The 144,179-nt window shown below is 41.8% G+C and overlaps 1 long non-coding RNA gene and 1 pseudogene across 1 annotated transcript; one reads left to right on the top strand and one right to left on the bottom strand.

Annotated features, from left to right (window-relative positions):
• Window positions 1–9,467: 9,467 nt before the first annotated feature.
• On the bottom strand, window positions 9,468–120,539 carry LOC128705972 (CDP-diacylglycerol--glycerol-3-phosphate 3-phosphatidyltransferase, mitochondrial-like; annotated as a pseudogene).
• Window positions 51,972–80,718, top strand: LOC138851236 (uncharacterized). Its single transcript, XR_011391080.1, has 3 exons — window positions 51,972–52,135; window positions 52,287–52,394; window positions 78,222–80,718. It is a non-coding gene; the product is annotated as an uncharacterized lncRNA (long non-coding RNA).
• Window positions 120,540–144,179: the final 23,640 nt, after the last annotated feature.

Below are 144,179 nucleotides of genomic sequence, written 5' to 3' on the forward strand. Positions count from 1 at the left end.
CCTCCAGTTTTGGTGCACAAGACAAAGTGTTTTCACTCTTTCTTGAAAATATTTATCAAAAATATACCTCAAACAACAAATGAGAAGACTGAAAAAGGACTGATTTACTGAAAATGCCCTTTGGCAGGTTGCTTGTCCTATATGGGACGACGTAAGGTTGTTTGGTGCCAAGAGAACAATGCTTACACGAATTATATAAGCTACCTGTCCTCTAAAATAACTTATCTTTATTTCACAAAAAATAAAGTTTGTTAGTTCTTGGAATGTTGCAAAAAATCTGCCCTTTACTCCCACATATTTGGAATGTTTCCAAAAATTGAGCAATTTTAATTAGAGAAATCATTATTCTACAATTTCTGTGAATATTATTCCATTTAATTAAGTAATAAAGGCAGAACGATGTACCATAAGTGAATAAGTTACTTCCGAGATATTGGCCTGGAACGCCGGCCGGCCCGCCGTCGATTATTATTATAATCAAGGGGGAAGCACGAACCCGTTCAAGGAATTGATTATTATATTGGATCTGAAGGGGAATGCCTTCCACAAGGCGCTGCACTGAACCCGTAGGATTATACAGCGCCTATGGGGGGATGGAAGGCATTCAGGCTTAATTCAGGGAACTGGAGCACAGATCCAATTCCCTAGATAGATCAAGAGCGCCCCGGAGGATTATACAGCGCCTGGGGGGGGGGATGTGGAAGCGTCAACTGGAGCACAGCCTTCCCTTCAAGAGCCCCTCACCAACATCAAGGAACCTTCCTTGAGGGGCCTAGATCAAGAGCCCCTCACCAGCGTCAAGGAGCCTTCCTTGAGGGGCCGCCGTCTCGAAATTTTTTTTTTCGCGAAAATCGCGTTTGTTCGGGTGTATTTCCTAATAAACTGTATTTCCTAATAAACTGATGTTCTAGTGCAGTTAGCCTCTTAAAAACACCGTTTTCTCTTATTCTTACCAAAGAATACGGCATGAAAGGAATAACTCATTTATATCGAAATATTTCCGATGGTCTCTCGCCATATTATGGCTTATTTTATTCAGTCTAGAGTATATAACATGTCTGTTATTTATAGTGATTATTATCTAATATTAGATAAATTCTGATAGATAAATAAGCCGTGAAGTTGATATAAGCTGATATAAGCGTAATAATGAAGTGATTTCTACTGGCACTCTCTGGAGCCGAATGTTCCCATATGGTGCCTGGTTGGCTCTAAGTCTACGGGTAAGCTCCGCCTTCTGTTTTATGATGCCAAATAGTCAGTTATTATATTAGAAAGAATAATGCAAGAAAAAGAGATAAAAAACAAGGAAAAAATTCCAAAAAATATATGAGCTGTGAGCAGACTCGCTACCCACATCGCCGTCACCATACCTGATATAAATGACTATAATTTCTTGTAGAAACGTCGTAGAACATTCATTCTGGTACCATTGTGTTGCCAAAGAGTTAAGCCATTTTTCGGTATAAGTAACTCAATTTCCATAATTTTTCGATTTTTTTTTTTTTTTGAGAGCGCGCGGAAACATGGATCAAGGCCCCCTTTACAGCTTGACAAAGTTTCTGGAGAGCAAAACATTGCCACAATAAAATGTCTCATCAGTTACACTTGTCCTTTTACCTAATATATCGGTAATTCTACCATTATTCCAAAGACTAATATAGGAATTCTATTCAATCATGAGTAAGAAATAGCAAATACAAGAGCAGCCATGACATATTCATTAATATAGTTTTCAATGTAATCAACTGTAAAATGAGCCGAGTGATATATTTTTTCATAAAAATCATGCTATACATTTTTTTTAAGCACCAATGTCAAAGACCTGGGAGTGATTATGTCGGAGGATCTCACCTTCAAGGACCATAACATTGTATCAATCGCATCTGCTAGAAAAATGACAGGATGGATAATGAGAACCTTCAAAACTAGGGAGGCCAAGCCCATGATGACACTCTTCAGGTCACTTGTTCTATCTAGGCTGGAATATTGCTGCACTCTAACAGCACCTTTCAAGGCAGGTGAAATTGCCGACCTAGAAAATGTACAGAGAACTTTCACGGCGCGCATAACGGAGATAAAACACCTCAATTACTGGGAGCACTTGAGGTTTCTAAACCTGTATTCCCTGGAACGCAGGAGGGAGAGATACATGATTATATACACCTGGAAAATCCTAGAGGGACTAGTACCGAACTTGCACACGAAAATCACTCACTACGAAAGCAAAAGACTTGGCAGACGATGCAACATCCCCCCAATGAAAAGCAGGGGTGTCACTAGCACGTTAAGAGACCATACAATAAGTGTCAGGGGCCCGAGACTGTTCAACTGCCTCTCAGCACACATAAGGGGGATTACCAACAGACCCCTGGCAGTCTTCAAGCTGGCACTGGACAAGCACCTAAAGTCAGTTCCTGATCAGCCGGGCTGTGGCTCGTACGTTGGTTTGCGTGCAGCCAGCAGCAACAGCCTGGTTGATCAGGGGCTGATCCACCAGGAGGCCTGGTCACAGACCAGGCCGCGGGGGCGTTGACCCCCGAAACTCTCTCCAGGTAAACTCCAGGTCATCTCCCACCAAGGCACTTTCACCATCATTTACACTGTCACTGTCTTGAAAGAGGCACAGATACATAATGGCACTAAACCCATTGTGGGCATTTAGCACCTAAGGAATGGGAAGCATTCAAGTTTGATCCATGGAGGAAGATGATAATAAAATCAAATTAAGCACTAAACCCAAGGAAGTACAGTTCCTTGGATGAAAATCCCTTCACTGGTATCAAGGCAATTATACTTTAATCACAGAAAGTGCTAAACCCAAATGAGTTACTTAGCATTGTCCTGTTTCCTGATAGATCTTGCCTAACTCCACAAGAGATATGATAAGAAATGGGTAAAGAGGTGTTGGTACTGAGGGAAGGATATCAGGTGAGGGGAGGCCAGGGATGACAGTTGATGCAACAGACTAGTGTCAGTCAGGAAATCATTAATGCACTGCTATTATTTCCATAATTGGTTCTATTAGTGTTCAATGTGATCAGTTTGGCTTTATTGGTGTTATGGTTTCCATTTTTTTTATTCTGTTGGTAATACCATCACTAGTCATGTTGATGGCGCCAGGTAGCTACGTCAGAAGATCCATTTCTAAAGTACACTTTCTGGAGCTTCTTTAGCTCCCTCCTGAAGCTCTGTTTCTAGAGCTTCTGAAGCTCTGGTTTTGGAGCTTCTGATATAGCTACATCAGAAGCTTCAAAATGCACAATGCACAAGGGTATGGAATTAGCAGCTGAATGCAGCTGCATAATCTAATTTTAACTGCATATGTAAATCATGAAAAAGGCACCCAACACTTAAACAATAAATCATAATAGCACGATTACAAACAAACCAGTGAACGGGTGGAGCTTGAACCCATGGTGAGTGAGACATAAGACTCCAGGCCAGTGCATTATGTATTGTTCCAGTCATGGTATTGTGCCTTTTGTCTTGAAAGAACTTTACTTGACAAGACTGTAAAAAAAAAGGTAAATAAAACTCTAAGAAAACATTTTATCTGCAAATTACTGATAGTGTCCCACAGGGAAGTGTCCTTGGCTCTCTTCTTTCTCGTATACATAAATGACCTACCAAATGCATCGCAACTACTCAAACTCACGCTATTTGCAGATGACACTACATACGTCTTCTCTCACCCGAACCCAGTCATGCTAGCCAATACTGTAAATACCGAATTACAGAAAGTATCTACCTGGATGAGGACTAACAAACTTGCTCTAAACATTGACAAAACCTACTTCATTCTATTTGGTAACAGAGCTACAGATGTCCCTCTTAACATAATGATAAACGGATCACCTATCACAAAGCTCACAGAGGGAAAATTCTTAGGAATCCACCTTGATAATAGACTCAAATTTCAAACACATTGTTGTGATAGAAACACAGGCCTTATCTCTAGGCTTTATTGAACATAGAATCTTCATAGTACTTCTGCAACAACAAAATATAATGACTAGTACATCTAATAACAGCTTCTACAGGGATGGTGATGTCTTGCATATGTCAAGAGAAAAGTTATAACTACAGGCCACATATTTAAACTCGCCATGTAATCTGCATCACTAATACATGTATATGGATAGAAGAGAAGAGAATCACACACCATGTGTTGGCACCCATGACACACACCAAACTGTTGTTGTTGTTAGGGGCCCCGAGAGGTGGTACAGTATTATCCTGCTGCTGCTCCCCACAGGAGGAGTATCACTACAATCTCCCCCTTCTAAAATATCAGAGACAGTAATCTCCCAAACTGTTTGGTGGGCGACGTACACGTCCCGACCTTCGTAGCCCTTGAGCCTCTTCACCAGGTTCAATATTTTCCAGCGGGGTTTGTCTAACTGCTGGAGCAGAATCCTCTATTTCTGTAGGAGTAGTCTCAAGGGGCTTTCCAGGAGAAAACGAAGCATCTTTCACATCTATTGGTGTATCTTGAGATTCCACACTAATGGGGATTTCAACTGGGGCTAAATGTCTTGTAGATACTGTAGCCTCTTCACCATTTTGGTAGCGAATGTGGGCGTAATGTGGATTAGCTTGCAGGAGCTCTACCTCTTCCACTACAGGATCCGTCTTGTTCATCCTACGGTGACTCTTCAGGAGAACGGGTCCAGGATGACATAACCAAGTGGGCACGGAGGCTCCCGTAGAGGAACAACGTGAATAGTTGAGGCGTCTTTCATGAGAGGTTGCATTAGTAGCTGTGCACAGCAATGATCTAATAGTGAAGAGCATCAGGTAGGACAGTTTGCCAGTGTTCAACAGGTAGATTGTGCGACTTCAATGTCATTGTAACTGCCTTCCATATAGTACCATTGAACCGCTCCACTTGACCATTGCCTTGAGGGTTGTAGCTTGTTCTGCTGCAGGCAATACCTTTGCTAGCCAAAAACTCCTGAAGTTCGTTACTCATGAACGAGGATCCCCTGTCTGAATGGATATAAGCTGGCATACCAAAAATAGAGAACTGTGAAAGACAACTAATAACAGTTGAAGCAGTCATATTTGCACAGGGGAATACAAAGGGAAACCTTGAATATTCATCTACTATGTTAAGGAAATACCTATTCTGATTTGTGCTTGGTAGAGGTCCTTTGAAATCTATATTTAGTCTCTCGAAAGGCTGGGTGGATTTTATGAGATGAGTCTTCTCTGGCTGATGAAAGTTTGGCTTGCACTCTGCACATACTCTGCATGCTCTGATCACTTGTCGCACATCTTCCACTGAGTAGGGCATGTTCTTTGATTTGACAAAATGGTACAGGCGTGTAACTCCTGGGTGACACAAAGCCTTGTGGAGCGCTGAGAGTGATTGCAAATCATGACATGCTGCTCCACAGTGGGACCTAGAGAATGCATCAGGTGAGATGTTCTCTTGACCCGGTCGGTACAGAATATCAAAGTCATAACACGATAGTTCCATCCTCCAGCGTAATATCTTGTCATTCTTTATCCTACTTTTGTGCTTCTTGTCAAACATATACATCACGGACAGTTGGTCAGTCCTTATGGTGAAATGTCTACCAGTTAAATAATGCCTCCAGTGGCGAACTGCTTCTATGATGGCCTGGGCTTCCTTTTCTACAGCAGCATAACATTTCTCTGATCCTTGAAAAGTTCTCAAAAAGAAGGCTACTGGTCGTCCTGCCTGAGATAAGACTGCAGCAATGGCAATGTCAGATGCATCCGTTTCCACTTCGAATGGTAGGGACTCATCAATGGCTTGAACTACTGAGTTTTCAATGTCCTGTTTGAGAGTATGGAAAGCGGCTTCTGCTTCCTTTGTCACAGGAAATGTGGTAGCACTCAATGGGCGGACTTTACTTAAATAGTTGTAGATCCATTGTGAGTAATAAGCAAAGAGACCAAGAGTTCTTCGGAGTGACTTTTTGTCTTGAGGCATTGGAAGTTCCCGTAGAGGTTGTAGTCGTTCAGGGTCTGGGAATATTGAACCTCCTTCCACTACATAACCAAGGATGCTAAGCCTTTTAGTTGAAAAAGTGCACTTTTCCTCATTGTAACTGATATTTTTCTTCTTGGCGGCTTCCAAAAACTTATCAAGGTTTACATCATGTTCCTCCTGGGTCTTGCCACAAATGGTAACATTATCTAAATACACGTAAGTTCCGATGAGTTGCTCTTCCTGAATGAGTGAATCCATAATTCGTTGGAAGCAGGCTACCCCATTGGTGACTCCAAAAGGGACTCTGGTAAACTGATACAGGCCATCACTAGCCTGAAACGCTGTGTATGGTTTATCTTCATTCCTTATAGGGACTTGATGATAGGCACTCTGTAGATCAAATGTGCTAAACACATAGTACTGAGCAATTTTGTTCACTGTATCATCAATTCGAGGTAGAGGGTACCCATCAAGAAGTGTAAATTTGTTGATTGTCTCAGAGTAATCGATAGCCAGTCTCCGTTTCCTATAATCATCTTTAACAACAACAACCTGTGCACGCCAGGGGGAATTACTCGGTTCTATAATACCCTCCTTCAGCAGCCTCTGAGTTTCTTTCTCAATGAACATCCGATCCTGATAAGAATAGCTGATATAGGATGGCAATCCGCGGTAAGATTTGCAAACAGCTTTGGTGGGTCTACCCTTAAAGTGCTAAGTCCACAGACAACAAGAGGAGGCAGTTCACCTCCATATGTTAAGGTGACACTACCATGCAGCTTCTGAAAGTCCTGACCAAGGATAACATCAGAGCACAGTTGTGGCAGAATAGCTAAATGTACATCTTGGTAATCCTTTCCATTAACTCTGAGATTTACCTTACAAAAGCCTAAGGTCTGAATAGAGAGAGATGTTGATGCCATGGAAACGGTACCTGATGAGTGATGTACAGTCAAGGAGTGGCGTTTAACTAAGTCAAGGTTGATGAAACTCTCTGAGCTGCCACTATCAGTAAGACCATCTACTTCTGTTCCTTTGATGAATACTTTCACAACTGCCTTTGACAGTGAATTTGGAGCAGCCACAGAAGTCACTGTTGCTAGAGTCGCATGATCACTGGAATGTGTGGAGGCACTAGCTCTTGTTGATGCATTAGCACGACATACTTTAGCAAAGTGACCTTTCTTGTGGCATTTACGGCACATTGCTTCACGAGCAGGACACTTTGGACGTGGATGTCTTGAAAAACCACAAAAGAAACACACCGTACCTGCTGCTGCTGTCACTGAGGCAGGTTCCCCAGTAACTTCATTGCAAGAGTCTTGGTCAGGAATTGCAGCACTTACCACTCGAGAAGGCTGAGTGGTGCTGTATACTTCAGAATTCTTCTGGGCTGAATCTAGAGCTCTTGCCTGGTCAAAGGCAGCGGCTAAGTCGAGAGTTTTATTCTCCAATAAACGCTGCCTTATTATTGGTGATTGCAGGCCACTGATAAAAGCATCCCTGATGGACTCTTCACAATACTGAGCAGCTGTCACTGCTTGGTAGTGACAGTCCTTACCTAAAATTTTCAGTGCTTGAAGGTATTTCTCTAAGCCTCTAAGGATTCATCAATCTGCTGGCGGCGAGTTGCAAGGCTATAGCGTGCAAAGATTTCATTTGTAGGTTTAATATACTGAGACTTGAGGGTTTTGATAGCATCTTCGTAGGTATTACACTCAGAAATAGCCTCATATATCTTAGGTGACACAAAATTGATGAGCAGACTTAGTTTATCTAGATCTTCTTTAGGAAGGGCTCCCAAGAAGTTTTCGAAAGACTTAAACCAGTGCTTCCATTCCTGAGCAGCCGTTGATAAGCTGGGGTCACAGTCTAGCCTCTCAGGTTTCAGTCAACGCTCCATGTTGTGATGTAGTCTAGCGCAGGATCACCACCAGGTAGCCCAGGATTCTATGTTCAATAAATTGTTGTGATAGAAACACAGGCCTTATCTCTAGGCTTTATTGAACATAGAATCTTCATAGTACTTCTGCAACAACAAAATGTAATGACTAGTACATCTAATAACGGCTTCCACAGGGATGGTGATGTCTTGCATATGTCAAGAGAAAAGTTATAACTACAGGCCACATATTTAAACTCACCATGTAATCTGCATCACTAATATATGGATAGAAGAGAAGAGAATCACACACCATGTGTTGGCGCCCATGACACACACCAAACTGTTGTTGTTAAGGGCCCCGAGAGGTGGTGCAGTATTATCCTGCTGCTGCTCCCCACAGGAGCAGTATCACTACACACATGTACAACAAATTTCCAAGAAAATTTCCAAGACCGTAGATATACTATCGAAGACGCAGTACTATGTTCCACAGTCAGCCCTCCTGGCCCTATATCACTCTCTTATTTACCCCTATCTCACCTATGGAATTTATGCATGGGGCTCAACAACAATAAACCATCTCAGACCATTAATTACCCAACAAAAGGTTGCAGTCAGAATGATAACAAATTCCCACTACAGACAGCACACTCCACCAGTATTCAAAACTCTAAACCTACTCACCATACAAAACATCCATACTTATTACTGCACCTACTACATACATAGAACACTTAACACTGATATAAACCCTCCCCTCAAACATCTCCTTACCAACCTCAACAGAACACATGACCATAACACAAGGCACAGATCACTCTTTGATGTTCCTCGTGTCCATCTCACACTATGCAAAAACTCAATGCACATAAAAGGCCCTAAAATCTGGAATTCATTACCTGTAAATATAAAAGAAACACTGTCTGTTTATAAATTCAAGTTTCTTCTCAAAAATCACTTACTCACCCACAACCAAATAAATACTGAATAATTGTATCTTATAAATTGTACATCTTAAATGTTTCTCATAATTGTATCACATATACATGTATGTTTAACCTGAGACCCAATCAAACTGTGTTTTTTTTAACTACATTACCTAACAGAATACTCCATTCTACTGAATGCACAGTAACACAGAAAATGACCATATGACCTGTCTTAGTAATACTCATTTGTGCTTAATTGTTATCTGTTTACAATAATGTTTTACCACTGAATACATCATTGCTTAATTAATCTTAAGTTAATTTTAAGCCTGCCCATAATGCTCTGCATACAAGGGGCTTTGGCAAGTTGCACTTAACTGTATTCCTTTGTACTTCTCTGTATCATGTTCAGATAAATACAAATTTAAGAGAATTCTTAATGTAAAAATTCTATTTTAAGTGCAAACAATATATGTACATTAAAAACTTTATAACACAGCTGATGAATCGTTAGAAAAAGACTTTAATTACAGGCATTACAAAGCGCACCCAGTAAGGAACCAGCCGGTCTTGAGTAGTGAAGGTTTGTTGAGTTACCCGACTTGAACTGCCATATAAATGCTCTTGCTCTTGATGCAGTGCTCTCTGGAGGGTAAAGCTTTGGGTCGCCACAATGAGGGTTGTCTTCAGATCCACCTCTGTTCTGTATTTCTGTCTTGACATGCAGTCCTACCTCTCAAGTGTCAAAATATTGACACTTACCAAAGTTTGGGGAGCCAATCATAGTGAGCAAAGGCAAGGACTGATAAGGTTGGTAATACCACAGTCCTTTGGCATGGAATGTCCAACTTGGTCGCTGATACTCGAACTTGGTGATGCGTTTACTCTGCCTTCCTTTCTGTAACGTCTCGAAGAACAACTTTGCAAGTTGTGTGTAAGCAGCCGGGATGGCTCCAGCAAATCCACTGGCCCCAAGGAATCCATTAGCCTGGTGAGATAGTAAAATATCATGAAATATATTATTATTACTAAATGTATAAAGAAGAAAAACTCTATGAATGTCTCTCTTCTTTTTCAGGTCACCCTGCCATGGTGCCACATAAGCTATTTTTCTGCTTAGCCATTTTTCTATGCAGAAAACTTGGAATATTCAATAAAGGATTCTTGAATATTTGACACATTATTTATATTTGTCAAGACTTGCAGGATACTTCACTATAGAATTCCATATTAAATGTATATACAGGAGGGTCCCACTTATACGGCGGGTTAGGTTCCAGGCTACTGCCGTAAAGCGGAAACCGCCGTAAAGTGGAACACCCTTTTTTTCCACTTACAAATGCATACAAACACTAGATAACAAGTTTACACTAACATATATTATGTTAGCAATAGAACCAGGCATCAAAAAACAATAAAAAAGTACAATACACACATAGTGCACTCATTACTTACCTTAAAATATTTATAGTCTTAATCTAGGGTGAGACAAGTAGTATTTATTGTAAGAAATCAAGTGTGGTATGTATGGTAGTCAGCCAGGCTACCATACCAGGCCACCCCACCCACACATACTATTCTATGATATTTAAGCATCCCAGAGCGATAAAATGTATATACAGTTCACTCATTACTTACCTGAAAATATAGGGTGAGATGAGTAGTATTTATTGTAAAAAATCAAGTGTGGTATGTATGGTAGTCAGCCGGGCTACCATACCAGAGAGAAAGAATGAGTGCATGAGAGAGGACTGGCGCAGAGTTATGTAAACAAACCAGGCGAAGGTAAGTTTTGTAAACAGTGTACACGTCTGGTTTGTGTACAAGTTACATTGTGTACAGGTTGTCTCTACATTGATACGATAGAATAAATAAAGAAGAACACTCCCATTCTCATGTAACATCATTTTGAGAAGAAATGATGCTCTGAGTGAAGGCAATGGAAGTAAGTCACTCTGACTTTTTTGGGTTATCCTAGGTTCTCTACACATATGTTATGTATTTATGTTATGTATCGTGTTTATTATATAATTTTGAAAAAAATATCACGGATGGATTAATGAAAATGTGTATATTAACGTAATATACAACATTTAATGATACACCGAGCTCAGACAGCGTAAACAAACAAACTGAACAGGTTGTGGATGATCACTCGGTCAGGCGAAATAGACGGTATTAATACGTGTCCAGTTTTAGTTCATTCATGTACATTTGTAAGAGTTTGTGAAACTTTTACCTTATAATATTTTTATTATTATAATAATTAAATCACGAAACAAATACTCTTACACTGTGTACAAGTTAGTACAGAATTATAGCTATAAAGTGAAGGCATACGAAAGGAATATTTTTCTACAGTTATCCCTAATAACAGGTGACGGGCTAGAGAAAACGTAATTCTTCCGACACTTCTACAAACCGTTTGGTAAACATCTCATATATATTTGTATAAATTTTTATACTGTGGGTGCATGTATCATGTTTGTGTGTTACATAATGTGTTTCTTATATAATTTTGAAAAAATATCATAGATAGATTAAGGGAAATGTCTATATTAACGTAATATGCGACATTAATGCACCCAAGAGATTATTATTATTACTATTATTATTATTATTATTATTATTATTATTGCATCAAGAGTAGAGAGACTCTTAGTGATTTTAATGTGTACCTACATGCCAGCACAGTGTGTAAGTTTATTTAGGCACAGGTGTACACAAATTTAATTATCAAGTACAATACATATAAAATATACAATAACTTTAAAACACTTGAAATTTTGGAAAGTTTCCAGACATAATAAGGAGATGTGGTCAGGGAGAATGTAAACAAACTCAGTGGGCCGCTGTGACCGTATTAGAAAGACAGGTGGGGGGAGCCGTATAGCGAGTTTTGGTCATAATTTGAAATGTCCGTATTAGCGGAACGCCGTAAAGCGAAACGCCGTAAAGCGGGGCCCTGCTGTATACTGACTATACTAAAATTATATTTAATCCATTTTACTGAAGAGATATGGAATAAAAGGTACATTACTTAATATAAGCAATTTTTATAAGCACATGCAGTAATTTTTCACAATAAACAAGGAACCAGCAGTTTTATTTTTTTCAATGTAAACATGAAAAATTAACTTTAATATACGAATACACAAATAATGGTTGATCTTTTAAAAGAATCCAAAAGGCATACTGCCAAGAGTTGTTAAAAAAAGCATCACTATCTTAATGGTTCACAATCACTATCTTAATGGTTCACAATCACTATCTTAATGGTTCACAATACCATCATGATAAATAAGACACATGCAAAACCTGTCTATCTTCATTTACTGTGTGAAGACAAGACATATTTGCTGAACCAGGTTTTATTGGGACATCACTTAGAGCTGTTAAAATTTTTATGAAGTCATACAGAAGTTACAAAGTTATTTTCTGCAAATATATCTTTTCTTCACAACTATCAAATAGTGTTTCATCAAGATACAAAAAATGCAATGTAAAAAAGAATTATTAAAACACATCTTACTTTGGGATGAGCCATGAGAATACTATAAAAAGCTTCAGTCCCCTGAAGAATACTTTTCATGTATTCTTCTATTAAGTTGAAGAGAAGCCATAAAGTGCTTCCCATCAGTGAAAAAGTGATAATTCTCTGCTTATTGTGCATAATTTATCAATTAGACTTTATAATAAGTACAGGTTTGCTACCATCCACGGTTTCGGTATCCACATCAGGTGCTTGGGCACTGACCCCCGGAACACCCTCCAGGTAGATATGGAGACACAAACTTTATATGTATACATATTAAGAGAGTGGTGAAGCAATGTAAAAAGAGAGCAAATGAGAGAGTGGGTGAGATGTTATCAACAAATTTTGTTGAAAATAAGAAAAAGTTTTGGAGTGAGATTAACAAGTTAAGAAAGCCTAGAGAACAAATGGATTTGTCAGTTAAAAATAGGAGAGGAGAGTTATTAAATGGAGAGTTAGAGGTATTGGGAAGATGGAGGGAATATTTTGAGGAATTGTTAAATGTTGATGAAGATAGGGAAGCTGTGATTTCATGTATAGGGCAAGGAGGAATAACATCTTGTAGGAGTGAGGAAGAGCCAGTTGTGAGTGTGGGGGAAGTTCGTGAGGCAGTAGGTAAAATGAAAGGGGGTAAGGCAGCCGGGATTGATGGGATAAAGATAGAAATGTTAAAAGCAGGTGGGGATATAGTTTTGGAGTGGTTGGTGCAATTATTTAATAAATGTATGGAAGAGGGATAGTGAGGCTCAAGTTAGAGTATGTAGGAAAGAGGGAAATTTTTTCCCAGTAAAAGTAGGCCTTAGACAAGGATGTGTGATGTCACCATGGTTGTTTAATATATTTATAGATGGGGTTGTAAGAGAAGTAAATGCGAGGGTCTTGGCAAGAGGCGTGGAGTTAAAAGATAAAGAATCACACACAAAGTGGGAGTTGTCACAGCTGCTCTTTGCTGATGACACTGTGCTCTTGGGAGATTCGGAAGAGAAGTTGCAGAGATTGGTGGATGAATTTGGTAGGGTGTGCAAAAGAAGAAAATTAAAGGTGAATACAGGAAAGAGTAAGGTTATGAGGATAACAAAAAGATTAGGTGATGAAAGATTGGATATCAGATTGGAGGGAGAGAGTATGGAGGAGGTGAACGTATTCAGATATTTGGGAGTGGACGTGTCAGCGGATGGGTCTATGAAAGATGAGGTGAATCATAGAATTGATGAGGGAAAAAGAGTGAGTGGTGCACTTAGGAGTCTGTGGAGACAAAGAACTTTCTCCTTGGAGGCAAAGAGGGGAATGTATGAGAGTATAGTTTTACCAACGCTCTTATATGGGTGTGAAGCGTGGGTGATGAATGTTGCAGCGAGGAGAAGGCTGGAGGCAGTGGAGATGTCATGTCTGAGGGCAATGTGTGGTGTGAATATAATGCAGAGAATTCGTAGTTTGGAAGTTAGGAGGAGGTGCGGGATTACCAAAACTGTTGTCCAGAGGGCTGAGGAAGGGTTGTTGAGGTGGTTCGGACATGAAGAGTTTTTACGAGGATAGTGAGGCTCAAGTTAGAGTATGTAGGAAAGAGGTGAAATTATTTCCCAGTAAAAGTAGGCCTTAGACAAGGATGTGTGATGTCACCGTGGTTGTTTAATATATTTATAGATGGGGTTGTAAGAGAAGTAAATGCGAGGGTCTTGGCAAGAGGCATGGAGTTAAAAGATAAAGAATCACACACAAAGTGGGAGTTGTCACAGTTGCTCTTTGCTGATGACACTGTGCTCTTGGGAGATTCTGAAGAGAAGTTGCAGAGACTGGTGGATGAATTTGGTAGGGTGTGCAAAAGAAGAAAATTAAAGGTGAATACAGGAAAGAGTAAGGTTATGAGGATAACAAAAAGATTAGGTGATGAAAGATTGGATATCAGATTGGAGGGAGAGAGTATGGAGGAGGTGAATGTATTCAGATATTTGGGAGTGGACGTGTCAGCGGATGGGTCTATGAAAGATGAGGTGAATCATAGAATTGATGAGGGGAAAAGGGTGAGTGGTGCACTTAGGAGTCTGTGGAGACAAAGAACTTTGTCCTTGGAGGCAAAGAGGGGAATGTATGAGAGTATAGTTTTACCAACGCTCTTATATGGGTGTGAAGCATGGGTGATGAATGTTGCAGCGAGGAGAAGGCTGGAGGCAGTGGAGATGTCATGTCTGAGGGCAATGTGTGGTGTGAATATAATGCAGAGAATTCGTAGTTTGGAAGTTAGGAGGAGGTGCGGGATTACCAAAACTGTTGTCCAGATGGCTGAGGAAGGGTTGTTGAGGTGGTTTGGACATGTAGAGAGAATGGAGCGAAACAGAATGACTTCAAGAGTGTATCAGTCCGTAGTGGAAGGAAGGCGGGGTAGGGGTCGGCCTAGGAAAGGCTGGAGGGAGGGGGTAAAGGAGGTTTTGTGTGCGAGGGGCTTGGACTTCCAGCAGGCATGCGTGAGCGTGTTTGATAGGAGTGAATGGAGACAAATGGTTTTTAATACTTGACGTGCTGTTGGAGTGTGAGCAAAGTAACATTTATGAAGGGGTTCAGGGAAACCGGCAGGCCGGACTTGAGTCCTGGAGATGGGAAGTACAGTGCCTGCACTCTGAAGGAGGGGTGTTAATGTTGCAGTTTAAAAACTGTAGTGTAAAGCACCCTTCTGGCAAGACAGTGATGGAGTGAATGATGGTGAAAGTTTTTCTTTTTCGGGCCACCCTGCCTTGGTGGGAATCGGCCAGTGTGATAATAGAATAAAATAAAAAATACAGTACTGAAGAGGACCCCAACGAGAAGTCGAATTACACAGATCAAGAAATTTTCTGAGTTTCTATCTTCGTGTGAAATATTATTAAGCAAACACATACATAGTATTAAACAATAATTTACATATATTATACATATTACCAGTATACATGTTGTGTCTGGAAGAACAGTAGTAGTATTATCTGTCTGAAGCTGTAGGGAGAACTTGCTGACTGTATCCATGATCTTGAGATAGAAGTCTGCAAGTTCAGGAGAGACATCTAAGACAAAGTAATGATCCTGTCTATTAGTGAAGTAGTCATTACTCACATTGGCCCTGAAATTATGTAACATGTTCTAATCAAACTGAAAACCTCATTTGTAATAGTAGTACAGTATATTATATTTTGTGTGTCACAAGATGACCCATAAAAGGACATAGTCGGTATTTATTTAATAACTGTCTTGCTAGACACTGCAGACATCACATTGGTAGTGACCCTCTAAACAGCAATATCCCCCCCTTTCAGAATGAAGGCACCATTTCTCATCTCTAAGGGAAAATTCCAGCTGCCTGGTTTCTCTGAATCCCTTTATAAATGAATCTGTGCTTATGCTCCAACAGTATGCCCATCCTTCCTTCCGAATTGTATTTATACACCCTTTTGGTTATCCTACTTTACACCATACTCTCTTAATGCCCCAACCTACCTCAACAGTCCATCCTCCACCTACTGAATAATATCCTTAATAATGCCATACCCTCTTCTAATTTTTACGCTCTGCAAAGTTTGCATAATATTCTCACTGCACGCTGTTCTTAAACATCTCTACTGCCTCCAGCATCCTCCTCAATGCAATTACCTGGAGTTTACCTGGAGAGAGTTCCGGGGGTCAAAGCCCCCGCGGCCCGGTCTGTGACCAGGCCTCCTGGTGGATCAGAGCCTGATCAACCAGGCTGTTACTGCTGGCTGCACGCAAACCAACGTACGAGCCACAGCCCGGCTGGTCAGGAACCGACTTCAGGTGCTTGTCCAGCGCCAACTTGAAGACTGCCAGGGGTCTGTTGGTAATCCCTCTTATGTATGCTGGGAGGCAGTTGAACAGTCTCGGGCCCCTGACACTTATTGTATGGTCTCTTAACGTGCTAGTGACACCCCTGCTTTTCATTGGGGGGATGTTGCATCGTCTGCCAAGTCTTTTGCTTTCGTAGTGAGTGATTTTCGTGTGCAAGTTCGGTACTAGTCCCTCTAGGATTTTCCAGGTGTATATAATCATGTATCTCTCCCACCTGCATTCCAGGGAATACAGGTTCAAGAACCTCAAGCGCTCCCAGTAATTGAGGTGTTTTATCTCCGTTATGCGCGCCGTGAAGGTTCTCTGTACATTTTCTAGGTCAGCAATTTCACCTGCCTTGAAAGGTGCTGTTAGTGTGCAGCAATATTCCAGCCTAGATAGAACAAGTGACCTGAAGAGTGTCATCATGGGCTTGGCATCCCTAGTTTTGAAGGTTCTCATTATCCATCATGTCATTTTTCTAGCAGATGCGATTGATACAATGTTATGGTCCTTGAAGGTGAGATCCTCCGACATGATCACTCCCAGGTCTTTGACGTTGGTGTTTCGCTCTATTTTGTGGCAAGAATTTGTTTTGTACTCTGATGAAGATTTAATTTCCTCGTGTTTACCATATCTGAGTAACTGAAATTTCTCATCGTTGAACTTCATATTGTTTTCTGCAGCCCACTGAAAGATTTGGTTGATGTCCGCCTGGAGCCTTGCAGTGTCTGCAATGGAAGACACTGTCATGCAGATTCGGGTGTCATCTACAAAGGAAGACACGGTGCTGTGGCTGACATCCTTGTCTATGTCAGATATGAGGATGAGGAACAAGATGGGAGCGAGTACTGTGCCTTGTGGAACAGAGCTTTTCACCGTAGCTGCCTCGGACTTTACTCTGTTGACCACTACTCTCTGTGTTCTGTTAGTGAGGAAATTATAGATCCATCGACCGACTTTTCCTGTTATTCCTTTAGCACGCATTTTGTGCGCTATTACGCCATGGTCACACTTGTCGAAGGCTTTTGCAAAGTCTGTATATATTACATCTGCATTCTTTTTGTCTTCTAGTGCATCTAGGACCTTGTCGTAGTGATCCAATAGTTGAGACAGACAGGAGCGACCTGTTCTAAACCCATGTTGCCCTGGGTTGTGTAACTGATGGGTTTCTAGATGGGTGGTGATCTTGCTTCTTAGGACCCTTTCAAAGATTTTTATGATATGGGATGTTAGTGCTATCGGTCTGTAGTTCTTTGCTGTTGCTTTACTGCCCCCTTTGTGGAGTGGGGCTATGTCTGTTGTTTTTAGTAACTGTGGGACGACCCCCGTGTCCATGCTCCCTCTCCATAGGATGGTAAAGGCTTGTGATAGGGGCTTCTTGCAGTTCTTGATGAACACGGAGTTCCATGAGTCTGGCCCTGGGGCAGAGTGCATGGGCATGTCATTTATCGCCTGTTCGAAGTCATTTGGCGTCAGGATAACATCAGATAGGCTTGTGTTAACCAAATTCTGTGGCTCTCTTATAAAAAATTCATTTTGATCTTCGACTCTCAGTCTGGTTAGCAGCTTGCTAAAAACTGAGTCATATTGGGACTTGAGTATTATTATTATTAATATTATAATCAAAAAGAAGCGCTAAGCCACAAGGGCTATACAGCGCTGCAGGGTAGGGAAGGAAGCGAGGGTATTGGGTGGCAGAAGGGAGGAGGGATGATCAGTAGGTTACAGAAAACAGCGGGGCACGGGATAGTACGGGGGTAGAGGGTAGCAAGAGATTGAAGTAGAAAGAGCTGAAGGTATCAGAATTTGTGAAGCAAATCAGTTGTTGTCAAAAAGTCAATGAGAGAGTCCGGATGAAAGGTGGGTCCATCAGCGAGAAGGGAAGGTAAAGAGAGAGCAGCGGAGCGAAGACGACGACGGAGGTAAATTCTGCGTGCTCGTTGATAAAGTGGGCAGTCCAACAGAATGTGGCTGACTGATAATGGAGCTTGGCAATTCTCACAGAGAGGAGCAGGGCGCCTCTCCATGAGATATCCATGAGTAAGACGAGTATGGCCAATGCGAAGACGGGAGAGAGTAGTCTCCCAACCTCGACACTGGTGATAAGAAGACGGCCAGTAACCTATACTCGGTTTAATAGATTGAAGTTTGTTGCCGAGCATAGTAGACCAACGTTGTTGCCAACGGGTGTGAAGGTGGGAAGATATTGCAGCAAAATAGTCCATACATGGAATACCTCTATATGAAACTGGTAGGTCATGTACTGCTGACCGCACAGCAGTGTCTGCTTGTTCATTGCCCTGTACGTCTACATGACCAGGGACCCAACAAAAAACAATATCTTTATGCTTGGTAAAGATGCGGCGTAGCCAAAGTTGGATATGGAGGACTAAGGGGTGAGGTGTATCAAATTTCTGTATAGCCTGTAAAGCACTAAGGGAGTCTGAGACAACCACAAATGATGACACGGGCATAGATGCAATACGGATAAGTGCTGCAAGGATGGCATACAATTCAGCAGTAAAAATACTAGCCGAAGGTAGTAAATGCCCTCGTACGATGCTGTCCGGAAACACTGCTGCGAATCCTACGCCGTCAGAAGACTTAGAGCCATCTGTGTACACAGCAATGGCATGAGAATGAGAGTGGAAGTGGTCAAGAAAAAGAGAGCGGGAAGCGACTGTAGACAGTTGGGCTTTCGAGCAAGGGAGAGAGAAAGAACAGACTCGAACAGCTGGAACTTCCCAGGGGGGTAGGGAAAAGTGAGATGCTACATGAACATAGAAAGGTGGTAATTGAAGAGAAGACAAGAGCGAATGAAGGCGAAGAGAGAAGGGACGGAGTAAACAGGGGCGGCGAACAAATAAAGAATGTCTACTAATATCAGTGACCATTCTATAAATGGAAGGATTGCGGAGATCATGAGAGCGTACATAGTAGCGAAGGCAATGGGCATCACGGCGATCGGATAAGGATGGAATGTTCGCTTCTGCATAGAGGCTCTCGACAGGGGAAGAGCGAAAAGCACCAAGGCATAAACGTAATCCTTGGTGATGAATGGGGTTAAGGCTAGAGAGAGTAGCAGGAGATGCCGCTGAATAGATCTGGTCACTGTAATCAAGTTTCGATAAAATGAGGGTGGAATGTAGGTGAAGGAGGGTTCGACGATCAGCTCCCCATGAAAGATGAGCAAGGGTTTTAAGAAGGTTCAGCCGGCTGTGACAAGTTGCCTTCAGAGAGGTAATGTGAGGTTTCCAGGATAACCTACGGTCAAAGAGGAGGCCCAGAAACTTGACTGTATCACGTTCAGGGATACGAGAGCCATAGAGGTACAAAGGATGATCGGAGATGACAGAGCGTCTAGTGAAAGTAATTTGGTGGGTTTTAGTGCTGGAAAATTTAAACCCATGTGTGGTGGCCCAATTGGATACACGGTCGACCGCATGCTGGAGAGAAACTGTAATGAGGTGCCAGTCAGCGCCTGCACAGGCAATAGCAAAGTCATCAACATAGAGTGATGACCAAATATTTGATGGAAGACTAGAGGCCAAATCACTAATAGCAAGGAGAAAAAGTGTTGTGCTCAGAACACATCCCTGGGGGACACCTTCAGCTTGGATAAAGTCCGGGGAGAGCACATTATTAACCCGAACACGGAAATGCCTGTCAGTTAAAAAGTTCTTAAGGAAGGATGGTAGATTGCCTCGAAGGCCTAAGGAGTGGGCTTGGGCTAAAATATTATACCTCCAAGTTGTGTCATATGCCTTCTCAAGGTCAAAAAATATGGCAATAACTGAGTGGTTATTCGCAAAGGCATTACGAACATACGTATCCAAGCGTAGTAAGGGGTCTATGGTAGAACGTCCCTTACGAAAGCCATATTGACGAGTGGAGAGACTGTTGTGTGTCTCTAAATACCACACTAAACGTCTATTTACCAGGCGTTCCATCACTTTGCAAACTGCACTGGTAAGAGCAATGGGACGATAGTGGGAGGCTTCATGTCCCGTAGTGTCTGGTTTGCGGAAAGGGAGAACAATGGCAGATTTCCACAGCTGTGGAAGAACTCCTTGTGACCAAATAAGATTGTAAAGGCGTAATAGGACTGCAAGGGCTGACTGATGTAAATGTTGTAGCATACGAATATGAATGTCGTCGGGCCCAGCTGCCGATGATCGGCAAGCTGTGAGTGTTGCCTCCAGTTCTTGAAGTGTAAAAGGCACATTATACTGTAATTCTCTGAGAGAAGAAAAGTCCAAGGGTGCTAACTCTCTGGCAGACTTTGAGGAAAGAAACGAGGGGCATAGATGGAGTCCCTGAGAAATACGGACCAGATGATTGCCAATTTCATTGGCAACCTCTAGTGGGTTTGCTATATCAACACCGGCAACCCGCAGAACAGGAGCCGGGTCAGGAGAATATTTACCACTCAGTTTTCGTACTTTTCTCCAGACTGCACTCATAGAGGAAGCAGAGGTGATGGTGGAGATATAATCTCGCCAGCAAGTGCGTTTAGCGTCACGGATGACACGGCGAGCGATCGCACGCTTCTGCTTAAAATCAAGAAGTCTCTCCGTGGTTCTATTGTACCGGTACCTGCCCCATGCAGCACGTTTCAAACGTACTGCACGAGCACAAGCAGGAGACCACCAAGGCACGCATTTCTGAGAATGCCTGCCCGAAGTTTGGGGTATACAATTAGAAGCTGCGGTTAAAACGGAGGACGAGAAGAGGTGTAAAAGCTCATTGATGGAGGACGAAGAAGGAACCTCTCTAAAAACAGTTAGGTGTGAGTAAAGGTTCCAATCTGCCTGATGTTAAATTAGACACATGTGCAACTCTTGGGTATCTTTATTGAGGAAACGTTTCGCCACACAGTGGCTTCATCAGTCCATACGTAGGAGAAACTTGAAGAACAGGAGGAGAATGAGGTAATCAGTCCCTCAACCTTGAGTCGATGTGGTCAGTCCATCAATCTGGAATAGTCCATCAAGATTGATGGACTGACCACATTGACTCAAGGTTGAGGGACTGATTACCTCATTCTCCTCCTGTTCTTCAAGTTTCTCCTACGTATGGACTGATGAAGCCACTGTGTGGCAAAACGTTTCCTCAAAAAAGATACCCAAGAGTTGCACATGTGTCTAATTTAACAACATGTTGGTTCTTTGAACCATTCATCTACAATCCTGTCAGACACTGCAACTTCTTGGGATCTTAATACTTGGGAATTCTTCTCTTGCCTAACCCTTGGGCACGACCTACTTCCACACTGAACAAATGTGACACCACCTACGACTGCTGCACCTCTCCTGCCATACGGTTTATAAGCTGCTTCTCCACTCATATGCCATATTCTATTCAAGATTGATGGACTGACCACATCGACTCAAGGTTGAGGGACTGATTACCTCATTCTCCTCCTGTTCTTCAAGTTTCTCCTATGTATGGACTGATGAAGCCACTGTGTGGCGAAACGTTTCCTCAATAAAGATACCCAAGAGTTGCACATGTGTCTAATTTAACAACATGTCGGTTCTTTGAACCATTCATCTACAATTTGCCTGATCAAATTGCCAGCGTGGGATGTGAAGAGGTGGTGAATATGAAGGGGAAGTAAGAATGATTGGAAAATGATCGCTGTCATGTAAGTCCGGGAGAACAGACCAAGTGAAGTCTAATGCGGCGGAGGAAGAGCAGACTGAGAGATCGATGCAAGAGAGTGTGAGAGTCCGAGGATCAAAATGGGTGTGAGTACCCGTATTTAAAACATGGAGGGGGTGCGTGGCAAGAAAAGCCTCTAACTGAATGCCACGGGAATCACAGTGAGACCCCCCAGAGGAAGTGGTGGGCATTAAAATCGCCAAGTAACAGAATCGGTGGTGGTAATGACGAAACAAGAAAGGCAATATCCGGAATAGATAATGCCCGAGAAGGAGAGAGATATAAAGAACAGAGTGTATACCACCTATGCAAGTGGATACGGGCTGCTGTGTAATGCAGCGAGGTACGAACAAATAGCTGATGGTACGGAATATCAGTGCGTAGAAGAAGGGCACTTTCATTAAAGGTCCCATCAGGAAAAGGATCTGAAGAATACAATAAATTATAGCCTGAGATGGGAGAGATAACAGCAGAGTGTAATTTTGGTTCCTGTAAGCAAACACCAACAGGGGAAAACTGGGAGAGTAACATCTGAAGCTCACCCCGATTACCCCTGAGGCCGCGTATATTCCACAGTAAATAGGCCATGATTGGCAATGATAAAGATACCTGAAATCCGCAGGTAAGGGTTCCTACGGACTAGAGGGGTTAGAAAAGTCCACATGCGGAGGCAGTGGAAAACGTTCAAGCAGCGAAGGAACGGTGCGCTGTGAAGAAAGGAGTTGCGCAGATGGAGCAGAGGAGAGAGAAGGAACAGAGGGTGGATCAGTGTCCATTGATGGACACTGAAAATTGCCGCACTGTAGAGGGAGAGGCCGGAAGCATAGTCAGAGGAGAGTGAAGGTCAGTTAAATTGAAGGAGTCAGTCGAGGCCTCAGTACCTGAAGCGGGGGAGGAAACAGCACCGGCAAGAGGTACAGAGGCATGAGGAGTGTCCGAAGAGTGGTCCAAAGACGAGGCGGGGTCAGAACGGGGTGCAGTATCAAGAAGGGGCCCGGGGGTAGCAGGTTCATGGACTAGGGCTGCCATGGTTAGGTTACTTCTTTCTTTTTGTTTTTAAGAAAAAAAAAGAAAGAAGAAAAGAAAATAAAAATAAAAAAAAAGAATAAAAAAAGGGGGGACCGGGGAGGGATAGTTCCTAGGAGGAATGAAAGGGCCAGAAATCTCCCTCCGCGCCCAAGAGGACCTCAGCACCGCAAGTAGCGCAGATGCAGCATGGAACCCGTGCCATACCCTACCCATCATGCCAGTAAACTGGCAATCCGGGATAGCAACCTCACATCTGCCGAGCTACCTCGGTGGACAAAAGAGAGGGCGGCCAGAAATCCGCCACAAAGCATACCTCCTTCGGCCACCACCCCTGGAATCCAAAAGGTGGCTTCCAGAGATACACCCGTCGCCCGAGAGACACCCAAAGCCACCCACCGGGATACCGGAGAGGGATCGGGACATCCCCAGGCAATCCAGATTCCATGGCAAACTACGCCACCGCCAAGAACCTCAACGGAATGGGATGGACCCCGGTACCCTTTCCCCTACCTAGGAACTAGCGTGCCTGTGGGAAAAAAAAAAAAAATGCCAAAAAGGAAGGGCAAAAGGGAGGGGTGGGGAGGAGGAGGAGGAAAGGAAAAAGGGGAGGATGGGATAGGGAACGGGGGATTGGGGGGTAATTAGGTTCGGTCTGAGGAAGGAGACCGACAGGTCTAATTCCTCAGACCAAGAGCCTCTTCACCACGCCAAGGAGCCCCCCTTGAAGAGGGGGACTTGAGTAGCTCACTCATTTCCTTGCTGTCATCTGTGTAGGACCCATCTTGTTTAAGTAGGGGCCCAATACTGGACGTTGTTCTCGACTTTGATTTGGCATAGGAGAAGAAATACTTTGGGTTTCTTTCGATTTCATTTATGGCTTTTAGTTCTTCCCGCGATTCCTGACTCCTATAAGATTCCTTTAGCTTAAGTTCGATGTTTGCTATTTCTCTGACCAGTGTCTCCCTACGCATTTCAGATATATTGACCTCTTTTAGCCGCTCTGCTATTCTTTTCCGTCGCCTGTAAAGGGAGCGCCTGTCTCTTTCTATTTTACATCTACTCCTCCTTTTTCTTAGAGGAATAAGCCTTGTGCATACATCGAGTGCCACCAAGTTAATCTGTTCTAGGCATAAGTTGGGGTCTGTGTTGCTTAGTATATCTTCCCAGCTTATATCGGTTAGGACTTGGTTTACTTGGTCCCACTTTATGTTTTTGTTATTCAAGTTGAATTTGGTGAATGCTCCCTCGTGACTAATCTCATTATGTCGGTCTGGGGCTCCGCGCATACATGTCTGAACCTCAATTATGTTGTGATCTGAGTATATTGTTTTTGATATGGTGACATTTCTTATCAGATCATCATTGTTAGTGAAGATGAGGTCTAGTGTATTCTCCAGTCTAGTAGGCTCTATTATTTGCTGGTTTAAATTGAATTTTGTGCAGAGATTTAAAAGCTCGTGTGAGTGTGAGTTTTCATCAGAGCTGCCTCCTGGTGTTATTACTGCAACAATATTATTTGCTATATTCCTCCATTTTAGGTGCCTTAAGTTGAAATCCCCCAGGAGCAAGATGTTGGGTGCAGGAGCTGGAAGATTTTCCAGACAGTGGTCAATTTTTAACAGCTGTTCCTGGAATTGCTGGGATGTTGCATCCGGAGGCTTGTAGACTACCACAATGACTAGGTTTTGGTTCTCGATCTTTACTGCTAAAACTTCCACCACATCATTTGAGGCATTAAGCAGTTCTGTGCAAACAAGTGACTCTGCAATGTACAGGCCACCCCCCCCCCTTTCTCCTGTTCACTCTGTCACATCTGTATAGGTTGTAACCTGGGATCCATATTTCGTTGTCCAAGTGATCCTTTATGTGGGGTCTCAGTGAAAGCCGCGAACATTGCCTTTGCCTCTGCAAGCAGTCCACGGATGAAAGGTATTTTGTTGTTTGTTGCTGGCTTTAGACCCTGTATATTTGCAAAGAAGAATGTCATCGGACTGGTGGTATTGTTGGTACTGGGGGGAGGGATTTTTTTTCCGGCATTAGTATCTGTATCTGTTGGTTTGGAGTGGAGGCCATCGACTGTGGTTCCATGCTGTACACTCATATAAAAAAGATAGTACCACTACAGTCTGGTACATTCTCTTTTTTATTTACGTAGAAAAATTTCTTTCTTATAGTTGACGAGCTTAGACTGAAATGACATGAAGTCAGGACTATGGGTAGGAGGAGGGTGGAAAGAGAAGAGAGATCTACATTTACAGACTCATAACCTGCAGGTTTCACTCTAGGCAGGATGCTTGGCTAGTGCTAGAAGAGAGTGAGTAAAGAGATGCAGCATGAATGAATTTTAGATTTTTCCTCATTTATTTTATACCAAGTTCATTTTTTTTTTTGGATGTGATCATTTGGCCTTGGCAGACAGCAGCTGCCCAGGGAGGAACTACCATCCTGCTAAGTGAGTGTAAAAAGGAAGCCTGTAATTGTTTTACATGATGGTAGGATCTCTGGTGTCTTTTCTCTGCCTCATAAACGTGCAAGATTTCAGGTATGTCTAGCTACTTCTACTGACACTTAGGTCATACTACACATACATGTACAAGCATATATATACACACCCCTCTGGGTTTTCTCCTATTTTCTTACTAGTTCTTGTTTATTTCCTCTTATCTCCATGGGGATGTGGAATAGAATTCTTCCTCCATAAGCCATGCATGTCATAAGAAGCAACTAAAGTGCCAGGAGCAAGGGGCTAGTAACCCCTTCTTCTGTATAAATTACTAAATTTAAAAAGAGAAACTTTTTTTATTTTTGGGCCACGGTGGGATATGGCTTTTGTTGAAAGAAGAAGAAAAAGAGAAATTTTTGGGCCACCCTGCCTCGGTGGGATACGGCCAGTTTGTTGAAAGAAGAATGATCATTTGGTGAATGTGTGGTAAGCTCAGATTTTTCTGGTAAATAGTAAAGGGATGTGGAATGAGCAGTCTCGGAATGTGTCCGTGTGCTGTATACACTGTTAGGTTCAATTTACATAAAATTTCACATTAAGTGCCATGGGTTGGGATTGCATCTACTGCATAAATTAAGGGATATCTGTACATGTATTATTTTGTATAAGTAGCTTCACTCATCTATATAATGCTTTTTACAATTATGATTCTGATACATACATTATAGAATAAAAAACATCCCATAATTCAAACAAGACAATAAAATACAATGCAAAAGTAATTATATGTTAAATGTTTATCTTCTTTAAATTAGAGTCCTTACCCAGATATAACAAGTGAGTCATCAAACACGTAAAGCTCATGTGTTGAAGGCCGATTGTTTCATTCCAGCACTGTGGCATTATCCATTTTAGAATGCCACGGAGGTCTGGTGTGTGACACAGTGACACCTGTTGAAACAAGTTTATGATATATACCTTAACCTAAGGATATGGAAAAACCACTTGGAGATGTCCACAATATGCAATGTAAAAAAACAAAACAACATAACAAGATGGGCTTAGACATTTCAGCCCTTAACTGGGCCCCCTCACTTAAGAGACCTGCAACATCTATGTTTCCACATGGGTTTTCTCCTTTTCCAGTGACTCATCTTCATTATGCTACCAACATTACATGTTAAAATTGGAATATTATTACCGAATTACAGATAATATTCTTATTGCTCAACATTACAAATCAGAAAATAAAATTCTACTACTGAAAGGAAATTAGTAAATTCAACAGAGCCCATTATTAGAGGATGACACCATATAATACAGTAATATATACAATATGGTACAAGAGACCCTATAATACAATATGGTTCAATACACCCTATAATACAGTAATATACACATACAATATGGTACAATCTATTGCCAAGAGAAGTATTTAAGATATCAGTGGCAAGTCTTTTAAAAATATTTGTCAACTATTTCTTGGCGAAAGTAATTTTAATTACTGTAAATGTATCTGGGTGTCTGGAGATGAGAGGCTGCAGCATCTTTCGCGAATTAAAGTCACCGTGTGAACCTCTGGTGTAGCCTAAGAGCCAGTGGACACGAAGGTCCTTACAAATGGCAGCACGGTTGCTCATGGCCATTACCTGCAAAAAATAATTGAACAAAGAAGCAAATAAGAAATATGCAAAACTCCTACTGAAGTTCAGTGAAGGAAGGTACAGTATTTGGGTTACAAAATAGAATGACAGTCTCTATGTGTAGCTCAGCACGTATTTCAAAGTGAATTTTTAAAACAAGTACAGTATTATGTAGCTTTCTTTCTTTCTTTCAACACACCGGCCATAATGTAGCTTTTTATAAATATGAGTAATTCTTGGATAAATATTTAAAGGCCCTCCAATAACACACTGAGAAACACTGATATTTATTTAGCAGGGGTTTCATATATTTAATTTCTCAAAAACTTATTTAATATGGCAGCAGAGCATCAGAACTAACATTTTAGTTTAATATGTTTATTATGACCCTCATACCCATGGTGTGGGTGGTAGTCAAAAGATTACAGAGGTACATAATGGGTCCGGAAACTGGGCCACAAAGTTTTGATAGATAAACAAGTTATAGAGGTAATGAACATATTTACATCTAGTTGCAGTCATAACAGGTTATTTATGCAATCATAAATTAAGTCACAAAAATTATACTTCATTATTTAGTAAGGTATGTTTGCAAAAAAGTTAAGTGGTTATGCATTATTTACAATAGGCAAAGCAATTAATCCAGAGTGACATATTACCAACCAGAGCCAAAGAATTACCTAAATGACACTTTTCAACACTGGACATCATAGAACCATAATATACTGTAATGTGTTACAGTTGTGTATTATTGGCTCTTGAAACTAAATGACCACAACTGTCTCACAAACACATAACTGCTCAACCAGTACAGTACCAGTATGTAACAAATGAGTCACTGGCAAAGCTGTTCATACTCACCAAATCTTTCTCAAGTTTTCTGGTACCAAGATATAGTGAAGATAAACATATGCAATGTGGTGCATTCTTGACCTTATTGAGAAGTTCTCTATAAAATTCATTGGGGTTGGTAATCACTCGTACCTGCCAAGAAATAACTGATTATTTTCGGGGGGAATAAATCTATGCAGGGTAGAACAAAAAGTCTTTCCATCCAGTATTTTTTCTGTAAAAAATTCAATAACAACCCTGATTTTGCCCCTAATGGTTTCCATGTGTTCAGGACCCTGAGAAAGTTCCTAAGAGGACAGTGTTTTCACACATGATGTGATGACAGATATTCAGTGATGGCTACATAATTGGCCAACAGAATTCTACACAGACAGCATAGACACACTGGTGACACATTGGGATAAGTGCCTCAATAGGCCTGATGATCATGTCCAGAGGTATCCATTGAATAATATTCAATATGGTTATGTTTATTTTTGTCAAGAAAAATAATGGATGAAAATTTTTTTATCTAAAACTTTTTGATCTACCATGATAAAAACAGAGAATGCACCTATAAAGAATAAAATGCACAATACCATAACTGAATCAATACACAAATAACCTGCTCATAGGAGAAAGACACTTATGACAATGTTTGGGTACAACTTGGACCATTAAGTAGCTAATGGTCCAAGTCAGACTGAAACGTCATCTTAAGTTTCTTTCTCCTATGTACGGGTTATCTGAATACTGTACATAATTATTAATTGTGCGACTCACAAAGCAAGATACAACATGATTATAATAAAAGTTAATTGACAAAACTCCTGGAGAGTGAAACGTTGCTGCAATAAAATGTCTAGTTACACACGTCTATTTTATCTCATGATATAATATTACAGACAAACCCCGCTTTACAGCGCTTCACTTTATGGTGTTTCACTAACACAGCAGTTTTCAGCTATACCCATTCTTCATTTATTGAGACTTCCTACAATAAATGTATTCACCACTCACTATAAGCTAAGGGTGAAAATATTTTAAGGTGAGTAATGTGTGTACTGTATATGCATTTTTTTTAGGTCTAGCTCTATTGTTCACTTAATATATGATAGTGTATCACACTTTTATATGCATTTGAAAGTGAAAAAAGGCTGTTTCATTTTACAACAATTTTTGCTATACAGCAGTAACCTGGAACCTAACCTGCGATATAAGTGAGGCTGACTGTATATTTCCTGAGCCCAAGTTGTCAAGAAAACTTACTCCACAGAGAACAGGGAAAGGCAAATAGCTATTTCTCATTACCTTTGAACCACTGATGGGTAAAACTGGCCAGTGTTGCAGCAGCCACTGAAGATTTTGGGGCAGTGTTGGGCATTGTGGTATTGACTTCATGGCTTCCCTTGCTAGTGAAGTGGAGCTGACAGGGAAGAACGGTGCAGGGGCCTGGCGTTGTGCCCTTCCCTTACCAAGTTAAGTAGTGGGGGCGGTGTCCAAAACTTGAGTCGCAGAACAGTTAATCAAGGTTCTCAGTACTTGACAACTTGGCCACACCAATTTTCTGAAATGCAAGTAAGTTTATTTAGGGGCAGCTACACATAAGCACAATTATCATACACAGTGTAAATTATCTAGGATAACTCAAAAAAAAAAAAAAAAATCGAAGTGACATATTTCCATTCGGGTCCTTGACAGTAAGAGATTCCACTTTAAGAAAAGATTTGTTCTGATTTTTAACCCAGGTTAGGGAGGGTTAGCCATCTAGGATAACCCAAGAAAGTCAGTGCGGCATCAATGACTGTCTGTCTTATTTCCATTGTGGTCCTTCAATCTTGTCCCTCAGGATGCCACCCACACCAGTCTACTGACACCCATATACCTACTTGCTTGCTAGGTGAACAGGGACAACAGGTGTAAAGGAACATATGTAATGTTTCCACCCATGCTGGGGATTGAACCCCAGACACTCAATGTGTGAGGTGAGTGCGCTGCTAACCAAGCCACGTGCAGTACAAAAATAAAGTAGTTTACTCATATTATTATTATTACAATCAGAACTAAGTGCTAAACCCACAAGGGTCATACTGTGCTGACTAGTAGTTTACATGTCCTGTGGCTGGGTTGGTAGCGCACTCAGCTCACACACTGAGGTCCGTGGTTCGATCCCCAGAACGGGTGGAAACATTAGGATGTGTTTCCTTAAGACACCTGCTGTCCAATTTCACCTTGCAGTAAGTAGGTACCTGGGTGTTAGTCACCTTACACCTGCTGTCCCTGTTCACCTAGCAGTAAGTAGGTGCCTGGGTGTTAGTCACCTTACACCTGCTGTCACTGTTTACCTAGCAGTAAGTAGGTACCTGCACATTAGTCACCTTACACCTGCTATCACTGTTCACCTAGCAGTAAGTAGGTACCTGCGTGTTAGTCATCTTACACCTGTTGTCACTGTTCACCTAGCAGTAAGTAGGTACCTGAGTGTTAGTCACCTTACACCTACTGTCCCTGTTCACCTAGCAGTAAGTAGGCACCTGCATGCTAGTCACCTTACACCTGCTGTCACTGTTCACCTAGCAGTAAGTAGGTACCTGCATGTTAGTCACCTTACACCTGCTGTCACTGTTCACCTAGCAGTAAGTAGGTACCTGAGTGTTAGTCACCTTACACCTGCTGTCACTGTTCACCTAGCAGTAAGCAGGTACCTGCATGTTAGTCACCTTACACCTGCTGTCACTGTTCACCTAGCAGTAAGTAGGTAGTTAGGTAAGACACATATGCAACAGTAAGGTATCTTTATTATGAAACGTTTTGCCTACACAGTAGGCTTCTTCAGTCAAGTACAGAAAAGTTGATAGAAGCAGAAGATACTTGAAGACGATGTAATCAGTCCATCACCCTTAAAGTTTTGAGGTGGTCAGTCCCTCAGTCTGGAGAAGAGCATTGTTCCATAGTATGAAACAATATGGAGATGAAGTGACAGGATGGAGCCATATATATTGCCAAGAGGTGAGACGTAGGTCACTAGAAGAGGTAAGAACTCAGATGTTGAGAGGTCAGGTCCCTCTCAAATCCAGCCGCTCTCACTAGTGGAAGTTGTCGAAGTTGATTGCAGGTCTGTACCAAGATACCCTTGTGTTGCAGTGTCTGACAGATTGAACATCAGTTACACAACCCAGGGCAACATGGGTTTAGAACAGGTCGCTCCTGTCTGTCTCAACTATTGGATCACTACGACAAGGTCCTAAATGCACTAGAAGACAAAAAGAATGCAGATGTAATATATACAGACTTTGCAAAAGCCTTCGACAAGTGTGACCATGGCGTAATAGCGCACAAAATGTGTGCTAAAGGAATAACAGGAAAAGTCGGTCGATGGATCTATAATTTCCTCACTAACAGAACACAGAGAGTAGTAGTCAACAGAGTAAAGTCCGAGGCAGCTACGGTGAAAAGCTCTGTTCCACAAGGCACAGTACTCGCTCCCATCTTGTTCCTCATCCTCATATCCGACATAGACAAGGATGTCAGCCACAGCACTGTGTCTTCCTTTGCAGATGACACCTGAATCTGCATGACAGTGTCTTCCATTGCAGACACTGCAAGGCTCCAGGCGGACATCAACCAAATCTTTCAGTGGGCTGCAGAAAACAATATGAAGTTCAACGATGAGAAATTTCAATTACTCAGATATGGTAAACATGAGGAAATTAAATCTTCATCAGAGTACAAAACAAATTCTGGCCACAAAATAGAGTGAAACACCAACGTCAAAGACCTGGGAGTGATCATGTCGGAGGATCTCACCTTCAAGGACAAAACATTGTATCAATCGCATCTGCTAGCAAAATGACAGGATGGATAATGAGAACCTTCAAAACTAGGGAGGCCAAGCCCATGATGACACTCTTCAGGTCACTTGTTCTATCTAGGTTGGAATATTGCTGCACACTAACAGCACCTTTCAAGGCAGGTGAAATTGCTGACCTAGAAAATGTACAGAGAACTTTCACGGTGCGCATAACGGAGATAAAACACCTCAATTACTGGGAGCGCTTGAGGTTCCTAAACCTGTATTCCCTGGAACGCAGGAGGGAGAGATACATGATTATATACACCTGGAAAATCCTAGAGGGACTAGTACCGAACTTGCACACGAAAATCACTCACTACGAAAGCAAAAGACTTGGCAGACGATGCACCATCCCCCAAATGAAAAGCAGGGGTGTCACTAGCACGCTAAGAGACCATACAATAAGTGTCAGGGGCCTGAGACTGTTCAACTGCCTCCCAGCACACATAAGGGGGATTACCAACAGACCCCTGGCAGTCTTCAAGCTGGCACTGGACAAGCACCTAAAGTCAGTTCCTGATCAGCCGGGCTGTGGCTCGTACGTTGGTTTGCGTGCAGCCAGCAGCAACAGCCTGGTTGATCAGGCTCTGATCCACCAGGAGGCCTTGTCACAGACCGGGCCGCGGGGGCGTTGACCCCTGGAACTCTCTCCAGGTAAACTCCAGGTAAGCTTCTCTCTTTTATGTGCGGGTTATTTGTGTATCGTTCCTGTCACGGTATTGTGCCTTTTTTAGTTATTTGTTACACCTGCTGTCACTGTTCACCTAGCAGTAAGTAGGTACCTGAGTGTTAGCTGACTGGTGTGGGTTGCATCCTGGGGGGACAAAATTAACCTAATTTCCCCGAAATGCTCAGCCTAACCAGAGACCCACAGCCCAAATCCCTTGGATCAAGAGCCCCTCTGCGAGATCAAGGTACCCACCCCCAAAAAGGCAATAATAAGGTGAAAATCGCCAATAAAACAGCAAAATAAGAGAGTAACAGGAGTAGAGATGACACCCAGGAGGAACTTTCCTTGAAGGGACCCTAGAGCTAGAGCCTGACCAGCATCAAAGAACCTTCCTTGAGGGGTCCCCTAGATCTAGAGCCTGACCAGCATCAAGGAACCTTCTTTAAGGGGTCCCTAGATCTAAAGCCTAACCAGCATCAAGGAACCTTCCTTGAGGGGACCCTAGAGGTAGAACCTAACCAGCATCAAGGAACCTTCCTTGAGGGGTCCCTAGATCTAGAGCCTGACCAGCATCAAGGAACCTTCCTTGAGAGGACTATAGAGCTAGAGCCTAACCAGCATCAAGGAACCTTCTTTGAGAGGACCCTAGAGCTAGAGCCTGACCAGCATCAAGGAACCTTCATTGAGGGGACCCTTGAGCTAGAGCCTGACCAGCATCAAGGAACCTTCCTTGGGATGACCCTAGAGCTAGAACCTAACCAGCATCAAGGAACCTTCCTTGAGAGGACCCTAGAGCTAGGGCCTAACCCTATCAAGGTGCCTTCCTTGAGAAGACCCTAGAGCTAGAACCTAACCATCATCAAGGAACCTTCCTTGAGAGAACCCTAGAGCTAGAGCCTAACCAGCATCAAGGTACCTTCCTTGAGAGGACCCTAGAGCTAGGGCCTAACCCTATCAAGGTACCTTCCTTGAGAAGACCCTAGAGCTAGAACCTAACCATCATCAAGGAACCTTCCTTGAGAGGACCCTAGAGCTAGAGCCTAACCAGCATCAAGGTACCTTCCTTGAGAGGACCCTAGAGCTAGAGCTTGACTATCAAGGAACCTTCCTTGAGGGGACCCTAGAGCTAGAACCTAACCAGCATCAAGGAACATTCCTTGAGAGGACCCTAGAACTAGAGCCCAACCAGCATCAAGGAACCTTCCTTGAGAGGACCCTAGAGCTAGAGCCTAACCAGCATCTAGGAACCTTCCTTGAGGGGGTCCCTAGAGCTACAGCCTAACCAGCATCAAGGAACCTTCCTTGAGGGGACCCTTGAGCTAGAGCCTAACCAGCATCAAGGAACCTTCCTTGAGATGACCCTAGAGCTAGAACCTAACCAGCATCATGGAACATTCCTTGAGAGGACCCTAGAGCTAGAGCCTAACCAGCATCAAGGTACCTTCATTGAGAGGACCCTAGAGCTAGAGCCTGAAAAGCATCAAGGAACCTTCCTTGAGAGGGCAATAGAGCTAGAACCAAACCATCATCAAGGAACCTTCCTTGAGAGGACCCTAGAGCTAGAGCCTAACCAGCATCAACATACCTTCCTTGAGAGGAACCTAGAGCTAGAGCTTGACCATCAAGAAACCTTCCTTGAGGGGACCCTAGAGCTAGAACCTAACCAGCATCAAGGAACCTTCCTTGAGAGGACCCTAGAGCTAGAGCCCAACCAGCATCAAGGAACCTTCCTTGAGAGGACCCTAGAGCTAGAGCCTAACCAGCATCTAGGAACCTTCCTTGAGAGGACCCTAGAGCTAGAGCCTAACCAGCATCAAGGAACCTTCCTTGAGAGGACCCTAGAGCCAGAACCTAACCAGCATCAAGGAACCTTCCTTGAGAGGACCCTAGAGCCAGAACCTAACCAGCATCAAGGAACCTTCCTTGAGAGGACCCTAGAGCTAGAACCTAACCAGTATCAAGGAACCTTCCTTGAGAGTACCCTAGAGCTAGAACCTAACCAGCATCAAGGAACCTTCCTACAGAGGACCCTAGAGCTAGAACCTAACCAGCATCAAGGAACCTTCCTTGGGAGGTCCCTAGAGCTAGAACCTAACTAGCATCAAGGAACCTTTCTTGAGGGGACCCTAGATCTAGAACCTAACCAGCATCAAGGAACCTTCCTTGAGAGGACCCTAGAGCTAGAACCTAACCAGTATCAAGGAACCTTCCTTGAGAGTACCCTAGAGCTAGAACCTAACCAGCATCAAGGAACCTTCCTACAGAGGACCCTAGAGCTAGAACCTAACCAGCATCAAGGAACCTTCCTTGGGAGGTCCCTAGAGCTAGAACCTAACCAGCATCAAGGAACCTTCCTTGAGAGGACCCTAGAGCTAGAACCTAACTAGCATCAAGGAACCTTTCTTGAGGGGACCCTAGATCTAGAACCTAACCAGCATCAAGGAACCTTCCTTGAGAGGACCCTAGAGCTAGAACCTAACCAGCATCAAGGAACCTTCCTTGAGAACCCTAGAGCTAGAACCTAACCAGCATCAAGGAACCTTTCTTGAGGACCCAAGAGCTAGAACCTAACCATCATCAAGGAACCTTCCTTGAGAGGACCCTAGAGGTAGAGCCTGACCATCATCAAGGAACCTTCCTCAAGAAGACCCTAGAGCTAGAGTCTGACCATCATCAAGGAACCTTCCTTGAGAGGACCCTAGAGCTAGAACCTAACCACCATCAAGGAACCTTCCTTGAGAGAACCCTAGAGCTAGAGCCTATCATCAAGGAACCTTCCTTGAGAGGACTCTAGAGCTAGAGCCTAACCATCATCAAGGAACCTTGAGAGGACCCTAGATTTAGAGCCTAACCATCATCAAGGCACCTTGAGAGGACCCTAGAGCTAGAGCCTAACCATCATCAAGGCTTCCTTGAGAGGACCCTAGAGCTAGAGCCTAACCATCATCAAGGAACCTTCCTTGAGAGGACCCTAGAGCTAGAGCCTAACCATCATCAAGGCACCTTGAGAGGACCCTAGAGCTAGAGCCTAACCATCATCAAGGAACCTTTTAGAGGACCCTAGAGCTAGAGCCTAACCATCATCAAGGAACCTTGAGAGGACCCTAGAGCTAGAGCCTAACCATCATCAAGGAACCTTGAGAGGACCCTAGAGCTAGAGCCTAACCATCATGAAGGGACCTTGAGAGGACCCTAGATCTAGAGCCTAACCATCATCAAGGAACCTTGAGAGGACCCTAGAGCTAGAGCCTAACCAGCATCAAGGAACCTCTCAAGGATGGACCAACAATAACTTATAATTATGAAGAAAATTATTATAAATAATGTCAGACTACGAGTGTACAAGTAGTCTTCTCAACGTAAACAAACTTTTACTTACAATATCCTTATAGTCGTCTACCCACAAACACATAAATATTAAAATTATCCAACTAATATACAAAAATAACTAAAGAATTTGCGTAATGTTATAAACCAACATTATATATTTATATTATGACCATAAAATACCCGTGTAATTAGTGTTTGTTTGATACTTATAATAACTTCAAGATGTCTAAGACAAACTCAGAAGCTGTAATAGCTGTTACGCCCTTTGTGCTTTTTATATATATTATCTACATTAATTATCCTAATTTATATATTATATACAATAAATACTTTTGTATTAAATTTTATTAAAAATACAAGTATAATTTTTCAGTAGAAAAGCGACGTAATGAGAAGCAGATGTAAAATTAAAATATAAATTCGCTGGTATAAATGTCCTGGTGTAAATATTATTATTGTTTAATTTGATAAAATATTTTGTATAAAGTAGGAAGAGGGAATAAAATATAATTATAAGTATGTAGAAGAGTGGAGAGTAGAGTTGAGGAAGGTAGAGTAGATGATGTGTGATGGCCATAGTGAGTCTGTACTCACCTATTGTGGTTGCACGAGTCGAGTCACAGCTCCTGGCCCCACTGGTCGCTACTAGGTCACTCTTCCTGCTCCATTAGCTTTATCACATCTCTTGTTTAGGTGCCCCGTGGCCTGGTGGATAAGATAAGATAAGATTTCGTTCGGATTTTTAACCCCGGAGGGTTAGCCACCCAGGATAACCCAAGAAAGTCAGTGCGTCATCGAGGACTGTCTAACTTATTTCCATTGGGGTCCTTAATCTTGTCCCCCAGGATGCGACCCACACCAGTCGACTAACACCCAGGTACCTATTTGCTGCTAGGTGAACAGGACAACAGGTGTAAGGAAACGTGTCGAAATGTTTCCACCCGCCGGGAATCGAACCCGGGCCCTCCGTGTGTGAAGCGGGAGCTTTAGCCACCAGGCCACTCTGGCCTGGTGGATAAAGCTCTCTGGCCTGGTGGATAAAGCTCTCTGGCATGGTGGATAAAGCTCTCTGGCCTGGTGGATAAAGCTCTCTGGCCTGGTGGATAAAGCTCTCTGGCCTGGTGGACAAAGCTCTCTGGCCTGGTGGATAAAGCTCTCTGGCCTGGTAGATAAAGCTCTCTGGCCTGGTGGATAAAGCTCTCTGGCCTGGTGGATAAAGCTCTCTGGCCTGGTGGATAAAGCTCTCTGGCCTGGTAGATAAAGCTCTCTGGCCTGGTGGATAAAGCTCTCGCTTCACTGAGAGGGTCCAGGTTCGAGTTCTGACAAAGGTAGAAACATGTTTCTTTACATCGGTTGTTTCTTCCCAATTAGAAAAATGGGTACCTGGGCGTTATTCAACTGGTGTGGGTCGCATCCCGGGACAAAACTGACTTAATCTGAAGAAATGCCCTCCATAACAACCATGGATGTTTGTGACCAATACACTACACTACACTACACTACAAAACACCGCACTACACAACACTAAACACTGCACTACAAAACACTACATTATCACTATATAACACAGTACATTGTCACTATCTATATAACACATTACACTGTCACTATATAATACACAACATTATAACTGTCACTATGAGGTACCTATGCAAACATTCTTGTGGGGTATAAATATGTTTAGTTGCATATATTTGATTGTACCCCCGCTGGCCCAGTGGTTAGCGTATCCCTCTAAGAGTTATAAGACTCAAGCGTCGCGGGTTCGAGCCCCGCTAGTTCCCAGCTTTCTTTGCAGACTGGTAAGTTAAAGGAAGAGGATGGACGTCCAATATGTTGACATCTATCACCCTCTCCTGGAGGCCACCAGACCATTGGATGCAGTTGATATCACAACCAATGTTAGTAACACTCCTCGACTATTCGGTAATGTGTGTAAAGTCTGCTTCAGCGATGAGCTGCTTCTCCAGCCTCTTGTACAGAGAGGCCATGGTCGTATTGTAGCAATAAGATAGGAACCACACTGTGTTGCAGTGTATGCCTGTCTGGATGGCACTTTACTGTTCTATGATGGTGACAGTTCTCAGATCGCCCTCGAAGTGATGAAAGAATACTGCAAAATGAACCGTTGCTTCACAAGGCTTCGGGTTATCCGCTGTGTACAACAGCACAGTGGAACCTGCACATACCAGGCTCTGGCCTTCATGGATATAGTTGTCAGCTCCGGGCTCACCGACTCCATGGATATCATCAGCTGGTTCCGCATTAGAATGGAGTATTTCTCAGATGTTAAGGCAGTCAACATGGTCAGGTCAATGCTGACTGAATTCAAGAATGATATAGATACTTCCTGCCACAATTTCCAAGATAGTGTGTTGAGGGAAGTGATTAAAAGTCATCTGGTTGAAATAAGGAAGACTGATTCATCTGTGAAACGTCAACTGGACAGTGAGATGCCCTCAGCCCCACCCCAGAAAATGATGAAGGTCTGAATTATCAGATAAAGAGAGCGTCATGACGTTGGTTAAGTAAGTAAGTTAAGTAAGTTTATTCAGGTATACACAAATACAGTTGCATAGAATTATCATACATAGCAGCATATATGTACAGAATCTAGGATAACCCAAAAAAGTCAGACAGAGTGACTTATTTCCATTGGGGTCCTTTATCAAGAATGATGTGCTGATTCCAATATAGCAGATAACACTGAAGGTAACACAACGGATAACACAGCTGTATTGTGCACCGTTGTGGTGTACTGTAATACAATTACAATTACTTCTGAATTCTTCTAATTAATTTTCTTGGTTAGCTCAGTCGGTAGAGTGTCAGACTGTAAATGTGAGGACAGCGGTTCGATCCCCGCCTGAACCTTTCTGTTTATTAATGGATAGTTGTTAATTAAACCTAATTTTAGATAATATACATAACTAAGTATGAAAGTGAGAGTCAGGATGACTTGGTCATCATTGTTTGTGTGTAAGATCATCCCTGGATCCCTGGAGATCAGAGTAAAGTGAACTAATGAAATCCTCCATAACATTCAGTAGCAAGATCATCATCTTGCAACACGAGTTGCTTAAAAATTGAACAAAATATTTAAGGCACAATCCCCAGCAGCCACCATGGCATTAAAAACCTTGGTGAATGAATGGAGCGTGAATGTTGACACGATTCACTCTTTAATTGTATTTAAGGTACCTTTTACATTTCACTTCCTCTGACATCTCATACACCAATTAGTTATTTTAGTGTGTAAGCCAGGTATCTGGCATAATATTTATCTTACATAGAATATATGATACCCCTCTATCTTCGTGTTAGAAAATAAATTCAGAGTCCTTTGAGGTGCTCTAAATAGTTTAGATATTATAGTTTAGATATTAAATATTATTTCTACCAGTACATGTACAAGGTATACAGACCATAGCTGACATCAATGACATACTATTGTATAGAAAGCCACTTATGCTGAGCATTTCCCACAAATAAGGTTAATTTTGTCCCAGGATGTGACCCACACCAGTCCACTAACACCCAGGATGTGACCCACACTGGTCCACTAACACCCAGGATGTGACCCACACCAGTCCACTAACACCCAGGATGTGACCCACACCAGCCCAATAACACCCAGGATGTGACCCACACCAGTCCAATAACACCCAGAATGTGACCCACACCAGTCCAAGAACACCCAGGATGTGACCCACAGAAGTCCAAGAACACCCAGGATGTGACCCACACCAGTCCACTAACACCCAGGATGTGACCCCACACCAGTCCACTAACACCCAGAATGTGACCCACACCAGTCCACTAACACCCAGGATGTGACCCACACCAGTCCACTAACACCCAGGTACCCATTTTAAACTGATGGGTGAACAGGGACAGGGACAACAGGTGTCTTATGGAAACACGTCCCTAATTTGACCAATATGCTCAGCATATCAAGCGGTTTTCTATATACTAGTGTGTCACTGATGTCAACTAGGTCTGTATGCTATGTACATGTACTTGAAGTAAATAAAGATATTATTATAATTGGAAATTTATTCGGCCCTAAAGTTCCACAGGACAGATACATCATACAAAGATGCCATCAGGCAGCGATGATCGGCTGGGTTGGGTGGCGGTCAAAAAATTGTAGCTCTTTTGTTTACGGTCTGATTTCCTCCAGTTTTGGTGCACAAGACAAAGTGTTTTCACTCTTTCTTGAAAATATTTATCAAAAATATATCTCAAACAACAACTGAGAAAAGACTGAAAAAGGACTGATTTACTGAAAATGCCCTTTGGCAGGTTGCTTGTCCTATATGGGACGACGTAAGGTTGTTTGGACACTTGGTGCCAAGAGAACAATGCTTATACGAATTATATAAGCTACCTGTCCTCTAAAATAACTTATATTTATTTCACAAAAAATAAAGTTTGTTAGTTCTTGGAATGTTGCAAAAAATCTGCCCTTTATCCCCCCATAAATTACAAAGTATTTGGAATATTTCCAAAAATTGAGCAATCTTAATTAGAGATATCATTATTCTACAATTTCTGTGAATATTATTCCATTTAATTAAGTAATAAAGGCAGAACGATGTACCAGAGGTGAATAAGTTACTTCCGAGATATTGGCCTGGAACACCGGCCGGACCGCCGTCTCGAAATTTTTTTTTTCCGCGAAAATCGCGTTTGTTTGGGTGTATTTCTTAGTAAACTGATGTTCTAGTGCAGTTATCCTCTTCAAAACACCGTTTTCTCTTACTTAGAGACCAAAGAATACGGCATGAGAGGAATAACTCATTTATATCGAAATATTCCCGATGGTCTCTCGCCATATTAAGGCTTATTTTATTCACTCTAGAGTATATAACATGTTTGTATGTTATTTATAGTGTTTATTATATCATATTAGATCAATTCTGATAGATAAATAAGCCGTAGAGTTGATATATAAGCTGATATATGCGTAATAATGAAGTGATTTCTCCTGGCACTTTCTGGAGCTGAGCGTTCCCATATGGTGCCTGGTTGGCTCTAAGTCTACGGATAAGCTCCGCCTTCTGTTTTATGATGCCAAATAGTCAGTTATTATATTAGAAAGAATAATGCAAGAAAAAGAGATAAAAAACAAGGAAAAAATTCCAAAAAATATATGAGCTGTGAGCAGACTCGCTACCCACATCGCCGTCACCATACCTGATATAAATGACTATAATTTCTTGTAGAAACGTCGTAGAACATTCATTCTGGTACCATTGTGTTGCCAAAGAGTTAAGCTATTTTTTGGTATAAATAACTCAATTTCCATAATTCTTCAATTTTTTTTGAGAGCGTGTGGAAAATTGCCTGACTGCACCCAAAACACACACACACCTGGGTTGGCGAAGGTGGTTGGGAGGTACTTCTTAATTGATAGATTTACCCTGTGGAGAAATTTTCTCCAGGAGGGGGGTATCAGCCCCCTTCAGCCCTTTCAGCCCTGAGGGGCCAAGCCCTCTCAGAAGGGGCGAGCGTCTTGTTTACTGCTAGAGTGAGTAATTGATCACAGATGCTATGCCACGTAATCAAGTGACCTCTGCTCCTTGCAGCGGTGTTGCAAAGTGTATTTTTATAAGAGATAGTACATCTCTTATTTAGCAGGACAATTAAGGAAAATCCTGCTCCCACTTTATTACCATAGTAAAGATAGTGTACATTGTTGTCTATGCTTGAGACAACAAGAAACAAACATTCTGCTTTGCTTCATCGAGGAGGTGACAAGGATGCAAGGTACTAGGTCAGCGTTTTTTTTTTTTTGTGCTAGGGCAGTGACGACTTGGGGCGGTGTGGCATCGCCAGACTATCTTTGACTCTAGGGAGAGTGACACTGATGCCAGGATACTGATCTGTGCGTTAGTGTGAACAAGTGTCTCAAACACAATAAACACTTAAGAGAAGTGTGATCAGCTTCTCTTGTGATACATTGTGAACAATAAAGACAAATCTTGTGGAACATAGTGTACCAGTGTGCGTTTCCTAGACAATGGAAGACGTGGACATCCAAGGACACTTCAGCTTCTATCAAGTCACCGATACCTGTTGAAGGTGTTGAGAACACCATAGCTCACGTTACAAACAGCAAGGTATGTTACGAATTTCTTGTAGATCGGGGGATTGCGCAATTCTTGAGTCACAAGGAGTTTCTAATCAACCTATAATCGGCAGTAAGGTGTGGACCTTTGAGTCCAAACAAGTAGGTATTTCGTCAGCCATCATCGAATGAAATATGCTGACATAACACCCCCTAGGGGTAATTTATACTTACAAATTGTATCTCTTAACAGCCCATGTTGAGATGGTTTCGACAGCTTCTAGACCTCGTCTGCAGGGGCGTCAACAGAATTTGATCGTGCTCGAACAGAATAAAGACCACACTGTGGTCCAAATATGTTGTACCACAGTGTACAAATAACCTATGAGCCAAGGTCCTTCGAAAAAAGCTGTAAAACTAGTGTTTTACAATATAAATCATTATAAATGAGTCCCTCCAGACTCAATCACAGAGAATGGGCAGCCAAAAGAAAACGGGCGCTCACCCAGCGTTCACCCAAAAGAAAACGGGCGCTCACCCAGCGGACACCCAAAGAAAACGGGAGCTGGGTGACTCACCTACACCCTGCACCCACTGCTCCAATCTGGAGAAATTGCTGATTAAGACAACAACCCAAGTGATGTTGTTTGTCTGAGTGTATATATACACATAGTGTTTATAATGTTTATAGACAGAAATTAAGAGACAAGATTGTGTTAAAGTTTGTTTCTTATAGATCTACCTGTTATATTAAAGGAACTTATATATAAAGTGTAAGCTTTCAAATATATATTAACAGTGGAATTTATATGTGTAAGTAATATTCACGTGTGATTTACAGTTATACAGTGACATTTATAGTGTATAGTGAATGAAGTGTATAACGTTATTTACGATTAATCATCGTGGTCAGGCTGACACAGCAAACTCTAAGCCATAAACACCAGCCACATGTACGGTGTACCCTTCATGGTCATTGACCCTGAGGTTAAGCTTAGTGGGTCAGTAGTGTCTGACTCGATTATTGCTGACTTAAGCATAACAAAAACTCAGCTGTTTATAGCAGTACAGTGTTTTTTAAACACTCTAAGTGTGGTGCTAGAATTTTCAGTATACCATTAAAATGGCTTGTTTGAAAACTCAGTTTCAGTCTTTACAGACTAAGATTACACAATTAGAAAATCTAATTTCAGTCTGTATAGGATTAACTCAAGATACAAACATAGATTTTGATGATCTTGAGGTCAAGTTTGAATTATTTACACAACGTCTGGAAATAATTAATTCAGACTATACACATTATGAAAATAAATTTCTTGAATCAGATCCATCTGAGGATGAAATTAAAAATGTTTTGGATACTTTTAGTGATCAACAATTAAGGTGGACAGGAGTACAAGCTATCTGCCGCAAAACTCTGTCACAGAGACCTACTATAACTAGTGGGCAACCACCTGTTACACCTGTAACAACAACAAGTGTCCCATTACCAAGCTTACCTACATTGTCATTACCTATTTTCCAAGGTCATAATTATGAAGAATTCATTAGTGGTTTTCAATCCATAGTAAATTCACGAACTGACATAGATGAGATTGCCAAGTTCAATTACCTTAAATGTCTTGTGAAGGGAGAACCCTATGAACTAATTAAGTCATTTCCGGTGGTTAAAGGTAATTATCAAATAGCCTTACGTGTCTTAGCAGACAATTACTTCGATGCTGACAAGGCTAGAGTTAGACATGCAGTCTTAATATCAAGCTTGAAGCCACCCAAACATTGTTTTTCAGACTTACAGGCATTTAGAATTACATTAGACAATAGTCTCAGATCTCTAGATGCTAAATATGACCTAAGACAATGTGATTGGTTTATCAGTGGTATTGTACAAGATAAGTTGTCACCAAAAACTAATGAATGATTAAATATTATGTTCAATAAACGCTATTTCACTTGTGAAGAAATTAGCAATGGTTTACAAACAATAGTTTCATGCACGCAAGCAACGAGACAAGATGAAAAATACACAAATCTGGTGGATAATAAACCTTCAACTCAGTATAAAAAGAGTATAACTACTCCCACTAAACCACATAATGGGAAATCCCATATAGGCACTTATCAAACTGTGAATACAACAGACAGTAAACAGACTGTCATACATAAACGTACTCCAAAATGTGTACTTTGTGATGGAACACATTGGGCACAGTATTGTATTCAATACACATCAATGGAGGCACGTAAACAACGTGTTCATCAGCTGAAAAGGTGCATCAAGTGTTTAGGTGAACACAAGGGAGGTAAATGCTCACTGAAGAAGTGTTTTAAATGTAAGGGTATGCATCATACAGCATTATGCCCAAATACTTTTGCTGAACAGCAGCAGACTTCCACAGAATCAGGAAGTCAACAAGCAACAGCATTAAATGTGAGAGATAAGTTTAAAGCAACTGCTCTCCCGATAGCTCGAGTTGAGTTATCTAATAAATTACACAAAACCAATGTGCTAACATTATTTGATCAAGGCTCACAAAGGTCCTTCATAAGAAGAACAGTGTTGCAGAAACTGAATAAACAACCCTATGCCAAAATACAGTTAGATATAGCTGGGTTTTTCCACAATTCTGGTAAACAGACATATGGCCTAGCCAGAATCACTGTTGGTCTAGGAAACAGGAAAAAGACAGTAGAAACTGTGGTAGTAGATGATTTGCCTAAGTCTGTGCAGATCCAGGGATTAAAAGAAACAGTTGCAGCACTGAAAGCAGCTAAGGTCAAGTTAGCCTGTCCTGACATACAGACGGACACAATTAGTCCAATTGATTTAATCATTGGAAGTGATTATTATCACTGTTATGTGCAAAATATAGTAAGTAAACATGATGTTCACTTGCTGAAAACAGCAGGAGGCCACATGATATGTGGTCCCATTCCCTCTCAAAGTGGGAAAGAAGCTGATATTGATTCAGTGGAAAATGTACTAGTTACGAGAATAACCGCTGATCATGTACCACAGCAAAAATTATCATTACTGGAAGAAATGAATGAACCAGTTGATAAGTTGTGGAATTTAGATGCGATAGGTATTGATGTAAATAAACCAAGCCCACAAGAGTCTCAGACTTATAACCAATATTTGGACACTGTCAAATATAAAGATGGACAGTATTGGGTTAGGTTACCATGGAAATTAAATCCACCACATCTGCCTAGCAATTATCGCATGGCTTTCGGACAGATGAAAGCACAAATACATGAGCTCAGGAAGAATCCAGAGCTACTGACTGTCTATGATAATATCATACAAGAACAGTTGGACAATAAATTCATTGAGGAAATAGTCGAAGATAAGTTGAAGACAAACGCTCATTATCTCCCGCACCATGGAGTCAGAAAAGATTCTGAAACCACTCCACTACGTGTTGTATATAATTGCAGCGCACGTGCAAATAAAGATGTAGCAAGTCTTAATGACTGTCTGATGACCGGACCCTCACTAACTGAGAAGCTTGGAGACGTGCTTATGAAATTTCGCACAAACCCATATGCCTACACGGCTGATATTTCCAAGGCTTTCTTAAGAGTAGGACTACAAGAAATAGATAGAGATTATACTCGATTCTTGTGGCCTGAAAATCCACATGATCCTCAAAGTCCTGTGAAAACTTATCGCTTCAAATCAGTATTATTTGGTGCAACATCCTCTCCATTCTTACTAGAAGCTACTCTAAATACACATTTGAAGAAATCTGAAAGTCCCTTCAAAGAAATCTTAAAGAAAAGTTTCTATATGGACAATCTTCAAGGTACTGTGAATAAAGAGGATGATTTGAAATCCTTATACAGAGAAGCTAACAAGGAGATGAAAGAAGCAAATATGCCTCTAAGGATGTGGAATACAAATTCAAAGCAATTAAGGGAACTTATCAAAGAAGATTTCCCTGAAACTGAAATTCCTGATTGCAGCAATATGCTGGGACTTAATTGGAACACACAGGAAGATACTTTGAGTCTCAAAAGGATAAACAATAAATCATGCAGTACACTCACTAAACGTAGTTTACTGTCAGAGGTATCACAATGTTTTGATCCTCTAGGACTCGTCTCACCAATTACCATAAAGGGTAAAATGCTTATGCAAGATGCATGGAAACTCAAAATTGGATGGGATGAAAACTTACCTCTAGAAATGAGTCAAGCATGGGATGAAATATCCAAGGAGTTTAAGCAACTTCATCAAATTAAATTTCCCAGACAAATAGGTCAAGAGGGAAACAAGTACACATTACATGTGTTCTGTGATGCGTCAACCAGAGGTTATGGCGCTGTAGCTTACATGAGTAATGCTGAAGGAAGTACACTAATTACTTCAAAGGCCAGGGTAGCACCCTTGAAGGTCAGAACAGTACCACATTTGGAACTGACAGCACTCTATGTAGGTACAAAATTAGCTGTCTATCTCAACAAAGTACTTGATCATCTCACTATTGAAAAAAACGTGATCTGGAGTGATAATGAGGCAGTTCTCCAGTGGTTAAGAAATAATAAGAGTAAGTTGGTCTATGTACAGAACAGAGTAGCAGAAATAAAAGAGATGCAGAGAGATTATCTCTTTCTCCACGTCTCTACCCAAGAGAATCCAGCTGACATGTTGTCACGTGGTGTCCCACTCAAGAAATTTGTGGATAATAAATTATGGCTCCACGGACCAAACTGGCTCTCTGATGAAAATAACTGGCCTCAGCAAAAAGCTCACATTATGCCAGAAGAAACAGTCTGCTTGAACACAACAGAAATAAGTTGTGTAAATACTGCAGACACAACAGAAATAGTCATTGATTGATCTAAATACTCATCTTTGGGTAAACTCTTAAGAGTTACAGCTCTTGTCTTTAAATTCATTAAAGGAATAAAACCTGATTATGAATGTCTTGAACCCATTAAATACTGGGTGAAACTAATACAGAAAGACGTTTTCTCTACAGAATATAAATTTCTAGAAACACAAGATAAATCCCCAAAGAAACCTGTTATGATTAATTCTTTAGGACTTTATCTCGACTCAGAAAAGATTATAAGATGTCGAGGAAGAATTCATAATTCTTCACTACCTAAAGAAGCCATACATCCAATATTGATCCCCAAGAATCATTGGCTAACAAAACTGATTGTGCAAAACGCCCACAGTAACGTGTTACATGGTGGGGTAGCTGACACACTTTGTCATATACGACAGTCCTACTGGATACCTCAAGGTCAACAAAGTGTGAAAAAACAAATAAAGGACTGTATTACTTGTCATCACTATGATATGCGAGTATGTCAGTATCCAGGTCCACCTCCATATCCCTCTGAAAGAGTTTGTCATATCACTCCATTTGAGGTGACAGGTGTAGATTACACTGGACCAATAATTTTAACCAAAACAGTTGACAAAGTTCCCATCAAGGTGTACATCTGTTTGTTCACTTGTGCTACAACTAGAGCAGTACATCTAGAAGTAGCCACTGACATGTCTGCTGAAACCTTTATCAAATTATTCAGAAGGTTTGCAGCCAGAAGGGCATGTCCCAGACTGATGATTTCAGATAATGCAACGAACTTTGTTGCTGGTGCTGCTTATATAAGCAAGATCTTTGATCAACCAGAAGTACAACAGATGCTGAATCAACGCAGTTGTCGTTGGAGATACATTCCTCCTAAATCTCCATGGCACGGCGGATTTATGAAAGAATGATTGGCATTGTAAAACGTTGTTTAAGGAAGACTCTTTATCGTCAAAGAATCGACTTAGAAGAATTCCGTACAGCTGTGACTGAAATAGAAAATAGAGTCAACAACAGACCTCTAACTTATGTTACCGATGATCTGGACAATTTAGAAGTGTTAAGTCCATCTCATTTACTCCATGGCAGAAGGCTCGAACCTGTTCCTCCCATGAATGATAAAGAAATCATAGAGGATCCTACTTATTTCGAACCTGAGCAACTCAGATGTAAATTCAAACACCTTAATAAAGTGATTGAACTTTGGGAGCAAATTTGGCGAGAAGACTATCTCACCTCATTGAGAGAACACTTCTATGGAGCTGGTGTTCCTGAAAATCATAAGTCCTTAAGACCTGGTGACATAGTGATTATTGACAATGATGGTCTGAGGTCCCAATGGCCACTTGGAAAAATTGTGACCATATATCCTGATGCAAATGGAATCATCAGGACAGTTGATGTTTTGAGCAAAGGTGTAGTGAATAAGCAGACAATAAATAAACTAGTGCCGTTAGAATTACACAGTGTTGAAAACAAAATTAGTGATTCTCCAGAAACCACACAGACTAAAGCTGTTCAGAAAAGACAAGCAGCAGTGGTGGCGAGTGAGAAAATTGAATTAATGTTAAGTGATGAATAGTTCACCTGCAGCGAACCTCTGCCGTTCCCCAGTGTGGAGAAATTTTCTCCAGGAGGGGGGTATCAGCCCCCTTCAGCCCTTTCAGCCCTGAGGGGCCAAGCCCTCTCAGAAGGGGCGAGCGTCTTGTTTACTGCTAGAGTGAGTAATTGATCACAGATGCTATGCCACGTAGTCAAGTGACCTCTGCTCCTTGCAGCGGTGTTGCAAAGTGTATTTTTATAAGAGATAGTACATCTCTTATTTAGCAGGACAATTAAGGAAAATCCTGCTCCCACTTTATTACCATAGTAAAGATAGTGTACATTGTTGTCTATGCTTGAGACAACAAGAAACAAACATTCTGCTTTGCTTCATCGAGGAGGTGACAAGGATGCAAGGTACTAGGTCAGCGTTTTTTTTTTGTGCTAGGGCAGTGACGACTTGGGGTGGTGTGGCGTCGCCAGACTATCTTTGACTCTAGGGAGAGTGACACTGATGCCAGGATACTGATCTGTGCGTTAGTGTGAACAAGTGTCTCAAACACAATAAACACTTAAGAGAAGTGTGATCAGCTTCTCTTGTGATACATTGTGAACAATAAAGACAAATCTTGTGGAACATAGTGTACCAGTGTGCGTTTCCTAGACAATGGAAGACGTGGACATCCAAGGACACTTCAGCTTCTATCAAGTCACCGATACCTGTCGAAGGTGTTGAGAACACCATAGCTCACGTTACAAAGAGCAAGGTATGTTACGAATTTCTTGTAGATCGGGGGATTGCGCAATTCTTGAGTCACAAGGAGTTTGTAATCAACCTATAATCGGCAGTAAGGTGTGGACCTTTGAGTCCAAACAAGTAGGTATTTCGTCAGCCATCATCGAATGAAATATGCTGACATAACACCCCCTAGGGGTAATTTATACTTACAAATTGTATCTCTTAACAGCCCATGTTGAGATGGTTTCGACAGCTTCTAGACCTCATCTGCAGGGGCGGCTGTGTAGACGATTTGCTGTCATTTATCAGCTAAGTGTTTCCTATATTTATATAAACATAGCTGGTAAGGCCAATATCTTCAACATACCCTTCAAGGAAGAGGTAGGTAGTTTATACTGTTAGTACACTAATATTAGGACTATTGAGGCAAATGTAGATAATAATAATGTAGACCTAAGACCTTAACGTAGGTAGTAATAGGCAGATAATGTAGGCAAACACTAGGTTATGTTAGCCAGGGAGAACTGACAGCCCAAGTTTGAATACTGGGGCACCGGTCTGAGACCACAGTACCCTTTCTTCTAAGACCAGACACCATCTGAGCAACAAGTGCCATGATCAGCAGGCGGTGCCACCACGTGTCTTCATATACTAGACCTGGGGAAATCTGGTGGAGGCACCTCGACGTACCGTAGATGACCTCCTCTGTCAGGACCATACAGTAAGACAAGACCTCCCTTTGTCACTCAGTTCAGGCCAGTCTCTGGGGGGAATTTGAGAGTGAGTTGAGCTGTGGGCCTTGTACAGGCGGCAGTTCATGACCAGTACGTACCAGCATCTCTTGTCAGCCTATTGATGTTGGTGAGGGGCTCTTGATTTAGGGGATTGGATCTGTGCTCCAGTTCCCCGAATTAAGCCTGAATGCCTTCCACATCCCCCCAGGTGCTGTATAATCCTCCGGGTTTAGCGCTTCCCCCTTGATTATAATAATAATAATCTTGTCAGCCTAGAAGCCAGTGTCACTCTCTGCATAGTAGTCTAGGGGATTCACACCCACCGTGGAAACAGGAATTTCTGAGGTGCAGGTCACTAATACCAACTGAATATTGCAGGAATTAAGGCTCTCGGTTGCAATTGGTTCTGAGGGCAAGTCCAGAGGGGCTAAGCTTAGGCAGGTTGAAGACCAGAATAGATTCTCCAACACCAAGTAAGTTAGTCCTTTATACATGCATGCAGGCGAGATTTTCTTGCAACATCAGTCATTTATGGAAATCTGTCTTATAAGCCACTTGGGAGGCTGAGGTACCGACCTCAGAGCTCGGTGTTAACACAGCTTGCCAGGGTAGACAACTTGTGAGGCTGAGGTACCCACCTCAGAGCTCAGTGTCAACACAGCTTTCCAGGGTAGACAACTTGTGAGGCTGAGGTACCCACCTCAGAGCTAGGTGTCAACACAGCTTGCCAGGGTAGACAACATGTGAGGCTGAGGTACCTACCTCAGAGCTAGGTGTCAACACAGCTTGCCAGGGTAGACAACTTGTGAGGCTGAGGTACCCACCTCAGAGCTAGGTGTCAACACAGCTTGCCAGGGTAGACAACTTGTGAGGCTGAGGTACCCACCTCAGAGCTAGGTGTCAACACAGCTTGCCAGGGTAGACAACTTGTGAGGCTGAGGTACCCACCTCAGAGCTAGGTGTCAACACAGCTTGCCAGGGTAGACAACATGTGAGGCTGAGGTACCTACCTCAGAGCTAGGTGTCAACACAGCTTGCCAGGGTAGACAACTTGTGAGGCTCAGAGCTAGGTGTCAACACAGCTTGCCAGGGTAGACATCATGTGAGGCTGAGGTACCTACCTCAGAGCTAGGTGTCAACACAGCTTGCCAGGGTAGACAACTTGTGAGGCTGAGGTACCCACCTCAGAGCTAGGTGTCAACACAGCTTGCCAGGGTAGACAACACAGCTTGCCAGGGTAGACAACTCACATGGAGGCAGTCCAGACAAATTTTCTCACAAGTGATTCAAGGTAAGTTTGATTAGCAGTGCTTTGATCCAATGACCTGGAGCTACATTGCCATCCCTCGGATCAAACCTGGTATTATATTTCCCAGGTGCTATATGACCCCTAAGGGTTTAGCACTTCATCGTAAATATAAAATAATTGCGTTGTCAGTTTTTTTCAATTATTAAGGTACTCTTAACAACGTCATTTTAATAAAACTTGATATGGTTACAATTAACCGTCATTTAAACCCAAAAATGTTCAATATTAGGTTCATTTTGCCATGAACACTGGTTTATATTATGCAGATTTAATGGAAATAAGTCACTTTGATTTTTTGGGTTATCCTGGGTAATATACACATGTTACTATATATAATAATTGCCCTTGCATGTACCTGTATCTTAATAAATGTATCTAACCTAGTGTAACCTTACTTTGCCAGGGGTAGCTGTAGGACTAACTCGACTTTCTTTACATACAATTAATCTCTTTACGTTCGCTGTGATGGGCCAGGAGCTGCAATATTAACCGTTGATTGGCCCTGGTATGATGCACCTCTTAAGACTAAATGTATTTTTAATATTTTCCAAAATAACAATTTAGCTAAGAAAAAAATTGTGCCGGGGTGTAGACGGCAGGTGGTGTCAGTGGTAGAGTTGGTGTCAGTGGTACACATCAGTGGTACAGGTGGTGTCAGTGGTACAGTTGGTGTTAATGGTACAGGTGGTAAGAAGACATTAAACTACAAGAAGCCTTTATTGGTACATCATTCCTTCCACTAGGGTCTTCAAGTACAATAGAGTATAATACAGTACCTGGAAAGCATGAGAACAATGATCAGTGTTTGAGGTCAGGAAATTCAGCCATAGGGGGCAGATGTATTTCTTTCTGCAAATATGTATACTGTATATATATTCACCTAGGAGTTTACTTCAATCCATGTTTTAGGGATTAAAGTATTTTTGCTAGGTGGTGATAAAGTTATGTCCAACTTTGATGATCCTAGTGTAGTCAAATGGCTTTCAACCCCATTAACCATTATGTTTTAAGTTGAGTGTGGCCAAGGTGAATGTCACTGTTCTGAGTAATGGTGTTGGATAGTTTGATGATCGAGGACTCCAGGCATATTCATTTAATTTTGTCATTTTTAACCCTCTTGGAAGATTGCTGTTTACCAATGTTACTTTTACTTTCAGATGAGTGTGGTGTTGGCGTTGGGTTCCGGTGGTAGGGAGGATGCTCTAGCTGCTGCCCTGGCTGCCTCTCCTGCAGTGTCATCTGTCCTCATTGCCCTGGGTAATGCTGGCACTTAAACCACTCCCAATGCCACCAACATTTCCCTCAACATCAAGGATCACCAAGTAAGGCATATAAAACTTGAACATTGCTAATGTACAGATGCATTGTTAAAAGTGTTTATACTGTGGAATGTGGTAATTTTGGTGACCACTATTATGGGACTGTGATAGATATGTTACTGTATTGTGCCTAAATTTTTATTGGGTTTTCCAGGCAGTTGTTGGTGTATGCAATGATTGTAAAGTCAGTGTGGTGGTCATAGGGCCAGAGGACCCTCTGGCAGATGGTCTGGCCAACTCACTTACTGCTGCAGGAATTAAGGTTAGGCTTAAGTTTATGAAGCTAAATACTAAGTAAATTCTTTATAATCCATTGTATGCTATTTAAACTGATTAAAATATTCATTAACTTCATTTAGTTACTGCCAGAATACATGTATACCTGTAATTTTTTTAACACTGGCTGTCTCCCATTGAGGTAGTGTAGCCTGACAAAGAAAATAATTTCACTATCACTTAGTCACTGTCTTGCCAGAAAGGCACCAACATCACAGTTCAGATGACCCTTCATACTGCAACATCCCCATCCCTTCTTCAGAATGCAGGCACTGTACTTCCTACCTTCAGGATTCCAACTAACCGGTTTTTCTTGAATCCCTTCATAAAAACCACTTTCATCCACTCCTATCTACACACAAGCACCTAGCACTCAAAACCTCCTTTCCCCTCCCCTCCCTCAGACATTTCCTAGGACAACCTCCTTCCCTGTACTCCATATTTATTCACCCTCCTTGTCATCCTATTTTTTCATCCTCAGGCTTCTAAATAATACTTTTGGTAACTTTACACCTCTTCCTAATCTCCCAACTCCGTATAGTCTGCATAATATTAGCACCACGCATTGCTCTTAAATACGACATCTCTACTGTCATGTAAGCATTGTACTTCTGCATATAAAAAATGGTGAAATACAGTGGACCCCCACCATACAATGGCATCACCTTAGGTTAAATCCACCACACAATACATTTTAACGCAAAAATTTTGCCTCACCTCACGCGATTCGTCCGAGACGCGTCCCACATGTGGCCTGAGCACGCCTCAGCTGCCCCATGGGTGCCAGTGTTTACAAGCCAGCCAGTGCGGTCGCATCCACACATACAATCAGAATATTTCATATTATCACAGCGTTTTTAGTGATTGTACCTGCAAAATAAGTCATCATGGGCCCAAAGAAAGCTTCTAGTGCTAACCGTGCAGTAAAAAAGATGAAAATTACTATGGAAATGAAGAAAGAGATAATTGCTAAGTATGAAAGTGGAGTGCGTGTCCCGGAGCTGGCCAGGTTGTATACCAAACCCCAATCAACCATCGCTACTATTGTGGCCAAGAAAACAGCAATCAAGGAAGGGGTTCTTGCAAAAGGTGCAAGTTTGTTTTCGAAACAGAGATCACAAGTACTCAAAGATGTTGAGAGACTGTTATTGGTGTGGATAAACGAAAAACAGATAGCAGGAGATACCATCTTTCAAGCGATCATATGTAAAAAGGGTGGGAAATACGTACTATCATACCACGGTCAGTTGCTGCTGCAACATGGTCAGCTGTTGCTGCACCATGGTCAGCTGTTGCTGCATCACAGTCAGCTGCTGCTGCACAATGGTCAGCTGCTGCTGCATTACAGTCAGCTGTTGCTGAACCACAGTCAGCTGCTGCTGCACCACAGTGAGCTCCTGCTGCACCACGATCTGCTGCTGCACCTCCGTCAGCTGCTGCTGCACCACAGTCAGCTGCTGCTGCACCACCGTCAGCTGTTGCTGCACCACGGTCAGCTGCTGCTGCACCACAGTCAGCTGTTGCTGAACCATGGTCAGCTGCTGTTGCACCACGGTCAGCTGCTGCTGCACCACCGTCAGCTGCTGCTGCACCACGGTCAGCTGTTGCTGCACCAGTCAGCTGTTGCTGAACCACAGTGAGCTGCTGCTGCACCATGGTCAGCTGCTGCTGCACCACGGTCAGCTGCTGCTGCACCACAGTCAGCTGCTGCTGTACCACCCTCAGCTGTTTCTGACCAACATGACTCATCCCGAACCTGTCCGTCTAGCCTGAGCGCCTCAGCTGGACTGCCGTTATTGTTTACAAGCCAGGGTGGCTGGTTGCATGCATACATTCGATACATTTTGTATTATTCCATTGTTTATAGTGATTGTAACTGCTAAATAAGCCACCATGGGCCCAAAGAAAGCAGCTTCTAGTGCCAACCCTGTGGTAAAAAGGGTGAGAAATATGTACTATCATACCACAGTCAGCTGCTGCTGCACCACAGTCGGCTGTTGCTGCACCACGGTTAGCTGTTGCTGCACCACGGTCAGCTGTTGCTGCACCATGGTCAGCTGTTGCTGCACCAGTCAGCTGTTGCTGAACCACGGTGAGCTGCTGTTGCACCATGGTGAGCTGCTGCTGCATCACAGTCAGCTGCTGCTGCACCAAAGTCAGCTGTTGCTGCACCATGGTCATCTGTTGCTGCACCACAGTCAGCTGTTGCTGCACCAAAGTCAGCTGTTGCTGCACCATGGTCAGCTGTTGCTGCACCACAGTCAGCTGGTCCTAGTGACATTAAAAGAAGAAGGGAAGTAACCCCAGGAAAGGACGTGCTACCTAAAGTCCTAATGGAAGGGGATTACCCTTCTAAACATTAACAACTTCTATACTCTCCTCTCCTCCCATCCCATCAATCATCACCAGATCTTCAATAAAGGTAAGTGTCAGTTTATGTGTATTAAAATTAATATTTCATGTGGTAAAATTTTTTTTTCATACTTTGTGGTGTCTTGCACGGATTAATTTGATTTCCATTATTTCTTATGGGGAAAATTAATTCACCTTACGATAATTTCTGCATACGATGAGCTCTCAGGAACGGATTAATATCATAAGGTGGGGGTCCACTTTATATGTAATGGAATGTGACAAAGTTTCAATAAGATTGGCCAAACAAAAAACTGAGAAATAAAAAAATAATAATAATTGCTGACTATGACATATGGCAGCATCCTGTTCTGGTCTAATGTTACGAGTGGTGCTGCGGACACTCTCCACTCATAGAATATGTCTAACATGAATTTATTAAGTAAGGAATGAATGTACAATAACTTATCTTCATGCCTAAAAAAAATACATTAGGTGCGCTTTTGACATGCCAAAAATCGGCCTTCACCTTCCCTTCACAAAATAAAAAAAATATTTGAGATATTCCAAATGACTCTTAGCAATAAATTCAAATATGCTTTGTTCTATATTTTCCATGAAAATCATTTCAATCTAATCATTAACCCTTTGAGGGTCGACAGGCCCTCTCCGAAACTCGTTCTCAGGGTCGGCCAAATTTCAAAAAAAAAAAATTATTTTTTCTTATGAAAAAATAGTTTTTTTTTCTAAACATTATAGGTTAAACAAAAATTTTTTACCGAGATATGGAGGCGTGAATTTGCCAAAATTGAACAACATATGGTAACATCGCCGACTGCCGTCACCCGGTATTTTTCTATTTACTTTTTTATGTACTATTTTCAATTATTTTTCAATTTTTCTTTTTCTGAGTAACTTTCATGGCCTCTGAAGCCAACATGATCAGTATTTTGTAAGTTATTTCTTTTTCAATACTACACAATAAGGGCGTAAACACTGTTGTCATTATTTTGCTTATAGAAAATGTTTACACAAACGATATGAAATGTTGTTTATTACTATTTTTCTATATTTTATATACACATATACAGTCACAGGGAATGTTTCTAGAAGTTCTGCAGCCTGTGGAACTCTTTGAAACATGGTGTCATGCACAGTGGTGTTTTACATTCCTCACACATAAAACAAGTGTCTCTGCATTGTTGTCGGCGTTTTTTGTATGTGAACAGACGTAACATCTCTTCTGAGCCTTCTTCTTGAAAGCAGTAGCAGGCACTTTTACCAGGAAGTGATCACCATACTTCAGACAAGCAGGTAGTTGTTGATAATTTGGTGGGCGGTCAATTGCAGGTGCTGTTCCTTGGTACTTGAATACTATTTGTCTGATGACAGACAAACAGAATTCGCCGTACTGTGGTTTGTTTCTGGTCCTCATCTTATACATATTATAAGCATTGAGCATGGAAATGTCCAGAAGATGGAAAAAGAGTTTGATGTACCACTTAAAACTCTTGCGAACACAATCAGCAAACCCAATCTGCATGACACATTTGTCCACTGAACGCATGTTGAAGGTGTAATCAATCACAGCTGCAGGTTTTAGAATGGGTTCATTGCTCTCTCTATGCTGCCTGCCACTGTCTGCCATTTCATTAGGGTGAACTGATGACAACAGTGTGACATCTTGTTTGTTATGCCACCGAATTGCCATGATGTCATTGGCAGCAAACGCCTGCACCTCACCTCTACGAGTGCCAGCGTCAAACCTGGGCATATGTTTCTGATTTGCACGCACTGTGCCACACACATCTGTCATGTTCACTCGCAAAAAATCACTGAGGGGCTTGTGTACCAGCTATCTGTATATAATATATGCCCCTTACCAAGGTATGGTTCTATCATTGTTCTAACCACATCACCTGAGATGCCCAATAACTTCCTGGTATTTTGCAATGTATAACTTCCAGTGTACACAATAATATCCAATACCAGACCACTGCAACAATCACAAAGCACAAACAACTTTATACCAAAGCGTTTCCTCTTGCTTGGTATGTACTGCTTGAAAGAAAGTCTTCCTTTGAACAGAATCAAAGACTTGTCAATTACAAGCTTCCTGAAGGAATAAAAATGCGTACTGAATTTCTCTTTCAGATACACAAACACATTCCTAATCTTATATAACCTGTCGTTTCTGTCAGGCCTGGTTTTGTCTGAGAAGTGAAGCATACGTAACATTAGCACAAATCGATTCACTGGCATTATATCACTGAAACCTGGGGTTGCAATCAGGCGGTCTGCTGACCAGTATGATTTCACTTAGTGCTTATACACATGTGGCATAAGCATTACTGTGGCAAAGAAAAGTTACATCTCAGCCACAGTTGCCTCCTTCCACTGGTGTAGATGTGATTTTGGTGAAAGTAATGTGTTTGCCATGGTGTACTCGTAGTATGTGTTGCTTTCCATGACAATACTTTCCATCAGTGGTTCGTCAAAGAATAACTCGAAACATTCAAGTTCAGAGGCATTGTTCCCAAGTGTACAAGATGGTCGTATTCCACTTTGGCTGTCATCAAACTGGTGGGCATTTGGAACAAAACTGACAGCTTCCTGCCAATCCCAGGTGCGGTCTGCTGGTGGATACTGGACAATGACAGGTGGTTGTGGTTGTGGTTGTGGAGGTTGTGGTTGTTGTGGTTGTGGAGGTTGTGGTTGTGGAGGTTGTGGTTGTGGAGGCTGGTGTGGTGGGTGGGTGGGGGATGGTGGCCTTTGTTGTAGATCAGCTGAGGGAGCAGCATGGGTGGCAGCATGGCCCACTGCTGGTGCCTCACCGCCAGCACCACTACCACCACGCACATTTTCCATCCCAATTACAACAGTATCATCGTCATTTTCATTGTCTGTTCCTGTTGTACAGCCATGGGATGTACTCCGAGATGCACTCCTTCCCCTTGGAATAGCACATGGCACACTACCAGAGCACATATATCGTCGTATATACTGATGCTTCACTGGGGAATATTGCACTTCACTATCACTACTGGAACTAGTTTGAAGAGCTTGTAGTTCATATTCACTATCACTATCATCACACATGCTCTCATCTGAGTCTGGGATTTGGGAAAATAGAAGTTTCCTCTTGGATTCTGGTACAACTGAACGTGAACAAGACGGCCCAGCGCCAGAGGTGGAAGGCTGAGGGTCGTCTGGGTTTTCCTCACTATTACCGATATTATGGTCATTAGTTTCGGTCAAAACCTCACCAAAACCTTGAAACTCATCTTCACTGGCACTTCCATCTGTATTAGAACTATCACTGGGGAACAAAAGTGTCCCAATTCGCCAAGGAGTGAGGAGCTTCTTACCGCGAGGCATGGTGGATATTGTTTACTAAGATGGCGTTCCCACAATGCACCACTGGGTCCCAGATTTTTTTTCTACCACGCACACCGACCACACAGACCCATTCTCTCACATGTAGGCCTACCAGCCTTTTCCTGCGAGATTTGATGGCGCTAGAATTTGTGCGTACTAGTACGTCAAAAACCCCTGCGCGTAAGAAGTACTAGTACGTCCAAAACCCTCAAAGGGTTAATAATATTAGGCACAGGACAAAGCAATAGGCCAAATTCTTACCTTCGAAGTATTCAAGTAAACACACACACCACCTCATTGGGGATCCCCCTCTACTGTGGCTTGGCAAGGGGGGCCACCAGATGAGGGTGTGGGGAACCCAAGTCTGGCAGGCTGGATTTGGGTCCTGGAGATGGGAAGTACTGTGTCTGCACTCTGAAGGAGGGGTGTTAATGCTGCAATTTTTTAACTGTAGTGTAAGCATGCCTCTTGCAAGACAGTGATGGAGTGAATGAGGGTGAAAGTTATTTTTTTTTTTCAGGCCACCCTGCTTTGGTGGTAAATGGCTGATGTGTTAATAAAAATTAAATAACAAATATTATGTAGAATGTATAATGTATTGTGTAGTATATATTGTGTAGGATATATAATATACTGTGTAGTATATATTGTGTAAGATATATAATGTATTGTGTAGGATATACAGTGGACCCCCAAGTTTCGCGATTAATCCATTCCAGAGAGCCCGCCGAAGGTCGAAATTCACAAAACTCGAAACCATTTTCCCCATAAGAAATAATGGATATAAAATTAATCCGTTCCAGACACCCAAAAATATTAAAATAAAATATTTTTTTTCAAATTAAATAAAGATTTACATAATGAAAACAATCAGAAATCAAGTACATAAATTTAAAATGAATAATGATAACATTACACTTACCTTTACTGAAGACTTCTACGTGGATGGAAGACGGGAGGAGGGGATAGGAGGAAGGTGTACACTATTTTTTGGAAGGAGAATCTCCTTCCATTAGGACTTCAGGTATGAAGTCCATATCTGGGGTTACTTCCCTTCTTCTTTTAATGCCACTGGGACCAGCTTGAGAGTCACTTGACTCCTGTCCCACAAAATGTCTGTCCAGAGAGATCTGTTTCTGGCATTTCTTTAAGATTTCCCTGAAGTGGGACACAACACTGTCATTGTACATGTTGCCAATATGGCCTGCAACAGCTTCGTTAGGGTGAGGTTCATCCATAAATGTTTGAACTTCAGTCTACTTTGAACAAATGTCCTTAATCTTTGAAGAAGGCACCTTCCTCCATCTCTCTTCCTCCTCCTCTGCAGCAGTTTCCTGAGCTGTGATCTGTTGCTGTTGCAGACGAAGCTCTTGCAGCTCTTCAGTGGTTAGCTCTTCCCTGTGGTCCTCCACCAACTCTTCCACATCATCCTCACCACTCACCTCCAACCCCAGGGACATCCCCAATGCCACAATACTTTCCACAACTGGCATAGGTTCCTTAGGGTCAGCCACAAACCCTTCAAAATCCCTCTCTTGTACACAATCTGGCCACAAATTTCTCCAAGCAGAGTTCAAAGTCCTGGAAGTCACTCCCTCCCAAGACTTACCTATAAGGTTTATGCAATGGAGGATATTAAAGTGATCTTTCCAGAACTCTCTTAGGGTCAATTCAGTGTCTGAGGTCACTTCAAAGCACTTCTGAAACACTGCCTTGGTGTAGAGTTTTTTGAAGTTTGAAATGACCTGCTGGTCCATTGACTGGAGGAGAGGAGTGGTATTAGGAGGCAAGAACTTCACTGTGATGAAACTAAACTCCTCCACTATTTGCTCTTCCAAGTCTGGAGGATGAGCAGGAGCATTGTCCAATACCAGGAGGCAATTGAGTGGCAATTTATTTTCCAGGAGGTATTTCTTCACACTGGGGCCAAACACTTCATTAAACCAGTCTAGAAAAATTCCCCTTGTGACCCATGCCTTACTGTTAACCTTCCACATCACACACAAGTTACTCTTGGTGACACTGTATTTCTTGAACACTCTGGGATTTTCAGAGTGATACACCAGTAAAGGCTTCACTTTAAAATCCCCACTAGCATTACTACAAAACATGAGAGTAAGCCTGTCTTTCATAGGCTTGTGTCCTGGAAGTGCCACTTCCTACTGCGTGATGTAGGTCCTCTTTGGCATTTTTCTTTCAGAAGAGGCCTGTTTCGTCACAATTAAACACTTGCTGGGGTTTGAATTCTCCAGTGTCTACGCACTCCTTAAACTCCTGTACAAACTTCTCAGCTGCTTTTTTGTCAGAACTGGCAGCCTCACCATGCCTTATCACACTGTGAATGCCACTACGCTTCTTAAATCTCTCAAACCAACCTTTGCTGGCCTTAAAATCACAAGCTTCACCACTTGTTGCAGGCATGTTCTTTATGAGATCGTCAGGCAACTGCCTTGCCTTTTCACATATTGACTGCGTAACACTATCTCCTGCTAACTGTTTTTCGGTAATCCACACCAACAATAACCTCTCCACTTCTTCAAGGATTTGTGATCTCCTTTTTGTCAGCATATCCACCCCTTTTGCAACAACAGCACACTTTATTTCCTTTCCTTTTGCCACAATCGAAGTTATGGTTGAATGGGGCTTGCCATACATCCTGGCAAGCTCTGTAACACGCACTACACTCTCGTATTTTTCAATGATTTCCTTCTTGGATTCGATGGTGTTCCTCACTTTCTTTACCAAAGGGCTTGCACTAGCTTTCCTTGGGCTCATAGTGACTTATTTAGCAGTTGTAATCACAAAAAACAATGGATTATTACGTATGAACCCGTGGGATGATGGTCACGTGTTGGTAAACATTGGCACACTGAGCGAGAATGGCGTGGGAGACTGGCTTTGTGTGCGCGGTGACGGGCGGACGGGTACCAGACGGTCGCCGAAACACAAGTTTTTTCATGAAACTCGAGGCCAAATTTTTCCAAAAAAACTTGCCCAAGGTCGAATTTCATGAAAGTCGAGGCTGCCGAAACTCGAGGGGTCCACTGTATAATGTATTGTGTGGGATATATAATGTATTGTGTAGTACAGGGAACCCCTGACTTACAAAGGCCTCATCTTATGATAAAATTAACTTATGAAGCATTTCAGTGTAAAATATTTCCCCCGACGTACAAACAAAAACTCGACTTACATCATTTGTCCCGAACGCGTCCACGCATCCCTCTGGCCTGAGCATGCCTTAGGTGCCCTACCTTCAGTTAGTGTGGCAATGTTTATAAGCCAGTGCGGTCATTCCCACGTATACAATCAGTACATTTTGTATTATTCCAGTGTTTTTAGAGCTTGTAACGGCTAAATAAGCCACCATGGGCCAAAAGAAAGCTTCTAGTGCCAACACTGTGGTAAAAAGGGTGAAAATTACTATAGAAATGAAGAAAGAGATAATCACAAAATATGAGAGTGGAGTGTGTGTCTCCGAGCTGGCCAGGTTGTACAACAAACCCCAATCAACCATCGCTACTATCTTCGCCAACAAAAAGGCAATCAAGGAAGCTGTTGTTGCAAAAGGTGCAAATATCTTTTTGAAACACAGATTGCAAGCAGTCTAAGATGCTGAGAGACTGCTACTGGTGTGGATAAACAAAAAACAGATAACAGGAGATAGCATCTCTCAAGCGATCATATGTGAAAAGGCAAGGCAGTTGCATGACAATTTAATTAAAAAAAGTCTGCAACTAGTGGTGATGTGAGTGAATTTAAGGCCAGCAGAGGTTGGTTTGAGAGACTCAAGAATCGTAGTGGCATACACAGTGTGATAAAGCATGGTGAGGCTGCCAGTTCGGACAAAAAATCGGCAGAAAAATACATGCAGGAATTCCAGGGGTACATAGAGACTGAAGGATTGCAACCCAAATAAGTGTTAAATTGTGACGAAACAGGCCTGTTTTGGAAGAAAATGCCAAACAGGACTTACATTACACAGGAGGAAAAAGCACTCCCAGGACACAAGCCTATGAAAGACAGGGTTACTTTAATGTTGTGTAGTAATGCTAGTGGGGATTGCAAAGTGAAACCTCTACCTGTGTATCACTCTGAAACTCCAAGTGTTCAGGAAAAACAATGTCCTCAAGGCTAATTTGTATGTGCTGTGGAGGGCAAACAGTAAGGCATGGGTCATAGGGACTTTTTCTAGGTTTTACCATGGTTTACCATGGTAAAACCACGTGTTTACCCCCACTCTGAAAAATTACTTCCTGGAAAATAAATTGAACCTTAAGTGCCTCCTGGTATTAAACAATGCTCCTGCTCATCCTTCAGACTTGCCAGAGCAAATTTCGGGGGAGTTGAGTTTTATTAAAGTTTTTGTCTCCTAATACCACTCCTCTCCTCCAGCCTATGGACCAGCAGGTCATTTCAAATTTCAAAAAACTGTATACCAAAGCAATGTTTCAAAAGTGCTTTGAAGTGACCTCAGACACTCGATTGACCCTAAGAGAGTTTTGGAAAGATCACTTTAGTATCCTCAATTGCATAAACCTTATAGGTAAGGCTTGGGAGGGAGTGACTAAGAGAACCTTGAACTCTGCTTGGAGGAAACTGTGGCCAAAATGTGTAAAGGAGAGGGATTTTGAAGGGTTTGGGGCTAACCCTCAGGAGCCTATGCTAGTTGTGGAATCTATTGTGGCATTGGGGAAGTCCTTGGGGTTGGAGGTTAGTGGGGAGGATGTGGAAGAGTTGGTGGAGGATGACAATGAAGAATTAACCACTGATGAGCTGCAAGAGCATCTGCAACAGCAAGAGGCCACAAGGAGGAAACTGCTTCAGTGGAGGGGAGAGAGAAACTGAGGAAGTTGCCTCCTTCAACGATTAAGGAAATGTGTACAATGTGGTCAAAGGTGCAAACCTTTATGGAGGAAAATCACCCTGACACAGCTATTGCAAGCCGTGCTGGTGGCTTGTTGTGACAATGTTGTGAACCACTTTGGGAAAATCTTAAAGGAACGCGAGATACAGAGCTTTATGGACAGATTTTTGGTGCAACAGAGGTCCAGTGACTCTCAAGTTGTTCCCAGTGGCATTAAAAGAAGAAGGAAAGTAACCCCAGAAAAGGACTTGCTACCTAAAGTCTTTATGGAAGGGGATTCCCCTTCCAAAAATTAATACACTTCCATCTCCCATCCTCCCATCTCATCACACATCACTACATCTTCAACGAAGGTAAGTGTCATTTATTCTTCATTTTGTACAGTACATATATTGTGCATGTATCCTTCTTTTTGTGTGTAGGAAAATGTATATTTCGTGTGCTAAATTTTTTTTTCATACTTTTGGGTATCTGGAATGGATTAATTGGATTTCCATTATTTCTTATGGGGAAAACTAATTCAACTTACAATAATTTCGTCTAATGATGAGCTCTGTGGAACGGATTAATATCATAAGTCAGGGGTTCACTGTATGTACTGCGTAGGATATATAATGTATTGTGATGTACATATTGTGTTGGATGTATAATGTGTAGTACAGTGGACCCCCGGTTAACGATTTTAATCCGTGCAAGAGGGCTCATCGTTATGCGAAATAATCGTTATGCGAATTAATTTTCCCCATAAGAAATAATGGAAATAAAATTAATCCGTGCAAGACGCCCAAAAGTATGAAAAAAAATTTTTTTTACCACATGAAATGTTAATTTTAATACACACAAACTGAAAAAGGCATGCACAATTACATGACACTTACTTTTATTGAAGATCTGGTGATGATTGATGGGATGGGAGGAGGGGAGAGCATTATCTTCTTACTGTTTAGAAGGGGAATCCCCTTCCATTAGGACTTGAGGTAGCAAGTCCTTTTCTGGGGTTACTTCCCTTCTTCTTTTAATGCCACTAGGACCAAGAGTCACTGACCTCTGTCGCAAAAAAATAGAGCTCTGTACCTCCCGTTTCTTCAAGACTTTCCTAAAATGGGCCATAACATTGTCATTGAAATAGTCACAAGCACGGCTTGCAACAGCTGTGTCAGGGTGATTTTCATCTATAAAGGTTTGCAGTTCAAACCACTCTGCACACATTTCCTTAATCTTTGAAGTAGGCACAATGGATTCCACAACTGGCATAGGCTTCTCAGGGTTAGCCCCAAACCCTTCAAAATCTTTCTTAATTTCCATACTAATTCTCACCCTTTTTACCACAGGGTTGGCACTAGAAGCTTTCTTGGGGCCCATGGTCACTTATTTTCCAGAAACACCACCGAAAACACTGTAATAATACGAAATATTCCGAGTGTATGCTTGGATGTTACCGCGGAGGCTGGCTGGTAAACAATGGGACGGCCGGCACATGTGAGGGCACATTGGACGCGTCTCGGACGAAAATATATAATGTATTGTGTAGTACAGCGGACCCCAGACATTTGATGGCATCGACATTCGATAAATCCGACATTTGATGCATTTTAGTGCAAAAATTTCACCTCAACATTTGATGGAAAACCTGACATTCGATACGATTCATACGAGACGTGTCCACATGTGGCCTGAACTGCCCCGTGTGTGCCAGTGTTTACAAGCCAGCAAGTGTGAGCGCATCTAAGGATACATTCGGTACATTAAATATTATCACTGTTTTTGGTGCTTGTTTCTGCAAAATAAGTAACCATGGGCCCCAAGAAAGCTTCTAGTGCCAACCCTTCAAGAAAAAAGGTGCTAATGACTATTGAAATGAAGAAAGAGATAATTGCAAAGTACGAAAGTGGAGTGCGTGTGTCGGAGCTGGCCAGGTTGTATAGTAAACCCCAATCAACCATCTCTACTATAGTGAGCAGGAAAACGGCAATCAAGGAAGCTGTTCTTGCAAAAGGTGCAACTTTGTTTTCAAAACAGAGATCGCTAGTGTTAGAAGATGTTGAGAGACTGTTATTGGTGTGGATAAATGAAAAACAGATAGCAAGAGATAGCATCTCTCAAGCGATCATATGTGAAAAGGCTAGGAAGTTGCATGAGGATTTAACTAGAAAAATGCCTGCAACTAGTGGTGATGTGAGTGAATTTAAGGCCAGCTAAGGTTGGTTTCAAAGATTTAAGAAACGTAGTGGCATACACAGTGTGGTAAGGCATGGTGAGGCTGCCAGTTCGGACCAAAAAGCAGCTGAAAAATATGTGCATGAATTCAAGGAGTACATAGACAGTGAAGGACTGAAACCTGAACAAGTGTTTAATTGTGACGAAACAGGCCTGTTTTGGAAGAAAATGCCAAACAGGACCTACATTACTCAGGAGGAAAAGGCACTCCAAGGACATAAGCCTATGAAAGACAGGCTTACTCTCTTGATGTGTGCTAATGCTAGTGATGATTGCAAAGTGAAGCCTTTATTGGTGTATCACTCTGAAACTCCCAGAGTGTTCAGGAAAAACAATGTCCTCAAGGCTAATTTGTGTGTGCTGTGGAGGGCAAACAGTAAGGCATGGGTCACTAGGGACTTTTTCTATGACTAGTTACACCATGCATTTGCCCCCACTGTGAAAAATTACCTCCTGGAAAATAAATTGGACCTTAAGTGCCTCCTGGTATTAGACAATGCTCCTGGTCATCCTTCAGACGTGGCAGAGCGACTGTCTGCAGACATGAGCTTCATTAAGGTCAAGTTTTTGCCTCCTAATACCACTCCTCTCCTGCAGCCCATGGACCAGCAGGTCATTGCAAACTTCAAGAAACTGTACACAAAAGCTGTTTCAAAAGTGCTTTGTAGTGACCACAGAAACTCAACTGACTCTAAAAGAGTTTTGGAAGGATCACTTTAATATCCTCAATTGCATAAACCTTATAGGTAAGGCTTGGGAGGAAGTGACTAAGAGGATCTTGAACTCTGCTTGGAAAAAACTGTGGCCAGAATGTGTAGACAAAAGGGATTTTGAAGGGTTTGAGGCTAACCCTGAGAATCCTATGCCAGTTGAGGAATCTATTGTCACATTGGGGAAGTCCTTGGGGTTGGAGGTTAGTGGAGAGGATATGGAAGAGTTGGTGGAGGAGGACAATGACAAACTAACCACTGATGAGCTGCAAGATCATCTTCAACAGCAAGAGGCCAGACCTGAGGAAACTGCTTCAGAGGAGGGGATAGAGAAATTGAAGAAGCTGCCTACTTCAAAGATTAAGGAAATGTGTGCAAAGTGGCTTGAAGTGCAAACCTTTTTTGATGAAAATCACCCTGACACAGCTACTGCAAGCTGTGCTGGTGACTATTACACTGACAATGTTGTGAACCACTTTAGGAAAGTCATAAAGGAACTAGAGGTACAGGCCTCTATCGACAGATATGATGTGCGACAGAAGTCCAGTGACTCTCAAACTGGTCCTAGTGGCATTAAAAGAAGAAGGGAAGTAATCCCGGAAAAAAACTTGATACCTCAAGTCCTAATGGAAGGGGATTCCCCTTCTAAACACTAACACCATCCATACTCTCCCCTCCTCCCATCCCATCAATCATCACCAGATTTTCATTAAAGGTAAGTGTCAATTATTCTATTATTATTAATCTATTGTTATTGTTGTTATTGTAATTATTCTATTGCAATAAACTTAATATTTCATGTGGTAAATTTTTTTTTTCATACTTTTGGGTGTCTTGCACAGATTAATTTGATTTCCATTATTTCTTATGGGGAAAATTAATTCGACTTTCGATATTATTGACATTCAATGAGCTCTCAGGAATGGATTAATATCGAATGTCGAGGGTCCACTGTATATATCATGTAGGATATATAATGAATTGTGTAGGATATATAATGTATAGTATCCTAGGTAGTACAGGGAGGTACTACCGTTCTGCCAAGTGAGTGTAAAACGAAAGCCTGTAATTGTTTTACATGATGGTAGGATTGCTGGTGTCCATTTTTCTGTCTCATGAACATGCAAGATTTCAGGTATGTCTTGCTACTTCTACTTACACTTAGGTAACACTACACATACATGTACAAGCATATATATACACACCCCTCTGGGTTTTCTTCTATTTTGTTTCTAGTTCTTGTTCTTGTTTATTTCTTCTTATCTCCATGGGGAAGTGGAACAGAATTCTTCCTCCGTAAGCCATGCGTGTTGTAAGAGGCGACTAAAATGCCGGGAGCAAGGGGCTAGTAACCCCTTCTGCTGTATATATTACTAAATGTAAAAGGAGAAACTTTTGTTTTTCCTTTTGGGCCACCCCACCTCGGTGGGATACGGCCGGTGTGTTGAAAGAAAGATTGTGCAGTACAGGTCCGCCATCACAAATCTGGCAATCAGTTATTCGGTTCCTTCAGTTATTCGGCACTAATTTTGGCTAGCATAATTTCAAATTTCCAGGGTCGCCACACCAACCTGCTGGTACTGTTTGGTGGCACTACTTGCTGCATAAGTCATTCCAATTTCTTTTTCTCCATTTATTGTTTTAACCTGCTTACTTTCAGCCCTAGGCAGGGGTTCCAATGAATAAAAGAAATGCTTCTCATTATGTAAAGCACCTACACAGTACATTATCCATTAAAGATAAGGTAATTTTGAAACCGCTGTCGGTTGCCATCAGCTCAGTCTCATGAAGCAGGAGAATATGCTTTATTATTACGCTAATATCAACACTACAGCTTATTTGCCTATCACAATTGATCTAATATGACATAATAAACAATATAAATAACATACAACATGTTAAATACTCCAGAATGAAGTATTATATTAGAATGAAGTATTATATTATATTAGAGAAAACAGAGTGTAGCACTGTGATATACACTCGTACTGCACCATAAACCTGAAACAAAAAAGTTATTTTCTCTCTATAGATTGTCACACACAGCAGCATATGTGTAGAGAACCTAGGATAACCCAAAAAAACATCAACGTGGCTTATTTTTAGTACCTGGCTTGGGTTAGCCATATATGATTTTTGGTAAATATTCGATTCCCAGCCAGGGTAGAAACATTAGGCGTGTTTCTTTACACCTGTTGTCTATGTTTACCCATCAGTAAATGGGTACCTGGGTGTTAGTCGACTAGTGTGGGTGTTATCCTGGGACACTGACCTAATTTTCTTGAAATATTCTGCATAACAAGCGGCTTTCTATAGAGTAGTAGAGTAGAGTAGTAGAGTAGAGCAAAGGCAAAGCACTACTGCTCAAAAATTGAAGAGTATAAGCATAACCCCAGAAAGCTCTGGCAACAACTAAAACATTTGGGGTATAGCCATAAGCCAGTAGATAGGTCTAACATAGTACTCACTATCGATAATGAGGTATGCCATGAAACATCTAAGGTGGCAAATTGCTTTAATTCATACTACACATCTGTTGCATCAACACTAGTAAGTAAACTACCAGCTGCATCAAATACCTTTAACACAAACTCTGATAAGTTTCAAACATACTATACCAATAAAGGGGTAACCCCAAACTAAGCAGGTTAAACCCAACTAAGAGCACAGGCCCTGATAACATCCCGTCTAAGTTCCTAAAAGATGGTGCTTCTGAACTGTCAATCCCTATTGCTCACATAATAAATCTATCAATCACCACTAATACCGTACCGGAGGGGTTCAAGGAGGCCAGAGTTACTCCTATCTTCAAGAAAAATAGTAGGTCTGATGTAAGCAACTATAGGCCTGTTAGTATACTCAGTATAATATCTAAAATTCTAGAGAGGGCGGTGTATTCTCAAGTAGTTAAATACCTTAATGACAACAACATTCTCCATAGCTATCAATCGGGCTTTAGAAGATCCTACTCAACCGACACCTCCCTTATTAATCTGATGGATTACCTGAGAACTGAAATGTCAAAGGGGAACCTCATAGGTATGGTAACCTTAGACCTGCAAAAGGCCTTCGATACTGTCAACCACAATATATTATGTAATAAACTTCAAGCTATCGGTATAGGTTCTGTAGACTGGTTTAAGTCCTACCTTAGCAACAGGAGACAAATAGTCAAAATCAACAAAACAGAATCAGAACCCCTGCCGATAACACGTGGAGTTCCCCAAGGTAGTACAGTGGACCCCCGCTTAACGATCACCTCCAAATGCGACCAATTATGTAAGTGTATTTATGTAAGTGCGTTTGTACGTGTATGTTTGGGGGTCTGAAATGGACTAATCTACTTCACAATATTCCTTATGGGAAAAAATTCGGTCAGTACTGGCACCTGAACATACTACTGGAATGAAAAAAGTTCGTTAACCGGGGGTCCACTGTATTCTGGGTCCCTTATTATTCTTATGTTATGTCAATGATATGCCTATCAGTGTCAAGTGCAAACTCCTACTGTATGCAGATGACAGTGCTCTGTTAGCATCAGGTAAAGACCCACAAGATATTGCTAATGTTTTAACACTGGAACTGGAGTCCTGCAGCAAATGGTTAGTAGACAACAAACTATCATTACACCTAGGGAAAACTGAAGCCGTTCTCTTTGGCACGAAACATAAACTGAGAAGGGTAAATAACTTTAATGTTCAATGTAATGGGGAGCCCATCACTTTGGTTTCATCAGTAAAATATTTGGGAATCCCCTTTGACCCATGCATGTCAGGAGAATTGATAGGGAACAGTGTAGTAAAGAAAGCGAATGCCAGACTGAAGTTCCTGTATAGACAAGCACAGTGTCTACCTACTGAGGCTCGCAGGACCCTATGTCTAGCCCTTATACAATGCCATATGGATTACGCTTGCTCTTCTTGGTACTCTGCCTTGACAAAAAAACTGAAAGATAGACTGCAAATCACCCAGAACAAAATCGTAAGATTCATTCTGGGGCTGGGACCAAGAGAACATGTAGGCCAGGATGAATTACAGCAGTTGGATATGCTGAATGTTGAAGACAGAGTAAAACAACTGAAGCTAAATCATGTTTATAAAATTGCTCACAAACAGTGTCCAGAATATCTTGCTGTCAATTTTGTCAAGGTTGGGAACCAAAGCAATCATAGTACTAGGGGGAGAGAGCACAACTTTGTAGTACCCACAGTCAGTGGCCAGGCCTCAAACACCTTTTATTGTACAGCAATAAAGGAATGGAACAGACTACCTGCACATGTCAAAGCCAGTCATAGCATGAACCAGTTCAAGAAGAGTGCCAAAAGGTGTCTGATGAATGTAGCTACAGAAAGGGAGGGGAATAATTTTCTATTTTTTATCTAACATACGTGTAAATTTTACCTCATTCCTAGTAATGACCCTCATATTGTAGATAGTCTTAATGACCCTCGTGTAGTAGATAGTCTTTTTAGTATGATAATAAGATGTTATCTTCATTATAGAATAATAAGAAAATATTATAACCTTTATATTATAATAATAAGGTAAAAGGACCCCAATGGAAATAAGTCACTGTCTGACTTTTTTGGGTTATCCTAGGTTCTCTACACATATGCTGCTATGTATGATAATTCTATGTAACTGTATTTGTGTATACCTGAATAAACTTACTTACTTACTTACTTACTTAATTACTTATTGATGTCAGCTAGGCCTGTATACCTTGTACATGTATGTGTATTATTACTATTATTATAATAAAAAAGAAGCGCTACGCCACAAGGGCTATACAGCGCTGCAGGGTAGGGAAGGAAGCGAGGGTATTGGACGGCAGAAGGGGGGAGGGATGATCAGTAGGTTACAGAAAACAGCGGGGCAGGGAATAGTGCGGGGGCAGAGGGTAGCAAGAGATTGAGGTAGAAAGGGCTGAAGGTATCAGAGTTTGTGAAGTAAGTCAGTTGTTGTCAAAAAGTCAGTGAGAGAGTTCGGAAGAAAGGTGGGTCCATCAGCGAGAAGGAAAGGTAAAGAGAGAGAAGCGGAGCGAAGACGACGACGGAGGTAAATTCTGCATGCTCGTTGATAAAGTGGGCAGTCTAACAGAATGTGGCTGACTGATAATGGAACCTGACAACTCTCACAGAGAGGAGCAGGGCGCCTCTCCAAGAGATATCCATGAGTAAGACGAATATGGCCAATGCGAAGACGGGAGAGAGTAGTCTCCCAACCTCGACACTGGTGACAAGAAGACGGCCAGTAACCTATACTCGGTTTAATAGACTGAAGTTTGTTACCAAGCATAGTAGACCAATGTTGTTGCCAACGGGTGTGAAGGTGGGTAGCTATTGCAGCAAAATAGTCCGTAAATGGAACACCTCTATATGAAACTGGTAGGTCATGTACTGCTGACCATGCAGCAGTGTCTGCCTGTTCATTGCCCTGTACGTCAACATGACCAGGGACCCAACAAAAAACAATATCTTTATGCTTGGTAGAGATGCGGTGTAGCCAAAGTTGGATACGGAGGACTAAGGGGTGAGGTGTATCAAATTTCTATATAGCCTGTAAAGCACTAAGGGAGTCTGAGACAACCACATAGATGCAATACGGATAAGTGCTGCAAGAATGGCATACAATTCAGCAGTAAAAATACTAGCCGAAGATAGTAAATGCCCTCGTACAACGCTGTCCGGAGACACTGCTGCGAATCCTACGCCGTCAGAAGACTTAGAGCCATCTGTGTACACTGCAATGGCATGAGAATGAGAGTGGAAGTGGTCAAGAAAAAGAGAACGGGAAGCGACCGTAGACAGTTGGGCTTTCGAGCAAGGGAGAGAGAAAGAACAGACTCGAACAGCTGGAACTTCCCAGGGGGGTAGGGAAAAGTGAGATGCTACATGAACATAGAAAGGTGGTAATTGAAGAAAAGACAAGAGCGAATGTAGGCGAAGAGAGAACGGACGGAGTAAACAGGGGCGGCGAACAAATAAAGAATGTCTACTAATATCAGTGACCATTCTATAAATGGAAGGATTGTGGAGATCATGAGAACGTATATAGTAGCGAAGGCAATGGGCATCACGGCGATCGGATAAGGATGGAACGTTCGCTTCCGCATAGAGGCTCTCTACAGGGGAAGAGCGAAAAGCACCAAGGCATAAATGTAATCCTTGGTGATGAATGGGGTTAAGGCTAGAGAGAGTAGCAGGAGAGGCCACTGAATAGATCTGGTCACCATAATCAAGTTTTGATAAAATGAGGATGGAATGTAGGCGAAGGAGAGTTCGACGATCAGCTCCCCATGAAAGATGAGCAAGGGTTTTAAGAAGGTTCAGCCGGCTGTGACAAGTTGCCTTCAGAGAGGTAATGTGAGGTTTCCCGGATAACCTACAAAGAGGAGGCCCAGAAACCTGACTGTATCACGTTCAGGGATACGGGAGCCATAGAGCTCTGTACAAAGGATGATCGGAGATGACAGAGTGTCTAGTGAAAGTAATTTTGTGAGTTTTGGTACTGGAAAATTTAAACCCATGTGTGGTGGCCCAATTGGAAACACGGTCGACCGCATGCCGGAAACTGTAATGAGGTGATAGTCAGCGCCTGCACAGGCAATAGCGAAGTCATCAACATAGAGTGATGACCAAATATTGGATGGAAGACTAGAGGCCAAACCATTTACAGCAAGAATAAAAAGTGTTGTGCTCAGAACACATCCCTGGGGAACACCTTCAGCTTGGATAAAGTCCGGGGAGAGCACATTATTAACCCGAACACGGAAATGTCTGTCAGTTAAAAAGTTCTTAAGGAAGGATGGTAGATTGCCTCGGAGGCCTAAGGAGTGGGCTTGGGCCAAAATATTATACCTCCAAGTTGTGTCATATGCCTTCTCAAGGTCAAAAAAATATGGCAATAACTGAGTGGTTATTTGTAAAGGCATTACGAACATACGTATCCAAGCATAGTAAGGGGTCTATGGTAGAGCGTCCCTTACGAAAGCCATATTGACGAGTGGAGAGACTGTTGTGTGTCTCTAAATACCACACTAAATGTCTATTTACAAGGCGTTCCATCACTTTGCAAACTGCACTGGTAAGAGCAATGGGACGATAGTGGGAGGCTTCATGTCCCGTAGTGCCTGGTTTGCGGAAAGGGAGAACAATGGCAGATTTCCACAGCTGTGGAAGAACTCCTTGTGACCAAATAAGATTGAAAAGGCATAATAGGACTGCAAGGGCTGACTGATGTAAATGTTGTAGCATACGAATATGAATGTCGTTGGGCCCAGCTGCCGATGATCGGCAAGCTGTGAGTGTTGCCTCCAGTTCTTGAAGTGTAAAAGGCACATTATACTGTTCTTCTCTGAGAGAAGAAAAGTCCAAGGGTGCTAACTCTCTGGCAGACTTTGAGGAAAGAAACGAGGGGCATAGATGAAGCCCCTGAGAAATACGGACCAGATGATTGCCAATTTCATTGGCAACATCTAGTGGGTTTGCTATATCAACACCGGCAACCCGCAGAACAGGAGCCGGGTTAGGAGAATATTAACCACTCAGTTTTCGTACTTTTTTTCAGACTGCACTCATAGAGGAAGCAGAGGTGATGGTGGAGACATAATCTCGCCAGCAAGTGCGTTTAGCATCACAGATGACACGGCAAGCAATCGCACGCTTCTGCTTAAAATTAAAAAGTCTCTCCGTGGTTCTATTGTACCGGTACCTGCCCCACGCAGCACGTTTCAAACATACTGCACGAGCACAAGCAGGAGACCACCAAGGCACGCATTTCTGAGAATGCCTGCACAAAGTTTGGGGTACAGAATGAGAAGCTGCGGTTAAAACGGAGGACGAGAAGAGGTGTAAAAGCTCATCAATGGAGGACAATGAAGGAACCTCACTAAAAACAGTTGTGAGTAAAGGTTCCAATTTGCCTGATCAAATTGCCAGCGTGGGATACGAAGAGGTGGTGAATATGAAGGGGAAGTAAGAATGATTGGGAAATGATCGCTGTCATGTAAATCCGGGAGAATAGACCAGGTGAAGTCTAATGCGGTGGAGGAAGAGCAGACTGAGAGATCGATGCAAGAGAGAGTGTGAGTCCAAGGATCAAAATGGGTGTGAGTACCTGTATTTAAAACATGGAGGGGGTGGGTAGCAAGAAAAGCCTCTAACTGAATGCCACGGGAATCACAGTGAGACCCCCCAGAGGAAATGATGGGCATTAAAATCACCAAGTAACAGAAGCAGTGGTGGTAATGACAAAACAAGAAAGGCAATATCTGGAATAGATAATGCCTGAGGAGAGAGATATAAAGAACAGAGCGTATACCACCTATGCAAGTGGATACGGGCTGCTCTGTAATGCAGCGAAGTACGAACAAATAGCTGATGGTACGGAATATCAGTGAGTAGAAGAAGGGCACTTTCATTAAAGGTCCCATCGGGAAAAGGATCTGAAGAATACAATAAATTATAGCCTGAGATGGGATAGATAACAGCAGAGTGTAATTTTGGTTCCTGTAAGCAAACACCAACAGGGGAAAACTGGGAGAGTAACATCTGAAGCTCACCCCGATTACCCGAGGCCATGTATATTCCACTGTAAATAGGTCATGATTGGCAACGATAAAGATACCTGAAATCCACAGTAAAGGGTTCCTATGGACTAGAGGGGCTAGAAAAGTCCACATGCGGAGGCAGCGGAAAACGTTCAAGCAGCGAAGGAACGGTGCGCTGCAAAGAAAGGAGTTGCGCAGATGGAGGAGAGGAGAGAGAAGGAACAGAGGGTGGTTCAGTGTCCATTGATGGTTTGGTCTCTGCAATATATTCAGAGATTGCTTCAAGTGTTTCGGAATTCAGAGACGTCATATGGGAGACAATATTGGAGATGGTAGGGGGAGGATGAGTAAAGATTGGAACTGTAATGGACTGTACCAAGTTAGGGGGGGAACGAAAGGGTGGAGGGAACTGGAGAAGAAGCGTGGAAGGGGACAAAAGAGGCAGAAACCTGGGAGGTGGCAGAAGAGGAAGAAACTTGGGAGGGAACAGGGGAGGAAGGTACAGTACAAGGAGGAGGGTGAACCTCTACACTTGTAACAGAACCAGTGAGAGGGGAAGAACCAGGTACAGAGACAGAAGGTAAAATGAGGAGGTGGAAGTAGGGAAGGAAGTATTAAAGGACCTTTTTTTGACTTCTGAGAAGTAGAAGGATGATTGGGAGGAAGTGTCGTACGAGATCTCGTCGATACCGAGGCTTGTGAGGGAGAACACAAAGAAGCGAGAACAGACTGAGGCATTGAAGTAGGGACGTCTGAGCCCAGGACAGCAAAAGAATTAGATACAGGAGTGACTATGGGAGAGGTAACCACAGAGGAGGCTGCAGAAGATGGGACCCCAGAAGTGGGGGGACGTTTTGAAACACGGGAATAAGAAACACGAGGTAGTCTCCCTTGGAGGCGGAGATGAGAAACTGCCATGGCATAAGGGAGACCTTCTGCCTCTTTGAGGTAACGGATTTCCTGCCCATTTAAGTAGACTTGGCAATGGCGAGAGTACGAAGGGTGAGCCTCATGACAATTAAGGCAAGAGGGAGGTCGATTGCAAGACGTATTAGAATGGTCATTGGCACCACAGACTGGGCATTCAGCTATAGATCTGCAATATTTCGCTGGATGGCCAAATCGTCAGCAATTTCTACACTGTTGCGGTGTAGGGATCACCTTTCGAACTTGTAACCGATGTCCTGCTACATAAACTGAGGATGGGAGTTCACGGCTGTCAAAAGTTAAACGAACCACATTGCTAGGGTATCGTCTCCGCCCACGGGCAGGAAGAACATAAGTGTCTACCTTGAGGATTGGGAGATCTTGTAGTTCCAGCTGTTCAAAAATGTCATTGCCACATGTCTGGAAATTTTGTTGAACTATGGTATGGGGCAGAATGACAGTACCACTACAAGAATTGAGAGAATGATGTTTTTCAATAGTGACAGGAACAGTATCGATATGGGAAAGAAGAGAAAGATCATGAGCTTGGGTAGCAATCTGTACAGTGATGATGTGCGTACCGCTCTTAAGAGCATGAAAAGAAATATCTTTACCAACATGGCGTAGGAGTGCCTTGCCAATACTATGGTCTGAAAGATAGGCAATAGAGGAAGTCGGTCGTAAAGTGAAGAATTTAGTCCATTGTGCATTCTGAAACTGAGCGTGGAAAGGGAGTGCAGGACATGTCGATCTTTTCTGAGAAGAACGAGAAGGTGGAGAAGAACGAGAAGGTGGAGAAGAACGAGAAGGTGGAGAAGTATCATCAGCAGGTAACTGTCATTGGCGTTTAGGCGTGGGACCAGAGTTGGTCCGACATGGAACGGGCCGGCGATTCGAAAATTGCCGCACAATAGAGGGAGAGGCCGGAAGCATAGTCAAAGGAGAACGGAGGTCAGATAAATCGAAGGAGTCAGTCGAGACCTCAGTACCTAAAGTGGGTGAGGAAACAGCACCGGCAAGAGGTACAGAGGCATTAGGAGTGTCCGAAGAGTGGTTCAAAGACGAGGCGGGGTCAGAATGGGGTATGGTATCAAGAAGGGACCCGGGGGTAGCAGGTTCATGGACTAGGGCTTCCATGGTTAGGTTGCTCCTTTCTTTTTGTTTTTAAGAAAAAAAAAGAAAGAAAAGAAAATAAAAATAAAAAAAGAATAAAAAAAGGGGGGACCAGGGACGGATAGTTCCTAGGAGGAATGAAAGGGCCAGAAATCTCCCTCCGCGCCCAAGAGGACCTCAGCACCGCAAGTAGCGCAGATGCAGCATGGAATCCGTGCTATACCCTACCCATCATGCCAGTAAACCAGCAATCCGGGATAGCAACCTCACATCTGCCGAGCTACCTCAGTGGACAAAAGAGAGGGTGGCCGGATATCTGCCACAAAGCATACCTCCTTCGGCCACCACCCCCGGAATCCGAAAGGTGGCTTCCAGAGATACACCCGTCGCCCAAGACACCCAAAGCCACCCTCCGGGATACCGGAGAGGGATCGGGACATCCCCAGGGAATCCAGATTCCATGGCAAACTACGCCACCGCCAAGAACTTCAACGGAATGGGATGGACCCCGGTACCCTTTCCCCTACCTAGGAACTAGCGTGCCTGTGGGAAAAAATCCCAAAGGCCAAAAAGGAAGGGCAAAAGGGAGGGGTGGGGAGGAGGAGGAGGAAAGGAAAAAGGGGAGAATGGGAGAGGGGAGGGGAGATTGGGGGGTAATTAGGTTCGGTCTGAGGAAGGAGACCGACAGGTCTAATTCCTCAGACCAAGAGCCTCTTCACCACGCCAAGGAGCCCCCCTTGAAGAGGCATGTACGTGTAGTAAATAAAGATATTATTATTATTATTATTATTATTATTATTATTATTATTATTATTATTATCATTATTATATTATTTTCTCAGTTGTTTGTTGGGTTATCTTATTCAAACTTGGACAATGTATGATGGAAAGATACTTCTTCACGTACACCAAAAATGAAAGAAATCAGACCATAAATAGCGGAGTTCACTTCTCAGCCATTAGCGGCAGCTTAGAGGTATATTTTTGTATGGTTGTTATGGTTATATTCTCATTTTCTCGGTCTCATTTGATAGAATGATAGATATATTACAGAAATAGATATGATTTTGATTGCTTTCATGATGTAAAGTACCTTGAAATTGTGCTCACAGTAGCGAAAATGTTCAATTCTTTAGCGAACCTCAAGAGTAAACAAAGAGTAAACCGTCCAATACCTGTCCGCCTGCCAGGCCAATATGTAGTCAAGAATGGCTTGACATTATTTATACAATTATTACAATATTGCAGCAGTCTGCATAACAATAAATCTTCTATTTTTTTTGTGAATAAAAATTCCAAATGAAAAGCAAGAGTAATATAAGAGGGGCCTGTAGCTGTGACTAATGAACAGAGAAAATGTTATTTTAGTGCCAGGAATGTCTGCATTGTTTTTTCTGGATCCCATTTTGAAATTGACATCTGTTGAAATTTGTGTGAAATAGGCCAAATTGCCAATTTCTGACCACTTTATTGGGTAGTTGAATGGGCGGTTTCTTGTACTCGGTTGACAGACTAGAAGTAAATAAGTTTATTCAGGTATACACAAATACAGTTACATAGATTATCATACATAGCAGTGTATTTACAGAGAACCTGGGATAGCCCAGAAAAGTCAGACAAAGTGACTTATTTCCAGTACCTGGCTTGGGCTTGCCATATATGATTTTTGGTAAATATTTTTTTTCTTCTCTTTTTTAGTAAATGTCTACAGGAAAAGGGGTTACTAGCCCATTGCTCCCGGCATTTTAGTCGCCTCATACTGTGATGTAGTTCAGCTGGGCTTGTGAGGTCTCCGGGGAGACCTAATTTAACCAATTATATGGTCACACCTTGCCTTGGCAAACGTCTGTAGCCACGCCCATGTCTGAGGCCTTTTGTTCTTGACGGCGTCAAATCCAGGCGTCAGGTCGTACACGTGGTTGTGGAGGGTGCTTGGACCACCATAAAAGCCCAAGGAAGAGCATGATCAGGAGATTCGAGCAGAGCTGCTGCTGGGGTGCAGAGCTCCTGAGCAGAGACTTCGAGCGGAGCTGCTGCTGGGGTGCAGGGCTCGGGAGAAGGCTGCTGAAGTCTCTGGAGGAGACTGTTGGAGGCATTGGGCAGAGTACTGGCTTGGCGCAGTACTCGTGCTGTGTAGGTCTTGGGACCTGTGGCTTAGTTCCTGTGATGAACTGCCCTCTGAACTATATTAGGAATGAGAAGTCACCCAGCCCACCTTGGAAGACTCACCCACAACTGTCACCCACTGAAGAGATGCCTATGATTATTACCCACCTGATGTGCCAAGTCACCCAAATGATGTGCCCCAGTAGATGTATTGCTGCCCTGGTCTGTCATCCAGTGTAGTGGGTGTCTGTCTGCGTCACCCAGCCTCTGTGACCATCACCCACGGACCGCCAGTTACCCGCAGTTGCCAGGGATGGGTGACCGCACCTGCTGTTGATGACCTGAAGTGACCTCACCTCACCTCAAGCAACTGACCATAGCCTGCTACTGCTGATGTCGGCTGCTGTGATGCTGCTGAGATGTTGTAGCCGTGCTGCTATGCTGTGGCCGTGCTGAGATGCTGTAGCCATGCTGCGATGCTGTGGCCGTGCTGTGTGCTGCTGTGATGTTGAGATGCTGCGTCCGTGCTGTGATGTTGAGACGCTGCGGCTGTGCTGTGATGCTGGGACCGTGCTGCGATGCTGTAGCCGTGCTGCGATGCTGTGGCCGTGCTGTGTGCTGCTGTGATACGGCCGTGCTGTGTGCTGCTGTGATACGGCCGTGCTGTGTGCTGCTGTGATACGGCCGTGCTGTGATGATGGATATGCTGTGGCCGTGCTGTGATGCTGCGATGCTGCCTAGCTCAAGAGGAGATGGCGGTGATGCTGCAGTGGTGTGTGAGGGATTCTGGCTGGTGTGCCAGGACAGGAGAATCTACTATGAAGGAGTTGCCATCCTCGGAGATGTGGAAGGACGTGAGCCGTGGAGATGGACTCCAGCTGCTGGGACCAGCCTGCTTTCAAGGGCGGCATAGAGGTGTGTCCTGCCTTGCTGGTCGACCTGTGCGACAGGTATGCGGGGATGCCCTGCCAGCCATGAGAGACAATTAAGAGTGTGAGATGTCCCCAGCCTACTTTGACTTGCCAGAAGTGTTAGTGTTACCTGTATGAAATAAGGTGACCTTGAATACGGTCCAGTGATTATGGCCGCCTTGTTTTATGAGGCCAGTGAATCCTAGTAGTGGCATAGGATAATGGAGGGTCTTAGCTGCGATGCCTGCCCTGTCTCGATTTTCAGATGTTGTAGTGTGCATGTGAAGTGTGCCGAAAATGCGACCTTGGTGGTCGTGAAGTGGTCCAGTTGCAGTTACTTGAAAGAATGCAACCTGTTGGAGCAGTTTTCCACGCCATAGAAGCCTAGAGAGGTTTGGCCCAATGGTTAACGTGCGAGGGTGACTAGCATTGGCTAGTGCATTTCTAGTAGAAGTAGGGAAGGCACTGGAGCCCGATATTTAGGTTTAAGGAGAAATGACGGGTAAGGAGGCTTTGCACCAGAGAGCGACTATTATGCTGGTCAACTGCCAGGTGTACTGATTATGCTGCCTTGTGGTAGTTGAGGAGGTTGAGGGAAATATATGTAGTTGAATAATTTTGTATTATGTATAATTTTGTTTTTGTATTGTAATAGATTTAAGGGGTTAGGATTAAAATAGTCTAATAACTAGGACAAATTGTCCTAGTTCTCAGATATTTTAAATTGGGGGAGAAAGGGGGATGTGATGTAGCTCAGCTGGGCTTGTGAGGTCTCTGGGGAGACCTAATTTAACCAATTATATGGTCACACCTTGCCTTGGCAAACGTCTGTAGCCACGCCCACGTCTGAGGCCTTTTGTTCTTGACGGCGTCAAATCCAGGCGTCAGGTCATACACGTGGTTGTGGAGGGTGCTTGGACCACCATAAAAGCCCAAGGAAGAGCATGATCAGGAGATTCGAGCGGAGCTGCTGCTGGGGTGCAGAGTTCGGGAGAAGGCTGCTGAAGTCTCTGGAGGAGACTGTTGGAGGCATTGGGCAGAGTACTGGCTTGGCGCAGTACTCGTGCTGTGTAGGTCTTGGGACCTGTGGCTTAGTTCCTGTGATGAACTGCCCTCTGAACTATATTGTAAGTTACATTCATTTTGGTCAAGTTGATTGTGTTCCCTGTCTAACTGCTTATGTGTACCACCCCATTTATCTAAACTCCAATGATGTACTCCTGTTCCCAAATATATTATTGTACAAGGACTTAATAATAAACTGTGTTTGAGTAGAATAGTAATATTCACTGCCCACCATTATTTATTCTTTTTTCTTATATTTTATTATGTTTATATGAGTGAAGAATGGGCGAGGCATATGTTAGTGAGTAGTGTAGAGTTAATGAGAGTGTCGTGGTGGTCACCACTGACCTGTCATTACCTACCTACCTCCGCTAATCATCTCACTCCTACCACCTTGCCTGCCTCTCCCCTGCCTACATAAGCCCTTACTCCCATATTCCCCACTTATATCTTATTCAATCATTACCCCCCTACATGACAATACGACACGCATGGCTTACGGAGGAAAGATGCTTGAATGTGCGTGGATGTAGTGCGGATGACAAGAAACAGATGATTGCTGATGTTATGAATGAAAAGAAGTTGGATGTCCTGGCCCTAAGCGAAACAAAGCTGAAGGGGGTAGGGGAGTTTCGGTGGGGGGAAATAAATGGGATTAAATCTGGAGTATCTGAGAGAGTTAGCGCAAAGGAAGGGGTAGCAGTAATGTTGAAGGATCAGTTATGGAAGGAGAAAAGAGAATATGAATGTGTAAATTCAAGAATTATGTGGATTAAAGTAAAGGTTGGATGCGAAAAGTGGGTCATAATAAGCGTGTATGCACCTGGAGAAGAGAGGAATGCAGAGGAGAGAGAGAGATTTTGGGAGATGTTAAGTGAATGTATAGGAGCCTTTGAACCAAGTGAGAGAGTAATTGTGGTAGGGGACCTGAATGCTAAAGTAGGAGAAACTTTTAGAGAGGGTGTGGTAGGTAAGTTTGGAGTGCCAGGTGTAAATGATAATGGGAGCCCTTTGATTGAACTTCATATAGAAAGGGGTTTAGTTATAGGTAATACATAATTTAAGAAAAAGAGGATAAATAAGTATACAAGATATGATGTAGGGCGAAATGACAGTAGTTTGTTGGATTATGTATTGGTAGATAAAAGACTGTTGAGTAGACCTCAGGATGTACATGTTTATAGAGGGGCCACAGATATATCAGATCACTTTCTAGTTGTAGCTACACTGAGAGTAAAAGGTAGATGGGATACAAGGAGAATAGAAGCATCAGGGGAGAGGTGAAGGTTTATAAACTAAAAGAGGAGGCAGTTAGGGTAAGATATAAACAGCTATTGGAGGATAGATGGGCTAATGAGAGCATAGGCAATGGGGTCGAAGAGGTATGGGGTAGGTTTAAAAATGTAGTGTTAGAGTGTTCAGCAGAAGTTTGTGGTTACAGAAAAGTGGGTGCAGGAGGGAAGAGGAGTGATTGGTGGAATGATGATGTAAAGAGAGTAGTAAGGGAGAAAAAGTTAGCATATGAGAAGTTTTTACAAAGTAGAAGTGATGCAAGAAGGGAAGAGTATATGGAGAAAAAGAGAGAGGTTAAGAGAGTGGTGAAGCAATGTAAAAAGAGAGTAAATGAGAGAGTGGGTGAGATGTTATCAACAAAATTTGTTGAAAATAAGAAAAAGTTTTGGAGTGAGATTAACAAGTTAAGGAAGCCTAGAGAACAAATGGATTTGTCAGTTAAAAATAGAAGAGGAGAGTTATTAAATGGAGAGTTAGAGGTATTGGGAAGATGGAGGGAATATTTTGAGGAATTGTTAAATGTTGATGAAGATAGGGAAGCTGTGATTTCGTGTATAGGGCAAGGAGGAATAACATCTTGTAGGAGTGAGGAAGAGCCAGTTGTGAGTGTGGGGGAAGTTCGTGAGGCAGTAGGTAAAATGAAAGGGGGTAAGGCAGCTGGGATTGATGGGATAAAGATAGAAATGTTAAAAGCAGGTGGGGATATAGTTTTGGAGTGGTTGGTGCAATTATTTAATAAATGCATGGAAGAGGGTAATAAAGGAAAAGGGGACAAAAGAGAGTGCAAAAATTATAGGGGGATAAGTATGTTGAGTATACCTGGTAAAGTGTATGGTAGAGTTATTATTGAAAGAATTAAGAGTAAGACAGAGAATAGGATAGCAGATGAACAAGGAGGCTTTAGGAAAGGTAGGGGGTGTGTGGACCACGTGTTTACAGTGAAACATATAAGTGAACAGTATTTAGATAAGGCTAAAGAGGTCTTTGTGGCATTTATGGATTTGGAAAAGGCATATGACAGGGTGGATAGGGGGGCAATGTGGCAGATGTTGCAGGTGTATGGTGTAGGAGGTAGGTTACTGAAAGCAGTGAAGAGTTTTTACGAGGATAGTGAGGCTCAAGTTAGAGTATGTAGGAAAGAGGGAAATTATTTCCCAGTAAAAGTAGGCCTTAGACAAGGATGTGTGATGTCACCGTGGTTGTTTAATATATTTATAGATGGGGTTGTAAGAGAAGTAAATCCGAGGGTCTTGGCAAGAGGCGTGGAGTTAAAAGATAAAGAATCACACATAAAGTGGGAGTTGTCACAGTTGCTCTTTGCTGATGACACTGTGCTCTTGGGAGATTCTGAAGAGAAGTTGCAGAGATTGGGGGATGAATTTGGTAGGGTGCGCAAAAGAAGAAAATTAAAAGTGAATACAGGAAAGAGTAAGGTTATGAGGATAACAAAAAGATTAGGTGATGAAAGATTGGATATCAGATTGGAGGCAGAGAGTATGGAGGAGGTGAATGTATTCAGATATTTGGGAGTGGACGTGTCAGCAGATGGGTCTATGAAAGATGAGGTGAATCATAGAATTGATGAGGGGAAAAGGGTGAGTGGTGCACTTAGGAGTCTGTGGAGACAAAGAACTTTGTCCTTGGAGGCAAAGAGGGGAATGTATGAGAGTATAGTTTTACCAACGCTCTTATATGGGTGTGAAGCATGGGTGATGAATGTTGCAGCGAGGAGAAGGCTGGAGGCAGTGGAGATGTCATGTCTGAGGGCAATGTGTGGTGTGAATATAATGCAGAGAATTCGTAGTTTGGAAGTTAGGAGGAGGTGCGGGATTACCAAAACCGTTGTCCAGAGGGCTGAGGAAGGGTTGTTGAGGTGGTTCGGACATGTAGAGAGAATGGAGCGAAACAGAATGACTTCAAGAGTGTATCAGTCTGAAGTGGAAGGAAGGCGGGGTAGGGGTCGGCCTAGGAAAGGTTGGAGGGAGGGGGTAAAGGAAGTTTTGTGTGCGAGGGGCTTGGACTTCCAGCAGGCATGCGTGAGCGTGTTTGATAGGAGTGAATGGAGACAAATGGTTTTTAATACTTGACGTGCTGTTGGAGTGTGAGCAAAGTAACATTTATGAAGGGGTTCAGGGAAACCGGCAGGCCGGACTTGAGTCCTAGAGATGGGAAGTACAGTGCCTGCGCTCTTAAGGAGGGGTGCTAATGTTGCAGTTTAAAAATTGTAGTGTAAAGCACCCTTCTGGCAAGACAGTGATGGAGTGAATGATGGTGAAAGTTTTTCTTTTTCGGGCCACCCTGCCTTGGTGGGAATCGGCCAGTGTGATAATAAAAATAATTTTTTTTTTTTCTCAGTTGTTTGTTGAAACTTGGCAATGTATGATGGAAAGATGCTTCTTAACGAACAACAAAAATAAAAAAGATGGACGATAAATAAGGGAATTAACTTCTCAGCCATCAGCCGCCTCTTTGCATTATATTTTCATATGGTTTTTATGGTTGTATTCTCATTTTTTTGAACTCATTTGATAGAATGGAAGAAATATTACAGAAATAGACATGATTTTGATTGCTTTCATGATGAAAAGTATCTTGAAATTGAGCTCAAAGTAGTGGAAATGTTCGATTTTTGCCGATGTTCAATGAACTGTGCAAGTCAAGTTGGTTAATTTTATTAAGTGTATTCTAACCTAACCACTCTGTAATTTGGCAAACACAGTAATCTGGCACAGTACAGGTCCCACTGATGCCGGACTTGTGATGGAGGACTATAGTGATGGACCGGCCGACAAGGCTGTACATCATATTGTTTGCCAGAAGGGGATACAGTTTTTAAAGCTTCAGAGTGGAGTACTTCCCATCTCCAGGTGCTATTATTTCACACTCCAAAATGTTATTTAATAAATGATAGCACCAACCACTCCAAAGCTATATACTACACAATATATACAACACAATATATTATATATACCATATATACTATATATACACCTACCATCCGACTTACAACCTGCTCGACATACGTCCACTCGACTTACGACCGTGCATCTGGCAGCTGGGCTGGGCCGGCTGATGCACACCACTGTACAATATTTGACAATATTCGCGGCGGCAATGCGTAATGCAGGCAGCATCAGTTTGAGTAACCCTGTCCTGTCAGGAGCATCATACTGTATTAACTGTACTAACTGGACAGTAAATTTCACCATGGCCCCTAAGATGAAGTCTGTGGCAAGAAAGGCTCTTACACTCAAACTCTCTATTTGTTTTCACTGTTGCACATAAACCTGTCTGTATCTGTCTACCTATATATCAGTGTATCTCTGTGTGTCTGTTTATCTGTCTGTCTACCTGTGTGTCTGTCTTTCTGTCTACCTGTGTCTATGTCTACCTGTGTGTCTGTCTTTCTGTCTACCTGTGTGTATCTTTCTGTCTACCTGTGTGTCTGTCTACTTGTGTGTGTCTTTCTGTCTACCTGTGTGTCTGTCTGTCTACCTGTGTGTCTGTCTGTCTACCTGTGTGTCTGTCTACCTGTGTGTCTGTCTATCTGTGTCTGTCTGTCTGTCTTTCTGTCTGCTTGTCTGTCTCAGAGCCACTCATTAAGAATGTAATTGGTCTTGAAGATGCCATATTAATAATGATAATAACAATAATAATCACTGAGGCACATTAAATGTGTATAAAACGTTGATATAGACATTTTGCTTAAACCATCTATGATTTCTTTTTCAAAATTATATAATCAACATGCTACATAACATATAAACATGTAAATTAACAAATATGAGATTTTTTCTGGTCGGCTTGACAGAGTGAACAGGAATCATTCGTGTCCGGGCTGGTAACAACAATAACAACGTTTGTTTACATAACTCGCCAACATTCTACACACTCATTCGTTTATTCATTTAATCTTGTTTACTCACCTTTCACTCTACATTAAGACTACAGATATTTTAAGGTAAGTAATGAGTGGACATGATTATTATATTATAGTTTAATAATAATAATATTATTAATATTAGTACATATGTATTATTGTAATAATAATAATAATTATTATTAATATTATTAATTTAGGGCACTGAAGCACAGATCCACTGTATAGCACTTTGTCTGGATTATTTGGGTTATCCAAGGTAATTTATACTATGTATGATAACTTTACTTACGTGTACCTGTGAGAGAGAGAGAGAGAGAGAGAGAGAGAGAGATAGAGAGAGAGATACAGAGAGAGAGAGAGATACAGAGAGAGAGAGAGAGAGAGAGAGAGAGAGAGAGAGAGAGAGAGAGAGAGACAGCCACATTCAGTCAGCCAATCACCCACCTGGCCTCCCACCCACCCACCCACAGACCTGGCCACCCACCCACCCAGCCAACTACATATTACACATGTTCCAGAGTTGTTTCTCTTTACTTAGGGTATAGGTTATACTACATACTGGCAGGATGACACTACCAGTGGTATTCTCCCATTCCACTGTGTCGACAATACATAAAGATAACAGTAACATATGATACTGTATGTGATGTAAAATTTACAATACAATTCACTACCATGTATACATTATATGCAGCAAATAAATAATTAAAATATAACAAGAGAAGTAAATTATGGTAAAAAAAATGAAATAATGATTGTACATTACATTACAGTACTATGTAGGTAGTTTATATAGGAAAAGTTTGACATTATGCCCTACCCAGTATATCGGCAATTTTCAAAGGTTTGACTTACGTCCATTTTGACTTATGACCGGTTGGTCGGAACCAAGCTTGGTCGTAAGTCGGATGGCATGAATAAAACTTCTTATGTGAATAAAAAATCAAAATGGAATTAATCTGTAAAGCCTGGAATCATTAATAAATAAAGGACATCTTATTTTAGTGCCAGGAATGCCTGCTTGTTTATTCTGGACACTATTTTGATATTGGAATATTTTGAACTTTGTGTGAAATTGGCCAAATTACCAATTTCTGATCACTTTATTAAGTACAGTGGTACCCCGAGTTTTGTACAGCTCCTAACTTGATCGATTATGTAAGTGTATTATTAAAAGTGCTTTTGTAAGTGTATTTTTGAGGGTCTGAAATGGACTAATCTAATTTATACTATTCCTTATGGGAACAAATTCGTTCAGTAACGGCACTCGAAAAGCCTCATGGAATGAATTATGTGCGAAACTCGGGGTACCACTGTAGTTGAAATAGTTAATTCTGCAGTTTCTCATGCTCAGTCGATAAAATTGATACTAGCAAATTAACCCCTTGACTGTCGCAACCCCCAATCCTGAAGTGTCTCCAGGTGTCGCAAAATTAAAAAAAAAAAAATTGTAATGACACCAAAAACACAAAATTTGATGGAAAACTGACGGAATTACGCTCTCACAAAGTTAGCGACCTCGGCGATACAGTGGACCCCCGGTTAACGATATTTTTTCACTCCAGAAGTATGTTCAGGTGCCAGTACTGACCGAATTTGTTCCCATAAGAAATATTGTGAAGTAGATTAGTCCATTTCAGACCCCCAAACATACACGTACAAACGCACTTATATAAATACACTTACATAATTGGTCGCATTTGGAGGTAATCGTTATGCGGGGGTCCACTGTATTTACAAATCAGCGATTTTGTCCACTTTGAGCCCTATTTTCGGCTAATTCCATTGTTCCAGTCGACCAAACTCATATATATTTCTTTAGAACTCCATTTTTTCTATCGATTGAGTACAAGAAACTACCCATTTACCGATTTCAACTACCCAATAACATGGTCAGAAATTTGCAATTTGGCCAATTTCACGAAAATTAACAAATATGACAATTTCAAAATAAGGTCCAGAATGAACAATGCAGACATTCCTGGCTCTAAAATAACATTTTCTTTGTTCATCAGTCACGTCTCCAGGCCCCTCTGATATTACTCTTGCTTACTGTTTTGAATTTTTTGTCAAACAAAAAACAGAAGAATTACTTTTATGCAGACTACTGCAATACTGTAATAATTGTATAAATAACATCAACCCATTCATGACTGCATATTAGAATGGCTACTTGGACATTTATTGGACAATGACATCATTTGTTTACTTTGAACATTAGCAAAAATCAAACATTTCCCCTAATTTGAGCTCCATTTCCAGGTTCTTTTTATAGTAAAATCAGCCAAAATTACCTCTATTTCTATAATATGTTTTCCATTCTATCAAATGAGACCGAGAAAACGAGAATATAATTATAAATACTATACAAAAAAGACCACAAAGTCGGCATTTTAATTAAAAAAAAACGGTCGGAGTTTTTTTTTCTCATTATGCACTGCATGCTCCAGGATTTTTTTTTATATGGTGCACACTGACCACACAGACCCATTCTCTCACATGTGGGCCTGCCAGCTTTCTCCTGCTTGATTTGAAGTCGCTAGAATTTATGAGTATTTTTTTTTTTTTTCTCAACAAGTCGGTCGTCTCCCACCGAGGCAGGGTGACCCAAAAAAGAAAGAAAATCCCCAAAAAGAAAATAATTTCATCATCATTCAACACGTTCACCACACTCACACATTATCACTGCTTTTGCAGAGGTGCTCAGAATACAACAGCCTAGAAGCATATACGTATAAAGATACACAACATATCCCTCCAAGCTGCCAATATCCCAAACCCCTCCTATAAAGTGCAGGCATTGTACTTCCCATTTCCAGGACTCAAGTCCGACTATATGAAAATAACTGGTTTCCCTGAATCCCTTCACTAAATATTACCCTGCTCACACTCCAACAGATCGTCAAGTCCCAAGTATCATTCGTCTCCATTCACTCCTATCTAACACGCTCATGCACGCTTGCTGGAAGTCCAAGCCCCTCGCCCACAAAACCTCCTTTACCCCCTCTTTCCAACCCTTTCGAGGACGACCCCTACCCCTCTTTCCTTCCCCTATAGATTTATATGCTTTCCATGTCATTCTACTTTGATCCATTCTCTCTAAATGACCAAACCACCTCAACAACCCCTCTTCTGCCCTCTGACTAATGCTTTTATTAACTCCACACCTTCTTCTAATTTCCAAACTCCGAATTTTCTGCATAATATTTACACCACACATTGCCCTTAGACAGGACATCTCCACTGCCTCCAACCGTCTCCTCGCTGCTGCATTTACCACCCAAGCTTCACATCCATATAAGAGTGTTGGTACTATTATACTTTCATACATTCCCTTCTTTGCCTCCATAGAAAACGTTTTTTGACTCCACATATACCTCAACGCACCACTCACCTCTTTTCCCTCATCAATTCTATGATTAACCTCATCCTTCATAAATCCATCCGCCGACACTTCAACTCCCAAGTATCTGAAAACACTCACTTCTTCCATACTCCTCCTCCCCAATTTGATATCCAATTTTTCTTTATCTAAATCATTTGATACCCTCATCACCTTACTCTTTTCTATGTTCACTTTCAACTTTCTACCTTTACACACATTCTTAAACTCATCCACTAACCTTTGCAATTTTTCTTTAGAATCTCCCATAAGCACAGTATCATCAGCAAAAAGTAACTGTGTCAATTCCCATTTTGAATTTGATTTCCCATAATTTAATCCCACCCCTCTCCCGAATACCCTAGCATTTACTTCTTTTACAACCCCATCTATAAATATATTAAACAACCATGGTGACATTACACATCCCTGTCTAAGACCTACTTTTACCGGGAAGCATTCTCCCTCTCTTCTACATACCCTAACCTGAGCCTCACTATCCTCATAAAAGCTCTTTACAGCATTTAGTAACTTACCACCTATTCCATATACTTGCAACATCTGCCACATTGCTCCTCTATCCACTCTATCATATGCCTTTTCTAAATCCATAAATGCAATAAAAACTTCCCTACCTTTATCTAAATACTGTTCACATATATGCTTCAATGTAAACACTTGATCTACACATCCCCTACCCACTCTGAAGCCTCCTTGCTCATCCGCAATTCTACATTCTGTCTTACCTCTAATTCTTTCAATTATAACCCTACCGTATACTTTCCCTGGTATACTCAGTAAACTTATTCCTCTATAATTTTTACAATCTCTTTTGTCCCCTTTCCCTTTACATAAAGGGACTATACATGCTCTCTGCCAATCCCTAGGTACCTTCCCCTCTTTCATACATTTATTAAACAAAAGTACCAACCACTCCAACACTATATACCCCCCTGCTTTTAACATTTCTGTCATGATCCCATCAGTTCCAGCTGCTTTACCCCCTTTCATTCTATGTAATGCCTCACGTACCTCCACCACACTTACATTCTGCTCTTCTTCACTCCTAAAAGATGGTATACCTCCCTGGCCAGTGCATGAAATTACCGCCTCCCTTTCTTCCTCAACATTTAAAAGTTCCTCAAAATATTCTCGCCATCTACCTAATACCTCCCTCTCCCCATCTACTAACTCCCCTACTCTGTTTTTAACTGACAAATCCATACTTTCCCTAGGCTTTCTTAACTTGTTTAACTCACTCCAAAATTTTTTCTTATTTACATTAAAATTTCTTGACAGTGCCTCTCCCACTCTTTCATCTGCTCTCCTTTTGCACTCTCTCACCACTCTCTTCACCTTTCTTTTACTCTTCATATACTCTGCTCTTCTTATAACACTTCTGCTTTGTAAAAACCTCTCGTAAGCTACCTTTTCTCTTTTATCACACCCTTTACTTCATCATTCCACCTGTGGAGAAATTTTCTCCAGGAGGGGATATCAGCCCCCTTCAGCCCTTCAGCCCCTTTCAGCCCTGAGGGGTCCAGCCCTCTCAGAAGGGGCAAGCATCTTGTTTACTGCTACAGTGAGTAATTGATCACAGATGCCGTACGAGTATGCGACGTGGTCAAGTGACCGCTGCTCCCTGCAGTCCAGTGTTGCAAAGTGTAGTTTAATAAGAGACAGTACATCTCTTACTTTAGCAGGACAATTAAGGAAAATCCTGCTCCCACTTTATTACCATAGTAAAGATAGTGGACATTGTTGTCTATGCTTAAGACAGCAAGAATCAAACATTCTGCTTTGCTTCATCGAGGAAGTGGCAAGGAAGCAAAAGTACTATGTCAGCTTTTTTCTTTGTGCTAGGGGAGTGACAGCATGGGGCGCTGTGGCGTCTTCAGATTACTTTTGACTCTACTGAGAGTGACACTGACACCAGGATAACCAACAAAGAATGATCTGTGCGTTAGTGTGAACAAAGTGTCTCACAAAACACAATAAACACTTAAGAGAAGTGTGATCAGCTTCTTTAGTGATAAGATTGTGAACCATAAAGACAAATCTTGTGGAACATAGTGTACCAGTGTGCATATTCCTAGACTATGAAAGACGTGGACATTCAAGGACACTTCAGCTTCTATCAAGTCACCGATATCTGTCGAAGGTGTGAAGAACACCATAGCTCACGCTACAAGAGCAAGGTAGGTTACGAATTTCTTGTAGTACGGGGGACTGCGCAGTTCTTGAGTTGCAAGGAGTTTGTAATCAACCTATAGTCGGCAGTAAGGTGCGGACTTTTGAGTCCAAACAAGTATGTAAATTGTCAGCCATCAGTGAATGAAATATGCTGACATAACACCCCCTAGGGGTAATTTATAATCTTACAAATTATAACTCTTTACAGCCCGTTGAGAGATGACTTCGACAGCTTCTCAAGACCTCGTCTGCAGGGGCGGCTGTGCAGCCAATGAGCTGTCTTTCTAAGTTACGTACAAACTCTTTAAACTTAGCTGGTAATGCCATTTCTCAACATATTGGTCGTACTCGAACCGGATAAAGGCCACACTGTGGTCCAAATATGTTGTACTACAGTGTACAAATAACCTGAGATTAAGACACATGTGCAACATCTGGGTATCTTTATCTACAATAAAGATACCCAGATGTTGCACATGTGTCTTAATCTCATCTTGTCGGTATTATATACCATTCGTACACAACAAATAACCTACGAGCCAAGGTCCTTCGAAAAACGCTGTAAAACTAGTGTTTTACAATTTAAATCAGTATAAATGAGTCCCTCCAGACTCAATCACAGAGAATGGGCAGCCAACAGAAAACGGGCGCTCACCCAGCGTTCACCCAAAGAAAACGGGAGCTGGGTGACTCACTCAACAAGAAAACGGGGGATGGCACCCTGCATCCACTGCCCCAATCTCGAAAATCGCTGACAAAGACAACAACCCAACTGATGTTCAGTTTGTCTGAGTGTATATACACATAGTGTTTATAATGTTTATAGACAGAAATTAAGAGACAAGATTGTGTTAAAGTTTGTTTCTTATAGATATACCTATTATATTAAAGGAACTATATATAAAAGTGTAAGCTTTCATATATATATATTAACAGTGACCTTTATATATGTGTAAGTAATATTCACGTGTGATTTACAGTTATACAATGACATTTATAGTGTCTAGTGAATGAAGTGTATAACATCGTTATTTACGATTAATCATCGTGGTCAGGCTGTCACAGCAAACTCAAGCCATAAACACCAGCCACATGTACTGTGTACCCTTCATGGTCATTGACCCTGAGGTTAAGCTTAGTGGGTCAGTAGTGTCTGCCTCGATTATTGCTGACTTAAGCATAACAAAAACTCAGCTGTTTATAGCAGTACACTGTAGGCCATAATATGGCCCAGAGATTATCGGGAATATTTTTTTAAACACTCTAAGTGTGCTGCTAGAATTTTCAGTATACCATTAAAATGGTTTATTTGAAAACTCAGTTTCAGTCTTTACAGACTAAGATTACACAATTAGAAAATCTAATTTCAGTCTGTATAGGATTAACTCAAGATACAAACATAGATTTTGATGATCTTGAGGTCAAATTTGAATTATTTACACAACGTCTGGAAATAATTAATTCAGACTATACACATTATGAAAATAAATTTCTTGAATCAGATCCGTCTGAGGATGAAATTAAAAATGTTTTGGATACTTTTAGTAATCAACAATTAAGGTGGACAGGAGTACAGGCTATCTGCTGCAAAACTCTGTCACAGAGACCTACTGTAACTAGTGGTCAAACACCTGTTACACCTGTAACAACAAGTGTCCCATTACCAAGCTTACCTACATTGTCATTACCTATTTTCCAAGGTCATAATTATGAAGAATTCATTAGTGGTTTTCAATCCATTGTAAATTCACGAACTGACATAGATGAGATTGCTAAGTTCAATTACCTTAAATGTCTTGTGAAGGGAGAACCCTATGAACTGATTAAGTCATTTCCGGTGGTTAAAGGTAATTATCAATAGCCTTACGTGTCTTAGCAGACAATTACTTTGATGATGACAAGGCTAGAGTTAGACTTGCAGTCTTAATATCAAGCTTGAAGCCACCCAAATATTGTTTTTCAGACTTACAGGCATTTAGAATCACATTAGACAATAGTCTCAGATCTCTAGGTGCTAAATATGACCTAAGACAATGTGATTGGTTTATCAGTGGTATTGTACAAGATAAGTTGTCACCACAAACTATTGAACGATTAAATATTATGTTCAATAAACGCTATTTCAATTGTGAAGAAATTAGCAATGGTTTACAAACAATAGTTTCATGCATGCAAGCAATGAGACAAGATGAAGAATCCACAAATCCCGTGGATAACAAACCTTCAACTCAGTATAAAAAGAGTATACCTACTCCCACTAAACCACAGAATGGGAAATCCCATATAGGCATTTATCAAGCTGTGAATACAACAGACAGTATACAGACTGTCATACATAAATGTACTCCAAAATGTGTACTTTGTGATGGAACACATTGGGCACAGTATTGTATTCAATACACATCAATGGAGGCACGTAAACAACGTGTTCATCAGCTGAAAAGGTGCATCAAGTGTTTAGGTGAACACAAGGGAGGAAAATGCTCACTGAAGAAGTGTTTTAAATGCAAGGGTATGCATCATACAGCATTATGCCCAAATACTTTCGCTGAACAGCAGAAGACTTCCACAGAATCAGGAAGTCAACAAGCAACAGCATTAAATGTGAGAGATAAGTTTAAAGCAACTGCTCTCCCGATAGCTTGAGTTGAGTTATCTAATAAATTACACAAACCAATGTGCTAACATTATTTGATCAAGGCTCACAAAGGTCCTTCATAAGAAGATCAGTGTTGCAGAAACTGAATAAACAACCCTATGCCAAAATACAGTTAGATATAGCTGGGTTTTTTTCCACAATTCTGGTAAACAGACATATGACCTAGCCAGAATCACTGTTGGTCTAGGAAACAGGAAAAAGACAGTAGAAACTGTGGTAGTAGATGATTTGCCTAAGTCTGTGCAGATTCAGGGATTAAAAGAAACAGTTGCAGCACTGAAAGCAGCTAAGGTCAAGTTAGCCTGTCCTGACATACAGACGGACACTATTAGTCCAATTGATTTAATCATTGGAAGTGATTATTATCACTGTTTTGTGCAAAATATAGTAAGTAAACATGATGTTCACTTGCTGAAAACAGCAGGAGGCCACATGATATGTGGTCCCATTCCCTCTCAAAGTGGGAAAGAAACTGATATTGATTCAGTGGAAAATGTACTAGTTACGAGAATAACCGCTGATCATGTACCACAGCAAAAATTATCATTACTGGAAGAAATGAATGAACCAGTTGATAAGTTGTGGGATTTAGATGCGATAGGTATTGATGTAAATAAACCAAGCCCACATGAGTCTCAGACTTATAACCAATATTTGGACACTGTCAAATATAAAGATGGACAGTATTGGGTTAGGTTACCATGGAAATTAAATCCACCACATCTGCCTAGCAATTATCGCATGGCTTTCGGACAAATGAAAGCACAAATACATGAGCTCAGGAAGAATCCAGAGCTACTGACTGTCTATGATAATATCATACAAGAACAGTTGGACAATAAATTCATTGAGGAAATAGTCGAAGACAAGTTGAAGTCAGAAGCTCATTATCTCCCGCACCATGGAGTCAGAAAAGATTCTGAAACCACTCCACTATGTGTTGTATATAATTGCAGCGCACGTGCAAATAAAGATGTAGCAAGTCTTAATGATTGTCTGATGACCGGACCCTCACTAACTGAGAAGCTTGGAGACGTGCTTATGAAATTTCGCACAAACCCATATGCCTACACGGCTGATATTTCCAAAGCTTTCTTAAGAGTAGGACTACAAGAAATAGATAGAGATTATACTCGATTCTTGTGACCTGAAAATCCACATGATCCTCAAAGTCCTGTGAAAACTTATCGTTTCAAATCAGTATTATTTGGTGCAACATCCTCTGCATTCTTACTAGAAGCTACTCTGAATACACATTTGAAGAAATCTGAAAGTCCCTTCAAAGAAATCTTAAAGAAAAGTTTCTATGTGGACAATCTTCAAGGTACTGTGAATAAAGAGGAGGATTTGAAATCCTTATACAGAGAAGCTAACAAGGAGATGAAAGAAGCAAATATGCCTCTAAGGATGTGGAATACAAATTCAAAGCAATTAAGGGAACTTATCAAAGAAGATTTCCCTGAAGCTGAAATTCCTGATTGCAACAATATGCTGGGACTTAATTGGAACACACAGGAAGATACTTTGAGTCTCAAAAAGATAAACAATAAATCATGCAGTACACTCACTAAACGTAGTTTACTGTCAGAGGTATCACAATGTTTTGATCCTCTAGGACTCGTCTCACCATTTACCATAAAAGGTAAAATGCTTATGCAAGATGCATGGAAGCTCAAAATTGGATGGGATGAGAACTTGCCTCTAGAAATGAGTCAAGCATGGGATGAAATATCCACGGAGTTTAAGCAACTTCATCAAATTAAATTTCCCAGACAAATAGGTCAAGAGGGAAACAAGTACACATTACATGTGTTCTGTGATGCGTCAACCAGAGGTTATGGCGCTGTAGCTTACATGAGTAATGCTGAAGGAAGTACACTAATTACTTCAAAGGCCAGGGTAGCACCCTTGAAGGTCAGAACAGTACCACAATTGGAACTGACAGCACTCTATGTAGGTACAAAATTAGCTGTCTATCTCAACAAAGTACTTGATCATCTCACTATTGAAAAAACCGTGATCTGGAGTGATAATGAAGCAGTTCTCCAGTGGTTAAGAAATAATAGGAGTAAGTTGGTCTATGTACAGAACAGAGTAGCAGAAATAAAAGAGATGCAGAGAATTTATCTCTTTCTCAACGTCTCTACCCAAGAGAATCCAGCTGACATGTTGTCACGTGGTGTCCCACTCAAGAAATTTGTGGATAATAAATTATGGCTCCACGGACCGAACTGGCTCTCTAATGAAAATAACTGGCCTCAGCAAAAAGCTCACATTATGCCAGAAGAAACAGTCTGCTTGAACATGCAGAAATAACTTGTGTAAATACTGCAGACACAACAGAAATAGTCATTGATGGATCTAAATACTCATCTTTGGGTAAACTCTTAAGAGTTACAGCTCTTGTCCATAAATTCATTAAAGGAATAAAACCTGATCATGAATATCTTGAACCCATTAAATACTGGGTGAAACTAATACAGAAAGATGTTTTCTCTACAGAATATAAATTTCTGGAAACACAAGATAAATCCCCAAAGAAACCTGTTATGATTAATTCTTTAGGACTTTATCTCGACTCAGAAAAGATTATAAGATGTCGAGGAAGAATTCATAATTCTTCACTACCTAAAGAAGCCATAAATCCAATATTGATCCCCAAGAATCATTGGCTAAAAAAATGATTGTGCAAAACGCCCACAGTAACGTGTTACATGGTGGGGTAGGTGACACACTTTGTCATATACGACAATCCTACTGGATACCTCAAGGTCGACAAAGTGTGAAAAAACAAATAAGGGACTGTATTACTTGTCGTCACTACGATATGCGAGTATGTCAGTATCCAGGTCCACCTCCATATCCCTCAGAAAGAGTTTGTCATATCACTCCATTTGAGGTGACAGATGTAGATTACACTGGACCAATAATTTTAACCAAAACAGTTGACAAAGTTCCCATCAAGGTGTACATCTGTTTGTTCACTTGTGCTACAACTAGAGCAGTACATCTAGAAGTAGCCACTGACATGTCTGCTGAAACCTTTATCAAATTATTCAGAAGGTTTGCAGCCAGAAGGGCATGTCCCAGACTGATGATTTCAGATAATGCAACGAACTTTGTTGCTGGTGCTGCTTATATAAGCAAGATCTTTGATCAACCAGAAGTACAACAGATGCTGAATCAATGCAGGTGTCGTTGGAGATACATTCCTCCTAAATCTCCATGGCACGGCGGATTTTATGAAAGAATGATCGGCATTGTAAAACGTTGTTTAAGGAAGACTCTTCATCGTCAAAGAATAGACTTAGAAGAATTCCGTACAGTTGTGACTGAAATAGAAAATAGAGTCAACAACAGACCTCTAACTTATGTTACCGATGATCTGGACAATTTAGAAGTGTTATGTCCATCTCATTTACTACATGGCAGAAGGCTCGAACCTGTTCCTCCCATGAATGATAAAGAAATCATAGAGGATCCTACTTATTTCGAACCTGAGCAACTCAGATGTAAATTCAAACACCTTAATAAAGTGATTGAACGTTGGGAGAAAATTTGGCGAGAAGACTATCTCACCTCATTGAGAGAACACTTCTATGGAGCTGGTGTTCCTGAAAATCATAAGTCCTTAAGACCTGGTGACATAGTGATTATCGACAATGATGGTCCGAGGTCCCAATGGCCACTTGGAAAAATTGTGACCATATATCCTGATGCAAATGGAATGATCAGGACAGTTGATGTTTTGAGCAAAGGTGTAGTAAATAAGCGAACAATAAATAAACTAGTGCCGTTAGAATTACACAGTGTTGAAAACAAAATTAGTGATTCTCCAGAAACCACACAGACTAAAGCTGTTCAGAAAAGACAAGTAGCAGTGGTGGCGAGTGAGAAAATTAAATTAATGTTAAGTGATGAATAGTTCACCTGCAGCGAACCTCCGCCGCCCCCCAGTGTGGAGAAATTTTCTCCAGGAGGGGATATCAGCCCCCTTCAGCCCTTCAGCCCCTTTCAGCCCTGAGGGGTCCAGCCCTCTCAGAAGGGGCAAGCGTCTTGTTTACTGCTACAGTGAGTAATTGATCACAGATGCTGTACGAGTATGCGACGTGGTCAAGTGACCGCTGCTCCCTGCAGTCCAGTGTTGCAAAGTGTAGTTTAATAAGAGACAGTACATCTCTTACTTTAGCAGGACAATTAAGGAAAATCCTGCTCCCACTTTATTACCATAGTAAAGATAGTGGACATTGTTGTCTATGCTTAAGACAGCAAGAATCAAACATTCTGCTTTGCTTCATCGAGGAAGTGGCAAGGAAGCAAAAGTACTATGTCAGCTTTTTTCTTTGTGCTAGGGGAGTGACGGCATGGGGCGCTGTGGCGTCTTCAGATTACTTTTGACTCTTCTGAGAGTGACACTGACGCCAGGATAACCAACAAAGAACGATCTGTGCGTTAGTGTGAACAAAGTGTCTCACAAAACACAATAAACACTTAAGAGAAGTGTGATCAGCTTCTTTAGTGATAAGATTGTGAACAATAAAGACAAATCTTGTGGAACATAGTGTACCAGTGTGCGTATTCCTAGACTATGGAAGACGTGGACATCCAAGGACACTTCAGCTTCTATCAAGTCACCGATATCTGTCGAAGGTGTGAAGAACACCATAGCTCACGCTACAAGAGCAAGGTAGGTTATGAATTTCTTGTAGTACAGGGGACTGCGCAGTTCTTGAGTCGCAAGGAGTTTGTAATCAACCTATAGTTGGCAGTAAGGTGCAGACTTTTGAGTCCAAACAAGTATGTAAATTGTCAGCCATCAGTGAATGAAATATGCTGACATAACACCCCCTAGGGGTAATTTATAATCTTACAAATTATAACTCTTTACAGCCCGTTGAGAGATGACTTCGACAGCTTCTCAAGACCTCGTCTGCAGGGGCGGCTGTGCAGGCAATGAGCTGTCTTTCTAAGTTACGTACAAACTCTTTAAACTTAGCTGGTAATGCCATTTCTCAACACCACCAGTCACTCCTCTTTCCTCCTGCCCCCACCCTCCTATAACCACAAACTTCTGCCCCACATTCTAATACTGCATTTTTAAAACTATTCCAACACTCTTCAACCCCTCACTACTCATCTCTGCACTAGCCCACCTTTCTGCCAATAGTCGCTTATATCTCGCCCGAACTTCCTCCTCCCTTAGTTTATACACTTTCACCTCCCTCTTACTTGTTGTTGCCACCTTCCTCTTTTCCCATCTACCTCTTACTCTAACTGTAGCTATAACTAAATAATGATCCGATATATCAGTTGCCCCTCTATAAACATGTACATCCTGGAGCCTACCCATCAACCTTTTATCAACCAATACATAATCTAACAAACTACTTTCATTACGTGCTACATCATACCTTGTATATTTATTTATCCTCTTTTTCATAAAATATGTATTACTTATTACCAAATTTCTTTCTACACATAGCTCAATTAAAGGCTCCCCATTTACATTTACCCCTGGCACCCCAAATTTACCTACTACTCCCTCCATAACATTTTTACCCACTTTAGCATTGAAATCCCCAACCACCATTACTCTCACACTTGATTCAAAACTCCCCAAGCATTCACTCAACATTTCCCAGAATCTCTCTCTCTCCTCTACACTTCTCTTTTCTCCAGGTGCATACACGCTTACTATAACCCACTTTTCACATCCAATCTTTATTTTACTCCACATAATCCTTGAATTTATACATTTGTAGTCCCTCTTTTCCTGCCATAGCTTATCCTTCAACATTATTGCTACTCCTTCTTTAGCTCTAACTCTATTTGAAACCCCTGACCTAATCCCATTTATTCCTCTCCATTGAAACTCTCCCACCCCCTTCAGCTTTGTTTCACTTAAAGCCAGGACATCCAGTTTCTTCTCATTCATAACATCCACAATCATCTCTTTCTTATCATTTGCACAACATCCACGCACATTCAGACTTCCCACTTTGACAATTTTCTTCTTATTATTCTTTTTAGTAATCTTTACAGGAAAAGGGGTTACTAGCCCATTGTTCCCGGCATTTTATGAGTATATATACATTTTTATGAGTATATATACGTCAAACACGGTACCTCGTAAGATGTATATATACGACCTCGACAGTCAAAGGGTTAACTAAGAATTTGGTTGACTGGAATAATGTAAATGGCCAAAATGGGCAAAATCGCCGATGCATAAACATCATTGATGCAACAAAAATCGGGATAGCGAATTTCATAAATTTTCCTTCAAATTTCATACTTTTTGTTTTATTACCTTCAGAAAAATATTCTCTACTATTTTATAAATAAAAATAACAAAAAAATTGTTTGAAAATTTTTGGACCCTGTGGACAAGTTTCCAATCGGGGACCTAAATGTTAAAGTGGGAGAAATGGTGAGAGAGGGTGTAGTAGGTAAGTTTGGGGTACCAGGTGTAAATGATCACAGAGGGGTCTTTGCCTTAACTTTGTATAGAAAGGGCTTTGGTAATAAGAAATACATTATGAAAAATAGGATAAATATGTATATACTAGATATGATATTGGGTATAATGACATTAGTTTGTTGAACTATGTATTGGTAGATAAAAGACTAATGGGTAAACTTCAGGATGTGCATGTTTATAGAGGGGCCACAGATATATCTGATTATTTTTTAATTGTAGCTATAGAGTAAAAGGTAGACAGGCTACAAGGAGAATGGAATCACCAAGTAAGAGAGAGGTGAACATATATAAACTAGAAGAGGAGCTAGTTAGGGTAAGTTACAAGGAGAATGGAATCACCAAGTAAGAGAGAGGTGAACATATATAAACTAGAAGAGGAGCTATTTAGGGTAAGTTATAAACAACTATTGAAAGAAAGATTGTCTAGTGAGAGTATAGGAAATTAGACTGAAAAGGTATAGGGTAGATTCAAAAAATGTAGTGTTAGAGCGTTCAGCAGAAATATGTGGTTACAGGAAAGTGGTTGTGGGAGGAAAGAAGAGAAACTGGTGGAATGATGAGGTAGAGAGAAAAAAGTTCATATGAGACATTTTTACAAAGTAGAAGTGAGAGAGAGAGAGAGAGAGAGAGAGAGAGAGAGAGAGAGAGAGAGAGAGAGAGAGAGAGAGAGAGAGAGAGAGAGAGAGAGAGAGAGAGAGAGAGAGAGAGAGAGACAGAGAGAGAGAGAGAGAGACAGAGAGAGAGAGAGAGACAGAGAGACAGAGACAGAGAGACAGAGACAGAGAGACAGAGAGACAGAGAGACAGAGAGACACACACACACACACACACACACACACACACACACACACACACACACACACACACACACACACACACACACACACACACACACACACACACACACACACACACATACACACACACACACACACATTATGAGAGTGGAGAAGGAATGTAAAAGTAGAGCAAATGAGAGAGTGGGGGAGATGCTATATATAAATTTTGTTGAAAATAAGAATAAGATTTGAGTGAGATTAATAAGTTGAGAAAGCATAGAGAACAAATGGATCTGACAGTTAAAAACTCCTAATTTCATACTTGTAAACTCCTAATTTTGCATTGTTAACTTCTAATTTTATACTTACACTCACCCAAATGACTGCAAACATGAAATTGTTAAAGCTTTCTTAATCTAAGTTAGTCCTAACTTAGATTAAGGGCTTTTGACATTGTAAAAACATTGTAGTAGCATACCAAGATAAAACCACTCCCATTACTAAATTATAATAATTGTTTTACTGTTATTTGTTTTTTGCTATCTCACTATTATAAATCTTATTAATGTGAAATAATAAACATTAGAATGTAGCACTCCATAACCTGTGTCAATATAGAGTAGTCAGTAAGAATTTGGATAAGTCTGCCTGAAATGCCTAGGCAGGCTAGTATTTTGTAATATGTAAACCTCATATTTTAAACTTTACAAAGAAATAAAAATTTTGAATTTTTTGAGAGGAGAGTTATTAGATGGAGAGTAAGAGGTATGGGGAAGAAGGAGGGAATATTTTGAGGAACTTTAAATATTGATGAAGATATGGAAGCTGTCATGTTGTGTATTAAGCAGGGAGGTATAACATCCAAAATGTGTACTTTTTGATGGAACACATTGGGCACAGTATTGTAGTCAATACACATCAATGGAGGTACGTAAACATGTTCATCAGCTGAAAAGGTGCATCAAGTGTTTAGGTGAACACAAGGGAGGAAAATGCTCACTGAAGAAGTGTTTTAAATGCAAGCATTATGCCCAAATTCTTTAGTTGAACAGCAGAAGACTCCCACAGAATCAGGAAGTTAACAAGCAACAGCATTAAATGTGAGAGATAAGTTTAAAGCAACAGCTCTCTCGATAGCTCGAGTCAAGTTATTTAATAAATCACACAAAACCAATGTGCTAACACTATTTGTTCAAGCCTCACAAAGGTCCTTCATAAGAAGAACAGTGTTGCAGAAACTAAATAAACAACCCTATGCCAAAGGACAGTTAGATATAGCTGGTTTTTCCCACAATTCTGGTAAACAGACATATGACCTAGCCAGAATCACTGTTGGTCTAGGAAACAGGAAAAAGACAGTAGAAACTGTGGTAGTAGATGATTTGCCTAAGTCTGTGCAGATCCAGGGATTAAAAGAAACAGTTGCAGCACTGAAAGCAGCTAGGGTCAAGTTAGCCTGTCCTGACATACAGATGGACACTATTAGTCCAATTGATTTAATCATTGGAAGTGATTATTATCACTGTTTTGTGCAAAATATAGTAAGTAAACATGATGTTCACTTGCTGAAAACAGCAGGAGGCCACATGATATGTGGTCCCATTCCCTCTCAAAGTGGGAAAGAAGCTGATATTGATTGTGGAAAATGTACTAGTTACGAGAATAACCACTGATCATGTACCACAGCAAAAATTATCATTACTGGAAGAAATGAATGAACCAGTTGATAAGTTGTGGGATTTAAATGTGATAGGTATTGATATAAATAAACCAAGCCCACAAGAGTCTCAGACTTATAGCCAATATTTGGACACTGTCAAATATAAAGATGGACAGTATTGGGTTAGGTTACCATGGAAATTAAATCCACCACATCTGCCTAGCAATTATCGCATGGCTTTCGGACAAATGAAAGCACAAATACATGAGCTCTGGAAGAATCCAGAGCTACTGACTGTCTATGATAATATCATACAAGAACAGTTGGACAATAAATTCATTGAGGAAATAGTCAAAGATAAGTTAAAGACAGAAGCTCATTATCTCCCGCACCATCGAATCAGAAAAGATTCTGAAACCACTCCACTATGTGTTGTATACAATTACAGCGCATGTGCAAGTAAAGATGTAGCAAGTCTTAATGACTGTCTGATGACCGGACCCTCACTAACTGAGAAGCTTGGAGACGTGCTCATGAAATTTTACACAAACCCATATGCCTACACGGCTGATATTTCCAAGGCTTTATTAAGAGTAGGACTACAAGAAATAGATAGAGATTATACTCGATTCTTGTGGCCTGAAAATCCACATGATCCTCAAAGTCCTGTGAAAACTTATCGTTTCAAATCAGTATTATTCAGTGCAACATCCTCTCCATTCTTACTAGAAGCTACTCTAAATACACATTTGAAGAAATATGTGTGTGGGTGTGTGTGTGTGTGTGTGTGTGTGTGTGTGTGGGTGTGTGTGTGGGTGTGTGTGTGGGTGTGTGTGTGGGTGTGTGTGTGGGTGTGTGTGTGGGTGTGTGTGTGGGTGTGTGTGGGTGTGTGTGTGGGTGTGTGGGTGTGCGGGTGAGTGCGGGTGTGCGGGTGTGTGTGTGTGTGTGTGTGTGTGTGTGTGTGTGTGTGTGTGTGTGTGTGTGTGTGTGTGTGTGTGTGTGTGTGTGTGTGTGTGTGTGTGTGTGTGTGTGTACTCACCTAATTGTGGTTGCAGGGGTCGAGACTCAGCTCCTGGCCCCGCCTCTTCACTGATTGCTAATAGGTCCTCTCTCTCTCTGCTTCCTGAGCTTTATCATACCTCTTCTTAAAACTATGTATGGTTCCTACCTCCACTACTTCACTTCCTGACGACTCTATGACTGAAGAAATACTTCCTAACGTCCCTGTGACTCGTCTGAGTCTTCAGCTTCCAATTGTGACCCCTTGTTCCTGTGTCCCCTCTCTGGAACATCCTATCTCTGTCCATCTTGTCTATTCCCTGCAGTATCTTGTATGTCGTTATCATGTCTCCCCTGACCCTTCTGTCCTCCAGTGTCGTCAGTCTGATTTCTCTCAACCTTTCCTCGAACGACATCCCCCTGAGCTCTGGGACTAGACTTGTTGCAAACCTTTGTACCTTCTCTAACTTCTTGACGTGCTTGACCAGGTGTGGGTTCCAGACTGGTGTTGCATACTCCATTATGGGCCTAACATACACAGTGTACAGTGTCTTGAATGATTCCTTATTAAGGTATCGGAATGCTATTCTCAGGTTTGCCAGGCGCCCGTATGCTGCAGCAGTTATTTGGTTGATGTGTGCCTCCGGTGATGTGCTCGGTGTTATGGTCACCCCGAGGTCTTTCTCCCTGAGTCTTTGTCCACCTAGCCTATACTCTGTCTGCGGTCTTCTTTGCCCCTCCCCAATCTTCATGGCTTTGCATTTGGCAGGATTGAATTTGAGAAGCCAGTTACTGGACCACATGTCCAGCCTGTCCAGGTCTCTTTGCAGTCCTGCCTCATCCTCATTCGATTTAATTCTTCTCATCAACTTCACATCATCTGTGAATAGATACACTTCAGAGTCTATTCCTTCCATCATGTCGTTCAAATATATCAAAAATAGCACTGGTCCTAGAACTGACCCCTGTGGGACCCCACTCATCACAGGCGCCCACTGTGATACCTCTTCACATACCTTGACTCGTTGCTGCCTCCCTGTCAGGTATTCCCTGATCCATTGCAGTGCCCTCCCTGTTACATGCACCTGATCCTCCAGCTTCTGCACTAATCTCTTGTGGGGAACTGTGTCAAAGGCCTTTCTGCAGTCTAGGAAAACGCAATCTACCCACCCCTCTCTCTCGTGTCTTACTTCTGTTACCTTGTCATAGAACTCCAGGAGGTTTGTGATACAAGATTTGCCTTCCATGAACCCATGCTGGTTTTCATTTATAATCTTGTTCCGTTCCAGGTGTTCGCCCACTCTCCTCCTGATAATCTTCTCCATGACTTTGCACACAATACATGTCAGCGACACAAGTCTGTAGTTTAGCGCCTAGTTTCTGTTTCCTTTCTTAAATATGGGGACTACATTTGCTGTCTTCCATTTCTCAGGTAGTTGCCCAGTTTCAAGGGATGTGTTGAAGATTGTGGTTAGAGGCACGCACAGCATCTCTGCTCCTTCTCTAAGGACCCATGGGGAGATGTTGTCCGGTCCCATCGCCTTTGAGGTATCAAGGTCACTTAGGAGCTTCTTCACCTCCTCCTCGGTTGTTCGTATGTCATCCAACACTTGTTGGTATATTCCCTCTTGATGTTCCCTTTTGTGCTGTCTTCCCAAAGCCCTTCCTGTCTCTACTGTAAAAACTTCCTTAAATCTCCTGTTCAGCTCCTCACATACCTCCTGATCATTTCTTGCGAGTTCTCCACCTTCTGTCCTTAATCTGATCACCTGGTCTTTGACTGTTGTCTTCCTCCTGATGTGGCTATACAACAGTTTCGGGTCAGTCTTGATTCTCGATGCTATGTCATTTTCATACTCTCACTGGGCCTCCCTCCTTACCTGTGCATACTCGTTCCTGGCTCTGCGACTGATCTCCCTATTTTTGTGTGTTCTCTGCCTTCTGTACTTTTTCCATTCTCTATTGCACTTTGTTTTTGCCTCCTTACACCATCGGGTAAACCTAGGGTTCATTCTGGTCTTCCCGTTGTTTCTGTTGCTCTTGGGAATAAACCTTTCCACTGCCTCCTTGCATTTTGTTGTTACATATTCCATCATTCCGTTTACTGGCTTTCCTGCCAGTTCTCTGTCCCACTGGACCTCCCGCAGGAAGTTCTTCAACCCTATGTAGTCCCCTCTTTTATAGTCAGGCTTTTCCCATTCAACTCCTGTTACTCTCTCCACTTGCAGCTCTACTATGTATTCAAAACACAGAACCACATGGTCGCTAGCTCCTAGGGGACTCTCATACTTGATGTCCTCAATGTCTGAGCTGCCCAGGGTGAACACAAGGTCCAATCTTGCTGGTTCATCCTCCCCTCTCACACTGGTACACACACACACACACTCTGTGTGTGTGTTTGTACTCACCTAGTTGTACTCACCTAGTTGAGGTTGCAGGGGTCGAGTCCAAGCTCCTGGCCCCGCCTCTTCACTGGTCGCTACTAGGTCACTCTCCCTGAACCTTGAGCTTTATCATACCTCTGCTTAAAGCTATGTATGGATCCTGCCTCCACTACATCGCTTCCCAAACTATTCCACTTCCTGACTACTCTGTGGCTGAAGAAATACTTCCTAACATCCCTGTGATTCATCTGTGTCTTCAACTTCCAACTGTGTCCCCTTGTTGCTGTGTCCCATCTCTGGAACATCCTGTCTTTGTCCACCTTGTCAATTCCTCTCAGTATTTTGTATGTTATCTTGTCCCCCCTATCTCTCCTGTCCTCCAGTGTTGTCAGGTTGATTTCCCTTAACCTCTCCTCATAGGACATACTTCTTAGCTCTGGGATTAGTCTTGTTGCAAACCTTTGCACTTTCTCTAGTTTCTTTACGTGCTTGGCTAGGTATGGGTTCCAAATTGGTGCTGCATACTCCAATATGGGCCTAACGTACACGGTGTACAGGGTCCTGAACTATTCCTTATTGAGATGTCGGAATGCTGTTCTGAGGTTTGGTAGGCGCCTATATGCTGCAGCAGTTATTTGGTTGATGTGCGCTTCAGGAGATGTGACTGGTGTTATACTTACCCCAAGATCTTTTTCCTTGAGTGAGGTTTGTAGTCTCTGGCCCCCTAGACTGTACTCCATCTGCGGTCTTCTTTGCCCTTCCCCAATCTTCATGACTTTGCACTTGGTGGGGTTGAATTCCAGGAGCCAATTGCCGGACCAGGTCTGCAGCCTGTCCAGATCCCTCTGTAGTTCTGCCTGGGCTAAGATCGAATTAATTCTTCTCATCAACTTCACATCATGTGCAAACAGGGACACTTTGGAGTCTATTCCTTCCGTCATGTTATTCACAAATAACAGAAACAGCACTGGTCCTAGGACTGACCCCTGTGGGACCCCGCTGGTCACAGGTGCCCACTCTGACACCTCGCCACGTACCATGACTCACTGCTGTCTTCCTGACAAGTATTCCCTGATCCAATGCAGTGCCTTCCCTGTTATCCCTGCTTGGTCCTCCAGTTTTAGCACTAATCTCTTGTGTGGAACTGTGTCGAATGCCTTCTTGCAGTCCAAGAAAATGCAATCCACCCATCCCTCTCTCTCTTGTCTTACTGCTGTCACCATGTCATAGAACTCCAGTAGGTTTGTGACACAGGATTTCCTGTCCCTGAAACCATGTTGGCTGCTGTTGATGAGATCATCCCTTTCTAGGTGTTCCACCACTCTTCTCCTGATAATCTTCTCCATGACTTTCCATACTATACACATCAGTGACACTGGTCTGTAGTTTAGTGCTTCATGTCTGTCTCCTTTTTTAAAGATTGGGACTACATTTGCTGTCTTCCATGCCTCAGGTAATCTCCCTGTTTCGATAGATGTATTGAATATTGTTGTTAGGGGTACACATAGTGCCTCTGCTCCCTCTCTCAGGACCCATGGAGAGATGTTATCCGGCCCCATTGCCTTTGAGGTATCTAGCTCACTCAGAAGCCTCTTCACACACACACACACACATTTTGTACTCACCTAGTTGTACTCACCTAGTTGAGGTTGCGGGGGTCGAGTCTGAGCTCCTGGCCCCGCCTCTTCATGATCGCTACTAGGTCACTCTCCCTGAACCGTGAGCTTTATCATACCTCTGCTTAAAGCTATGTATGGATCCTGCCTCCACTACATCGCTTCCCAAACTATTCCACTTACTGACTACTCTGTGGCTGAAGAAATACTTCCTAACATCCCTGTGATTCATCTGTGTCTTCAACTTCCAACTGTGTCCAATCTCTGGAACATCCTGTCTTTGTCCACCTTGTCAATTTCTCTCAGTATTTTGTATGTCGTCATCATGTCCCCCCTATCTCTCCTGTCCTCCAGTGTCGTCAGGTTGATTTCCCTTAACCTCTCCTTGTAGGACATACCTCTTAGCTCTGGGACTAGTCTTGTTGCAAACCTTTGTACTTTCTCTAGTTTCTTTACCTGCTTGGCTAGGTGTGGGTTCCAAACTGGTGCCGCATACTCCAATATGGGCCTAACGTACACAGTGTACAGGGTCCTGAACGATTCCTTATTAAGATGTCGGAATGCTGTTCTGAGGTTTGCTAGGCGCCCATATGCTGCAGCAGTTATTTGATTGATGTGCGCTTCAGGAGATGTGCGTGGTGTTATACTCACCCCAAGATCTTTTTCCTTGAGTGAGGTTTGTAGTCTCTGGCCCCCTAGACTGTACTCCGTCTGCGGTCTTCTTTGCCCTTCCCCAATCTTCATGACTTCGCACTTGGTGGGATTGAATTCCAGGAGCCAATTGCTGGACCAGGTCTGCAGCCTGTCCAGATCCCTTTGTAGTTCTGCCTGGTCTTCGATCGAGTGAATTCTTCTCATCAACTTCACGTCATCTGCAAACAGGGACACCTCAGAGTCTATTCCTTCCGTCATGTCGTTCACAAATACCAGAAACAGCACTGGTCCTAGGACTGACCCCTGTGGGACCCCGCTGGTCACAGGTGCCCACTCTGACACCTCGCCACGTACCATGACTCGCTGCTGTCTTCCTGACAAGTATTCCCTGATCCATTGTAGTGCCTTCCCTGTTATCCCTGCTTGGTCCTCCAGTTTTTGCACCAATCTCTTGTGTGGAACTGTGTCAAACGCCTTCTTGCAGTCCAAGAATATGCAATCCACCCACCCCTCTCTCTCTTGTCTTACTGCTGTCACCATGTCATAGAACTCCAGTAGGTTTGTGACACAGGATTTCTCGTCCCTGAAACCATGTTGGCTGCTGTTGATGAGATCCTTCCTTTCTAGGTGTTCCACCACTCTTCTCCTGATAATCTTCTCCATGATTTTGCATACTGTACATGTCAGTGACACTGGTCTGTAGTTTAATGCTTCATGTCTGTCTCCTTTTTTAAAGATTGGGACTACATTTGCTGTCTTCCATGCCTCAGGCAATCTCCCTGTTTCGTTATATGTATTGAATATTGTTGTTGGGGGTACACATAGCACCTCTGCTCCCTCTCTCAATACCCATGGGGAGATGTTATCTGGCCCCATTGCCTTTGAGGTATCTAGCTCACTCAGAAGCCTCTTCACTTCTTCCTCGGTTGTGTGCACTGTGTCCAGCACATGGTGGTGTGCCCCACCTCTCTGTCTTTCTGGAGCCCCTTCTGTCTCCTCTGTGAACACTTCTTTGAATCTTTTGTTGAGTTCCTCACATACTTCACGGTCATTTCTTGTTGTCTCTCCTCCTTCCTTCCTTAGCCTGATTACCTGGTCCTTGATTGTTGTTTTCCTCCTGATGTGGCTGTACAACAGTTTCGGGTCAGATTTGGCTTTCGCTGCTATGTCATTTTCATATTGTCTTTGGGCCTCCCTTCTTATCTGTGCATATTCGTTTCTGGCTCTACGACTGCTCTCCTTATTCTCCTGGGTCCGTTGCCTTCTATATTTCTTCCATTCCCTAGCACACTTGGTTTTTGCCTCCCTGCACCTTTGGGTAAACCATGGGCTCATCCTGGCTTTTTCATTATTCCTGTTTCCCTTGGGTACAAACCTCTCCTCAGCCTCCTTGCATTTTGTTGCTACATATTCCATCATCTCATTAACTGGCTTCCCTGCCAGTTCTCTGTCCCACTGAACCCCGTTCAGGAAGTTCCTCATTCCTGTGTAGTCCCCTTTCTTGTAGTTTGGCTTCATTCGTCCTGGCCTTCCTGCTTCTCCCTCCACTTGTAGCTCTACTGTGTATTTGAAGCTTAAAACCACATGATCACTGGCCCCAAGGGGTCTTTCATATGTGATGTCCTCGATATCTGCACTACTCAAGGTGAATACTAAGTCCAGCCTTGCTGGTTCATCCTCTCCTCTCTCTCTTGTAGTGTCCCTTACATGTTGGTACATGAAGTTTTCCAGTACCACCTCCATCATCTTAGCCCTCCATGTATCTTGGCCCCCATGCTGGTCCAAGTTCTCCCAATCGATCTCCTTGTGGTTAAAGTCACCCATGATCAGGAGCTTTGCCCTGCATGCATGAGCTCTTCTGGCCACTCTAGCCAGTGTGTCAACCATCGCTCTATTGCTCTCGTCGTACTCTTGCCTTGGCCTTCTGCTGTTCTGTGGTGGGTTATACATCACTGCTATTACCACCTTGGGACCTCCAGAGTGAAGCGTTCCCGCTATGTAATCACTTTCTTCTCCGCTGTCTCCTCTCTCCAGCTCATCAAAATTCCAGCGATTTTTGATCAGCAATGCCACTCCTCCATCCCCCCCGTTCCCTCTGTCTTTCCTCAGGATTTGGTATCCCGTTGGAAAGATGGCATCTGTTATCATACCTGTAAGCTTGGTTTCTGTGAGAGCTATGATGTCCGGTGATGCCTCTTTGACTCTTTCATGCCACTCCTCCCACTTATTTGTTATACCATCAGCGTTTGTGTACCATACCTTCAGTTTCCTTTCCAACACTGTGGTTTGTGGGGCCTGTGAGGGTGGGAGACCTGGTAGCATACTGTGGGATTCTATAGCTCGGTGTTGGGTGGAGGCTGTGGGTATGGATTGTATTGTGTGTTGGGATGGTGTGATAGGTTGTGGGGTTCTGAGGATAGTTGTGTGTGTGCTTGCTCTTGCTGCTCTGTTCTGCTCTGACTGACCTCTGCTGGTTCCATCCTTGTCTCCTTTCCTAGCTCCTTTCGCTTTTTTGTCCTCTCCCTCAGCTGCTGTCTCTCTTTTTGTGTTCTGTCTCTGTCTAGGAACACCTTCTTGTACTCTTCCAAGCTTCTCAACCGTGGTTTTTCTTGGAGGATCCTGTTCCGCACTGTTTCTGTCCTGAGAATCAGCTTGATTGGTCGGTTTCTCCCCTTCAAGTACCCCCCTATTCTCTGAAAATTTACAATCTCGTCCATGTCTTCTCCCCCTATTTCCGTGATGATTTTCTCAATCTCCTTTCTTTCTTCCTGCCGTCTTTCAGTGTGTGTCCTTTCCTCTCTCTCCCGAAGCCCATGGATAAACACTGATTTTGCCCTTTCCTCCTCCCATTGCCTCTCCCTCTGTGACTCTGGTTCCTGTCTGTATGTGGCCATTTTTTTCCCTTGATTTTTCCAGTGGCTCTTGGTAGCATGGTTGTGCCTCAGCATTCGACTTATCTCCCTCTCCATCTGCACCCATCTGCTCTTCCCTTCCACTCCCTGGCCCTTCTTTGCAGGCTGATAGGACCTTAGCATATTTCATATCTCCTTCCTTCCTGTTCAGCCTCTCAGCTTCGTATGGTGTGTCTTCTCTGGTCACTACCCCTGAGACTTGCTTCAGCCTGTTTACCTCAAATTCTAGGACCTTTACCCTGGCTACTGCAGTTTCGACTTGTGCCTCCCAATTCTTCGTCTCCTTCTCCAACCTCTTTTCCCATTTCACAGAGAGCTCTTTCTCCATTTTTTCAGAAAGCTCTCCTAATTTTCTCTCCCATTCTTGTTCTATCCTTTTCCACTGCTCCTCCATCCATTCCTCCCTACCAGTACCATTGTCATCTGATCCCTGATTCCTGCGAGTCCCAACCATTTTTTTTTTTATTAAAAGAGAAAGTGAAAAAGAAAAAAGGGGGAGAGAGTGAGAGAGAGGGAGAAAGAGAGAGAAGGGGAGGGTAGAAGGAGGGGAAAAGGGGGAGAAAGTGAGAGAGGGGGAGTGACAAGGGAAGAGAGGGAGAAAGAGAGAATAGGAAGAATGAGAGAAAGAGAGGAAGAGAGAGAGAGAGAGAGAGAGAGAGAGAGAGAGAGAGGAGGGGAGAGGGAGGCAGAGGGGGAAGGAAGGGTTAGAGGATCACTTCACAGGAAGGTGTGAAATCCTGTATATGGGTGGGTGTGTGTGTGTGTGTGTGTGTGTGTGTGTTTATGTGTGTGTTTATGTGTGTGTTTATGTGTGTGTTTATGTGTGTGTTTATGTGTGTGTGCATGTGTGTGTGTGTGTGTGTGTGTGTGTGTGTGTGTGTGTGTGTGTGTGTGTGTGTGTGTGTGTGTGTGTGTGTGTGTGTGTGTGTGTGTGTGTGCGCACGTGCGCTCGTGTTTATGTGTGCCCCCACTTCTAAGTATTCATACTGCTAATAAATATCAGTAGTAATACCCGTATTTCTAAAACTACCAACAGTGATTCTAGCACTTATCACTTCTACTTATAAAACACAGAAAGTAATTAGGTTGTAAAATTTAGCTTGTCTGAGCTTCTAGGAGTGTCTGACGTCACCCTCACTAGGCTTCCCCTCGCTAGGCTGCTCCTCGCTAGTCAACACTATCTTCACCTTATCTATGCTTTTTTTGCTCTAATTCTGGTAATAGCTTGCAGGAGTGAGTGACCAGTATCTAACAGTGATGCAAGGCAGGATTCAGAACCCCCAAAACAACCCCAACAGGTGAGTGATACTTAAACTGGCAGTGATGCGATGACAAGTTGCCAGATGCTGATGACGTAGCCTTCTATCACTATTTTGAAAATTCTTCACCTGTGATCTTTATAACCATATATGCTCATGCATCCCGCGTCCCTCAATGTCACTTATGATAGAATACACTTCACTTATATTGGAATACACTTCACATTCGGTGTTACACTTTATATGTATAATGTCACACAACTGTTGTGACGTCACTGTTTCAGCAGGCCTAATGCCACCTTCCCTTGTTATATATTATATTTTTCCTTTCTACTTTTGCTTATTAACTTTTTCACTCTCACTGTATGGTGCCCCACATTTCACTTGTTATCCAATCTCTCGAAATTCTTGAACACCCGCTTCCACACTCACTTGAATCTTTGTATATTTGAATCTGTGTAGCAACAGAAGCCTACTATCCACTAACGGTTTGACACTTTGAAATATTAAAGATTTCAGGCTTCCTCTCGACTTTTTTTAACTAATAACTCTGGTTATCACTCGTAGGATTGTTCACTGACGTTGTCACTACCACTGATTACTGCTAGCAGTTGTTGCACGCCTTAAAAACCACTAAAGTTCTCGGAGCCTTGTGACCCACGTCTGCTGACTGACTGTGTGTGTGTGTGTGTGTGTGTGTGTGTGTGTGTGTGTGTGTGTGTGTGTGTGTGTGTGTGTGTGTTTGTGTGTGTGTGTGTGTGTGTGTGCGTGCATGCATGTGTGTGTGTGTGGGTGTGCATGCTTGTGTGTATGCATATATTTGTACGCTCATGTGCATATGTCTGTGTGTGCACCCTGGTGTGTGTATGTGTGCGCATGCACGCTCGTGTGGGTGTATGACCCACTTAATATTTGTATTTATAACTCATTACAATTGTGACCAGGTGTGGACGTATCAGTGGCTCATTACTTTGTAATTTGTTCATGACTGTAACCATGTAAAGGAGTGAGGCTGATTCATTACCTTTGTAACTTGCCATGATTGTGACCAGATCTACCTGGAGTTCATTACCTTCGTAACTTGCCATGATTGTGACCAAATCTACCTGGAGTTCATTACCTTTGTAACTAGTTCAGCTAACATAACTTTGGGGTCCAGTCCCTGGACCCATTATGTACCTTTGTAATGTTTTGACTACTGCCCACAGGATGGGTATGGGGTGCATAATAAAGATATTAAACTAACTATGAAATCAGAAAGTCCCTTCAAAGAAATCTTAAAGAAATGTTTCTATGTGGACAATCTGCAAGGTACTGTGAATAAAGAAGAGGATTTGAAATCCTTACACAGAGAAGCTAACAAGGAGATGAAAGAAGCAAATATGCCTCTAAGGATGTGGCATACTAATTCAAAGCAATTAAGGGAACTTATCAAAGAAGATTTCCCTGAAGCTGAAATTCCTGATTGCAACAATATGCTGGGACTTAATTGGAACACACAGGAAGATAAACAATAAATCATGCAGTACACTCACTAAACGTAGTTTACTGTCAGAGGTAACACAATGTTTTGATCCTCTAGGACTTGTCTCACCGATTACCATAAAAGGTAAAATGCTTATACAAGATGCATGGAAACTCAAAATTGGATGGGATGAGAACTTGCCTCTAGAAATGAGTCAAGCATGGGATGAAATATCCACGGAGTTTAAACTTCAAATTAAATTTCCCAGACAAATAAGTCAAGAGGGAAACAAGTACACATTACATGTGTTCTGTGATGCGTCAACCAGAGGTTATGGCGCTGTAGCTTACATGAGTAATGCGGATGGAAGTACACTAATTACTTCAAAGGCCAGGGTAGCACCCTTGAAGGTCAGAACAGTACCACAATTGGAACTGACAGCACTCTATGTAGGTACAAAACTAGCTGTCTATCTCAACAAAGTACTTGATCACCTCACTATTGAAAAAACCATGATCTGGAGTGATAATGAAGCAGTTCTCCAGTGGTTAAGAAATAATAAGAGTAAGTTGGTCTATGTACAGAATAGAGTAGCAGAAATGAAAGAGATGCTGAGAGATTATCTCTTTCTCCACGTCTCTACCCAAGAGAATCCAGCTGACATGTTGTCACGTGGTGTCCCACTCAAGAAATTTGTAGATAATAAATTATGGCTCCACGGACCGAACTGGCTCTCTAATGAAAATAACTGGCCTCAACAAAAAGCTCACATTATGCCAGAAGAAACAGTTTGCTTGAACACTGCAGTAACAAGTTGTGTAAATACTGCAGACACAACAGAAATAGTCAATGATAGATCTAAATAATCATTTTTGGGTAAACTCTTAAGAGTTACAGCTCCTGTCTTTAAATTCATTAACCCTTTCAGGGTCCAAGGCCCAAATCTGGAGTCACGCACCAGTGTCCAAGAATTTTCAAAAAAAAAATTAGTTATTTTTTCTTATGAAATCGTAGAGAATCTTTTTGTGAAGGTAATAAAACAAAAAGTACGAAATTTGGTGGAAAATTGACGAAATTATGCTCTCGCAAATTTTGATGTGTCAGCGATATTTACGAATCGGCGATTTTGCCGACTTTGACTCCCATTTTAGGCCAATTACATTATTCCAATCAACCAAATTCTTAGCTATTTCACTAGTATTACTTCTATTCTATCGATTGAGCACAAGAAATCGCCAAGTCAACTGTTTCAACTACAAAATAAAGTGATCGGAAATTGTTAATTTGGCCAATTTAACACAAAGTTCAAAATATTCCAATTTCAAAATAGGGTCCAGAATGAACAATGTAGGCATTCCTGGCACTAAACTAACATTTCCTCTGTTCATTAGTTATGTTTTGAGGCTTTACAAATAAATTCCATTTTGATTTTTTATTCACATAATGAATTTTTATTCACACCAAAAAATAGAAGATTTACTGTTATGCAATACTGTAATAATTGTATAAATGTCATCATCATATTTGTGAATGTATATTAGACCCACCAGCTGACGTGTATTAGACGTGTGAGGTCGTTTGTTTACTCTTGAATATCGGCAAAAATTTAACATTTCTGCTACTTTGAGCTCAGTTTCAAGCCATTTCCAGTGCTAAAACCAATCAAAATCATCTCTATTTCTGTAATATGTCTTCCATTCTATCAAATGAGACCAAGAAATCGCAAATACAACTATAAAAAACATACGAAAAAACACTGCAAAGTTGCTGTTTTAATCGAAAAATCATGATTTAATTTTTTTTCTCTCATTATACACAGTGTGCTGCAGGATCTGTTTTATGTGGTGCACACATACCACAAAGATGTATTCTCTCATATCTAGGCCCAAATGTACCACTCACAGTTTATCAGAGTGAGCTGAGCTCATGGCGTAGATCTACGGTTTGGACCCTGAACGTAAAGCCGTAGATCTACGGGACGGACCCTGAAAGGGTTAAAGAAATAAAACCTAATTATGAATATTTTGAACCCATTAAATACCAAGTGAAACTAATACAGAAAGATATTTTCTCTACAGAATATAAATTTCTGGAAACACAAGATAAATCCCCAAAGAAACCCGTCATGATTAATTCTTTAGGACTTTATCTCGACTCAGAAAAGATTATAAGATGTCGAGGAAGAATTCATAATTCTTCACTACCTAAAGAAGCCATACATCCAATATTGATCCCCAAGAATCACTGGCTAACAAAACTGATTGTTCAAAATGCCCACAGTAACGTGTTACATGGTGGGGTAGCTGACACACTTTGTCATATACGACAATCTTACTGGATACCTCAAAGTAGACAAAGTGTGAAAAAACAAATAAAAGGCAGTATTACTTGTTGTTACTACAATATGCGAGTATGTCAGTATCCAGGTCCACCTCTATATCCCTCTGAAAGAGTTTGTCATATCACTCCATTTGAGGTGACAGGTGTAGATTACACTGGACCAATAATTTTAACCAAAACAGTTGATAAGGTTCCCATCAAGGTGTACATCTGTTTGTTCACTTGTGCCACAACTAGAGCAGTACATCTAGAAGTAGCCACTGACATGTCTGCTGAAATCTTTATCAAATTATTCAGATGGTTTGCAGCCAGAAGGGCATGTCCCAGACTGATGATTTCAGATAATGCAACGAACTTTGTTGCTGGAGCTGCTTATATAAGCAAGATCTTTGATCAACCAGAAGTACAACAGATGCTGATTCAACACAGTTGTCGTTGGAGATACATTCCTCCTAAATCTCCATGGCACGGCGGATTTTATGAAAGAATGATCGGCATTGTAAAAATTGTTTAAGGAAGACTCTTCATCATCAGAGAATCGACTTAGAAGAATTCCGTACAGCTGTGACTGAAATAGAAAATAGTCAACAACAGACCTCTAACTTATGTTACCGATGATCTGGACAATTTAGAAGTGTTAAGTCCATCTCATTTACTCCATGGCAGAAGGCTCGAACCTGTTCCTCCCATGAATGATAAAGAAATCATAGAGGATCCTACCTATTTCAAACCTGAGCAACTCAGGCGTAAATTTAAACACCTTAATAAAGTGATTGAATGTTGGGAGAAAATTTGGCAAGAAGACTATCTCACCTCATTGAGAGAACACTTCTATGGAGCTAGTGCTCCTGAAAATCATAAGTCCTTAAGAACTGGTGACATAGTGATTATTGACAATGATGGTCCGAGGTCCCAATGGCCACTTGGAAAAATTGTGACCATATACCCTGATGCAAATGGAATCATCAGAACAGTTGATGTTTTGAGCAAAGGTACAGTGAATAAGTGGACAATAAATAAACTAGTACCGTTAGAATTACACAGTGTTGAAAATAAAAATAGTGATTCTCCAGAAACCACACAGACTAAAGCTGTTCAGAAAAGACAAGCAGCAGTGGTGGCGAGTGAGAAAATCAAATTAATGTTAAGTAATGAATAGTTCACCTGCAGCGAACCTCCGCCGCCCCCCAGTGTGGAGAAATTTTCTCCAGGATATTGATATTAGCCCCCTTCAGCCCATTTCAGCTCCTTTCAACTCTGAGGGTGCCAGCCCTCTCAGAAGGGGCAAGCATCTTGTTTACTGCTACAGCAAGTAATTGATCCCAGATGCAGTATGAGTATGTGACATGGTCAAGCAACTGCCGATCCTTGCAAGAGTCCAGTGTTGCAAAGTGTAGTTTAATAAGAGACAGTCCATTTCTTACCTTAGCAGGACAATTAAAGAAAATCCTGCTCCCACTTTATTACCATGGTAAAGATAGTGTACATTGTTGTCTATGCTTAAGACAGTAAGAATCAAGCATTCTGCTTTGCTTCATGGAGGAAGTTTGGCAAGGAAGCAAAAAGTACTAGATCAGCTTTTCCTTTATGTTCTAGGGGCATTGCAGCGGCATAGGACACTGTGAGGCAGATTACTTTTGACTCTACTGAGAGAGACATTGACGTGCTGGGATAACCAACAAAGAACACTGTTCCACGCGTTTGCACAAAAGAATCTCAATAAACACTTACAGAAAAGTGTGATCAGCTTCTTTAATAACATTATGGTGTGAACGATTATTGATGAACAGTGTAACAACGAGTGTTGCGATCCAACAGAGTGTAGTGTGACATTCTTCAAAGAACACTATTCTTCAATCAACACATCGGATATCCGGGCATAACTACGGGCCAGATACATATACCCAGGTAAGTGTACTAACTCGTGATGTACTACTATTGACTGCACAGTTGAGTATAAGTCACGAGTTAGTCACTTATCATAAACCCCGGTGATAAGTGGACCTTTGAAAGTGTCGCCAGCCATCAGTGTCTGATATATGCTGACCTAACGCCTCCTAGGGGTAATTTATAATCATACCTAATATACTTATTTCAGCCCATTAAGAAGTGGATGAGACAGCTTCTCAAGACCTCCTCTGCAGGGGCAACTGCATGGACGATAGCTGTTTTATCAGCTAAGTACTCTCTATATTTAAACGTTAACCCTAGCTTGTAAACCATTTCTCAACATCTATGATCCTAGCCTATTAACTTCAACTAGATATTTTATTCTAGTGTTTATATAGGATCACTTTTGTTTGATCTAGTTTTCCTAATTGAAATGTATGGCCTGGACAGCTTGACCTATGCACTGAAAAATGTCATTAGCAACCTTCTTGCCTATCTGCTCCATAGGATAATTGTTAGGTCACAGCAATTCAATCCACCTAGATAATTCCTCAATTAAACAGGGGCTGCAGTGCAGCCCCTTTTTAATTTACAAAGTTAGAACGCCAAAACAGGCTGTCAAATTCTCACAAGGACACTCAGAGCACTGCAGGAAGATCTGAATAGAATGATGCAATGGTCAGACATGTGGCAGATGCAGTTTAATAAAGACAAATGTACAGTTCTAAGAGTTGGAAAAGAAAATAACCATGACACTTTCTAAATTAAATAATGAACAAATTTAAAAGATTTTCACAACAAATATAAAACAATAAATGTTTTACAAGCTGGTAATGAGATTTTTTTAATATCCCAAATACATTTTTATATGTGTGGGGGATAAAAGGCAGATATTTTGCTAAATGTCAAAAATTTATTAACTGTATTTTTGGGAGAATGAGGATAAGGTATACTACAGTATTTCTTATCAAGATAAAATCAAATTAGTAATGTTTTATCAGTAGAAAATGCCCCAAAATTTCCAACAATGATGCGCCACACTTATCGACCAATTCACTTAACCCTTTCAGTGTTGGTCCCATTATATCACAGCTTTGAATCCAGTGTTGATTCCATAATACAACACAAAAATTCTAGAGGCTTCAAATCTAGTGGGAGAATGGGTCTGCATAGTTAGTGCTCACAGTATAAAAAAATTGGAAGAGCCTGCTGTACAGTGTTAGTTTAATACAGTGGACCCCCGCATAACGCTATTAATCCGTTCCTGAGAGCTCAATGTTATGCCAAATTATTGTTATGCGAATTAATTTTCCCCATAAGAAATAATGGAAATCAAATTAATCCATGTAAGACACCTAAAAGTATGAAAAAACAAAAATTTTTACCACATGAAATATTAATTTTAATACACACAAACTTAAGAAAACATTCACAGTTACATGACACTTACCTTTATTGAAGATGTGGTGATGACTGATGGAATGGGAGGAGGGGAGACTGGGTGTGAAGCATGGGTGATGAATGTTGCAGCGAGGAGAAGGCTGGAGGCAGTGGAGATGTCATGTCTGAGGGCAATGTGTGGTGTGAATATAATGCAGAGAATTCGTAGTTTGGAAGTTAGGAGGTGGTGCGGGATTACCAAAACTGTTGTCCAGAGGGCTGAGGAAGGGTTGTTGAGGTGGTTCGGAGATGTAGAGAGAATGGAGCGAAACAGAATGACTTCAAGAGTGTATCAGTCTGTAGTGGAAGGAAGGCGGGGTAGGGGTCGGCCTAGGAAAGGTTGGAGGGAGGGGGTAAAGGAGGTTTTGTGTGCGAGGGGCTTGGACTTCCAGCAAGCATGCGTGAGTGTGTTTGATAGGAGTGAATGGAGACAAATGGTTTTTAATACTTGACGTGCTGTTGGAGTGTGAGCAAAGTAACATTTATGAAGGGGGTTCAGGGAAACCGGTAGGCCGGACTTGAGTCCTGCATATGGGAAGTACAGTGCCTGCACTCTGAAGGAGGGGCGTTAATGTTGCAGTTTAAAAACTGTAGTGTAAAGCACCCTTCTGGCAAGACAGTGATGGAGTGAATGAAGGTGAAAGTTTTTCTTTTTCGGGCCACCCTGCCTTGGTGGGAATCGGCCAGTGTGATAATAAAATAATAATAAAAGGGGAATCCCCTTCCATTAGGAATTGAGGTGTCAAGTCCTTTTCCGGGGTTGCTTCCCTCCTTCTTTTAATGCCACTAGGACCAGCTTCAGAATCACTGGACTTCTGTCACACAACATATCTGTCCATAGTGGCCTGTACCTCTCATTCCTTTATGACTTTCCTAAAGCGTTTCACAACAGTGTCAGTGTAATATTCAACAGCACGGCTTGCAATAGCTGTCTGAGGGTGATTTTCATCCATGAAGGTTTGCACTTCAAGCCACTTTGCACAGATTTCCTTAATCTTTGAAGTAGACAACTTCTTCAATTTCTCTCTCCCCTCCGAAGCAATTTCCTCAGGTGTGGCCTCTTGCTGTTGAAGTTGATCTAGCAGCTCATCAGTGGTTAGTTCTTCATTGTCCTCCTCCACCAACTCCTCCACATCCTCCCCACTAACCTCCAACCAAAAGGACTTCGCCAATGCCACAATTGATTCCTCAACGCTTCACAGGGTTAGCCTCAAATCTTTCAAAATCCCTTTTGTCTACACATTCTCGCCACAGTTTCTTCAAAGCAGAGTTCAAGGTCCTCTTAGTCACTCCCTCCCAAGCCTTACCTATAATGTTTACACAACTGAGGATATTAAAGTGATCTCTCCAAAACTCTCTTAAAGTCAATTGAGTTTCTGAGGTCACTACAAAGCACCTTTCAAACAGAGCTTTTGTTTTCAGTTTTTTGAAGTTTGCAATAACCTGCTGGTCCATGGGCTGCAGGAGAGGAGTGGTATTTCTTCTATTTTCTTTCTAGTTCTTGTTCTTGTTTATTTTCTCTTATCTCCATGGGGAAGTGGAACAGAATTCTTCCTCTGTAAGCCATGCGTGTTGTAAGAGGCGACAAAAATGCCGGGAGCAAGGGGCTAGTAACCTCTTCACCTGTATATATTACTAAATGTAAAAGGAGAAACTTTCGTTTTTCCTTTTGGGCCACCCCGCCTCGGTGGGATACGGCCGGTGTGTTGAAAGAAAGAATAAGTTCCCATGAAGCATAAAAACAAGCCTCAGTCCACCCCTGACAGTTTACCTGGAGTTTACCTGGAGAGAGTTCCGGGGGTCAACGCCCCCGCAGCCCGGTCTGTGACCAGGCCTCCTGGTGGATCAGAGCCTGATCAACCAGGCTGTTGCTGCTGGCTGCACGCAAACTAACGTACGAGCCACAACCCTGCTGGTCAGGAACCGACTTTAGGTGCTTGTCCAGTGCCAGCTTGAAGACTGCCAGGGGTCTGTTGGTAATCCCCCTTATGTATGCTGGGAGGCAGTTGAACAGTCTCGGGCCCCTGACACTTATTGTATGGTCTCTTAACGTGCTAGTGACACCCCTGCTTTTCATTGGGGGGATGGTGCATCGTCTGCCAAGTCTTTTGCTTTCGTAGTGAGTGATTTTCATGTGCAAGTTCGGTACTAGTCCCTCTAGGATTTTCCAGGTGTATATAATCATGTATCTCTCCCGCCTGCGTTCCAGGGAATATAGGTTTAGGAACCTCAAGCGCTCCCAGTAATTGAGGTGTTTTATCTCCGTTATGCACGCTGTGAAGGTTCTCTGTACATTTTCTAGGTCAGCAATTTCACCTGCCTTGAAAGGTGCTGTTAGTGTGCAGCAATATTCCAGCCTAGATAGAAAAAGTGACCTGAAGAGTGTCATCATGGGCTTGGCCTCCCTAGTTTTGAAGGTTCTCATTATCCATCCTGTCATTTTTCTAGCAGATGCGATTGATACAATGTTATGGTCCTTGAAGGTGAGATCCTCCGACATGACCACTCCCAGGTCTTTGACATTGGTGTTTCGCTCTATTTTGTGGCCAGAATTTGTTTTGTACTCTGATGAAGATTTAATTTCCTAGTGTTTACCATATCTGAGTAATTGAAATTTCTCATCGTTGAACTTCATATTGTTTTCTGCAGCCCACTGAAAGATTTGGGTGATGTCCGCCTGGAGCCTTGCAGTGTCTGCAATGGAAGACACTGTCATGCAGATTCGGGTGTCATCTGCAAAGGAAGACACGGTGCTGCGGCTGACATCCTTGTCTATGTCGGATATGAGGATGAGGAACAAGATGGGAGCGAGAACTGTGCCTTGTGGAACAGAGCTTTTCACTGTAGCTGCCTCGGACTTTACTCTGTTGACGACTACTCTGTGTTCTGTTAGTGAGGAAATTATAGATCCATCGACTGACTTTTCCTGTTATTCCTTTAGCACGCATTTTGTGCGCTATTACGCCATGGTCACACTTGTCGAAGGCTTTTGCAAAGTCTGTATATATTACATCTGCATTCTTTTTGTCTTCTAGTGCATTTAGGACCTTGTCGTAGTGATCCAATAGTTGAGACAGACAGGAGCGACCTGTTCTAAACCCATGTTGTCCTGGGTTGTGTAACTGATGGGTTTCTAGATGGGTGGTGATCTTGCTTCTTAGGACCCTTTCAAAGATTTTTATGATATGGGATGTTAGTGCTATTGGTCTGTAGTTCTTTGCTGTTGCTTTACTGCCCCCTTTGTGGAGTGGGGCTATGTCTGTTGTTTTTAGTAACTGTGGGACGACCCCCGTGTCCATGCTCCCTCTCCATAGGATGGAAAAGGCTCGTGATAGGGGCTTCTTGCAGTTCTTGATGAACATGGAGTTCCATGAGTCTGGCCCTGGGGCAGAGTGCATGGGCATGTCATTTATCGCCTGTTCGAAGTCATTTGGCGTCAGGATAACATCGGATAGGCTTGTGTTAATCAAATTTTGTGGCTCTCTCATAAAAAATTCATTTTGATCTTCGACTCTCAGTCTGGTTAGCGGCTTGCTAAAAACTGAGTCATATTGGGACTTGAGTAGCTCACTCATTTCCTTGCTGTCATCTGTGTAGGACCCATCTTGTTTAAGTAGGGGCCCAATACTGGACGTTGTTCTCGACTTTGATTTGGCATAGGAGAAGAAATACTTTGGGTTTCTTTCGATTTCATTAATGGCTTTTAGTTCTTCCCACTATTCCTGACTCCTATAAGATTCCTTTAGCTTAAGTTCGATGCTTGCTATTTCTCTGACCAGTGTCTCCCTACGCATTTCAGATATATTGACCTCTTTTAGCCGCTCTGTTATTCTTTTCCGTCGCCTGTAAAGGGAGCGCCTGTCTCTTTCTATTTTACATCTACTCCTCCTTTTTCTTAGAGGAATAAGCCTTGTGCATACATCGAGTGCCACCAAGTTAATCTGTTCTAGGCATAAGTTGGGGTCTGTGTTGCTTAGTATATCTTCCCAGCTTATATCGGTTAGGACTTGGTTTACTTGGTCCCACTTTATGTTTTTGTTATTGAAGTTGAATTTGGTGAATGCTCCCTCGTGACTAGTCTCATTATGTCGGTCTGGGGCTCCACGCATACATGTCTGAACCTCAATTATGTTGTGATCTTAGTATATTTTTTTGATATGGTGACATTTCTTATCAGATCATCATTGTTAGTGAAGATGAGGTCTAGTGTATTCTCCAGTCTAGTAGGCTCTATTATTTGCTGGTTTAAATTGAATTTTGTGCAGAGATTTAAAAGCTCGTGTGAGTGTGAGTTTTCATCAGAGCTGCCTCCTGGTGTTATTACTGCAACAATATTATTTGCTATATTCCTCCATTTTAGGTGCCTTAAGTTGAAATCCCCCAGGAGCAAGATGTTGGGTGCAGGAGCTGGAAGATTTTCCAGACAGTGGTCAATTTTTAACAGCTGTTCCTGGAATTGCTGGGATGTTGCATCCGGAGGCTTGTAGACTACCACAATGACTAGGTTTTGGTTCTCGACCTTTACTGCTAAAACTTCCACTACATCATTTGAGGCATTAAGCAGTTCTGTGCAAACAAGTGACTCTGCAATGTACAGGCCAACCCCCCCCCCCCCTTTTGCCTGTTCACTCTGTCACATCTGTATAGGTTGTAACCTGGGATCCATATTTCATTGTCCAAGTGATCCTTTATGTGGGTCTCAGTGAAAGCCGCGAACATTGCCTTTGCCTCTGCAAGCAGTCCACGGATGAAAGGTATTTTGTTGTTTGTTGCTGGCTTTAGACCCTGTATATTTGCAAAGAAGAATGTCATCGGACTGGTGGTATTGTTGGTACTGGGGGGGGATTTTTTTTCCAGCATTAGTATCTGTATCTGTTGGTTTGGAGTGGAGGCCATCGACTGTGGTTCCACTTCAGTGACATGATAAGATGAGATAACATTAGATAACAGCTCACATTTGATTAGCATACATTAGGGTGCAGTGTTTTACACTTGATAAGATAAAATTAGAGGTAACATTTGATGAGCATCAGCCCTAGCTTTGTTTTAGCTGGTACAGAAACATGTATGTCTGTCTATTTGTCTGCCTGTCAAGCTCCCTGTCTATCTGTCTATCCGTCTAGCTCTCTGTCTCAGAGAGAGCCACAAGACTGCGTCATCACGTTTACTCGTATCTTCAAGCAGAGTATAACACTTTGTCTGGATTTTTGGGGTATCCTAGGTAATTTACACTATGTATTTATGTGTACCTGTGAGACAGAGATAGACAGAGAAAGAGACAGATAGACAGAGAAAGAGACAGATAGACAGAGACAGATAGAGACAAAGATAGACAGAGACAGAGAGACAGACAGAGATAGACATAGACACAGACAAACAAATGGAGCCAGGCCACCAGCAGCCGGCCAGCCATGCAGCTGGTCAGCCAGCTGGCCAACCAGTCAGCCAGCCAGTCAGCCAGCCAATCAGCCAGTCAGCCAGCCTACTGAACAAGTATTACATTCCAGAATTGTTTCTCTTTACTTAGGGCATAGGTTACAAAACATTCTGAAAGGATGTTGCACAAATGTTGCACATGGGTTATTATCGAGTTTTTTTTTATATTTTCTCGACCACTTATGGTCACATCCACCTCAAAGTCACTAAATGTGGGATTAACATCACTTTCCTCTTAAATGGGAGAGTTAATACTACATGAAATCAGTGAATCCCAGGTGTTTGACACGCTGTTTGCTCAAGCTGGCAGTCATTTGAACTTGGGCTCCCACAAGGTACTAAGTGGTCACAGATTTTTTTAATACAGTGACATTGAGTGTTATGACCCATTCTTTGCTGACAAGGCATCTCAGGCCAATTGTGCTATATTTGAAGGCAGGAAAAATAAAACGTTTATATATGTTTGGGGCACTAGCGGTAAGAATTCACACGAAAACCACTCCCAACAAAAGCAAAAGACTCGGCAGACAATGCAACATCCCACAATGAAAAACAGGAGTGTCACTAGCACGTTAAGAGAAAACACAATAAGTGTCAAGGGCCCATGACTGGTCAAATGTCTCCCAGCATACATAAAGGGGGTTACCAATAAATCCCTGGCTGTCTTCAAGCAGGTACTGAATAAGCACCTAAAGTCGGTACCTGACCAGCCGGGCTGTGGTTCGTACGTTGGATTGCGTGCAGCCAGCAGTAACAGCCTGGCTGATCAGGCCCTGATCCACCATGAGGCCTGGTCACAGACCGGGCTGCAGGGGCATTGACCCCTGGAACTCTCTCCAGGTAAACTCCAGGTAATAGGTTTGGACCATTTACGGGTTAATAGTGCTCACAAGGTTTCCCAGGAAATGTTTGATAGTTCACTGTTTATTTGATCCCAGTTATTTATTGGACTGATGAAACTAGATTTACTAAACATTTTTTGTGTAGAGTACATGTGTGGATGGACTGCCTGTTCAGAACTCAATTCTGACAGATATTCAAGTATAATTATTATGAAAGAGTGACTGTGTCCTCATGCAGAGCAGCCCCTACTCCCACCAACTGAAACAGCAGACTCAATATTTTCTTCACCACAGGAAAGAATTTAGCGAGCAAAATCTCAAGCTCAAACACCCGTCCAACAGACTGTCTCACGGGCAGCTACCCGAATACAATATTTCTAGCCCGAACCAACCCAACAGAAGTCTCATTCACCATCAACACCCTTAAAAACAAGGCAGGAGACATAGATAACTTACCACCTTTTCTATACAAAAAAGCTTCACAAGTACTGTTACCAATTATTGCAACACTCTTTAACAAATCCAACGAATCCTCCACCTTCCCAGCAATTCTCAAAATAGCGAGGGTCACCCCAATCCACAAAGGAGGTGATCAAGTGGCCTTGAATAACTATAGACCAATATCTAACTTACCTTTGCTCTCTAAAATCTTTGAAAAATTAATTCACAGACAGATCTATTCCTACCTCATCTCACACAATATACTAAACTCTTGTCAGTTTGGATTCAGGACTAATAAAAGCACAAACGATGCTATTATACACATGCTAGAACTAATATACACCACTCTTGAGAAGAAAGAAGTCCGGCTGGGAATCTTCATTGATTTACGTAAAGCTTTTGATACAGTCAACCATGATTTGCTGCACATTAAATTAACACACTATGGTAACGAATGCATCACAACTACTCAAACCCATATTATTTGCAGATGACACTACATACATCTTCTCTCATCTAAACCCAGTCACACTTGCCAACACTGTTAATGCTGAATTGCAGAAAATATCTACCTGGATGATGACTAAATAGCTTACCCTCAATACTGACAAAACCTATTTCATTCAGTTTGGAAACAGAGCTGCAAATGTTCCACTTAACATAACGCTAAATGGATCACCCATCACAAGACTCACAGAGGGAAAATTCCTAGGAATCCGCCTTGACAGAAGCCTCGAATTCCAGACCCATACAAGAAATTTCCAAGAAAATCTCTAAGACAGTAGGCATACTATCAAAGATACGGTACTATGTTCCACAATCACCTCTTCTTGCACTGAATCATTCATTCATTTACCCTTATCTCACATATGGAATTTGTGCATGGGGATCAACAACATTAAATCACTTAAAACCACTAATAACCCAGCAAAAGGCTACAGTCAGAATGCTAACAACTTCCCACTTCCAACAGCATACTCCACCAATATTCAAAAGTCTGAAACTGCCCACTGTTAAGAACATCCATACTTATTCATGTGCCTACTACATACATAGAACTACACTCAAACATAAACCCTCCACTCAAACATCTCCTCACCAATCTTAACAGGACACATGACCATAACACAAGACACAGATCTCTTTTTGATGTACTCTGTGTCCATATCACACTGTGTAACAGCTCTATGCACATGAAAGGCCCCAAAATTTCAAATTCATTACCAGTAAATACTAAAGTAACCCAGTCTGAACATCAATTTAAAATTCTTCTCAAATATCACCTACTCACCCTTAACTAAATACTCAATACTCAATACTTAACTTTACCAAAAAATCTCACGATTACATTGTAGTATAAATATTATTATTATTAACACATCGCCCGATTCCCATCAAGGAAGGGTGGTCCAAAAAAAGAAAAACTTTCATCATCATTCACTCCATCACTGTCCTGCCAGAGAGGTGCTTTACACTACAGTTATAAAACTGCAACATTAACACCCCTCCTTCAGAGTGCAGACACTGTATTTCCCATCTCCAGGACTCAAGCCCTGAATCCCTTCGTAAATATTACTTTGTTCACACTCCAACAGCAAGTCAAGTATTAAAAACCACTTTTCTCCATTCACTCCTATCAATACGCTTATGCACACTTGCTGAAAGTCCAAGCCCCTTACATACAAAACCTCCTTTATCCCCCTCTCTCCAACCCTTCATAGGCCAAACCCTACCCCGCCTTCTCTCCACTACAGATTTATACTCTTGAAGTCATTCTGTTTTGTTCCATTCTCTCTACATGTCTGAACCACCTCAACAACTCCTCCTCAGACCTTTGGATAATAGTTTTGGTAATCCCACATATTCTCCTAATTTCCAAACTACGAATTCTGTGCATTATATTCACGCCACACACTACCCTTGGACATGACATCTCCACTGCCTTCAGCCTTCTCCTCATTGCAACATTCATCACCCATGCTTCACACCCATACAAGTGTGTTGGTACAACTATACTCTCATACATTTCCCTCTTTGCTTCCATGGATTCTTTGTCTCCACAGACTCCTAAGTCCACCACTCACCCTTTTCCCTTTATCAATCCTGTGCTTCACCTCATCCTTCATAGATCCATCTGCTGACATGTACACTCCTAAATATATGAATACATTTATTTATTTATTTATTTATTTAATAATTTGAACATACAGAGGTACAAAAAAATACAGGTAAGAGCAGCATGCCAAAGCCACCTCCTCCATACTCTTTCCCTCCAATCTGATATCCAATCTTTCATCACCTAATCTTTTTGTTATTCTCATAACCTTACTCTTTCCACTTTTAATTTTCTTCTTTTACATGCCCTACCAAATTCATCCAATAACCTCTGCAACTTCTCTTCAGAATCTCCCAAAAGCAAAGTGTCATCAGCAAAGAGCAACTGTGACAACTCCCACTTTGTGTTTGATTCTTCATCTTTTAACTCCACACCTCTTGCCAAGACCGTAGCATTCGCTTCTCTTACAACCCCATCTATAAATATATTGAACAACCACGGTGACATCACACATCCTTGTCTAAGGCCTACTTTTACTGGGAAATAATCTCCCTCTCTCCTAGATACTCTAACTTGAGCCTCACTATCCTGGTAAAAACTCTTCACTGCTTTCAGTAACCTACCTCCTATACCATACACCTGCAACATCTGCCACACTGCCCCCCTATCCACCCTGTCAAATGCCTTTTCCAATTCCATAAAAGCCATAAAAACCCATATCTAAATACTGTTCACCTATATGTTTCACTGTAAACACTTGGTCTACACACCCCTTACCTTTCCCAAAGCCTCCTTGTTCATCTGATATCCTACTCTATGTCTAACTCTTATGTTTTTCAATAATAACTCTACCATACACTTTATCAGGTATACTCAATAGACTTATTCCCCTATAATTTTTGCACTCTCTTTTATCCCCTTTGCCTTTATACAAAGGAACTATGCATGCTCTCTGCCAATCCCTAGGTACTTTACCTTCTTCCAGACATTTATTAAATAATAGCACCAACTACACCAAAACTATATCCCCTACTGCTTTTAACATTTCTATCTTTATCCTATCAATCCCAGCTGCCTTACCCCTTTTCATTCTACCCACTGCCTCACGAACTTCTCCCACACTCACAACTGGCTCTTCCTCACTCCTACAAGATGTTATTCCTCCTTGCCCTATACACAAAATCACAGCTTCCCTATCTTCAACAACATCTAGCAATTCCTCAAAATATTCTCTCCATCTTCCCAATACCTCTAACTCTCCATTTAATAACTCTCCTCTCCTATTTTCAACTGTCAAATCCATTTGTTCCCTAGGCTTCCTCAACTTATTAATCTTATTCCAAAACTTTTTCTTATTTTCAACAAAATTTGTTGATAACATCTCACCCACTCTCTCATTTCCTCTTTTTACATTGCTTCACCACTCTCTTAACCTCTCCATATAATGTTCCCTCTTTGCATCACTTCTACTTTGTAAAAACCTCTCATATGCTAACTTTTTCTCCCTTACTACTCTCTTTACATCATCATTCCACCAATCGCTCTTCCCTCCCGCACCCACTTTCCTGTAACCACAAACTTCTGCTGAACACTGTAACACTACGTTCTTAAACCTACCCTATACATCTTTGACCCTCTTGACTATACCCTCACTAGCCCATCTATCCTCCAATAGTTGTTTATATCTTACCCTAACTGCCTCCTCTTTTAGTTTATACACCTTCACCTCTCTCTTACTTGCTGCTTCTTGTATCCCATCTACCTTTTACTCTCACTGTAGCTACAACTAGAAAGTAATCTGATATATCTGTGGCCCCTCTATAGACATGTACATGCTGAAGTCTACTCAACAGTCTTTTATCTACTAATGACACTGTGCTCTTGGGAGATTCTGAAGAGAAGTTGCAGAGGTTGGTGGATGAATTTGGTAGGGTATGCAAAAGAAGAAAATTAAAAGTGAATACAGGAAAGAGTAAGGTTATGAGGATAACAAAAAAATTAGGTGATGAAAGATTGGATATCAGATTGGAGGGAGAGAGAGTATAGAGGAGGTGAATGTATTCAGATATTTGGGAGTGGACATGTCAGCGGATGGGTCTATGAAAGATGAGGTGAATCATAGAATTGATGAGGGGAAAAATGTGAGCGGTGCACTTAGGAGTCTGTGGAGACAAAGAACTTTGTCCTTGGAGGCAAAGAGGGGAATGTATGAGAGTATAGTTTTACCAACGCTGGGCTGGATGGTACCGCCCTAGATGCTGGCCATGTAGTCAGAAACTGTAAGGCTGGAGGTGATGTCCTGGTAGACAGTAAATGTGGGGCTGATAGTGCTGTCCTGGGAGACAGTAATGGTGAAGCTGGAGGTGCTGTCCTGGGAGACAGTAATGGTGAAGCTGGAGATTTTGTCTAGGTAGCCAGGAAATATACGCATGAGGGAATGCATATAAATGACCTCATGGGAGACAGGAGTTGTAGTGTGGAAACAAGTGTAGTTAAGGACAAGATAAAACCAATATTGCAAACTAGTAATACCACAGGAAATAGCAAACAAAAGGACTCCACTAGCAATAGTGGGGATATATTACCAAAAACAACTGATGAGAGCTCCATTTTTGGTGCTAGTGAAAATAGGAATAAGACAGGTAAACATGCACCAACAGGGAATACAGTCACAGAAACCCAAGGCAAACGGAAACCAAGCCTGTGCACATACTATGCACTTGGTATCTGCAGGCATGGGAAATCTGGAAAAACAGATGGGACGTGCAACTATGACCACCCTAGAAAATGCCGTGCCCATATGACAACAGGAAAATGCAAACTCCCTTCCTGTAAGCTTTTTCACCCTGAAATGTGTCCCTCTTCAGTACAGGAAAGACTGTGCTATAACTTAAATTGCCAGGCACACCATCTAAGGGGGACAAAAAGATACAAAACATCCAGGCCATGGGAAAACCTGGGTAGCCATAGCCACTCAAAAGGGAGAGGTTTTTTAGTGCCAGGAAGGAAAAAAAACTGGCAGGAAATGGCAGAAATCGTACACCAAATCCAGTCATTCCTGGAGTGGAACCACAGTCGATGGCCTCCACTCCAAACCAACAGATACAGATACTAATGCCAGAAAAAAAAATCCCCCCCAGTACAAACAATACCACCAGTCCGATGACATTCTTCGTTGCAAATACACAGGGTCTAAAGCCAGCAACAAACAACAAAATACCTTTCATCCGTGGACTGCTTGCAGAGGCAAATGCAATGTTCGCGGCTTTCACTGAGACCCACATAAAGGATCACTTGGACAATGAAATATGGATCCCAGGTTACAACCTATACAGATGCGACAGAGTGAACAGGCAAAAGGGGGGGGGGTGGCCTGTACATCGCAGAGTCACTTGTTTGCACAGAACTGCTTAATGCCTCAAATGATGTAGTGGAAATTTTAGCAGTAAAGATCGAGAACCAAAACTTAGTCATTCTGGTAGTCTACAAGCCTCCGGATGCAATGTCCCAGCAATTCCAGGAACAGCTGTTAAAAATTGACCACTGTCTGGAAAATCTTCCAGCTCCTGCCCCCAACATCTTGCTCCTGGGGGATTTCAACTTAAGGCACCTAAAATGGAGGAATATAACAAATAATATTGTTGCAGTAATAACACCAGGAGGCAGCTCTGACGAGAACTCACACACACAAAAGCTTTTAAATCTCTGCACAAAATTCAATTTAAACCAGCAAATAATAGAGCCTACTAGACTGGAGAATACACTAGACCTCATCTTCACTAACAATGATGATCTGATAAGAAATGTCACCATATCAAAAACAATATACTCAGATCACAACATAATTGAGGTTCAGACATGTATGCGCGGAGCCCCAGACCGACATAATGAGATTAGTCACGAGGGAGCATTCACCAAATTCAACTTCAATAACAAAAACATAAAGTGGGACCAAGTAAACCAAGTCCTAACCGATATAAGCTGGAAAGATGGACTAAGCAACACAGACCCCAACTTATGCCTAGAACAGATTAACATGGTGGCACTCGATGTATGCACAAGGCTTATTCCTCTAAGAAAAAGGAGGAGTAGATGTAAAATAGAAAGAGACAGGCGCTCCCTTTACAGGTGACGGAAAAGAATAACAGAGAGGCTAAAAGAGGCCAATATATTTGAAATGCTTAGGGAGTCACTGGTCAGAGAAATAGCAAGCATCAAACTTAAGCTAAAGGAATCTTACAGGAGTCAGGAATAGCGGGAAGAACTAAAAGCCATAAATGAAATTGAAAGAAACCCAAAGTATTTCTTTTCCTACGCCAAATCAAAGTTGAGAACAACGTCCAGTATTGGGCCCCTACTTAAACAAGATGGGTCCTACACAGATGACAGCAAGGAAATGAGTGAGCTACTCAAGTCCCAATATGACTCAGTTTTTAGCAAGCCGCTAACCAGACTGAGAGTCGAAGATCAAAATGAATTTTTTATGAGCCACAAAATTTGGTCAACACAAGCCTATCTGATGTTATCCTGATGCCAAATGACTTCGAACAGGTGATAAATGACATGCCCATGCACTCTGCCCCAGGGCCAGACTCATGTAACTCCGTGTTCATCAAGAACTGCAAGAAGCCCCTATCACGAGCTTTTACCAACCTATGGAAAGGGAGCATGGACACGGGGGTCGTCCCACAGTTACTAAAAACAACAGACATAGCCCCACTCCACAAAGGGGGCAGTAAAGCAATAGCAAAGAACTACAGACCGATAGCACTAACATCCTATATCATAAAAATCTTTGAAAGGGTCCTAAGAAGCAAGATCGCCACCCATCTAGAAACCCATCAATTACACAACCCAGGGAAACATGGGTTTAGAACAGGTCGCTCCTGTCTGTCTCAACTATTGGATCACTACGACAAGGTCCTAGATGCACTCGAAGACAAAAAGAATGCAGATATAATATATACAGACTTTGCAAAAGCCTTCGACAAGTGTGACCATGGGGTAATAGCTCACAAAATGTGTGCTAAAGGAATAACAGGAAAAGTTGGTCGATGGATCTATAATTTCCTCACAAACAGAACACAGAGAGTAGTAGTCAACAGAGTAAAGTCCGAGGCAGCTACAGTGAAAAGCTCTGTTCCACAAGGCACAGTTCTCGCTCCCATCTTGTTCCTCATCCTCATATCCGACATAGACAAGGATGTCAGCCACAGCACCATGTCTTCCTTTGCAGATGACACCCGTATCTGCATGACAGTGTCTTCCATGGCAGACACTGCAAGGCTCCAGGTGGACATCAACCAAATCTTTCAGTGGGCTGCAGAAAACAATATGAAGTTCAATGATGAGAAATTTCAATTACTCAGATATGGTAAACATGAGGAAATTAAATCTTCATCAGAGTACAAAACAAATTCTGGCCACACAATAGAGCGAAACACCAACGTCAAAGACCTGGGAGTGATCATGTCGGAAGATCTCACCTTCAAGGACCATAACATTGTATCAATCGCTGCTGCTAGAAAAATGACAGGATGGATAATGAGAAACCTCAAAACTAGGGATGCCAAGCCCATGATCACACTCTTCAGGTCACTTGTTCTATCTAGGCTGGAATATTGCTGCACACTAACAGCACCTTTCAAGGCAGGTGAAATTGCTGACCTAGAAAATGTAGAGAGAACCTTCACGGCGTGCATAACGGAGATAAAACACTTCAATTACCGGGAGCGCTTGAGGTTCCTGAACCTGTATTCCTTGAAATGCAGGCAGGAGAGATACATGATTATATACACCTGGAAAATCCTAGAGGGACTAGTACCGAACTTGCACACGAAAATCACTCACTACGAAAGCAAAAGACTTGGCAGATGATGCAACATCCCTCCAATGAAAAGCCGGGGTGTCACTAGCATGTTAAGAGACCATGCAATAAGTGTCAGGGGCCCCGAGACTGTTCAACTGCCTCCCAGCATACGTAAGGGGGATTGCCAACAGACCCCTGGCAGTCTTCAAGCTGGCACTGGACAAGCACCTAAAGTCGGTACCTGACCAGCCGGGCTGTGGCTCATATGTTGGTTTATGTGCAGCCAGCAGTAACAGCCTGATTGATCATGCCCTGATCCACCAGGAGGCCTGGTCACAGACCGGGCCGCGGGGGCGTTGACCCCCGGAACTCTCTCCAGGTAAATATGGTTGTGAAGCATGGGTGATGAATTTTGCACCGAGGAGAAGGCTGGAGGCAGTGGAGATGTCATGTCTAAGGGCAATGTGTGGTGTGAATATAATGCAGAGAATTCGTAGTTTGGAAGTTAGGAGGAGGTCCGGGATTACCAAAACTGTTGTCCAGAGGGATGAGGAAGGGTTGTTGAGGTGGTTTGGACATGTAGAGAGAATGGAGTGAAACAGAATGACTTCAAGAGTGTATCAGTCTGTAGTGGAAGGAAGGCGGGGTAGGGGTCGGCCTAGGAAAGGTTGGAGGGAGGGGGTAAAGGAGGTTCTGTGTGCGAGGGGCTTGGACTTCCAGCAGGCATGCGTGAGCGTGTTTGATAGGAGTGAATGGAGACAAATTGATTTTAATACTTGACGTGCTGTTGGAGTGTGAGCAACGTAACATTTTTGAAGGGATTCAGGGAAACCCGCAGGCCGGACTTGAGTCCTGGAGATGGGAAGTACAGTGCCTGCACTCTGAAGGAGGGGTGTTAATGTTGCAGTTTAAAAACTGTAGTGTAAAGCACCCTTCTGGCAAAACAGTGATGGAGTGAATGATGGTGAAAGTTTTTCTTTTTCGGGCCACCCTGCCTTGGTGGGAATAGGCCAGTGTGTTAATAAAATAAATAAAATAACATAGTCCAACAAACTACTGTCATTATGCCCTACATCATATCTTGTACACTTACATATCCTCTTTTTCTTAAAATCCATATTATGTATAACTAAACCCCTTTCTATATAAAGTTCAATCAAAGGGCTCCCATTATCATTTACACCTGGCACCCCAAACTTACCTGGTACACCCTCTCTAAATGTTTCTCCAACTTTAGCATTTAGGTCCCCTAACACAATTACTCTTTCACTTGGTTCAAGGGTTCCTATATATTTGCTTAACATTTCCCAAAATCTCTCTCTCACCCCCACATTCCTCTCTTCTCCAGGTGCATACACGCTTATTATGACCCACTTTTTACATCCGACCCTTATTTTAATCCACATAATCCTTGAATTTACAAATTTATAATCCCTCTTCTCTTTCCATAACTGGTCCTTCAACATCATTGCTACCCATTCATTAGCTCTAACTCTCTGAGATACTCCTGACTTAATCCCATTTATTTCTCCCCACTAAAATTCACCTACCCCTTTCAGCTTTGTTATGCTTAGGGCCAGGACATCCAACTTCTTTTCATCCATAACATCAGCAATCATCTCTCTCTTATCATCCACACTACACCCATGCACATTCAAACATCCCAGTTTTATAAAGTTTTTCTTCTGATTTTTAGGAAATGTGTACAGGAGATGAGGTTACTAGCCCATTGCTCCCAGCATTTTAGTTGCCTCACATAACAAAGCATGGCTTACAGAGGAAAGATTCTTTTCCTCTTCCCCAAGGACAATAGAGAAAAAAAAACAAGAAGAGCTATTAAGAAAAAGAAGAAAAATCCTAGATGCATATATACAGTAGGGCACCACTTATACGGTGGGTTAGGTTCCAGGCTGTCGCCGGAAAGCAGACATCGTCGGAAGGCATAACACCATTTTTTTCTATTTATAAATGCATATAAATACCAGACAACAAGTTTACACTAAATTATATTAAGTTTGTAATAGAACTAGGCATTAAAAACACACAAAGTAAAATACATTCCAAGTACATTCATTACTTATCTTAAAGTATTTGTAATCTTAATGCAGGGAGAGAGGTGAGTAGTACTTATTTGTAGGAAGTCAGGTGCAGATAGCGCAGGTGTACGTAGCCCTGGCTCCCCATCTCATACTTAATATACAATATTTAAAACATCCCAGAGAGGTAAAATACACATACAGTACACTCATTATTTACCTTAAAATATGTGTATTCTTAATATAGGAAGAGAGGTGAGTAGTATTTATTTGTAGGAAGTCAGTGTAGGTAGCCGGGCTACCTACCGACTTCCTACACTGTGGCCCATAGCCATATTAACATTGACATACTGTGTTCACTGAATTTAATAATTTCTAACAACTACCTTTAGATGCCATCATAAACGAAGGTAGAATTAATGAATAATTCATGCCGAAAATTGTAAACAAAAGCGGAGTGGGGGAGTGGCTCGGCCAAATGCAGATTCATACACGTTTTCTCTGATGGCTGAGCAGAGAAAATGTAATGTAGTCCCTCCACCCGGCTACCACACAGCTCCACAAGTATTATTATCAGAGCATATAAAATATGCAATAAATGCCAGACAACAAGTTTACACTAACTTGTATTAAGTTAGCAATAGAAATAGGCAATAAAAACACAATAAAAGGTAAGATACACACAGAGTACACTTAATACTTACCTTAAAATATTAAAATTAATGTATGAGAGGTGAGTGGCAGGGTGTTTACTAAATAAAATCAGAATGGCACACCATCATCCTCTAACTTGGCACTTAAAGCAAGAGGCTTACGACTACTCTTTTTATCACAGCTAACCTTAGACGCCATCGTCAGTGAGAGCCAATTAGGTAACGAAAGAGTAAACGAGAGAGAGAACGAGATACAGAGTTGAGACAATGTAAGAACACAAACTGAACAGGTAGTGGACGATCACTTGGTCAGGCATAATAAATGCATATTAATATGTGTCTACTTTTAGTTCATTCATGTACGTTTGTAAGAGTTTGTAAAACATTTACCTCAATATTTTTTTTATTATAATAATAATTACCTCACAATACAAATGCTCTTCCACTGTGTACAAGTTGTACAAGTTAGTTCAGAATAAACAAACAACAACACACCATTTTTAGAGTGAATGAAGATAATAATAATAATAATAATAATAATAATAATAATAATAATAATAATAATAATAATAATAATATTATTAATAATATATTAATATTATTAATAATAATAATAATAATTAATAATAATAATATTATATTATAATAAAAAGCACTAAACCCACAAGGGTCATGAACTGCTATATATAGAGTAAAGGCATACTAAAAGAATATTTTTCTACAGTTACCCCCCAGTGTTTGACTAGAGAAAACATAATTCTTCTGACACTACCTACACAGCTGCTTTGTAAACAAATCTCATATTTACATCAATTTTTATTCTGTGAGTGTATGTATCATGTTCATATGCTATGTAATGGGTTTCATATATAGTTTTGAGGAAAATATCATAGATGGATTAATGAAAATGCCTATATTGATGTAAAATAAAACATTTAGTGCGCCCAAGAGTGATTATTATTACATAGTATTAGGGCGTAATGAGTAGAGAGAGACTTAGCGATTTTAATGTGTACCTGCACACCAGCACAGTGTGTAAGTATATTTAGGTACAGGTACACGTAAGTATAATTATCAGAGTATGTATAAAATATGCAGTAACTTTAAATTACTTGAAATTTTGGAAAGTTTCCTGACATAACAGATGTGGTCACGGCAATTGTAAACAAACCAGGTGGGGGGTGCCGTATTTGAAAGACCGCTTGCCATGTAGCAAATTTTGGTCATAATTTGACATCGCCGTATTAGCAGAAAGCCATAAGGCAAAACGACGTAAAGCAGGGCCTTACTGTATATATTTCTTCTTTCAACGTACCAGTCATATCCCTTCGAGGTGGGGTGGCCCAAAAGAAAAAACTAAAGTTTCTCCTTTTAAACTTAGTAATATATACAGGAGAAGGGGTTACTAGCACCTTACTCCCAGCATTTTAGTCGCCTCTTACAACACGCATGGCTTATGGAGGAAGAATTCTATTCCACATCCCCATGGAGATGAGAGGAAATAAACAAGAACTAGTAAGAAAATAGGAGAAAACCCAGAGGGGTGTGTATATATATGCTTGTACACATACGTTTAGTGTGACCTAAGTGTAAGTAGAAGTAGCAAGACGTACCTGTAATTTTGCATATTTATGAGACAGACAAAAGACACCAGCAATCCTAAAATCATGTAAAACAATTACAGGCTTTCGTTTTACACTCACTTAGCAGGACAGCAGTACCTCCCTGGGCAGTTGCTGTCTACCAACCTACTACCTACAAGATACATATATATATATATATATATATATATATATATATATATATATATATATATATATATATATATATATATATATATATATATATATATATATATATATATATATATATATATATATATATATATATATATATATATATATATATATATATATATATATATATATATATACATACACATATACAGTAGGGCCCCACTTATACGGCAGGTTAGGTTCCAGGCTACAGCCGTAAAGTGGAACAGCCTTTTTTTCCCCTTATAAATATATGCAAATACTAGATAACAAGTTTACACTAACATATACAGTGGACCCCCGCATAATGATCACCTCCGAAAGCGACCAATTATGTAAGTGTATTTATGTAAGTGCGTTTGTACGTGTATGTTTGGGGGTCTGAAATGGACTAATCTACTTCACAATATTCCTTATGGGAACAAATTCGGTCAGTACTGGCACCTGAACATACTTCTGGAGTGAAAAAATATCGTTAACCGGGGGTCCACTGTATTAAGTGGACCCTCGCCTAACAAACGCATTGCATAACGTTAAATCTGCCTAACGAAGCGTTTGAGTGTAAAAATTTTTGCCCGCTTAACAATAAAAAACTCGCCCAATTGATTCCTCCCAAACCTGTCCGTCCAGCCTGAGCACCTCAGCTGCCTTGCCGTCATTGTTTACAAGCCAGGGTGGCCGGTTGCATGCATACATTCGATACATTTTGTATTATTCCATTGCTTATAGTGCTTGTAACTGCTAAATAAGCCACCATGGGCCCAAAGAAAGCTTCTAGTGCCACCCCTGTGGTAAAAAGGGTGAGAAATACTATCGTACTGCAGTCAGATGTTGCTACACCACGGTCAGCTGTTGCTGCACCAGTCTACTGCACCACCATCAGCTGTTGCTGCACCATGGTCAGCTGCTGCTGCACCACAGTCAGCTGCTGCTGCTCCATGGTCAACTGCTGCTGCACCACAGTCAGCTGTTGCTGGACCAGTCAGCTGTTGCTGCACCATGATCAGCTGCTGCTGCACCACAGTCAGCTGCTGCTGCACCATGGTCAATTGCTGCTGCACCACAGTCAGCTGTTGCTGAACCACTGTCAGCTGCTGCTGCACCAGAGTCAGCTGCTGCTGCACCATGGTGAACTGCTGCTGCACCAGAGTCAGCTGTTGCTGAACCACGGTGAGCTGCTCCTGCACCACGGTCAGCTGCTGCTGCACCAACATCAGCTGCTGCTGCACCACAATCAGCTGTGTCTGAACAACATGACTCATCCTGAACCTGTCCGTCTAGCCTGAGCACCTCAGCTGCTTTGTCGTCATTGTTTACAACCCAGGGTGGCCGGTTGCATGCATACATTTGATACATTTTGTATTATTCCATTGTTTATAATGCTTGTAACTGCTAAATAAGCCACCATGGGCCCAAAGAAAGCTTCTAGTGCCAACCCTGTGGTAAAAAGGGTGATAAATACTATCGTACCACAGTCAGCTGTTGCTGCACCATAGTCAGCTGTTGCTGCACCACGGTCAGCTGTTGCAGGACCAGTCAGCTGTTGCTGGATCAGTCAGCTGTTGCTGCACCATGGTCAGCTGTTGCAGCACCATGGTCAGCTGTTGCTGGATCAGTCAGCTGTTGCTGCACCACGGTCAGCTGTTGCTGGACAAGTCAGCTGTTGCTGGGTCAGTCACCTGTTGCTGCACCATGGTCAGCTGTTGCTGGACCAGACAGCTGTTGCTGGATCAGTCAGCTGTTGCTGCACCACAGTCAGCTGTTGTTGGACCAGTCAGCTGTTGCTGCACAATGGTCAGCTGTTGCTGGATCAGTCAGCTGCTGCTGCACCATGGTCAGCTGCTGCTGCATCACAGTCAGCTGTTGCTCCACCACAGTAAGCTGTTGCTGCACCACCGTCAGCTGTACTACTCAAAGATGTGGAGAGAGTGTTGTTGGTGTGGATTAACGTGAAACAATTACTAAGAAATGATTAACCCCAGAGAGTAAGCCACCCAGGATAACCCCCCAAGAAAGTCAGTGCATCATTGAAGACTGTCTAACTTATTTCCATTGGGGTCCTTAATCTTGTCCCCCAGGATGCGACCCACAACAGTCAACTAACACCCAGGTGAACAGGAAAAAATGCCTGGAACTAGTGCTCATATTGATGAATTTAAGGCCAGCAAAGGTTGGTTTGAGAGATTTAAGAATTGTAGTGGCATACACAGTGCAATAAGGCATGGCGAAGCTGAAAAATTCATCCCCAACAAGTGTTCAATTTTGACGAAACAGGCCTGTTCTGGAAGAAAATGCCAAACAGGACCTACATTACTCAGGAGGAAAAGGCACTCCCAGGACACAAGCCTATGAAAGACAGGCTAACTCTCATGTTTTGTTGTAATGCTAGTAGGGATTGCAAAGTGAAGTCTTTACTGGTGTATCACTCTGAAAATCCCAGTGTTCAAGAAAAACAGTGTCTCATCACTCATCAATACTCTTCAATAAAGGTAAGTGTCATTTTAACATTTATTTATGTAGTTATTGTGCATGTCTTATTGTTTTCTTTATAGGGAAATTTATATTTCATGAAAAAAATTTTTTTTTAATACTTTTGGCTGTCTGGAACGGATTAATTGGAATTCCATTATTTCTTATGGGGAAAATTAACTCGGCTAACCATAATTTTGGCTAACGGTGAGCTCTCAGGAACGGATTAATATCGTTAGGCGAGGGTCCACTGTACAGGTCTCCCTCAACATTCATGAGGGTTAGGGGATCAAGAGCCTTGCGAATGTTGAAAAACCGTGAATGTTTGGTGCCCCAATATATTGTAGGGAAATAGAATACAATACTGCTTCCTTAACTTGTTGAACCATGAACAATCATAAAATACATGAAAACGTTGTAAATTGTACTAAATACATACGTTATGCCTTAACAACATGTATGTTATTAAATACCACTGCCTCCACCACTGCGAGTCCCTATTACCCTCCCTCCGACCCCCCACAACTGGCAGCCAGCCCTCCCACCACTGTGTGGTGAGTGTTTTGTTTGTTCATTATTTGATATCAAACTACAGTATAAATAATTTCAACCCATTTATAACTGCATATTGGAATGGCTATTCGGACAGGTATTGGAAGGTGACATCATGTGTTTACTCTTGAACACAGCAAAGAATCAAACATTTCTGCTACTGCTAATAATAATAATAATAATATTAATATAATAATAATAATAATAATAATAATAATAATAATTATAATAATAATAATAATAATAATAATAATAATAATAATAATAATAATAATAATAATAGTAATAAATGCGATAGAATTGAAGAAGGAAATTGTACAAAAATACGAGGGTTGAAGCAGTGGTGGAGGAAGTGGTTGACGCATCGTCAGTGTGGCTTTGTTTATGCTGGAGTGAGTATTAGTCTCCGTGCTCTTCCAAACATTTCACAATAATTCATTGTGTTTGGTGCTTGTAGATTGAGTGTGACTGGAGTGGTTGAGGCAGTGGTAGAGGCAGTGATAGAGGCAGTGGGTGAGGCAGTGATAGAGGCAGTGGGTGAGGCAGCAGTTGAGGCAGTGGTAGAGGCAGTGGTAAAGGCAATGGTAGAGGCAGTGGTAGAGGCAGTGGGTGAGGCAGCAGTTGAGGCAGTAGTAGAGGCAGTGATAGAGGCAGTGGGTGAGGCAGTGGTATTTACTAACATATATGTTATAAATAATAATAGTACATGTTAATATTAATAACCTTTATAATAATAATAATAATGATAATAAATGTTATTCATAATGTACAGCAGGGCCCCGCTTTACGGCGTTCCACTAATACGGACATTTCAAATTATGACCAAAACTCGCTATACGGCTCCCCCCACCTGTCTTTCTAATACGGTCACAGCGGCCCACCGAGTTTGTTTACATTCTCCCTGAGCACATCTCCTTATTATGTCTGGAAACTTTCCAAAATTTCAAGTGTTTTAACCCTTTCAGGGTCCGTCCCGTAGATCTACGGCTTTACGTTCAGGGTCCAAACCGTAGATCTACGCCATGAGCTCAGCTCACTCTGATAAACTGTGAGTGGTACATTTGGGCCTAGATATGAGAGAATACATCTATGTGGTATGTGTGCACCACATAAAACAGATCCTGCAGCACACTGTGTATAATGAGAGAAAAAAAATGAAATCATGATTTTTCGATTAAAACAGCAACTTTGCAGTGTTTTTTCGTATGCTTTTTATAGTTGTATTTGCGATTTCTTGGTCTCATTTGATAGAATGGAAGACATATTACAGAAATAGAGATGATTTTGATTGGTTTTAGCACTGGAAATGGCTTGAAACTGAGCTCAAAGTAGCAGAAATGTTAAATTTTTGCCGATATTCAAGAGTAAACAAACGACCTCACACGTCTAATACACGTCAGCTGGTGGGTCTAATATACATTCACAAATATGGTGATGATATTTATACAATTATTACAGTATTGCATAACAGTAAATCTTCTATTTTTTGGTGTGAATAAAAATTCATTATGTGAATAAAAAATCAAAATGGAATTTATTTGTAAAGCCTCAAAACATAACTAATGAACAGAGGAAATGTTAGTTTAGTGCCAGGAATGCCTACATTGTTCTTTCTGGACCCTATTTTGAAATTGGAATATTTTGAACTTTGTGTTAAATTGGCCAAATTAACAATTTCCGATCACTTTATTTTGTAGTTGAAACGGTTGACTTGGCGATTTCTTGTGCTCAATCGATAGAATAGAAGTAATACTAGTGAAATAGCTAAGAATTTGGTTGATTGGAATAATGTAATTGGCCTAAAATGGGAGTCAAAATCAGCAAAATCACCGATTCGTAAATATCGCTGACACATCAAAATTCGCGAGAGCATAATTTCGTCAATTTTCCACCAAATTTCGTACTTTTTGTTTTATTACCTTCACAAAAAGATTCTCTACGATTTCATAAGAAAAAATAACAATTTTTTTCTTTGAAAATTCTTGGACACTGGTGCGTGACTCCAGATTTGGGCCTTGGACCCTGAAAGGGTTAAAGTTATTGTATATTTTATATGTATTGAACTTGATAATTAAACTTGTGTACACCTGTACCTAAATAAACTTACACACTGTGCTGGCATGTAGGTACACATTAAAATCACTAAGAGTCTCTCTACTCTTGATGCAATAATAATAATAATAATAATCATAATAATAATAATAATAATAATAAAAG

This window comes from Cherax quadricarinatus, unplaced genomic scaffold, assembly GCF_038502225.1.
Source record: "Cherax quadricarinatus isolate ZL_2023a unplaced genomic scaffold, ASM3850222v1 Contig154, whole genome shotgun sequence".
NCBI lineage: Eukaryota > Metazoa > Arthropoda > Malacostraca > Decapoda > Parastacidae > Cherax > Cherax quadricarinatus.